The sequence below is a fragment of the Oryzias latipes genome, chromosome 12 (assembly GCF_053564925.1).
Source record: "Oryzias latipes strain Hd-rR chromosome 12, Olatipes_Hd-rR_3.1".
Taxonomy (NCBI): domain Eukaryota; kingdom Metazoa; phylum Chordata; class Actinopteri; order Beloniformes; family Adrianichthyidae; genus Oryzias; species Oryzias latipes.
In genome coordinates this window covers 23750129-23894307 of record NC_136248.1, presented here as the reverse complement: position 1 = coordinate 23894307, position 144179 = coordinate 23750129, and the positions used below count along the sequence as shown (strand labels likewise).

Sequence of the window (144179 nt, the reverse complement as noted above, 5' to 3'; positions counted from 1 at the left end):
GGGATGTACCACTGGACCATAACTGAAGTGGCTGATATCAAGAAGACCTACCAATGGCTAGAAAGGGCTAGTCTACTGGACAGCACTGAAGCACTCATCCTGGCAGCTCGGGAATAAGCCCTGAGCACCAGAGCGATAGAGGCTCATATCTGCCACACCAGATTTGACACAAGGTGTACTAAGAGGCGCATGAAACAATCCAACTCATAACTGCAGGTTTTAAAATGCTGGCAGGTAAAGCATACATGGAGCGGCACAATCAAGTAGCTGGAATAACATACAGAAACATGTGTGAAGAATATGGACTGGAAATCCCAAGGTCAAAGTGGGAAACACCTCCGAAGGTGGTAGATAATGAGAGAGCAAAGTTCCTGAGGGACTTTCAGATCCAGACTGATAGGATGGTAATGACGAACCAACCAGACATTGTAGTGGTGGATAAAGAACAGAGGAAGAAACTGGAAAAATACCAGGGACTCGGTGAAGAACTGGAGAGGGCATGGAGAGTGAAGGTGACAGTGGTGCCCGTGGTAATTGGAGCACTCGGGGCAATAACCCCCAAGCTGGAGGAGTGCCTACAACAGATCCCTGGAGAGACCTCAGACATCTCAGTCCAGAAAAACAAAGTCCTAGGAACAGCTAAGGTACTGCGCATGACCCTCAAGCTCCCAGGCCCTGGTAGAGAACCCGAGCTTTACTGAGAAACCACCCGCGGAAGGGTGAGAGGGGCGTTTCATATAATCCCACTTATTTTATCACATAATGTTACAAAAAAAGCCTCTAAAATTCCATTAAAATCCCACTATTATATTGTAAAAGCATTCCCAGTGGTCCTTTATTTATGATCATGTCATTTCTTGCCTAAATCAAAAACCTGTCATTTTCTAGGACATAGTTTTTGCAGAGCGGCAGGAGTTCATTAGATATTTGCCTCTGAGTTTTGGCCGGGACTGTTGGCATGGAGTAAGCCTGCCACTATTTCCCATCATCCCTTTACACTCTCTACTCCTAGTTTACAGCCCGTCACAATCCCAACCTGACATTAGCGATGCAACAAAAATGACAAGCTATATTGGAGCTATCCAGCCATACAGTTTTGATCCAGATGCCAGCTAAGACGAGGAAAAGACTTAAATGGATCTATTTGTCTGCAAGTAGATGCATCAGAATGGAGCTGATTGGGGAGCTTGTGGCCAGCCGATTGTAGCACCTACGTCACAAATACAATCTTCTGTAACCCTTGTGCTATCTTAGATGACCCCACCCTTACATTGACGTCTTATTCCTACCATGACAAAGGTGGATAAAGGTGGAAAGATTTCATGTAATCCATGGACACCAGTGAAGATCACAAATCATTGAAGAACAAAGGTTCACTGCACTGTCTTGTGGGGTCGAGAAGACCCAACTTCCAATGTTAAAGTGCCTTGGATAGCACAAGGGTTAAACTGAAGTTTTCGTCTGCTCCTGATCCACAACAATTTGAAAGAAAGAAATACTGAGAAAAGCCATTTTAATTTTATTCATATATGTCCTCCATCATGAGATAAATGCGACAAGTTTATGGTAAAAACACCATTTTCATCAGAGTGGGTCTTTAAAAATTTGTTACAAGATCATAACCTTTTTTTTATTTTTGTTTTCTTCAGTCCTCCTCTTCTCTGTAAAGCAACCCTTATTTGTTTTTTCGCAAAGGTCATCGCCTCCTTTGGTGTGGCATTGCCATATTGATGTGTTTGGACCTCCGCTTTCCAGAGGCGGGCCACTCTCTGAGCTCCCTGAGCTGAAGTAACAGATGGTTGCTGGAGCAAGTCTGTCCTTTCTCTCCCCCTCTCCCTTCACAATGAACCCACTGCTGTTCTCATGGTAACACTATCTCCCAAGTCTGAAGGATTGGATTTTTTACAGGACACATGAGCTAACCACCGTTGTGCCAGTGGTGGACCCTCTTCTTCTGCTATCCCTCTCCTTCTCCCCCCCTTGCACCTCCATTCTTCTCTGCTGAATATATTATTTCTTCCTTCCGAGTAGGCCCGCTGGCCCCTCCTCTCCTCTGCTCATCTGTCAACTGCTCTTGTTGAGTCAACAGATCCTTCGCTTCCTCCTCCCAGTGTTGTTTCATCATCCAGAAACCTCAGCCATGACTGAGCTTTATCAGTTCTCAAGTGTAAATCTAACTTCCATCTAATCTACTGCATCTGCTGAGCTGTTGTTCCTCTACTATGAGTGTACGCTACACTATCTTTAAAGGACTTGTGATGGCCTTATCCCATGTTTGCTGCAGACCTGAGCTCTCCCCCTCCTTGAAAAAACACTATGGTGTTAGGTTCTTACATTGTGGTCGCCGGTGCTTTTTGAGGGGGGAGGAAATTAATCAGATGCATGCACGTAAAGACCCGTACAAGCGATCCTAATAAGGATATTCCGTTAAAACAGGCTCAGCATGGTACAGAAGACAGCCAGCTGTTCCTCAAACCCACTTGCATCTCTGAAACAGTGGCCATCTGTGGCACAGTGATTGAGGGGGCGACCCATTCTGAATTCAAAACATCTACAAATCAAATGTGAGCCCACACGCAAACACATTCACCCGACCCCGTGCTCCATCAAAGGAAATTTTCCAATCACCCAGAGTTGCAAATGCAAGCTGCCTTTCTGTCGTCTTTCCACCCACGAGGTGAGCTTGCCCCCTTTTCCCCTCTTTCTTCCTCTGTAAATGGAATGAGTCTGGTTACATTGCTGTATTACGGTGGGATAAAGTATCAGTCCTGGTAATCTTCCGTGGATTAATGGCTTCTTCTTTATCTGCTGCGGCTGCTCCGCTCAGATGTCTGGTTGGGCCAGGAGCCTCCTGCTGGAATACTAATGACAGACAGACCGACAGCTCCAGCTACGCCTGTCCCCAGCCCATGTGTGTGAACGTGTGAGTGGAGAAAAAGGGAGCACATGTGTGATGGAGAGTGAACAGTGGAGACAGAGAAGGAAGCTGCATGCAGTGTTAGGAGTGGGTTTTTTTCATGTCCAAGACCCTGTCAGCTTCTTTGTGCTGTCCTTGTCCTGGCTGACACCTACTTTGCATACAGGAGGGACCAAGGGAGGGGCCACAATAGTGAAATGAGGGTCCCCCAGGATGCAGGAGTGGGATGAGGGACACGTGGGGCGAGAAAAAGGGAACAGGGGAGGACAAAGTGGATTAGGAGAAGAAAGCGAAGCTGATCGACAAAGCAAAAAACTGAATCTTGAGGGGGTAAGAAGGCAAAATGTCTATTAAACCACATTGTTTTCCCATTGTTTGTGGTAAATAACGTGCAGTGAAGACTAGTTGCCCCATATCAACTCTGTTTCCAAGGTCACTTTTACCCCATGCAGATCTTGGGCTCACATGATATTCTAGGTCTTTCTGAAAGGGAAAATAACCAACAGCAAATGCCATCTGTTTCTCCGCTGAAGAAAAGAAAAGGTGGTGGAAAAAGGAAAGGGGTGGGTGGGGGGTTTACTGAAGCACACCGCGTTCCAACTACTGGCCATGCTTACGTGAAATACAGAGAAGAACAAAAGAATCCTGCTCACCCCAAGCCTCCATTCATCCTCATGATGGAACAGGAACCAATGAGAGAGCGGAGGCTTCAAAGCAGCATGGCGGTAAAAAATGAAATGTCAATCTGAGACAATGCTTTAAACTGACAGGTCAAAAGGAAAACTGAGAAAACCACCACAACAACAAATCAAGACAGAAAATGCACAAGCAAACTGAAAAATAGAAGACATCTTTTTATTTTGAGTCTAAAAGAAAGAGTAAGGAACAGTTCTTCATTAACATCTTTCTGAAATAAGAAATAAGCGTCATTAAAGAACTTCTTTTATGTTTGGTGTCATAAAGTTTCCTTTTTTTGACCAAAACATTCAGAAATATTTCTTTAGGTGTGGTGTTAGTTTCTTGAGTCTGCAGTCAAAACATTTAAAGTACATTCATTAATACTGGTGTATTTAAAAATTTAAAAAAAATTAAGAGGTGGCTGTGGTTGACCTTTGATTGGATGATGGTTGGTTGGTTCCACGCTGTTGGATCATGTATTTAAGTGTCCTTGGGCAATGCACTAAACTCCAGATTGCTTCCGGTGGTCTAGTTAGTTCTTTCCATGGCAGGTCTACCCCCATTGGTGTGTGAATAGGACTGTGACTGTACAGAGTTTTGGGTCACAAAGAAGGTGAAAAAGCACTATAAACCCGCAGGGTATTTAACATTCTGGTCGCCTTAAGCTAAGTCTTATGGTTCTAGTCTGTCCTCGTACTTCCCTCGCCTTGTCTCTCAGGTTTTCATCATCACGAGTATCCACCTGGTCCAGCCTCCACGCAAGCAGTTCAATCCATCACGCCACGCCACGCTCCTGTCTTTAGCCGTCCCGTCCTTCAAGACTCCAGTCAAAGAACTTCTTTGGGATCGGAGACCATTCTCCCCGCTTCAGATCCTACTCAAACGTCACGCAGTATCGGCAAGAATACTGACGTCATCGTTCTTGCCTATGAACAATACTACACCTCTGAGAAAGCATTAAATCTGTTGGAACTACAATTTGCCTTGAGTTTTCTTCCGGGTTCCAGCATCTGGCTCTGCCACGTCATACGTAATCATGACAAGTACTTTGCTACTGTGGTACTCTTACAAAACATTTACTTAAAAATCAGAAAAGGTATAAAGGGAAAACAATGATTTCTATTTACTTTGGCACCACTGGTTTAGAGGGTTTATGTGTTAAAGATAGTTTTGAAATGGCTTAAAAGCTTGAAAGAAAAACAACTTGCCGGTACTTGAAATTTCATTGTGATCTTGTCAAAAGTAGTTAACATTTGGAAAATTAGGCTTTAGAAGTCTCTTTACCTTTACATACAAACATTACAGTAGTATGTTTTATACCTTTCAAAAATACTGTAGATCCCATGAAGTCAGAAGTAACAGTCTCAAAGAGTTCTCATGGTCCATCAGGCTCCTGCATGAAGCATTTCAAACAACTTGACATTTGTAGCACATTAGTACTGCTTTTGTATTGCTTTTATTTTTCCTTATTTCTTTTATTGCTATCCGTGTCGTTTTCTAAGACATAGTTTCTGCAGAGCGGCAATAGTTCATTAGAACAGTGTTTTTCAACCAGTGTCCTGCGGCACACTAGTTTGCCACGGGAGATGGTCAGGTGTGCTGTGGGAAATTGCCCTCATTAACTGATCTAAAATCATTTACCATCTCCAGGATATCAGCTCTGTGTTCATCCAAACAGGCCCTGATAAAACACTGAGAAATTAGGAATATGAAACTTTTATTGTGTTTATTTGATTCTATTAAAGACATTTTGATAAGAAGGATGGCACCACTAACCTAGGCAATTTTTAACATTGGGAGTTGGGTCATATAGACCCACTAGACAGTGCGCTGAATCTTTTTTCTTCAATGATTTGTGATCTTCACTGGTGTCCATGGATAACATGAAGTCCTCTCCACCTTTATCCACCTTTGTCATGGTAGGAAGAACACGTCAATGTAAGGGTGGGGTCATAGGATAGCACAAGGGTTAAATGATCACAAAAAAGCATTCTATGCTATGCTGTGCTGTGCTATGCTATGCTATATTTTGCTATGCTATTCTTATCTTGGTGCAAACCTTACAATGTTTATGTTTTATTTAAGCTCCGTTTGATGTTTTGTCTACACTTTTATCAGCTAAGTCCATTACAACTTCAGATGAAAATAAATTGAAGAACCATACCTCTTATCCTAAACCACTAAATATAAAAAGATTCCAAAAAATGCATTTATAAGATTCCATTAGATAATATAGTGTGGCAGGTGAGTGTGTTTAGATTTAGCTAAGCTCTTTTCTTCAGAGGTTCCATCCTCCTCAAGACTCCCAAAGGAAGACACTGCATCTTCACTGAGCGTTCTCATGTTTTCACACACACTAATAACAGCCCCTGTGGTCAGCACATCTTTTCAGTCTGCCCCTAATCTTCTCCTCTCACCCCATCTTTGTCTCATAGTGCACTTCCTGCCTCTTCACCTCGTCCTATTTTCCCTCTAAGCTGAGAACATCTCAGGCTGGCTTTCAAATCAGGAAATGAAAGAAAGACCAGAGTGGGGAACCATTCTTCCATAAACACTGTTTGATAAAGGTTAGGCAGGCAATGTCTTCACGGAAGGGCTTACTCCCATTGGTGGAAGGCTTTCTCCAGCTGAGTAAAGCTCCTGCTGAATGATACGGCCTGTCTGTGTTGACAGGCTCCAGATAAGGAAGTGTCCTCAGGTGTTAGTTGTCATTCTTTTTCACCAGAGAACGAAGCCGAGAGGAGCTACCTTATATTTTTCTCCCCCCCCCTTGCCTCCTCGGTGGAGCACCTTTTCCTCCTCTTTTGGATGAATAGAGAAATTCAAAACAACAAAGCCTTCGAGTCTCATTAAGTCAGCCGCAGAGCCAAGGACCTCGGAGGAGCGCAATATCTGAAGGCAGATGAGTAATCCCCCCCTGCTCGATCTGGAAGCTGGCACAGAATTTCAAATGTCCATAATAACTGGCAGGGAAGGAAGTGATGGACACACACACTGACTACACAAAACTGTTGTGAAATGAATGTGCTGTTGACCATTAGCTGAATGCAGAACAGCATAACTAAAATGTCCTTCGTCTCACAGTGTCACATGCTGTTCTGATGTTTGTGTGCACCATCCACCTGATTTTTGAGGATTTGTCACCTTAAATCTGACTGTTAGCATCAGGTTGTCTGAATCAGAAGGCAAGAATGAGGCAAAAATGTGCTTTGCTCTCAAACCTGGAGCGGGTTCATCAGCAGCAGCCCGAGAAGCTAGCTGCTTCCTGCAGAAATGCAGGGCCCTCGGTGAAGCAATTCAGCTTCTGTCAACTTTGGAAATATGGAGCTGAGAGGCAGTGATGAATCAGCACTTTCAGCGAGGGGGGGAGGGGTGAATCATTCATCATGGATGCCAGCATGGTCCAGGATGGGGATTGAAGGGGAGGAGATGGCGACTCCTCTCTGCTGACTCTGAAAGCAGCTTATGGAGCTGCTGGTTCTCTGCAGCTGGATCACGTCGAGTGGATGAAGCAAAGCTGAGTCTCAGACAGCACAAGCCTTTAGGATGGAAACCTCCCTGCCGCATGAACATAAAAAGGTTCTTTGATGCGTCAAATTACACATTTCCACATCAATTTCAATAAGGTCTAATGCAGTTTCATGTCTAAGCCTGATAAGATCTACTTTTAAAACAGCATTAAACTGATTCTGTTGCACCCTACTGTCCACCAAACAGCGACTGGTGGTCTATCAGTCTAAATTAATAAGATGCACTCACCGTCCACTTTATTAGGTATTCCTTGCTTGTACTGAGTTGAACTCCCTGGACATGGTCTCCAATATACTCAAGTAGGCTGTGGCGTTGTAACTATGCTCAGTAGGTACTAGGGGCCCCAAAGTGTGCCAAGAAAATATCTCCCACACCATGACACCACCACCACCAGCCTGAACCGTTGATCAAAGACGTCATGGATCCATGCTTTCATGTTGGTAATGCCAAATTCTGACCCTACCATCTGAATGTGTCAGCAGAAATAGAGACTCATCAGACCAGGAAACTTTTTTCCAATCGTCTATTCTTCAATTTTCGTGAGCCTGAGTTAATTATAGCCTCAGTTTCCTGTTCTTAGCTAACAGGAGTTTCACCTGTTGTGGTCTTCTGCTGCTGCATCCCATCTGCCTCAAGGCTGGACATGTTGTTCGTTCGTTCAGAGATGCTCTCCTACAGACCTCAGTTGTAACCAGTGGTTCTTTGATTTACTGTTGCCTTTCTATCAGCTGGAACAAGTCCTGCAATTCTCCTCTGACCTCTTGCGTCAACAGGGCACTTTCGCCCAAAAAACTGCCGTTCACTGGATATTTTCTCTTTTTCTGACTATTCTCTGCAAACCCTGGAGATGGCACCAACAGTCATGCCACGTTCAAAGTCACTTCAATCTCCTTTCTTTCCCATTCTGATGCTCAGTTTGAACTGCAGCAGATCGCCCTGTCCATGTCCACATGGCTAAATGCATTTAGTTGCTGAATGTGATTGGCTGATTAGAAATTTACGTCAATGAGTATTTGGATAGGTGTACCTAATAATAGAAAGGTGGCTGGTGAGTGTATCTTTTTTGAACAAATGCATGCATTCTTTGCCGTTATTAAGCAGTGATAATTAAAAAAAGAGAAAATATTATCTCTGAATTTGTTTTTCCAATACTGATATTTTACTAACACATGCACATCTTCTCTTTGGTATTGTTACATAGCCTATTTAGTCTTCAAATTAGAACATGACATTTTGGGGGCTTTTTTGCATTTATTTAAACTAAAAACACAACATTTTAGTTGAAATTTAAATGAGCATCTGCCTTTCTATTTATATTTTTGCAGACATTTAAAGCTCTTCTCCTGATGAACCTGCCTGCTGTAATGTGCCTCATGTCAGCTCTTTCTTCCCTCCAGAGAGCCTGAGAGGGTGGTAGAGCGAGCTTAGTTACGTCCTGGGAGAACGAGCTCACCCAGAGGGCTGAACAGACGACAAGTGGGATAGGAAGGAAGGAAGGGAGGAAGGGATAGATGGAGAGAAAAGCAGCCCAGCAAAGCAGAAGAAAAGACACATTGCAGCGTGGCATATCAGAGAATTGGATGGGCGTTAAAAGCTTTAGAGCAGCACCAAGCTTCTTGAAAAGCAGATGATTGAGGCTGGCTATCAAAGAGAAAGAACTGGTCAGTGAGACCAGTGGAGATCAGGTCAGCAGAGGGAGGAAAAGGACATGCAGTGACGAAGAACTAGGAATAGAAACTGACGAATTATGAGAGCAGGAAAAGGAAATGCATCATCTCGAGGAGGAAATGTCTGGAGAGGACAGGGAAACGGGTGGTGGCAGCAAGTCAAAACAGATCAACATGGAGAACGGATCTGTAAGAATTAGACTTCAAGAGTCAACTGATTAACCAGAAAATAAGTTTTATGATTCACAAGAAAAACAGGCAGGAAACAGTTAACGAAAAGATATAACTTTATTAACAAAAAAAAAAAAAAAAGCCAAAACACAACCGGATAATAGAATTAGGGAAAAAGAGATCACATAAACCAGATACAGAAGAAATTCAGTGTAGGAAACACAAACATGACTAATGACTGAAATGTGAAACATTTCAAATAAAAACATCCAAATAATAAAGTCACAACTTAAAATCCTCGATTTCAGAGTCAAATTCTGCCTCGAACATAATAATGTCTTTAAAAGCTATTTAAAAAAAACATTTTAAAGAAAATTTTAATGTTTTTTACACACTGAAAACTCCACAGTTAAGAATAGCCCAACTCTGAGGTTTAAAAGGGACTAACTTTGTTCTGGGTTATTTTGACTCAGAAAGACAAAAAAAAACTCAGACAAAAAACAACAAATTGGGTTAAAATGAAACCACTCTAACCCAAAAATTGCTCCAAAATGAACACCCCAACATGAATAACCACAAGAATTGGGCTGAAGAAACAAGTGTTTAAAGAGGTACTATGATTATGTAAAAAAAGACAAAACCATTTATTTTATCCTGAGTTTCACCAAGCTTAAGTCTGTAAATTCCACTACATCAAAGAATTGATAGAAAATTCAAATTTTGTGGGGGAAATAAGATGTTTTTTAAACCCTTTGATGAAATAAAAAAATAAAAAGAAGTTCAATTCTGTTACCAAGGTAGGCATATAGAGGATACCAATTATGATACGTTGGATGATTTGGTACGTTTTTGCTATCAACAATGTTAGTGTCAGAGATGGGAGGCACACGATTCCAGAGGAAGGGGTTTATTAAACTAACAAAAAGCACTGCAGAGCAGGGAAATAAAACTAAACTTACTGTGGGTAAAACATGAAAACAGGGCAGAAGCCAGTCAGGGAAGAGACAGTAAGGACCAGCACAAGAGGAAGGCAGAGACAAGACCTAAAAATACAGACAGGACTGACAAGACACAGGTTACAACGATTAGGAGAGATTGAACCAGGGAAGTAAACTCAAAACCATGACATAACAGTAAACCTTTCAAAATAAAACAGGAAACAGAACTAAAAACATGACAGAAACAAAACGGAAAGCAAAAACCAATACAAAGAAACCCAAACCATGACAGTTAGTCTAAGATGCAAAAAAAAGGACCATATTTACCCATTGTGTCAAATTTGATCTGCACATTTTTAAATGTATTATAAAGAAGTCATTGTTGAGACATTTTCCATTCTTTCAATACAGAAAGTAGTCATTTAAAAAAAAGTAAATAAATATAGATGAGTTATTCTCAGCATAGAGTTTTAAAAACTAGCTAAACATTTCCCGACAAAAGGGTTCTTGAGATTTCAAGGAAGCAGCCATTTTGAAATGAGCAGAAAAAGCCCTTCTAAAACATGGACCAAGTTATATACAGTGGATTTGGATCACGGTAATGAGATAGGTGTCTCAGAAATGTGTATATCAAATGGTTTAAAGAGTTAATAAACTTTTTTTTTTTTAATCTGAAGAAGGTTTTTTTTCAGATATTTTACTTACTTGCCTACATCTTTTTATATATTTAACCTTGATTTATAGATAAATGCTGGTGTGTTCATAATTTGAACTGGATGAATTGTGAAGCCACATGCAGACCTTTATCTGTGCTTTATTTGAGGGTGATTTTCATGACATGTCTTCAACACCAAGAAGAAGCCTCCACCAACGACGGGGTGAATGGCTGCCAGCAGCCCTCAAGGGAAGAACTGCATGATGGGAGTTTGGACAAAAAAAGGGCAAGTGGATTCGCCTCAGAGGCTGGACACCCAGGCAACCATCTGCTCTGCAAACCTTTCTCTAAGGGGCAGCGAGTGTAACCGCCCATGGTAACCGCCACCATCATGCTGCTCTGTGAGCTAAAACCTTTAGACCAGACTTTAGAGCAACATGTGTTTCTTTGGGTTTTTCTTCAGGTTTTCACTTCCCTTTCTCCATAACTGTTCAGTTCTTTTGCCAGCAGGTTCTGTTTAGTATCTCAGCTGTGGACTGCGCTCATCTGGACAGAGATCCCAGTTGTTCTTGGAATCTGCTGGACTCGTTCCACCAGTTCAGGGGTCACAACCCCGAGACTTTGCGCTTATGCTCCACATCTTTTCTCAGCTTTTGATTTCCTATTTTTGAAGCTCTTCCTGTCAATGTTTCTTGTTATCTCCACATCTATCAGTATTTTCTCTCCCTGTGGCTCGTCTGACACTACAACACACCTGCAGTTAATATCCTGGATCCAAAAAATCTCACATGATCTTTTTTTTCTTCTGCACAAGCTGCAGGCTGTCTTGCAACCCCTGCCTGTGGTGGAGTTGATACCTTTTCCTCTGAAAAAGCTCCTTAAATCCTTTCCTTGAATTGTTCTAATTGAAATGAACGTGAGACACAACATGCAGGAATTTCCTACATACTTCAGAAGTGTCCAGAATTAGTTGGAGGCGCTCCTTTGGGTGTAGTTTAGGACACACCTTCAAACATTGCATGACCTCATGAGAAGAGCTGCTTCATCTCTGCAACAGCTTCCAGATGCCTGAAGGTCCAGCATTCTTCTGCTCAAACAACAGTGCTAAAGTGTGAACGGCACAGGAGCTTAAAGATACAAACCTTGTAAAGAAACAACCGAATGAGGGAATTGAAAAAGGGCCAGACATAAGTTTAAATGCTGTTTCCGGTGTTTTTAACTTTTTCTTGTGGAATTTTTCTGATGGTAATGGTGGGCAGATCTGAGTATCGATACTAGTGTGATGAGATCGATACTTTTGATACTTTCGTTGCAGTTTTTCTGTAATACGTACAGTAAAGTGCTTAAAATTAGCTTACGGAGTCAATGCAAGGGCAGCTTTTTCAGTGTTGCCAGATTGGCCACAAAACAGCCCAATTTAAGCAAAAACCAACCCAATTTGAGCAAGAAAACTGCCCAATCTGGCAACACTATCTGTCGGCACATAACCACCCCTCACCCAACCCCTGCTGCTGCTCACACCTGAGGAGAAAAGAAGAAAACAAATCTATTAATTAAAGCCGCAAGCGGCGTTGTATGGCCCGCAGACGCAACCCGCCTTCCACGCCCAACTCTACGCACCACCGCCCTATCCGCCCACTTTTGATAAAGGCTGGTCAAAACTGCATATGCTAATTATGCTAACTATGTTAGCTATGCATATGTGGCTAAAATTGCTAGCATAGCGATCAGCATCATCAACTGACTCAGAAAAACACATTACCTAAAATGCTAATTATGCTAACTATGCTAGTTATGCTAACATAGCTAAAAGTGCTAGCATAGCGATCAGCATCATCAACTGACTCAGAAAAACACATTACCTAAAATGCTAATTATGCTAACTATGCTAATGTGGCTAAAAGTGCTAGCATAGCAATCAGCATCTTCAATTGACTCAGAAAAACACATTACCTAAAATGCTAATTATGCTAACTATGCTAGCTATGCTAACATAGCTTAAAGTGCTAGCATAGCGATCAGCATCATCAACTGACTCAAAAAAACACATTTCCTAAAATGCTAATTATGCTAACTATGCTAGCTATGCTAATCTGGCTAAAATTGCTAGCATAGCGATCAGCATCATCAACTGACTCAGAAAAACACATTCCTCCATTGGTAAGAGTTATATGTCATAAGTTGCTAAAATGCCCACTTTTTCCAAAATGGCGGCTTTTCTGTTGATTTTATCTCCATAGCAACCATTTTATGTTTTGGTCCCCTCGGGAGGACGAACAGATTGACGTCAGTTTCTGACAAATCGGTAAAAGTAAACTTTTTGTCGTCCTTAGCAACAGTGGTTTTATGCTAACCACGCCCACATTCCTTATATGTCCATGTCCAGTCTTTTTCAATGTATTCTGTTTCAGGCATGAATGCATGCATTCAATTTTCACTGTATTGTATTGAAATGCATGGTAGTTATAACAGTGCGCCACTTTGCTAGCTTGCCACGCACACGCCGCTCAAAATCTACAACTTCTAATTCCAACATTTTTTCCACAGTAGCTTGCCATTGATGCCCAAAAAGTTTCGAGACAATCGATGAAAATTCCAACGACAAGTTTACGTTTGAATCTGGTGGTAAAGGTGTTTTTTATAGAAAATTCAAGATGGCCGCCTTTTCACGACGGTCAAAGGTCGACGAAACTCCAAAGGTGATTGTAGACTTACGCTAGGGACATGCGCGTCAAATTTCGTGAAAATCGCTCGAAAAAAAGTTCATTTTTCCATATTGTGTAAAAACGCGAAAAACTCAAAATGGCAGATTTTGGCACAAAATGGCCGCCAAACCGTAGGTCGTGTCGCCTTCACGTAATGATTTCAAAACTTTGTTTGGATATACCCGACAAAGTTATCTGGGTTTCGTTAGTCGATTCTTAAAAAAAAAATCCGAAATTTTTTTTTTTTGCCGAGTCAGCACTTTTTTTTGCGATCGTTTTTTGTTTACCACGGCCACATTCCTTTATGGATTTTGTCGTATGTGACATCATTTTGTTCAGTGTGGGCCAGGGTATCGCATATTTCAGTTTCAGGCTATTCCGATAAAATATGTGCGAGCTAGCTAAAATGGCGACGGTTGCGAATTCGCCACGCGCACGCCTTTCAAATTCTACAACTTCTAATTCCAACATTTTGTCCACAGTAGCTTGCCATTGATGCCCGAGAAGTTTCAAAAAGATCGATAAAAATCCCTAGGACGAGTTTTCGTTTGTATACGTTACTAAAGGTGCTTTTTTAAGAAAATTCAAGATGGCCGCCCCTTGCCAAGGTCAAAGGTCAACGAAACTTCTTTGGTTATTGTAGAATCAGGGTCTTGGCATATGTGTGCAATTTCGTGAAAATCGCTTAAACAAAAGTGTCGTTTTCCCATATTGTCAAAAAACACGAAAATCGCCATTTCTCTGAGTTCGCCACAAAATGGCCGCCAAGCCGTAGGTCGTGTGGCCATCCCATAATGATTTCAAAACTTCTTTGGGATATCTCCAACACGCGTGTTTTGGTTTCATAGCTGTATTTCAAAATATTTTTTTTTGGCCCCATAAAGAGATTTCGGCCCATTCATTTTTTTTACGGGAACGCTCGCTGTGATGTCATCGATTTCGGGGGGGTGACGTTCTCTTTGCCGAAAATTCATTTTCAATTTATCCCAGGTGTGTGCCAATTTTGGTGAGTTTTCGGGTATGTGGCGGGGGTCAAATTTGAGCTCAACGGATCCGTTAGAAACGGGAATAATAATAATAACTAGAAGGAGCTGCATTTCCAGAAGAAAATGCAGGGTTGAATGCTGTATTGCTGAAAGAAAGCTTAATTTGTAAAAGAAATGGCTGAACTGAGCTGAAAGAGCTTAACATTTTAAAAGTAAAATGGTTAAAATAGGTGAAAACCTGTAAAAGAGGTTAAGCACAGTGATTCCCTATGTATTTTAATGGAGCAAAAAATCCTGGAACATCTTAAAAAGTTCAATGATTTGAATGACCAAAAGTAATAACTGTAATAAGTTGAAAGATTTGAATATTTTCAAAGTTGAAAGGTAGAAAATTTTGAAGCGTCCGAACCGGGTGTCGAACCGCAAACCTCATGTACCATAAGTTCCCAATGCATTTTAATAGGGCAAAAATTCCCGGAAAAACTGGAATATCTTAAAAAGTACAAGGATTTGAAAAACCAAAAGTCATAGCTGGAATAAGCTGAAGGAGCTGAACATTTTAAAAGTTGAATGGTTAAAATAGGTTAAAAATTGTAGAAGTAGTTAAGTGTCAAAAAACGGCGGAAGATAGTGTAAATAATAACTAGAAGGAGCTGCATTTCCAGAAGAAAATGCAGGGTTGAATGCTGTACTGCTGAATGAAAGCTGAATTAGCTGAAGAAATGGCTGAACTGTACTGGAAGAACCATGAAAAGTTAAAGGTGCAAAAGTCCTAGCAGGAATAAGCTGAAAAAGTTGAACATTGTAATAGTAGAATGGCTGAAATAGGTCAAAATTTGTAGGACTTAAGCATGAAAGCTGAAATTGTTGAAAAAATGGCTGAATTGTTGAAAATTTGAAGATGTTGCTAAAATGGCTAAAAGTACTAGCATTGGAATCAGCATCATCAACTGACTCCAAAAAACACGTTGTTTGAGAGTATTATATTGGTAAAAGCTACATGTTCTAAGTTGATAGAAAATCCACTCTTTTCAAAATGGCGGCTTTTTTATTGATTTTATCTCCATAGCAACCATTTATTGTTTGAGTCGCCTGGAGATGAGGAACAAATCCACGTCGGTTTCAGATGAATCGGAAAAAGTAAATTTTTGGACGTCCTTAGCAACGAGCTTTGTTTGCTAACCACGCCCACATTCCTTATATGTCCAGATCCAGTGAATTTCAATATGTTCAGTTCCAGCCATGGATGAAATTTATTGCAACATTTGCTTCAGATTTTGTCAAAAAATGCCCACCAAACAGTAGGTTGTGTTGCCATCCCATAATAATTTCAAAACGTATGTTGAAGTCCAAAGCCTTGTGAGCATTTCAATGTTTGAACGGTGCCTCTAGCTGAAAGCATGTTAAAGTTATAATGCTTGAAAGCAACAAAGGTTTTCAAGGATTCTCCATGTATTTAAATGAAGCAAAAATCTTGGAAAATCCTGGAAAATCTTGGAATATCTTGAAAAGTTCAAAGATTTGAAAGACTAAAAGTCGTAGCTGAAAGGAATAAGCTGAAAGGGTTGAACATTGTAATAGTAGAAGGATTAAAATACGTGAAAGTTTGAAGAAGTTTAAAATTGCCTCACATTTTGGCACAAAATGGCTGCCAAACTGTAGGTGGTGTTGCCATCCCATAATAATTTTGAACCTTATGTTGAAGTCCAAAACCTTGTGAACATTTCAATATTTGAACGGTGTCTCTGGCCAAAAGAATGTTAAAGTTACAATTGTTTAAAGAAGCAAAGGTGTGGCCAATGGAGCAAAAACATTGGAAAATCTGGGAATATCCGGGAATATCTGGAAAAGTTCAAAGATTTGAAGGACCAAAAGTCATAGCTGAAAGGAATAAGATGAAAGGGTTGAACATTGTAATAGTAGAATGGTAAAAATAGGTGAAAGTTTGAAGAAGTTTAAAATTGCCTCACATTTTGGCACAAAATGGCCGCCAAACTGTAGGTGGTGTTGCCATCCCATAATAATTTTTAAACCTTATGTTGAAGTCCAAAACCTTGTGAACATTTCAATATTTGAACGGTGTCTCTAGCCAAAAGAATGTTAAAGTTACAATTGTTTAAAGAAGCAAAGGTGTGGCCAATGGAGCAAAAAGATTGGAAAATCTGGGAATATCCGGGAATATCTGGAAAAGTTCAATGATTTGAAGGACCAAAAGTCATAGCTGAAAGGAATAAGCTGAAAGGGTTGAACATTGTAATAGTAGAAGGATTAAAATACGTGAAAGTTTGAAGAAGTTTAAAATTGCCTCACATTTTGGCACAAAATTGCCGCCAAACTGTAGGTGGTGTTGCCATCCCATAATAATTTTGAACCTTATGTTGAAGTCCAAAACCTTGTGAACATTTCAATATTTGAACGGTGTCTCTAGCCAAAAGAATGTTAAAGTTACAATTGCTTAAAGAAGCAAAGGTGTGGCCAATGGAGCAAAAACATTGGAAAATCTGGGAATATCCGGGAATATCTGGAAAAGTTCAAAGATTTGAAGGACCAAAATGTCATAGCTAGAATAAGATGAAAGAGCTGAACATTTTCATAGTCGAACGGTTAAAATAGGTGAAAAATTGTAGAAGGAGTTTAACTGTGAACTTCTGAACGAAAAATTCTCCATGTATTTCAATGGAACAAAAATTCCCGGAAAACCTGGAATATCTTAAAAAGTAAAAGGATTTGAAAAACCAAAAGTCATAGCAGAAATAAGATGAAAGAGCTGAACATTTTAAAAGTTGAATGGTTAAAATCGGTTAAAAATTGTAGAAGGAGTTAAACGCCAAAAAACGGCGGAAGATACTATAATAAACTAGAAGGAGCTGCATTTCCAGAAGAAAATGCAGGGTTGAATGCTGTAGTGCTGAATGAAAGCTGAATTAGCTGAAGAAATGGCTGAACTGTACTGGAAAAACCTTTTGAAAGGTTAAAGGTGCAAAATTCCTAGCAGGAATAAGATGAAAAAGTTGAACATTGTAATAGTAGAATGGCTGAAATAGGTCAAAATTTGTAGGACTTAAGCATGAAAGCTGAAATTGTTGAAAAAATGGCTGAATTGTTGAAAATTTGAAGATGTTGCTAAAATGGCTAAAAGTACTAGCATTGGAATCAGCATCATCAACTGACTCCAAAAAACACGTTGTTTGAGAGTATTATATTGGTAAAAGCTACATGTTCTAAGTTGATAGAAAATCCACTCTTTTCAAAATGGCGGCTTTTCTATTGATTTTATCTCCATAGCAACCATTTTATGTTTGGGTCGCCTGGAGATGAGGAACAAATCAACGTCGGTTTCAGATGAATCGGAAAAAGTAAACTTTTGGACGTCCTTAGCAACGAGCTTTGTTTGCTAACCACGCCCACATTCCTTATATGTCCAGATCCAGTGAATTTCAATATGTTCAGTTCCAGCCATGGATGAAGTTTATTGCAACATTTGCTTCAGATTTTGTCAAAAAATGCCCACCATACAGTAGGTGGTGTTGCCATCCCATAATAATTTTGAGCCTTATGTTGAAGTCCAAAGCCTTGTGAGCATTTCAATGTTTGAACGGTGCCTCTAGCTGAAAGCATGTTAAAGTTATAATGCTTGAAAGCAACAAATGTTTTCAAGGATTCTCCATGTATTTAAATGAAGCAAATCTTGGAAATCTTGGAAAATCCTGGAAAATCTTGGAATATCTTGAAAAGTTCAAAGATTTGAAAGACTAAAAGTCGTAGCTGAAAGGAATAAGCTGAAAAGGTTGAACATTGTAATAGTAGAAGGATTAAAATACGTGAAAGTTTGAAGAAGTTTAAAATTGCCTCACATTTTGGCACAAAATGGCCGCAAAACTGTAGGTGGTGTTGCCATCCCATAATAATTTTGAACCTTATGTTGAAGTCCAAAACCTTGTGAACATTTCAATATTTGAATGGTGTCTCTAGCCAAAAGAATGTTAAAGTTACAATTGTTTAAAGAAGCAAAGGTGTGGCCAATGGAGCAAAAACATTGGAAAATCTGGGAATATCCGGGAATATCTGGAACAGTTTAAAGATTTGAAGGACCAAAAGTCATAGCTGAAAGGAATAAGATGAAAGGGTTGAACATTGTAATAGTAGAATGGTAAAAATACGTGAAAGTTTGAAGAAGTTTAAAATTGCCTCACATTTTGGCACAAAATGGCCGCCAAACTGTAGGTGGTGTTGCCATCCCATAATAATTTTTAAACCTTATGTTGAAGTCCAAAACCTTGTGAACATTTCAATATTTGAACGGTGTCTCTAGCCAAAAGAATGTTAAAGTTACAATTGTTTAAAGAAGCAAAGGTGTGGCCAATGGAGCAAAAAGATTGGAAAATCTGGGAATATCCGGGAATATCTGGAAAAGTTCAAGGATTTGAAGGACCAAAAGTCATAGCTGAAAGGAATAAGCTGAAAGGGTTGAACATTGTAATAGTAGAATGGTAAAAATAGGTGAAAGTTTGAAGAAGTTTTAAATTGCCTCACATTTTGGCACAAAATGGCCGCCAAACTGTAGGTGGTGTTGCCATCCCATAATAATTTTGAGCCTTATGTTGAAGTCCAAAGCCTTGTGAACATTTCAATATTTGAACGGTGTCTCTAGCCAAAAGAATGTTAAAGTTACAATTGTTTAAAGAAGCAAAGGTGTGGCCAATGGAGCAAAAAGATTGGAAAATCTGGGAACATCCGGGAATATCTGGAAAAGTTCAAAGATTTGAAGGACCAAAATGTCATAGCTAGAATAAGATGAAAGAGCTGAACATTTTCATAGTCGAACGGTTAAAATAGGTGAAAAATTGTAGAAGGAGTTTAACTGTGAACTTCTGAACGAAAAATTCTCCATGTATTTCAATGGACCAAAAATTCCCGGAAAACCTGGAATATCTTAAAAAGTAAAAGGATTTGAAAAACCAAAAGTCATAGCAGAAATAAGATGAAAGAGATGAACATTTTAAAAGTAGAATGGTTAAAATAGGTTAAAAATTGTAGAAGTAGTTAAACGCCAAAAAACGGCGGAAGATACTATAATAATAATAACTAGAAAGAGCTGCATTTCCAGAAGAAAATGCAGGGTTGAATGCTGTATTGCTGAAAGAAAGCTTAATTTGTAAAAGAAATGGCTGAACTGAGCTTAACATTTTAAAAGTAAAATGGTTAAAATAGGTGAAAACCTGTAAAAGAGGTTAAGCACAGTGATTCCCTATGTATTTTAATGGAGCAAAAAATCCTGGAACATCTTAAAAAGTTCAATGATTTGAATGACCAAAAGTAATAACTGTAATAAGTTGAAAGATTTGAATATTTTCAAAGTTGAAAGGTAGAAAATTTTGAAGCGTCCGAACCGGGTGTCGAACCGCGAACCTCATGTACCATAAGTTCCCAATGCATTTTAATAGGGCAAAAATTCCCGGAAAAACTGGAATATCTTAAAAAGTACAAGGATTTGAAAAACCAAAAGTCATAGCTGGAATAAGCTGAAGGAGCTGAACATTTTAAAAGTTGAATGGTTAAAATAGGTTAAAAATTGTAGAAGTAGTTAAGTGTCAAAAAACAGCGGAAGATAGTGTAAATAATAATAAAGAAATAAAGAGAAACAGGAAAACAAAGGGTTGAATGCTTTATAGCATTCAACCAATAAATAAAGAGAAACAGGAAAACAAAGGGTTGAATGCTTTACAGCATTCAACCAATAAAGAGAAACAGAAAAACAAAGGGTTGAATGCTTTACAGCATTCAACCAATAAAGAAATAAAGAGAAACAGAAAAACAAAGGGTTGAATGCTTTACAGCATTCAACCAATAATAATAAACATTCGAAAAACAATATAGAAGTTTTTGCGGTTAGGATTTCCTATGTATTTCAATGCGGCCTGTCTTTTACTATAGGCTGGGCATGTCTTTTTGGCTTTAAACCTGTCTTTTGAGGGCTTTTTGGGGCTTTTTTGTTTTTTTGTCGTCATTTTTGCGACTACAATTTTTACGTTTTTGCGTTGGTGTTGTGCGTGTGTGTGTGTATTTTTGTTGCGTTACACAATTGTCGTGTTGTTTTGTGCTTTGGGCGACTTTTGACCCCATTTTTTGGCGTTTTGACGCGTTTTTTTGACGTTTTGGACCTTTTTGAGTGTTCGACCCTCGTACCAGTTACAATATGGTCCTTGCACTCTGTGAGTGCTGCGGGCCATAATAATTATCGCTTTAAACATGTGTGTGGCTTGGTAAAATAATTAAAAGACCACCGGGAACGATTTTACAATAGATCAAAAGATAATCGGAGTGGGTCTTTAAGAAAAATCAACCAAATGAGTGTAAAGATCACATTTGGACAAACTTTTAAAAACTACTAAATTGTAAATATGCAGAGAAACATAAAAAGATGAGAAAAAGATCTGAGGGATTCTCTCATCACACCAGAGGGAGCTCCTGCCACTGCTGTGCTGTGCTCTGTCCCCCTGCACTCTCATGCCTCATCCCTTCTGATAAATTAATGCTGCTTGATGATAATGGATATCTGCGCACCAAGGTAACTGCCATTATGGAGCGGGGATTGAGGGCCGCTCAAGCGAAGCAGTTGTTTATACAGTCTCCCTGGTGTGGAGAGCTGCTGTGGAACCCGCGTGATGACAAGGGTCATTAGCTCAGGGAAGGTCAGCGCTGTTAAGATTAGTCCCTTAAATGTGATTAAGACTGATGCCCACCTGAATGTGTCACTTCAACATCCACACGTGGGAGACCTGGCTTTAGAAATGACCCAGAATGTGATTTTAGCTTTGGATAATTAACCCCCAAAGGGATGTTTTGTCGTTGGGATAAGTTTGGACTAATGCACTGAAAGGGGTTGCAGAAGGTCAAACATGTGTTCAACTCCTGGTGATGACTTAAAGACGTCATTACAGTGTGTGGAATTTCTTTCAGAGATGAAGTGCATCGAAAAACTCATCTGGTTTTTATCTGACATTCTCTAAACTTTAGGTTTTTTTTAAACTTATCAGTGAAAACCATTGGAAAAACCTGTATGGACCAATATTTAGCATCAGGTTCGGAGAATCGTGAAGTTTAGCTGATTTTGAATGCAACTTTTTTCCTGCACATAAAGGATTACGTTCAGTGCAGTAATGAATGTATGTATTTATTTCTTGTTATTCATTTAACTTTTTGCTTTCAGATGGATGTGATTCAAAATGTAGATACTTCATCTATATACTTTTAGCGGATCATCTTTTGATCTGTTTTGAATTCCCAGTGGTCCTTTAATAATGATTATGCTGTTTGTAGCCAAAATCGAAAAACCTGCATCGTTTTCTAGGACATAGTTTCTGCAGATCGGCAGTAGTTCATCAGAACTATTAGTGCTTAGTAAGCCCAACTTCATTTCCCATCATCCACATCTTCACATGCTCTCCTGCTCCGGAGGGCAGTTTTGTTTTGTGTTAATTTGTGTTAATGTAACACAAAACATTTGGTCAAGCCTCTTGCAGTTATTTTCTGGGTCTTCTTGTCACAAAGAGTATTTTCAAAATTAATTCTCAAAATATTTTCTTCCTAATTATGTCCTGTTGACAACATTTTATTTTCCAATTTCTTTGAGATTAGACATTTTTATTCAGCATTCAAGTTGTTCATGCCGCTCATGAACATATTCATAAATACATTTTTAATTAAATAAACATTGGATTATTTATTTTTCTGTCATCCACTTTCAGAGTTTGTCTCTGTTTATTGTTCTTTCTCGTCAACCAGCTAACGTTCAGTCCTGGCTTGTCGTTCTTCTCTTCTTGGATGTAACCCAGACTGCTGACTGATGATCACCATCATTTTAAGTATTTCATCATTATGGGGCAGCTTGAAGCCCAGCTCTGTGTCTGTGGTGTTGAACCTTAAAACAAATATCTTGTTTTTCTGCTTCATTGGCTCCTCCTCTTTTTGGTCCCAGGATCTGCTTTGAAGAAGAGAAGTTATTTGTTTTTATTTTTTTTGCCTGAAGCAGGTCTGCATGAATAGGCAACTAGGTAGACTTGATGGTTTCTTCCAGGAATTTTGACTCATTTGTGAAATATGTCTGACTTGTTTTGTTGTTGTTTTTAAAGCTCCACCCTTTGATTTATGTCAGGATATAACTCTGGGGTTTCCATGACCTCTTCAGGACTTCGACATTGATGTCATTTAAAGGTGCTCACTGGTATTTCAGTTGAAGTAAACCATTTAGTTGTTGAGTTTTTTGTTTTTCTCAAATGCTACCTTAAACAGCAGCAGCATAATCTTCCCTGGTGTTTCAGGGCCTCCAAGCTTTCTCTTCTTCCTCCATCCATAAAGCCACGTTCACATGGCCCTCTGCAACGTGCGTTCAAGTGACCACTTCTATGTCTTCTAAGTCCATGTAAAGGCATATTCAAAACTCTCAGCGTTCACAAATTACTACAACAATTTTCAAGCTCTACATACAAAACGTTCGGCCATTGAACACACATTGAAAGTTAAATTAGGGCGAACTTTGATCAATCAGGGTCTCGAATTTGGTAGTGACGTTTGCCAAACATTTGAATATGGATCAATAAGGAGAATCTGTTCACAGTGGGGTATGTCGGGATATCGGAAAAGGGCTGTAAAAGAAAACACCTGGAGCAAGATCCGCTAGATTTGCACTGGCAGACATGAGTTACTGAGCAGTAGAAAAGACAAAGAGGAAGAAGCCTCCCCATGCTTGTCCAGTGTGAACACCGTGGGCCAAGTGTGTGTTTTTTGGGCATTCTTGAACCTGCGTCACATGCCCGGTGTGAACCTAGCTCAACAGTGATCTTTGGTCAACATTTTAAACTAGAACCCCAAACTTATTTCAAAAGTGAAGCTTTTCTTCTCCTTATGCAGCTGGTTAGCGTAATCTGACTTCTGTTTCCTCTTTGCTGTGTTCTTTCAGAGCTCGTTGGACTGTGTGACTTTTCACAGAACAGTTCAACCTTCAAGCCTGAAGAGGTCTCCTTGTAGTTCCTGTTTTTTTACTTTCTGGTTTCTCATCAAAGCTAATGCAACTCTTTGTCACTGAAGGTCTTCGGTTTCAACTCACATGAAACTTGAGTGAAAGTAAAGTCTTCAGGCATCCAGAACATTCTGAAGTGTTTAAAATTAGTTTTTGTTTTGTCTTGGTTGATCCTCTTTTGGAGGAAGACATCTGTGCAAGAAGGTTGAATGCATCTGCAAGTTTCTGTGAGCGCTCTCTGTCTGCACGCTGGTAACTTTGCCAAAAAACTAAAAAGGAACTTCGTTCTCTAATTACTGAAACCAAGACACTGAAAGAAGAAGATCAAAACTGACCTCTTAACCTTCTCAGGAAGCGCAGATGCAGCTCTACGTGTCAGATCTGAAGATTCGCTGGAGAGGAAGTGCTGCTAAGACCGCGCGTGGCCAACGTGTGAAGATGACAGCAGTCACACGGAGCATGTGAGTCCTCTTAGAAACTAACATGTCAACCGCTCAACCAGCAGAGCGGACCTGGAGGAGCATTTACAGACTTTAGTCACCCTCCAGCTGCATGCGCATTATCAAGATCTGCATCAAACTGTGGATTTGCTGCACGGAAGTTGAATGTTGTGGCTTGTTTCAATACAAATATAGGGATTTATTTAATCCAGAACACTATCTGTGATGATAAAAAATTAACTTCTTTTCATCCGATGAATGTTCAAACCACCAGTTCTTCATTTCATTTTAAATTTCTCCTTTTTCCAAACATAGTCGTTCCTTTTTTCCCCCCTTTTTGACCGCATAATAATATTCATTCATGCATGTCTTGGTTGAGATATAGTGTGAATATTGCTGCTACTGTCGAAACTCATTTCTTCATGGAGAATTGAGTTTATATTCATGACCACAGATGCACATTTGAAGGTGTGTAATCATGAAGGAGTCATGTCATGTCACACGAGGCTGCAGAGGGAATCGAGTTTGCTGTGTTTGCATCAGCTGGAATGAGTCTGAATGCATGGCAACGTAACAAACCAGGAAATACCAAATACAGACTGTGAAATTTCACATAAATATATGACACCTCAATTATTTCTGAAAATATCACTATTTAATGCTTGTTCTGGACATGGAACATTGGACATGATCAAAAGACTTGGGAAAATGACATTGGGAAGGCAGTTTATTAACACATGTGGGTCAAATTTAACCACATTAAGAAAACAGCAATATATTTTTAGGAACTATGAAACAAAAAAAATCAATGGAAGCAAAAAAAATCAACCAGAACTGTCCAAATAAACTCCAACAAGATCCAAATGGGTAAAGAAAAAAAAATATTCGGAAAATCTGACAAAAATGAACAGAACAGAAAAGAATCGAAACTCTTGATACTCTGACATAAAGAGCAATAATGGATCAGTGCCTCTCCACATGAGCTGGAAACAGCCTCCTTGACTGCCTGGTCATCAGAAGACTGATTTGTGTCCTAATAAAAGGAAATATGGAGTGTTTCTGCTTTTGAGAGGTCATCAGAGAAACAGGCTATAAAAATAAATCAGGGGTCATCTAAGGATGCCTTTTGAAAAACATTAAAAATGGAAAAGAGAGGATCTGGTTAAGGGCAGTTCAGATTGGCCTTATCTAATCCATTCCATCTGTTTTTCTCAGTTCAATGTTATTTTTCCAAAGTGTTTTTTAGAGAAGAAACAACCAGTTCAGAAACCAACATATTATCTATGCATGAATGAGCAAGAAAGGACAGTTGCTTTAACACTGGCCTGTTTGGTCCACAAACAGAGTTCTAGTTTTTTTTTTACAATGCCAGAGGATCAGAGAAACCAGCGGACTTTCCTCCATGCTTTTCCCCCTTTCAAAATAAAGCTCCTTTTAGATGAGACTGTCCTGAGCTCTGTGATGTTTTCAGATGGTTTAGTTTTCGGGGTGTAGTGATTCATGTTAATGACGATTTGATTCATATCAAAATTTGTGGTTCCTAAAACAATTTATACATTTTTGATTCATTTTGAATGATCCGATTCTCTGACCTAAAAACCATCTAATGCATCTTTAGCCAAGGAGACTAATGCACTAATGAGACTAATGAGGTCTTCCACATTCCTTGTATGTCTTACAAGATAATTAAGCATTATATTGAATGTGTAAAAAACAAACGAGAATGAATGGATAATCCATTCCCATTTTAGTTCAATAAACTCCATAATAATACAAACAGAACATTATTAGAACATTCCACCATACTCTATGGTCACGTGTGTTTGCAAAATTCAAAGTGTTTCCTCACATTGGACTGGAATGATGGACTGATCATGTGTGTGTTGTCATTTTTACATTAAAGTAAAAATAAACTTACTTTAATTTAAACTAAATGTTATTTTTCAAGATCGATTATATGGTAATCGATGTATTTTATTGTGAAATGGATTTACAGTGGTGTAGATTGATTAGATTAACAACTTGCCTCAGACAGATCGGTCTGGTTGGATTGTAGAAAAATAAATAAATTCATCGTTACACCCAATTGGTTAAACTTTTACATTTGTTTATTTTTTCCAATGTGAAAATTGAGCCTTCAGACATAATTTGAAAACGTTTTTTATATTTATGACACACAAACTTGCACTGATCACCTTAACCCTAAAAAAAGAAGACCTTCTCTCTGAATCTTTAAAGTCAAAAGGGGTAGGTCTCGGTTCAAATGGCCTCTTTCTGGATAGTCATGTTAAGATAACATCAGTCAAAGACAACAGTTTCACTCTGACAGAGAAGGCTCTTTAACTGCCCACAAACCCGTCTGTGTTTTTCAGTCTTTTCATTTAGAAAACTGAATGTTTGCAGATCTGTGCTTCTGCTTTGAACATTCAACCTGCAGAGATTCTGACAGAAACACAAGCAGGATCTGAGCTTGATGATAAAATTATCAAGTTAAATCACTTATCCTGCAGCAAAGGAAGACCGCAGGGGCAAATTCTCCGTTTGTAAAGAGTCGGTGAGCTCTGTGAGTTGGAAATAAAGAGGCATCTCCTTTTAAAAAAAGTTTAAATTAAGTAATTTCACAAAAAAATCCAGAGCCTTCTTTAAATTGTCTTTACTATAAGGACAGATAATTCAAACGCACAATTCTTTGCAGCCACAGGACACATGATGCCTTATTTTGAAAGAAAGTCATATGAACTATTTATTATTTTAAAAAAAGCTCTTTTTTTCTTTTTGTTTGTCCTATTTATGCCCAAAAAAAACACATTTGAGGTTTTTTAATCATAATAGTAACAATATCATAAATAGAAGTCAGTGTCTTCTATTTCTAAAAAGAAATCTGACTTCTCCAAAACCTCCATCCATCCATTTTTTGAACCAGCTGTATCCCTTTCTAGGTCACAGGGTTGCCAGAAGAAAACCTGACTACTTTTGGGTGAAGGCTGGGTACACTCTGGGCAGGTCACCAGCGTTTCGCAGCACTAACCAGTCACACACCCACACACATCACCATTCACACCTAGAGACAATTAGTAATCAATGTTTTTTATGTTTTTTGGAATGTGAGCTTTGAAGGAAGCTGGAGTTCCCAAAGAAAACCCACGCATTCATGAGGAGGACAAGCAAACTGCACACAGAAAGATCCCAGCTGGGATTTCAACCAGGGCCTTGCCGCTGTGAAGCAAAAGCGCTTACCACTGCATGACTGTGCAGCCCCTTTAAAACATCTAACAGATGATTTTAGCAGCTTTCCTTTTTGGAGTTTTTCTCTGCTTCCACATGTGTTAGTCATGTTTCATAATGTTAGGAGCAGGAAGTTCTGATGTTTCATTTTTCATTATTTTATGTCTGTAAAATACTTTGCGTTAATGTTGTATAGACAATTATTTATACTAAAGTGAGTTTATGAGTTCTGCTCGATGCAGCTGTGGCTTTTTGTAGTTCAGCTTGACGCTGCATCTCTCCGATGTTGTTGTTTACATAACTGAGGGAAAGGCTGAGTCAAATTCTGCACATTTCTTCTTTTTCCGTCTTTCTCCTGTTGCCTCTCCGGTGACCCATGAACCTTTCTCAACAGATTGAAGGAAACCAGCAGAGGGATGGGAAAAAAGGAGGGATTTTTTTTTCAAGTATTCTAGTAAAAACATGAAGCCACAAACAACATTTCAAACAGAAATATATGAAAAAGTGTTTAAAAAGCAGGTATGATAGCATTGATGGCTCATTAAAGTCCCACTCTGATCTTTTGGCCTATTTTGAAAAGTGTTTCAGTGGTCTTTTAATTATGATTATGCCATTTTTGGCCAAAATAAAAAAATCGGTGTCGTTTTCTAGGTTCTGCAGAGCAGTAGGAATTTGTGAGGAAAATGAAGATGTACTTACATGTAGATCTAATCTTCTACAAGTGGATGCATCATAATGGAGCGAAGAAGAGAGCTTGTAGCCCACTTAGTGTTTTTTTTTTCTACATCTACATCGTTTTTTTTCAAATTGCATCTTTTCGTTTGCTCTTGATTCACAGTAATTTGGAAAAAGAAATTCTCATAAAATTGAATTTAAATTTTCTTATTTTATGTCATCCATCCTCAAAAAAACAACAACTCTCAGAACATCTTCAAAACACAGAAAACACACATTTTTAGAGGAGTCTGTCTTTAAGATTTATTTATTTATTTATTTATTTATTTATTTTTTACTTGTTCTGTCCAACAGCTGAGCAAACAGATTAGAGCTGAAAGCCTTTTGTGTTGGACAGGTTTTACTATCACAAAAAGAGGTTATAGAACTTTAAAAGCCAGAGTGTAGATTTGTATAAACCCCTTTTTGTTGAATTATTTTTTTATTCATTTTTTCATTTTAGTGTGTGTGGGGAGGGAGAGGGAAAGAATGTGAGGGGGGGGGGGGGGGTGGAAGAGAGTAAAAGGAAGAAAGGTGAAAAAGTGGGGGAAACAAGCACTGATTTGAATGAGTTATTAGTTTAAGCTGTAACAATTATACCAGATCTGCTGGAAAGACATTACATCAAAGGTGAAAATCTGACACGAAGATGAGCGAAAAATATCTGTCCATCAATACAGTGTGGGTTAGGAGGAGGGATGAAGCAGATAGGGAGCAGTGTGGCAGTGTGCACGTGGGGGTGGAGATACATGCATGCTGCAGACGTGAACCGTGTGTTCATAAGGGGAACCAGATCCTACCCAGCCAGACCAGACCATGAGAGGGGAGGAGAGACCCCCAGGCCAGGAGCCCCCCAGCATCGGAACCCAGGCAGCCCGGGAGGGGGGGAGGAGGGGACCGCCCACCCAACCAGCCAGGCGCAGAGAAGGCCCCCCTACAGGGGCCCCCCCAACATCCAGAGGCATAAGCGGCATAAGCGGGTCTTTAAGATTTAAAGAAGTTAAATAATTTTTTTTTTTTTGTAAAAGTAGGATTCGGGAAAAGCAGCAGTGATTTATGGAGGAGGATAACTTCTAAAAGTTCAACCTTTATGAATGTTTTATCCATTTTATCCAGCAACTTCCAAGAATCCCAAGATGAGTTTAAGTTTGAGCCTGCATGCTCGGCTGGATTGTTTGCTCTGTGAAGTCATGTGATTGGCCTGTTTGTCACGGAGGGGTAAGACAGATATGCATTTTTAAAGAACGGTAGACCAAGAGGGCAACAAAGAGAGGACAAGAATGAGAAAACATCCTGCATGAGTCAAACCGGAAAAGAAAGGAAAAGAAAAATCACAGACTTTCGAAAACGTCTGAGCATGCTCTCAAGTTGAGTCCAGCCATTTTTGTGGTCCCCGAGGACAAATGTACAGCACAATGAACACACAAGAGGAAAAACAACATGCTGCTTTTCCCAGGACTGGAATTTGGTCACAGAATTCCATCTTTTCCTTGGAAGATGTGCCGTGAGCCAACCATTGCGAAAGATTCCCGATCAAAGACGAGTCTGTTTGATATTTCGTGAGTCAGATGATACAGAGACTCCATATAAGATGACAGTCATTAAAAGCTCTTTGGGGAGTTTCGGGTGGAATCTGTCTTTAAACATCTGACATTCAGGACTCTGTGCCATCTTTGTTTTTGAAGTATGCGGTGACAGAGCTCTCTGAAGGCGTCAGAGCTCAATGCCTATACTATGAATCTGCCACTGCAATCTACAACTCGTTTAATGATGGAAGAAATAATCATCAAGTGTTCCTCTCTTTTTTTTTCTTCACCTTTCAGCACATCACTTCAGGGGTCATTCCGGCGAATCAGCTTTCACTGATTCACACATGTGGTTTTGCAGAGATTTGTACGTTGGATGCCCTTCCTGACACAACCCTGTGCTTTATCCGGGCTGGGGACCAGCACAGGAAGACCCAGACTCGGGCCCTCTTGTGGCTACATAGTTGGGCAGCAGTCCCAAGTGTGTGCCCCAATAAAACACGTACAAACTCTGTGAGATTCTATTAAGAATCATTAGCTATATACGAGAATTGGAGCGAGTGAAAACGGCTTACTTAGAAGGAAATTATTGAAAAAAAGAACTAAAACACATTATTCCTAAATTGTGATTAGAAAACTATTTTTTTTCATTGATTTTTCAAAGGTGAATAGCGTTTGTCCACTTTTTTTTCCCCCATGCTGTGTTTCTTTGCTAAACCTTTTCCCTTTTGGGTGACACTCTGCGGCCTTAAACAGAGAAGAGGAAATGCATCTGTCACAAAACTGGCAGACGGCTGGTTCCAATTGCAGCAGGTTTTATTAGCTCAGCTAAAAGTCCACAAAGCCAAATCAAGGTCAGGCAGGCAGAGGGTTTAACAACAAGCATGGGAGCATCAGAAAGGAAACTGCATTGGTCAGGGTTTAGGCAAAATTCGGGGCCGGCGGCAGGCAGATGGAGTCAGAGACAAAACCAGGTCAGGAAATCAGAAGATCAGGTCCAAATATAACGCTCGGTAATCCACGCAGAGTGGCACAAACAATACTTTGCACTGAGCGAGGCTCAGACTGTGAGTTATTGCAAAAGGGAGTCAGGTGTGCGGCATCCAGGACCTATGCGCTGGGGTTGCTGGGAGATGAAGCGTATTCAGTACTCTGGAGACAGTTCCCGCCGGGGACCAGAGGAGGGGACAGAGCTCTGACCTCTGACAGGATCCCTAACGTAGGAACGCAGCTCTGGGATTGGTTCAGCAGCTGCACATGTGGGATTCTGTGACAGTTGCCTTTGCAAAAAGAGTTCAGACAAGCAAGACTGCAGGTGAGCAGACCTCAAAGACCTGAGTGTCAGCTGATCGAGAGTAAAACTCTGGGGACAAACTCTGAAACTGGTTCAGACAGATTTCCTGTCTGTGTTCCTAACCCAACCACGATAAATGATTAATCTTGTCTGTTTTATGGGTCTGATCAGGCTGCACAGCGAGTTGATGCACGCTGACATGTTTTATAGAGATTTTATTGAAATAATTGTAAGCTGTGCTAAATTTGACATCAATATAAATATTATGCTTTATTATATTAAGGATATTTTTTGTTCTCTGATGTGAAAAGCTCTTATGCAGTAACATTTGAAAGAAAATAACCTTTGGCCCTTCAGATGCTTCACTTTGGGGTTGCCACAGCAACTTGTTCACCTCTCAATAACTCAATACTCTCCTTCCTCCTTGATCACACCAACCACTGTCATGTCCTCCTTTCTTCCACAATCTTCTCTTTCTAGCACCCTTTAATCAACATCATCACTGCACCTCTTCTCAATTAGTCCAAACTATCTCAATCTCCAAAACATCTACCATAGGCTGTTCCTCTGATGGATTCATTCCCTGATTCAATCCATCTTCTTCCCTTCCACAGAGAACCTCATCATTTTCATTTCTGCTGCCTCCAGCTCTGCCTTCTGTTTCTGCATCATTTTCCAAACCAACAACATGGCTGCTCTTCTACACCTTTCCTTTCATTCGTGTTGACATTCTTCTGTCACAGATCACACCTGAAACCTTCCTCTATCCAACCTGTTTTTCCACACTGTTGGTCTGGATTGTTGTCCCTAGGTTCTTAAACTCCTCCTCCTTCTCCACCTCTGCTCCCTGTAACGTCACGGTTCCACTTGAGTCCCTCACACAGATACTGTCTCGCTGCTGCTGACTTTCATTCATTCTTCTCCAGAACAAACCTCCACCTCCACATCTACAAACAAGTAACTAATAATAATAACAATAATAATGTTGCAGCATCATTTATCTCCAGTGTCACTCAGATGTCCTGACATTATGTCTAAAAGCTTTTCATGGCATTCCTGTTTTGCCACTGATTTACAAAATCAGACAAAGGGGCTAAAAAAGACTCTTAAAGAGGTTCAGGTGGTTAAGCATCATTTAATGATGCGTATTTACTTCTTTACTGGTGGCCTTTCCTCTCTTTCACATCCGTACGTTCTGTATCTCTCCTTGTTGCAGATCTTTCTTTTAACCCTTGTGCTATCCAAGGCACTTTAACATTGGGAGTTGGGTCATCTAGACCAGTGTTTTTCAACCTTTTCAGAGCCCCGGCACACTTTAACCTTAAAAAAAATTCCGCGGCACACCAGCATCCAAAAATTAAAAAAAAGGAGAAACTCATAGTCTGTATTGATCTACAGCCCCTGCACAATCTCACATGCATTTTTGAAATAATTGTTACAGAAAAAGCTGGAAACTGCAGCTGTTTTTTTCTAAAAGATGCAATAAAAGTTAAGTTAGAAGATTTAAAAACAGTTTGTGTGTTCGTTAGTTTCAAGACGTTTAACAACAGATCTCCTTTTGCGCTGTCACTCTCACAACCCAATGCATCATGGGAAATGTAGTGCATAAAACGGCCGAATATCGGTTTTCGGAGCTTCATTGTTTTGTTCACTTGTTCCACGGTCTGATACCGGATTCTGTGGAAAGCTACACCGCTAAAGACGAGCTTTAGCTGGTATTTCTGTTAGAACTGACCGACTTTACGAGCTAAATCGGGACAAGGAAGTGAAGACTTTAAGCACTTCTGATTGGTCAGACCGATGACATGTGATTAACCCCCCCAAGACGGGACTTTTCCAAAATACAGCCGAAGGTGCAGCTGAATCGCGGTACGTCATTCTTATCAAAATGTCTTTAATAAAATAAAATAAACGCAAAGAAAAGGTGTTTAATGTCGCTTTCCCTGCACAAACTCCCAAAACTAAACAAGCAATTCCTATTGCTACAAAAGGTATTTTACGATCTTTTATATTCCTAACTCCTCAGTGTTTTATCAGGGCCTGTTTGGATGAACAGACAGAGCTAAAATCCTGGAGATGGGAAATGTTTTTAGATCAGTTAATGATTAATGAGGGCAATTTCCCACGGCACACTTGGCCATCTCCCACGGCACACTAGTGTGCCGCGGCACACTGGTTGAAAAACACTGATCTAGACCCACTAGACAGTGCTCTGAACCTTTTTTCTTTAATGATTTATGATCTTCACTGGTGTCCATGGATTACATGAAATCTTTCCTCCTTTATCCACCTTTGTCATGGTAGGAAAACACGTCAATGTAAGGGTGGGGTCATCTAAGATAGCACAAGGGTTACAGCATAGGAAATGCTGGGGAAAATTGGTGGTTCGGTCTTTACTAACATGCACCTTTACCTGAAAAGTTGGTGGTTCAAGTCCAGAGACTAGCAGAAACTAGGCGGGACAGATACTCACCAGTGTTTGCCCTGAATCTGGAGACTTCCTAACTCCAGTTTCTCCTGTGGGCAGCTCCCAGGTATGAATAAGGAACTGTGTGCATTTGCTTTCAGTGTCACCGCCCCCACCTCTCCAAGTGAAGGCTAAAATATGTTCCAGTTTTTGTGTGTGTGTGTGTGTGTGTATGTTCTTTTGCCTCTTTCCTGTCCCAGTTAACTTTGACCGCAGCTTCCAGCAGATGGTCGGCCGTCACCAGGCCCGGTCCTGCAGGAGGTTTCTTTTTAATAAGGGATCCATTCTTCTCCACAGTAACCTAAACACACGCTCGGTATGCAAGATTACACATAAAACTCTTCAATGGACCCTAAAGGTCCATTATATCAGCTCTATCTGAAAACACAACAGGGCTTGACTGAAAAAAGAAAGTTTGATTTCATGTTTTCTTGCAAAACAAAAACCATATAGGCTTAAAACAACCTTTGATGTGAACAGAATTGAATCAAGTTAATTTTATGTTTGGAAATTGTACAAAGTAGGTGTTTTCTTCATGTAACCAGATTTTCACATTAAAACCTTTTTAGAAAAGTGACTTGACAATGTAGTTTAAAAAAATAACATAGTAATATGTCTTAAAAACAAATACAAATTTTACTGTTAATAATAATAATGGATTAGGTTTATCTACAGCTTACAGTGTGTCTATTATTCATTCACTCCTCATTCATACTTGGGGATTGTAAGCTACTGATGAGGCCTCAGCTGCCCTGGGCCAGACTGACAGAGGCGTGGTTGCCAGTTTGCGCCTACGGCCGCTCTGACCATCACCGGGACATTCATACACATTCACACACCAGTAGAACCACACTAGAGGTAAGGAGGGTGGAGTGTTCTGCCCAAGGACACGAAAGTTGACTGGGGGGAGCGGGGATCGAACCGCCGACACTTCGATCATTGGACGAACTGCTCAACTGCCTGAGAAACAATCATAATGTTAACACAAAGTTTGAATCATTTACTCATGTATTTTATTTTGGCCCTACGGCAGGTTGGCGAACTTTTGAGGGTGTACCTCACCAAAGGTAGCTGGGATAGGATCAGGCAACGCCGTGACACAGAGGTTCAGAAGATGGACGGATGGATTTTGTTTTAAAGCCACTATGATTGCATCACATTCTAATAATAAACCCACTGTGATGAAAATTGTGTTTTTGGTTTTTTTAACGTGTTCTTGTGGCATTTTTCTAAAGATGAAGGACATATGTAAAGAAACTTAAGCTTTTCTTCATTCAAATCATTGTGAATCGGGAGCAGATGGGGAAAAAATGCAGCTGGAAAAAGATCTTATTTGTGATGTAGAAAATAAGCTGGGTGGGCCACAAGCTCCCAAATGAGCTCTCAGCAATGGGGAGGGGGAGGGGGTTGTTACTCCACATCAAGGTCCCACCCTCACCTCAGACGGGAGTTTCAGATGTACTGTCACTGTGCAGAGACTATGTCCTAGAAAATGACACAAGATTGTAAAATTTTGGCAATAAATAGCATAATCATAATTAAAAGACCACTGGAAACGCTTTTATGTTAGTTCGAAATTAATAGGAAAATGCAAAGTGTGTGCAAGTGATTCCTTGCCAATCATGACTAAGCTTTTAATATTTAAGAACATTTCATGAGTCTTATTCAGTTCAAATGTTCAATACACAGATGATGCCACAATTCCCATGAAAAACTATCACATCAGTTGATGTTTTATGTAGTAAATAAAAGTAAAAAATGTGGTCTTTTTTATCACTGCAGACTTCTGGCTGTGGAGCAACCAGACTTTGTTTAGTCCCCAGAACCACCATCATGAAGCTGAGCAAAAGTTGGCCTTCATACGGTAATGCTGAACATCTGCCTGCATTCCTCCATCATCTGCTGGTGCTTTACTTCAGAGGAAGGACAGCCAAAGCAGTACGACTGCAACATCTGGATCAATCTCCATTTTTTACTGGTTCTGCTGCAGAACTTTACCAACATTTGAGTCTTTCTTTTGGAGGTTTTTCAACTAGATTCCAACCCATTTTTACTCTTCTAGATGAAAAACCTCAAAAACAAAACCAACCAACTGCAGGCTCCAGAGGAATACAAAGGTTTGGTTTCCTGCCAAAAGCTATTTCAGCTGCTGGCTGACCAGGGGCCAACACCGTCTGCAGGCACAAACCACTGGTGCTACCCAGCCCTGAGGTGGAATGCTGAGAAGAACCAAATGACCTTTTCAAGGAAAAAAGCACAAATCCATGACACTTTTAAAGTAGCTGAGCTGCAACAGACAAACAGGAGGGGGTGAAAAAGCTTCATGTGCGAAAAAAGGAAGATGTTAGGAGGAGGAAAGACACTCTAAAAGCTGAGGGATAAAAAAGGTGAAGAATAGGGAAGAAGAACCATCATCCTGACTTGCAGCTGCAGAGCAGTGACACCATGGTGACAGGTCTGAGATTGGAAATATGATAAGCTAATCCTAGCAGATGAGCCAAAACACAGCCCCTTTCTGAAGACCAAGGTAAACTTTTCTGCAGGATGCAGAGTTAATTGAAGTGTCACTCCATTCCACATTTGAATGACACCCTGTAGAAATGAGAATCCCTGTTCTCTTCTCCTCCATGTTCTGCACGAGCCTCTCTTTGTAGGTCACTGACTCTGGAAACTGCTACCGGTCACTCAGTTTGCACCAATATCCTCGTCGGCCTCTCCGCTCTGCTCCATCTGCTGTCTTTAGACCTGACTGAAATGCGTTTCAGCTCCTTTTTCCCCAAGGCTTAAAAACACATTACTTTTTCTCACAACTTTCATCTTCAGTATTCAGAAAGCTATGGATTGCTGTGTCCTGAATGCTAATTTCTTCTTGTTTACACCTCGGAACAAGCAAAATGGATCCTGGGAAAGTCCTCTTTTTCACTCTGCGTCACTGAAGCGTGTTATCTAGAAGCTCTGAGCCATTATGGATCAAAGTCAAGGCAGATTGAGAGAGTCAGGAGGGGAAAAAAATCCAGGTGAGAGTATAAACACAGGATTCCTTCAGGCTAAAACACTAGTTCTGTCTGCTTCTGAGGACATCCTGAAGCTCTGCTGTTCTTTCCGGCCAAATGCTATCAAGTTTTCATTGAAAAATCAAACAAGCAGTAACTTTTTCATTAATAAAGCTTTGGAAGCATGCATACTTTGGAATAATTTGTGAGAGATTTTCACAGAATCCCAGCAGAAACAAATTAGCATTAACTACAAATCTCTCATCATGAAAAACAAGCTGACTTTTCCCTGTTATGGTGCTGTTGGGATGAAACGTGGCCACATCTGATCGGACGATCACAGGTTCGGTTCCCACCTTTCCCCACCTGTGTGTCGAAGTGTCCTCAGACAAGACACTGAACCCCACATTGTTCCTGGTGGTGATAGGTTGATGCCAGTGTTCAGCAGTGAAGCCGCCGTCATTGTGTGAATGTGTGTGTGCATGGGTGAATGACTGCCACTGTAAAGTGCTTTGGGACTTCTAAGAAAGAAGTAAAGCGCTTTATAAGTATACGCCATTTATCTGAATGAAGAAAAAGGACTTTAAAATGTTTAAGATGTAAGATACTTGAGGAAACTGGCCCAGGAGAACTTAAACAAGTTTGGTTTTCTTGGATCCCATATCGAGTATCAGGTGAGAAAATTGATCTCAGCTCAATAGTAGACAATCTCTGGTTTGTATCCAAACAAGCGTCTCAGTTTCCTGTCAGTGTGAAGGCATGTCTAGTGGACCAAATAACAGAAATGAACCAAAAGAGCAACTACTTTAAATGCTTAATAATAAAAAACAAAGCAGTTCTTTGTATGGGAAGGCTGTGGTGCAGAGGTAAATCAGCCGACTTCTGATCGCAGCTTGAATCCCTGTCCATGTGTCGATGTGTTCTTGGGCAAGACACTGAACACTTTGCTCCTGGTGGTGCCAGTGTTTGACAGTAGATCGACCATCGCTGTGTGAATATGAGTGGCTGAGTGGAACTGTGAGTGTAAAGAACTTTGGGCCTTCTTAGAAGGTAGTAAAGCGCTGCCTATGTATATGTTTCTATCTTTATGTATCCATTTATCATTTACCATAAATAACAATTGATAGATCTCAAACTACGTTCCCACTGCCCTCGGCAATACACGTTCGAATGAGCAGTTCCAGGGAAAAGTCTGTGTAAATGCATGTTAATGTGTTCCGGGTTCAAAACTCTTGCGTTCACACGCAGCTACACAAGTTTTTACGACCGTTTTCTGGCTCCACGTGCAAAGCACAGTGCCATTGATTGCACGATGGCCTCCCCTTTCATTCATGGAAACCATTTACAAATTGATCAAGAAGGAGAATTTAATGATTGCAGTTTGTGCCTCGCCAGAATTACATGACACCAAGTCTTTCGTATATCGGAATAGAGTTGTAATGGAAAAGACTGGAGCAAGATTCGCAAGATTTGCACCGCTTCGACATTTCACACCAAGCCTCTTTCCACCGTAGGTGGTGGACATGGACTAGTAAAGAAGAAATCCCTCACTGCTTGTACAGTATGAACACCATGGCCTATACACGGGTTCAAGAACATGTTATAGACACCCCCCCACTCTAAAGGCGTTCAGGAAAATCCCCCCCCATCGTTAGCTGTAGTAACTCCAGGTTAACTGAGCATTTGATTTATTCACAAAAGTGGAATGCCAACGCAGAATTCTTTTGCATTTCTTGTACATTTTCTATCAAATATTTTCAGCTGCCAGCACATCGCTGTTAAGAGCATCTAACTGACATCTAAACTCCTTCAGAATTGACCAGAATGTGTTGGTCATGGAGATGAAACTTCCACAAAATATGTGTTACCTAATTCCTCTTCTATTATCAGCTCTGTTGTCAGAACACCCAGATGTATTGATGCAGTTTGTCTGGGAAGGAGGCAGATATTCCACACAAAGACAGATATCTTGCAGGTGCAAGAGTCTGTAAATATGAATATTAATAAAGAGCTGAGAAACTGCTTTATCATCCCAAAACCACTCAGCACTTTATTTTTGATCAGATTTCCTGCTTAAAATCTTTCTGCACTCTCTCTAAGGGAGGTGAAGAATAAGGACAGAAAATAAAACTGAAACAAGAATTCAGAAAACTTCTTAATGTGAAGTGTAGCCTTTCTTTCCAGCTTGTTGCACCTGCAGGTCTCCAACCCCTGCTGCCATCATCTAACAGTGTGTTTGTGTGTCGCGGGGGGAGGCTTGACAAAGGAATGCCTGAGTGAAATGAATAGAGGCTAAATCTGCCCATCAATAAGCAGCTTGGGTCTCTGCCATTAGGGCCACATGCCTCCCTGCAGATGCAGCCCTTAAAAAAGATGCATCTGGACGTCAAACTGTGAGAGCGTGCTTGTATGTGCGTGCATGTGGAGCATGCCTTGTGCGTCTTTGGTGCTCCTTCAGACACGGCTTAACCTCTCAGACATGGACTCGTCTAATGACTGGTGGTCCGAAAGGAGGGAGAAAATCCGATCCCCCCCAGCAAAGTGTGATCCCGATCACTCAGAGGAGCACTGGAGCACCACGGAGTCCGGCTTCATGGAGGCCTTTCCCACTCTAGAACAACAATGTTTGGTATTTAAAGGAGAGGTTGTTTAAATAATTCTAATAATTGGGTTCTTTATTGTTATTTGTTATTAAAGACAAAAAAAATGGGGTCTTTTAAACTTTAACCCTTGTGCTATCTTAGATGACCCCACCCTTACTTTGACGTGTTCTCCCTACCATGACAAAGGTGGATAAAGGTGGAAAGATTTCATGTAATCCATGGACACCAGTGAAGATCACAAATCATTGAAGAAAGAAAGGTTCAGCGCACTGTCTAGTGGGTCTAGATGACCCAACTCCCAATGTTAAAGTGCCTAGGATAGCACAAGGGTTAAATTTGAAACATTTAAACCCTTAGTCACAACTGCCCTTGAGGGGTGGATGCGACCGAAAAATGGGTACATAGGTAGCCAGCACAAAATATCAAGGTGGTAGACGGTCTAGCAAGCCCATAGAGCTTAAGTGTTTAGACAAATGATTTTCTACGAGCACACTATAGAGCTTAAGTGTTTAGACAAATGATTTTCTACGAGCACACTAGGAGCGACAGGTCGTAGCAAACATTTATAAAACATGGATGGGGGAAGTAGGTGAGACACAGTTACGTCGTACAAATATTTATTTTTTTTCCTTCTTCCTCCGGAACCTTTAGCAAGGAGCCTGCTAGTGCTGTTCACGTCATCAGTCTGCACTCCTTGTGCACAGCCTGACTGTTAGGAATTAGAAAATTACACTATCAGAGCATAGTTTGTGTAGACATCACACGGACGTCCTACGGGCACTCACGTATCACCTGTACACCCCATGTTAGAGTAAGTGCACTCCTTACTGTCAGCAAGGAGCCAGTGTGTGCACCTTAATAACAACTGTGGCACAAGTACAAGATCAGTGCACGGTACAGGGAAGATCTTAAGCCCAAGCCCGAGTCTGCACCCGACCCGGCCCGAAATTCGGGTCGGGGACTAAAATAACAATCATTACGTTCGGGTCGGGCCGGGTCGGTCCGGGCTTCTCTCTCGCTGACTTTTTTACTAAATATATGTTTATAAAAATGTATACTAAAACGATGTGTGGATACTAAACTAAGGAATACTTGTTATAAATAAATAATTTGGTTAAAACAAAGAAGGCGCTGTAAGGTAATTGCTATATAACTACTACTAAACAGGAAGCGCAGACCCTGGGCTGCAGTATTTTTCCGCGTAATTAAACGAGTGCGCATCAAGATCTGTCTTTCCCTCTCTTTGTCTGGCCTCTTATTCTCTGTCCCAGCGTTATTTCGTTGTGCAAATGCATTTATATTGATCATAAAAATATGTAGATTATTTTAACCTTAAAAAATCTTGCGTTTTTTTCTGCCAAAAATACTATGGGATAAATTGAAATTTTGGGTTTGCTTCGAGCTTGGGCCTGCAAATCAAGTTAATTGGTCGGGCTCGGGCTGGGTTGGGCTTTAATGCCCGCGGGCCTGGGTCGGGTGGGGCTGGATTTTTTAGGCCCGATCTTACCTCTAGTGCACGGATCTTGTATTATCTTTACAAATACAAATACAAATACAGTGAGATGTTGTATGAGGAATGACGGAGAAATCTTCTGGTGTCCATTTTTTTTAGAACAAGAGAGATGTGGAAACTACAGGGGAAAAAAGTCGATGAGTCACTTTAAAGTTATGAAAGAGTAGTGGAAGTTCAGCTGAGGTCAGAAGAGAGCATTTGTTAACAACAGTATCCATGGAAGAGAACCACAGTTGACATATTTACTTTGAGGATGGTTCTGGAAAAGAACATTGAAGGAGCTGCATTGTGTATTTGCAGGTCTCGAGAGAAAGTCCATGATGGGATACAGAGAAGCTGTGGTTTGGATGAGAAACATTGGAGTTGTTCTGTATGAGAGCTGGAAGACTCTGGTTAGGTGAGGGGGATGATTGGCAGTGGCGACCCCTCAAGCAAGAAAAAGCATTTAAAGTTCAGCAACAAAATGTAAACCATTCATTGATCTATTCATCTGTGTATTTTCCTCAGATCTACTGACAACAACTTTCTGAGAAGAGATCTCTGTTAATGCAAGTCCCACAGATTTATAAGAAGGCCTGGACAGTGAGACTGGACTCTGCCCCTTGGTTTTACAAGTTTAAAAAAAGTCTGCTCAAAAGCTCCCTGACCACATGTCTGAGCCAGTTCCACTGGCTCTTTTCAGCGACGACTTGTGGATCTGGTGTGTGCTGTCCAATGAGTTGAGGAAACTCTTTTGGGATTCTTGAATTTGTGGTCCCATTCATTTGGTCTGTACAGCTTTGGGTCTAAGTTCCAGACCTGGTCAATTGAAAAAAAGAGTTGGTTATACAAAATCTGTTGCCGTTTATTGTAATGTTCAACAGCCAAGCTCAACATCAGAAATAAATCTTCATACAAAAGAAGTCGCGCAAACTTTTTTATCTCCACGATCACATTTGTTACCAATGATAAGTGTTTTGGGGTGAGGGTTGTGAGTGCACATGGACCAATCAATGAATCAAAGAAACCAAATGAAATAAATAGATTTTAATAAAGATAGAAAACCTTTCACAGCAGAAAGCTGATGAAACTACCATCCTTCTTTTAAACCTGCGATATATAAACACCTGTTTGGGGCTTTTGGATTGATGGGAGTCTACCCACTAGGGTGAAAGTGTGGTTGACCCTGGACAATTTGCAAGTCTATTATGGGGCATCTGAAGAAATGTGGATCAAGTTAAAACCTGGAAAAAAGACTCTGGTAAGGTAATACGGGCGCTTGTCAATAATTAATAGTAGGGTGGCAGGAAGTTTCCATTGGCTGCATGTCGGACTGGTGCATGGGAAATCAGGGTTTGTTTCTTAGGGGGCACGATAAGCTTCATCCAGTGTGGATCCTTGGACAAGACCCTTCATGCTACTGCCTAAGAAGGGGGCCCAAGTCCCCCTGTGCTGGTCCCCAGCTCGAATATTATGCAGCATCAGGCATAAAAATCTCAGAACCAAACGTGTCAAGCAGTAAAAGCTGATTCACTGTGGGACGCCTGAAGGGACATGCCAAAAGGTGAACGTCAAACTAGGACTTTTCACGTCAGCAGGTGTGAAATAAGAACATCATCTGTTGATATTTTTTACAGTTACTGTCTATATTTCCCCAAAAGTGTAATTTAGCCGATGCACACAGTAAAATACAGTCTTTATGCTTCCCAGGTAATTGAACAGAGCCTGGGATTATGATTTTTATACCCTTTTTTTTACTATAAATCTAGAGATGTGTTGAGACACATGGGATCATTTGATTGTTCAAACACAAAACACGTTCAGACATTCAGCATCTCGCAGAGACAGGAGCTCCTTCATGACAGCTGACTGACAGAACCAACTGACAGAACCTGACAGAGGTGTTGAAGGAATCCTGCAAACACACAATCCAATGTTACTGCCCCAGAATGAAGCCTTACATTTACACCAAACCTGTGGTTTTCTAGCTTAAACTTTTATAAAATATTTAGTCATTCTTCATTTTATTTATAAACCTAAACAAGAAATAGTGTTTTCAATGCTTTTAGATTGACCGATCAACAGTACCTAAGCTGACAGAAAGGGGAAATTTGTTTCTCTGTGGCCCTGATGTGCTTTGAATTTCAACCTTAGTCTTTTTTGACACCCATCGGGTTCAGCATTTTACCGTTTATCAGTACTTTCATATTTACACATATGTTGCTTACGGTCACCAGATAGGTAAAAAAAAAGCAATAAAACAGATAAAAAACAAATCCAATCTGTGAATTTCATTTATGTTTCATTTATAGGCTGTGTCCTGTAAAACCATCCAATATCTTTGATGAAATTCCAAAGATAGGAGAGAAAAACACAAAAGAACAAAATGCAGAAACAATTTGAAACAAACCAGAGACGAGATCCGGGCACAGAGTAACAGTTTACAGCACCTTCTTTAGCGCTGGTGCAAACCCCATAATAGGGATAGCTTTAGCTTCTGTGCTGAAAGGCAAGTGAAAGGAATGAGACACAGAAACCTAAAAGTAATAGATACTAGTGCCCTTAATAAGAACAAGCAGACTTATAATTTAATTAAATGTGGTTTATTAAACATTAGATCTATTACATCAAAGTCCCTCTTAGTCAATGAGTTGATTAATGAAAACAAACTTATTAGTCTATAAGTCTATTAGCCTTAACAGTACTTTGGCTCCAATAGGATGATTGTGTTAGACTGAATGAAGCAACCGCCCCCGTTACACTATCAGAAATCCAGGATTTCAGAGAAAGGAGTTGGTTTAGGAGTAATATAACACTAAAGTTAAACAATTTTATAACCCCTTTGAAAACATCATCTATAAATCATCCAAACAGGAAGACTCAGAAAGCTGTTTTATTCATAATTATTTATCGCCCTCCCAGCACGTTTTCAGTATTTTTAACTGAGTTTTCTGACTTTCTGTCGACTACCGTTTTAGATTCTAATCAAATTATAGTAAAAGGGGATTTTAATATCCATGTTGATGACCCCAGTGACTGTCTAGGAAATGCATTTGCAGCTTTATTAGATCATGTTGGTTTCACACAAAACGCAAATGAACCCCTTCACTGTCACAAGCCCACCCTGGACCATGTTTTAACTCATGGTATAAAGTTCAGCAAGCTCAGTGTCCTTCCTCATAACCCCATCATTTCTGATCACCTTCTAACTACCTTCCAGATCACATTAAAACATGCTATTGCCCCAGTGAATAAAAAACAGCTTAGAAGAACATGATCTGACCATTCTGTGTCTGAGTTTAAACTAACAGTTCAACCAATACTTAGAAACATGCTGAGCAAATACTCTGAGACCAGCTCCCATAGTTTCAGTTCTAATAAAAATGACCAGTTTGTTAATGATGCTTTACAAGCCCTCAGGAAAACACTCCATGTTGTTGCCCATTTGGAATCTAAGCTTGTTAGACAAACAGAGTAGCACCAGGGTTTAACGCTGAAACACGTTCTCTTAAAAACTAACCCATAAGTTAGAAAGAGAATGTCACAGTTGAGTTACTTTACAGTAATTCAATTCAATTCCATTTTATTTAATATAGACCAATATCCCAACACAGTTGTCTCAACGAGCTTCACACCAATAATTGCACAAAAATATAAAATCAGCCATAAAATATGAACAATAGCTAAATGCCAAACTAAACTGGAACAGACCCTGGACAGAACCCCGGTGCTCTATTTTAAAAAAACGATTCTTAGTTTGTACAATTTTTGCAACACAACAAAAGAGGGTTGAAATTAGTTTTTTGTTTGTAATGTAAATTTAATAAAATTATAAATCAACAAAAACATGTGTAATAAATCTAATATTTATTGGTTTCAGCTGAATTTTTAAAATAAATAAATCTTCTTATGAAATTCTATTTTATAGAGATGCTTTTGGGTTCGGTGGGATTCTACACCATTTATTTTAAATGAGCTGCTTGGGTTTTGGGGAAAACATGAAGCGATCTGACCTTTTAGTCATTATACACAGGAGGACCTCTGCGGTGCAGCATGAAAAACTTGTTCAGTTTTGGTAACTTTACGTACCAAGAAAATCATCCCAGTCCTGCCTGTGTCATCAAATCGATTCCTTCTTAATGACGCCCTGGGAGATTTTCAGGCACTTTCAACTTGCAGCCATTCCCACGGTTATCTCAGGCAAAAATCTTAGCAGACGCACCTGGTGTCATTTTCACTCCGTTGCATCATCTGTTTGAAAGACTTGAAAGAGAAGTTCTTGTTTTTGGTCATTCAAAAAAATACAATTTTTTTTAATGAGCTGGATGCTTCTGAGCTGCGTTTTGCTTGCAGGCTGCTGCGCTGTGTAGGTTGGATTATAGTGGGGCTACCTGTCTAATGAGCATAAACCTTAATCCGCTCCAAGCAGCTGCTAATTCCTGACTCACCTCTCTTGCTCCCTTATAAAGCAACTCTGGTAGAGAGTCTGGTGGCTCGTCTCCTTTTCATTTCCTCAGGAAGAATTAGCATCAGGTTTTCTATTTCACAATGGTGGCAAAAACGTCGCCGACGGTGATGGTTGGTGTGATCACAAGTGTGTGGGGATAGACACAGGGGCTGCAGCAAACACAGTTTAGTTTTCGGTCCCCCTTCATGACTGGAATCTGAAAGCAACACTGCAGGTAAACAAATGTGGTTATAATTAGCTTACAATAATTACCCTTCAATAACAACACTCACCTCAGGTGACTCTGAAGAAAATAAATATTGTAATTAATCATCTGTGACCACAGGTTGGTGTTGGAGGATCCTCTTTTACAGAGACAATATTCTTCATAAGATTTAGATTTTTCAATTTCCTGTTTAATCTTTTCAAATCTTTGTTTGCAGCAAATCATCTTAATAAAATGTCCAATGTGCACAAACGTTTAGTTTTTTAGTTTTATCCAACTAACTAAATGTGTTTTATTTAAACTATGCGCTTAGAAGCTAAAGGAAAAAAAAACATTTAAAAAATGCTAAATTCTTGAAACACATATTTTTTAGAAATAGTGATGAAGGTCTTTTAAAACAGCTGTTGAAACTAAGGGTGTATTCAGACTGGAAAAGTCTGTTAGTCCTGACTGAGTACACTTAGTCCAGTTCCCATATACAGTTAATGGGATATTGGAATAATTAAGGTTGTGTCCGAATTCCTTCACTTCTACTACTCCATAGTGCTCTATATAGTGCGTTCGCCATTTTGTAGAGCTGTCCAAATCTGCAGTTCCAAAATCGAGTGCCCTGGAAATTTCCCAGAAGTCTCTGTGAAAAACCTGTGTGCCTCGATGCTCATTAGGTCGGCCAATATAGACCACAGTGCATTGCGTTGGAACAATTTTTGCCCCAAAAAATCTAAATATCTGCTATCTGAGATGAATTCACCCTTACATTGACATTGTTATTCCTACCATGAGAAAGGTGGATAAAGGTGGAAAGATTTCATGTAATCCATGGACACCAGTGAAGATCACAAATCATTGAAGAAAAAAGGTTCAGAGAGCACTGTCTAGTGGGATCTAGATGACCCAACTCCCAATGTTAAAGTGTCTAGGATAGTACAAGGGTTAGACATGTTTTTTATTGAACCATCAACATTTTTAGCTTCAGAAGACAGTGGACTAATAAATAATCATTGCAAAACGCTCATAGTAATTACCCCTTGTGCTATCCTAGGCACTTTACCATTTGGAGTTGGGTCATCTAGACCCTCTAGACAGTGCGCTGAACCTTTTTTCTTCAATGATTTGTGATCTTCACTGGTGTCCATGGATTACATGAAATCTTTCCTCCTTTATCCACCTTTGTCATTGTAGGGAGAACACGTCAAAGTAAGGGTGGGGTCATCTAAGATAGCACAAGGGTTAATTAAACTATGACGTCATATCCGCCGTTTAAAAAAAGAAATTGTGAGCATGGTGTCCGAATTGCTTTTAAAATTCAGGGCACTACATAGTGCCGCACTATATAGTCTTTTAGTAGTTAGGGGTTAGGACGGGAATTCGGACATAGCCTAAGTTTTGGGATTATACAAATATTTACCTAGTGAGGTAACATAAACAAGCACACACACACATACACATAGGAGACCTGTCACATCACATGAGAACAAGTTCCAAGTTATCACATCATTCAACAGCAGACGTCCTCCTGCAAAAGCAGCTCTGGCCAGCACACCATCTCATTTGCCCTTTTAATTTGGGCTCACCCCATCTGACAAGTGTGATGTCCTCTCACACAGCAGCTGAAGCCTGGGAGAAAGTGCTGACGTGGACGCTTGTCCCATGAATTTTGTGCCAGCGAAGGGAAATCTGCTGACGCTGCTAAATGTGTCAAGAGGAAATCTCAACAAAGAAGTCGAATTAAATGCCGACAACTTCCTCCCTGCATACGTCCAGGAGTCAGAACCTGGCTTTTAATATTTATGACTCACTCCCATCGTATCCACATTATTTCGATTAGAAACTCAAAGAGGATACGGTAAAAAGAAATTTAGCAAACAGACAACAAAGGAAAGAAATCTGTCACAGGTCCTAAATATTCATGAAAAATAATTACCTTACTTGTGATGGTTGTTGGACATGCATACATGCATCTTCTATTCCTGCTCAGCCCTATAGAAAGTGGACTTGTTTGCGACGTTTGCATGGAAAAATGTAAAGATATGTCAAAGATAAGGAAAATATACGAAATAATGGAGATAAAATGTTTTGTTTGTTTTTAATGAACTGGACCCTGAAGAAATATGGGTCACCATGGGTTGCCTGCAGTCTTGAATTTGATGTCAGAGACTTGACCTGAAGGAAGAATCTCCCCCACACTGTCTGACTGACGCATGTGAGCTGTCACATTTGAGCAGGGATGAAAAATTCCCAGCCGCTCTGCACCATGAATTGAAAATTGAGAAAAAATTATTAAAAGCCAAATAAATATTTTGAGATGTAAAACCTGAGGAAGAAGAAAAAAAAACCTTTAGCCTCAGAGCAGTGTTAGTTGTGTTTTTACCTCTCAGGATTTGGACAGCCTTTCATTTATTTCTCCTGATTGCATGTCATCCTTGCAGGAGAGGCATGACCTTGGAGAAATTGTGGCATCTTGTTGTACTGATGGTACATCACAGTCTTTCTGTTTTTTATGTTCTTCACCTCTTTAAACAGTGGCACAGTCCTGCTGAGTTGAAAGTAAATATGTCGTTCAAATCCTTCAATGATTTACTTTCTGTTTACATATCATTTATAGCTCTTCAATAAAGAATTATTATTAGGGTGGAGCTGACTCCATCCATCTTCTCAGCCTTCTGAACACACATACGTTTTCTGGTTTGGATAAACCTATAAATGCTGCAATTTGTGTCCAAAATTCTTTTCCCTGATTCACTTTCCTCCATAATATAATCATCTGCAGGTAAAAAGTATGGACAATGCAGCTTATTGCCTACATTTTTTTATTATTTAGGACATAAAGAAAACTATCCACTTTTATTGACTGGTAACATTGCAGTCAATACATAATTTTAGTTTACAATAAATGCAATTTCTACTTGCTGCTTTATTTGATTCAAGTATAAAAACAAGCTACAGTTTAGAAGAAGTGCTGTATGACATAGTTTGCCATCTCTTGGTGGGTGGAGTGTCCCTGCCCCAGGTGAAAGGTGTTTAAATAACTTGGGGTCTTGTTCAAGAGGAAGGGAAGACTGGAGTGGGAGATTGACAGGCGGATCGGAGCAGCGTCCAGTTAGGTGGTCACTGTTTCAGTCCGTTGTAGTGAAGAAAGAGCTGAGCCAAAAAGCAAAGCTCTCAATATGGCGCTTGATCTTCTGGCTTTTAGTTGATTTTAACTGCTAATTAATTCTATTACTTTTAGTTTATTCTATTTTATGTATTTAATTTCATTGTATGCATCTTGTTCTCAATTTTCTGTTTTTATATACATCTTATGTCTTTAATTGTTGCTTCTTATCATGATTTTAGCCCCAGTGTTTCTTGTGGGGATCTTTCTGCCAGGGCTTGCTGGCTTAGTTAGTGGTTGTTGCTGCAGTTGTCGCCCTTGTTGGGGCTTCTGGAGTTTAACTTTGCAGCTTCACGGCTGTGTAGTGGACCCCGTTGCTGTCCAAGTCTGGGTGGTTACTGTGGCGATGCTCCTATGGCCAGGCTGGTTCCTGGTATGAAGAGATTCCCAAATAATGTTTCCTCACAGCAGAACCCAGCCTTACATTTTTTCTTTTAGAAGTTACATAGTCATTATTTATTGTACGTGGGGGTCATGGGTCGTTTTAACGGAGGGGGTGGTAAGGGTAAAGGGTGGGTTGTAGTTTACTGTAATAATGTGTTTTTTGTTTTTAATGTTAAAGCGCTTCGAGCTGCGCAATGTATGAGAAGCACTATTTTATAAATAAAGTTTGATTTGATTTGAGTACTTCAGTTGGGTTTTTAAAAATGTTCTTTGCCGTTCTCCCTTTGTCAGTCACACCAGATTTAGGTTGTAACTTATCCACATCTTGTTGATAAATTAATTATCCTAAGTGTAATTAACCCCCTAATTTTCACTTCATCATGGTCAGGTCATCTGTTTTGCTCTGCTTTGTCACCCTCTTTTGTTACTTTTATAATGGTTAAGTTTGTTGATTGTTGTTTTCATGAGATACTAAACCAATAACCAACTCCACAGCAGTGCTTCTCTTTTATTGTGTGTAATAAACTGCATTCACTGCTCGATTAGGTAAATCACAATAAACTTTGCTTTATAGGCCTGTTTATTCCAAATTGAAAACTGTACCAAGCAGCGTGCAACTTTAAAAACATGGTAGGTTTCGGTCAAAGTGACCAGCTGTGTTACAAAACCTACATTCTACTGCTTTTGCTAAAAATTTATGCACACGACATGTCTTCCTATAGGGTCATCACTCTATCCTAAACTCAGACCCCATTGGATGGATGCAATTTGATTTTCGATTACGGTCAAATTCTCCTTTCTACAACAGCCTTACGGGTTTCTTCCAACAAATGTCAGGCCTGTTTGTCCAGTTTTGGAAATCCGTGGTCTGGCGACGTCCCAGTCTGCCAGGATGACAGCAATAGTTGAATTTCTTGTGTTGCAGTCTGGCTGAAGTTTCAGATTTGATCCAACCATTTCGAAGTCAAAACGTTGCTTAAACGATCCGAATATTGATCTCCTGCAGTCTCAAAGGGAAACGGCAGCATAAAGGAAGGCAATGGAGAAATTCAGAGGGAACTGAAACGTCTTTGCTGCACAGAGAATCTGAGAAAAGCCCTGATTTGATGCTGCAGCAGGGAAGCGACTCGGTTCTGTATGCAAATAAAAAACCCATCATTCTATAATATTTCACACACACTGGTTCCTTGAATGTTGCTTTTTGTGTGAAGCTGCAACACAAGCTTGAACATCTGATTGACACAGACTGAATGTGAAAAGAAGTGGTCAGCAGCAAAGTGGAAAAGATTAAAACACAAACTGCTTTGCGGTGACGGTGCTGTGATTGTTGGCACATTGTTTGCCTGTCTCCCATCGCTCCCGGCTCTCCCCTGTATTAACAGAAATGCTTTTAAGAGGGAGGCCGACAGCAAAATGGATTAAATGGAGTTTGCTGACAGAATACATATCAAATCTGAAGGCATGCAATAGTGGGCTGCAGCATTTGCAAGGCTTATGACTTCTGCTGAGGCTGTGGATCCATCCTCTGCTCTGCTCTTCCCTCTGCAGCTCAGACGGAAAACAAAGACGAGAAGAGAAGGGAAGAAGCTCTTGATCACCTGCTTTGTCTGAAGTGAGTCACCTTGCAAATATATGAATAGCAAATGCTGGAAAAGTAATCTGGTGGAGCACGGGTACATCCTCTTATTTGCATACCTGCCAGCCCCTGTAGTTAGATTTCAGGGCGTCACATCTCAAATACACAAAGACACACATTTTCTTTTCTCAGTCCTGTTCTTCTCCTTTCTCCCCCCCATTTACCTCACAGATCTCCTGCTGACATCAGGTGTCACCCCCCCTCCTCCCCCTACTCTCGCCCAGGGACACATGACAAGGGAGCAGGTGGGACAAAGAGCAAAGCTCCTTCTCCGTCCCCGTCTGCATCTCCTGGCATCTCTGTCTCTGTCCTGCTGGGGGCCCTGCTCATTCTCCTTCCTTGCTCCCTCCAGGTCCTTCCCATCCCGTCTTACCTCATTGATATTTAAATTTGCCCCGGCAGCATTCCACCCTCCCTAAAGGTTTCTGATAGTACCCCCACCATGGAAGAAAGAGGCTGTGCTGTAGTTACATAGACCAAGGTAGCTGACAATCGGGAGAATGTATTATACAGCACTTTTTACAGATAGAGTGTTTTACAATGCACAAAAAATGCAATAAAAATGAATAAATAAAACAAAATAAGTAAAAATACAACACAAATACAAACAAATAAAGGTTGTTGTAAAATGAAGCAAAAGCTTTTGTGAACAATAAAAACCTTTTTCAAATAAAAATCAAAAGAATCAGCCATAAGAAAGGTCAAAGGTGGGGCATTGCAGGGTCTGGGGTAGGGGGTCTCCAGCCTTCAACAACAGTAAAACTGTAAGGGTTCTGTGGTTTAGTTTGGATTTCATGTTGTTCTTGGTCCTGTTCTGAGTCGCCCTTTGTCAGTCACACCAGTGGGCACTCAGTGGGCTGGCTCGCTACGCTAGCCAGCTTCCCTGTGGACAGCAATACCACCTCTGCCCGCCTCTGGGTGGCGCTGCTCGTTTGCCGTCCCCTGGGCGACAGAGTTCTCTAAACTGCCCTGTTAGGTGCCCTGTGGGCACCTAAGTGCCCACTTGTGCCAATTTGGGCAACAATGCTGCATTTAGCCATTTTTGAATCACACAATCACATGACCAGGGCTTTATTTTTAATTTAATACCCAGAATCTTCTTTCCAAAAATGGGTAAACATGGAAAACAAATGTGACAATGGAGAAAATGTCCAGTGGGGTCATTACCTGTGTTGTCTGTCAGCTTTAATGGTGCTGCGGTTCAACATCGAGAAGTTTGTGAAACAGTCACCCCACAGTTACGTTTTTATGGTGGTTTTCATCTTTCGGAGGTTGCCGGGTGAACGGACCAGACTGCAGTTACTTTCATTTTCGAACCAGCCTGAAGAAGGAAGTGCAAGTCTTGACTTAACCTTCAAAGTCCAGTAGGGTAAGTGCGATCGCTCTAAACTGTCCACAATCATGGAGGCCTGGAAGAGACGGGTCTGTGCAGGGTTTGATCCACACAGGTGGATTACAGGTGATTTTCTGAAGCTATGATGTCACTTCTGCACCATTCTCAGTCGTGTCCTTTTCAGATGTTACACCCTGTTTGTATAAGAGCCTCACCCATAGTCGTTGAAACTACAAATGATCTTTTTTGTTGTTGTTGTCTTCTGTTTCATAGCTTGTTCCTCATTTTTGTCCTTTGTCTTAAACTTTGCAGGGTTTTTTTTTTTTGCTTATGGTGCAGCATTTCTTAAGATTAGGTTTTAAATGTTGATATTTCCATGGAGGTCAATATAATTTAATTGTATCACCTTCAACCCTATGGTGTTTTATCTTATTGAGGAACTGAGACACTTCACCCTTGTGACACACGGACTGTTTGAGTGTTTGGGCTCACATGTGGAATTTTGTTTCCACCAATCATGGCTCTGCGCCTTTGGCCAAACTTCTCCTCTTTGATCTTGTCAGTCAACGAAACACTGCCGAGTGTGAGATTGTCCTTTTTTTTTCAGAGTGTTGTTCAGGCTGACCTTGGACTCATCTTGCTGAGAAGTTGAATCCTCAGAAAATTAGCCAATGTTTTTTCCAAACCCTATGACATTGGAGCTTTGGCTCCAGTGCTGACATTCTTACGACTATCGTAACTCTTCAATCGTTTACGCATTTCAAGTAATCCCAGCGGATTCTGAAGCAGAGAAAAGTCGCCTTGCTTTGATATGCAACACTTTACAGTGGTGAAGTGTTTATGCAAAATCAGCTGATTCTGAGACAGAGAAAATCCGAGTTCAGTCACGTAAACGGTGGAAGAGTTGCGGTAGGTGAAAGAGCATGTGTTATTTAGATGTTCTGATGTTAAAAGGTTAACTTTACAGGGAATGAAATTGTTAGAAAAACACCTCATGGACTGATGCTCAGAAGCAGAGACTCAAAGGTCAATGCTGATGTTATTTCATTGAAGCACATCTGGATGCTTTATATGTGCAAAAGTGACCATGTCCTCTGCTTTAGAAAGGAGGTTAACTCATATGAAGGCAGTAGATGTAGGGCTCAATGGTTATCCTGTGTTGCTGTTACTCAAAAGTCTGAGTGAAGTCTTGTTTACTGTAAACATGTATTTTTGCTTGTGACGTGCACACGCTCAAAGCAGACGCAGAGAAAGGAAGTGAAAAATCTCACTTTCTCTGTACGCCGCTAAACCAGTCCCACGCGGCGAGTCGGTTGAGCCAGAGTTTCACATCTGGCCATGAGCTATCATTATCTTTGCTTCTCCTCTTTGATGAATCTTCTTCGGTTCCTTGCTGAGGAGCTGGACTTTATTTAATGGGATCTTTCAGCCGTGCTTTGCAAGGCGGAAGCCTCTTACAAACCCATTTAAAGAAGGGTCCGTGGATTTCATGGCTCCCTGGGCACTCTCTCCTTCTTTCAATAAGGTGCAGTCCAAGGCTTTATCCATCTGTCAATGGGCCAAAGGAACAGTGGATGCAGCAGTTTTTAATCCCAGAGATGCTGCTACTGTCCACTGTACGCTCGGCTGTCCTCTGATAGCAGGGCCTCCTCGCTCAGCTCTCACCTGGGGACATTTGAGTTATTGTGGTCCGACAGATTGGCCGTTGTGCAGATGCAGACGGAGCTTTGAAATCTGCCTGACGACAGAAACCGATGAAAGAGGATGGAAGGCGATGGAGAAAGATGATGTGAGTGGGTTCAGGTGTTTCTGAAGTCTGCCACACGTCTGCATTTCTGCTCTGCCTCCTCCGAGCATCGGTGATCCTGCATCCACGAGAATCTGATTTTAGGAGCGAAAACTGTGAAGAAATTCAAAGAGCGGATTCAGTTTGACACCATTATTTCACACAAAGTAAATTAAAATAATTTTACCTAGATTACCCATGGTTCCACCTGCTGAAACTGTTATTGGTATCCACAGAGATGCCCTCAAAGTATTTAATAATGGATTCCAACATAGATTTGTTTTTTTCTTGTCTTGTCTGTCATCTCTTTTTCTTAGCCCCGCCCCTAAATTTATGGTTGTCTCATGAGAAGGTTTGATGTTCAGCTCCACCATATGTTTCATGCTCATTGAAGGAACCAGAATCCCATTGCTGCATCAGTGTGATCTTGTTGGTCGGACATGATCAAAGATCTGCTTGGAGCTGGTTTGAAGAAGAAAGAGTTGAAAGAACAAAGACGTCTGCAGATTCCCGTTCAGTGCTTTTTTCTTATGTCACTTTGTCCTCTTCATGATGGAATCAGCTGTTGTCTTCCCACTTGAACTGATTTGCAGACAGATTTGGTCCTCTTACCATTATGGAAGAAAAATGCTTCAATCTCATCCCACTGAAGGAAGTGATTATCTTTACTTCTTCATTTACTGCAGATTGCAGTACTGGGCCAAGGAGAAAAAGGACTGGACTGTTGGCCCCTGGTCCAAGGTCCTGTTTTCTTTTGAAAGTAAAGTGTGCCTTTTATTTGGGAATCAAGGTCCAAGGGTTCGGAGGAAGACTGGTGAGGAGCAGAACCCGCGCTGTGAAATCTCCAAAGTCCGTCATGATTTGGGTTGCAATGTCCAGTGTGACCTGGCTCCTGCAAAGACTATTGAAGTATCATTTTGAAAAGACATTTTGATTTTGATGTGCTTACAATTTCTGTCATAATTCCCCCTTTTTTTGTTGTTGCAAAAACTGAGAAGTGAACAGTGATATTTCAACAGTATTCAAATTTTCTGGGGTTTTTTTTGTTTTGTTTTATGAATTGGAACCTCAATTTATGTAAAAATAAACACTTAAATTCAATTCAACAGAGGGCCCTGAATCTATATTCTATGAAAGAAATTTCCGGACAGGAATTGTGAAAATGAATACACATTTTTGTGAAATTCAAATTTTCTGGAACGGCTCTGTATATGTTAAGATATGTTTTATATTATTACACATTATTGCATGCTGTTTTTTTTTTCTTTTTTTACTTTATCCTCCAACTCCTACTACAGTTGCATGACACAATTTTACCCTCTATTGGACAATAGAGGTATCTTATCGAAGTCTGTCTGGAGATTTATTTTATTAATATCTTTACATGTGACCAAAAAAACTTGAAACTTCTAAAAAATAAAATAAAGAAGGATTTGAAGATCTAAAGTGAAATGAGTCTGAGTTTATTGCTCACCAAATATCATGTAGTTTCGTCATTTAGAGGCTCGTTGAGTCTTGTCAGGGAATTTTAGGCGTGAATGTCAGCATTTTTCCCGTATGAAAAACGAGAGCATGTGCTTTGATCATAAGCTTCAGAGTAGCGCTGATATTATATATTGTAGAAATATTTTCTTTAATGCCAAAGCAGTTCACAGAGATTTAAAACACAGGAACGGAGTGCTCCACCTGTAAAAGATAAAAGTCTGACCTCCGATTGCTTCTTCTTTCGGTGAAATGAGCAGCAGTGAAACAGTCGGAGGCGGTCAGCCATGAGAAGGATGAAGGATGAGCAGAGCACTGCTTCAGGCCCCCAGAAAGATGCATCCTGGGAAACAGTCCACAAAAGTGAATTTGGGGTACAAAAGATGTTTCAATTGAGTATGAGGCTGATTGAAGTGGGGGGGGGGGGCATTACAGATAGTAGCCTAGCAGATTTTGCCACGTACAATCTGCGCATTGTCCTCAGATTAAATTTTGGTCTTTCATGATGCGTGACATCCGTAATTCAGAAGTGTTTCTTCCATTCGTCGATGTGCACAGATGTTCATCAAGAGTTTCGGCTGACAGGTCCTTACACGATGTGACTCTGGACACATGCTGATCCACCCCGGCGCGGGCCCTGCCAATAATTTTGATTAAACAGTCCCATTCCCTTGGTCCGGAGCTGGCGAGATCTGCAAGAAGGGCCTGCATGTGCCTAGAGTCTCATCCCGCCATACGCAGTTTCCTTATGCGTGGCGCCAGACATTGCAAGAGACCTGACCTCCTGTCCAGCTCGTCTGGATAGGGGGATTGGGAGACCCTAACTTGGTATAGAGTGCTGGAGGAGTCAAACATCGACCAATTTATTTTCCCAATATATAATACGCCAATTGTGCATGAACCGTGCATGATTATTTCACTGGTTATATGCTATATCATATATTCATGCATCAATAACGTAATCGTTTCATGATATGTGCACCGCATACACGATATAAAAGTTATACATCTGGGATACATGCATGAAAATTCCATTGGACATACGTGGAACGATCACGGAATGCCACAAATTTGCATGATGCATTTAGCAAGAATAATGCATAATCTGTCAGGTTGGGAGAGCTGGTGACCATGAAGGACCCAAAATGCAGAGACAGGAAGCACACGGTTCCAGGGCAAGGGGTTTATTATGATAACAAAAAGCGCTGCAGAGCAGGGAAACAAAACTAAACTTACTGAGGGCAAACCGTGAAAACATGGCAGAAGACAGTCATGAAAGAGACGATAATGGACAAGCCCAAGAGGAAGGCAGAGACAAGACTTAAATACAGACAGGACTGACAAGGCACAGTCAGGTGACAACGATCAGAAAAGATTGGAACCAGGAAAGTAAAACTCAAAACCATGACATAACAGTAAACCTTTCAAAATAAAACAGGAAACAGAACTCAAACATGACAGAAACAAGTCGGAAAGCAAAATCAATGCAAAGAAACCCAAACCATGACAGTGTGATGCACGAAATAATTGTGTATAAACTACGTAAAAAAGGCGTAAATATCAACACAACCCAAAATTTTGAAGAGCTCTAAACCAAATTTACGTAAAGACTCGTCTGCCGAAAACCCTCAACGGACATCTGCGCACATTGATGAATGACACAACACAAAACACAAAAAACCCTTATGAATAATGTGTATCATGCATGTATCACGAAAGACCGTTATTTCATCTGTGGACAATGTGCAAAATGTACTTGGTAACCCTGTGACACAGCCCTGTCTTTGAACTGATGTGGATCAGGGGAATCAGACTGTTTAATTAAAACAGAACATTGTGAAGGTCCGCAGCAGGCGCTGACCATGGTGCTGATGCAATGAGATTTTTCCACAGTGCACTGAATGTCAAAGTGAAGAATTTCAATGAAGCGCAAGTTTACTTGTGGTTTATTCATACTTATTCCGTGGTTTTAACATGGTTTATTTGCGATACATCAGTACAAATTTCCATGTAAAGAACCCCAACTTTTTTCCACAAATATTTACGTGTGACCAGTTCTCAACCATTGACACTGCCCAAATTGTGCATGGTGGTGGTGTGACACAGCCTTTAAAACACTTATAGGATTATGAGTGATTTCAGAGACCACTGGACACTCAAACCCAAAATGTTGAAGCCATAAAGGTGTAAGGAAGGTCTAAAAACATAAAAAAGTTAATAAGTTAGCTAAAGTTTTAGATTTCAGATGAACCCAGGTGTTCCTCTAGAATGTTAGATGAAGTCTGCAGTTTTCAATGATGCTCTGCTTATTCTATGTCCACTTAAATGAATCCTTGTCCGGGTATCATTTTGGTACAGTTTCTGATACAGTTTCTTATGTTCCTTGGCTGGACATGTCCCTGGCTTCCTGGGCCCGGTGGCCCTCTCTCCACGCAGGGAGAGGGATCCCTGAGTTCTCTGGCAAGACCAAGAGCCAGGGAACACATCACATCTGAGCCTGGGGGTATCCGTGGGGGTGGCCAATGCCTTGCCTTGCCTCGCTCAGAAGTCCAAACAAGAGGCTGCAAAAGCCTCGCTTTAAAAGACATCAAACAACTGAAAAGACCTGCAAGAGAAGAGAGCTTTACAAGATGTCACCTTTAAAAACCAAGCTGGTGTTTAGCAGCCAGAAGAGAAACATACACCTTCCTTCTGGTCTTCTGGAACCGGACAACATTTTATCTTCACTTTTGACCTTACCTCATGGAATGGTCAAAAAGTGAAGATAAAATGTTGTCCGATTCCAGGACTTTTGGTTGTTGTGTTGATGGTTTTGCTGCCTGACAGAAAGAGGAAAGCCCACATCACAAAAAAGCAAGTGATGTAAAAAGACTGATCCACTGCTGAGAGCATCAACGGCTTCAGGCATCTCAAGTTGGACCAGGAGTGAATGAAGGTTCTTTGCTGCTTTGATGTGCTTCAGTGTGAAGAAACCGATCCAGACTTTAAATTCAGGTTCATGCGTCTCCAACAAACTGGAGATGGAAGAAGCTGAATCTCTGAACCAAATCTGAGATGATAAAAATGGCAAATGGCATATACTTATATAGCGCTCTTCTACCTTACTCGAAGGCCCAAAGCGCTTTACAGTCACAGTCCCACTCACCCAGACACACACACATTCACACACACATTCACACACCGGTGTTGCGCCTCCGCTGCCGAACACTGGCGCCAACCTACCACCAGAGGCAAGGTGGGGTTTAGTGTCTTGCCCAAGGACACTTCGACGCATGGGTGTGCAAGGTCGGAATCGAACCTGCAATGTTATGATCATGGGTCGTCCGACCTACCACTGCACACGGCCGCCCTATGTGATGTGAGATGTGTTCTGTTACTTAAACCCAAGGCACAAACATGTACAGCCTTGACACAGGCAGCGTCACCAAAACAAGGTGCTTAAGGATAAAAGCTTGAGTAGATAAAGGGCTTGCCCATAAATTACGGATATGTGGCTGATATTAGGCAGCCAGACAAAAGCCTTGCTTTAGCATCCAATGTAAAGATGCACTGAAATGACGAGCAGCTGGAAGTTCACACTGAGGCACAAAAATAGGAAAAAACAAGATGTTTTTGGTGTTTCTAGATTCAAAAAGTTCATTTTTTCTTGTAAAAAACAGACATTTTGTTAATAAAAAACTGAAAAGTGCTGTCAGTAGAATCTGGAGCAGATACTGATTTGATCCTTGGATCTGAAATGTAAATACTCTTTTACACAGTGGATGAGAAGGTTAGAATCAGTCCAGCCTGTCGTTTGTTTGCAAAAAGATGTTTTTTCCCCCCAAATGAAATAAAAATGAGGAGCGGCAACAGCAACAAGAATGTTCTGTATAAGGAGATGAAGGATTCAAAGACCTGATCCCTGAATTGAAGAAGACTCCTCTGCAGGAACACAACATCCCTCCCTGACTCTGACACTGGAACAAAGCAAACACTAAGATACGCTCAAAGAGGGACACACCCAAGAGGAAGCCACTGACACGGTAGCATCATACATCACTTTCTGGGAAGACATGATCACCCCCACAAAAACAGTGAGGGTGTTCCCAAACAATAAGCCCTGGATAACCAAAGGTCTGAAAACAACTTTCAATGAAAATAAAATAAAATTCAAACCAGGTAACAGACTTTAATGCAAACTCATCCAGAACAAACTAAATAAAGAAATAAATCAGCTATAAAGGCTTACACAAAGAGAGTGGTTTTGCAAAACCAAAGCTAAGGACGCCTGGCGGGGTGTTAAAACCCTGGCTGGTCTTTCCAGCAACTCCACCTTAGCTTTGCCAAAAGCTCAAGCCAGTGTCCCAAGGGTGGAGGATTTGAACAACTTTTACTATAGGTTTGATCAGGTTAATAACACTCATAAGAGGAAGGAGCTCTCTACTAAGCTCTCCTCCATGACTCAGGCCACATAGAGCTTCAGCCTGGAGATGTTGAGCGCATCTAGAGGACGATAAAATCTCACAAAGCACCCAGGCCAGTAAAGATCTGTGGGCGCCTCCTGAAAGCCTGCAGCAGTAGGGTGGCTGAAGTCTTCTGCTCATTATTCAACCTGGTTGAGCATTTCATCCCCACCATCTGGAAATTATCCATCAGCTGTCCTGTTGCAAAAAAGGAATAACCCCAAATTCGACAATGATTATTTGAGAAGCTTCTAGCCCAGCTGCAGGATGACACGCACACACGCTGATCCGCTTCAATTTGCATATCGGCAGGAGAGGGGGGTAGATAATGCTGTGCTCACTCTGTTGCATGGACCCTTTGGTCATCTGGAAAAGCCCAAGTCTCGCGTGAGACTGGTTTTTGTGGACTTTTCACATCACTTTAACACGCTGCAACCACACCTCATGGGACGCAAACTGCTGCAGATGGACATTAACCCACATCTGATCTTCAGGGTTTGTCCTTCCTGCCAGCTAAACCTCAGTGGGTCAGAATAAACAGCCAGCTCTGTTAAGACAATCTCCACAGATGCTCCACACGGCTCTGAGATTTCTCCACTTCTCTTTACTCTTTTCACAAATTACTATAGAAGCTCAACCCCAGGAATTACACATATAAAATACCCGGACCATAACGTTGTCATGACACTACGAAAACAGACGTGTTGCAGCATGAACTTGACACTTTTCGGTGTAAACATAACTGCTAGAACTTAAATGTGTCAAAGAGCAGAGAGATGACCATCTGTTTCCACCATGGACACTCCATCACACAAACACTGTCTGTTAATAATGAAATAATTGAACAAGTCCACTCATAAACATCTTGGTACCATAACTGACCACAAACCCATCACTCAGTCTCAATGATCGTGACACAATTGACGGAATCATTAAAATCAGTGGTAAAATTGTTGGTCAAGAATAGGAGTCTCTCATGACAATTTAAAATAAAAGAGTTAAACGCAAAGGTTCACTGATCGCCACAGAGGCAACACACATTCTTCACACCCTCTACAGTTTGTTGCCCTCAGGGTGGAGATTCAGATCATTACCATTCAAGACAAAGAGGGTTACATCAGGTTTTGTACCAACCTCAATTCAACTGCTAAACAGCTAAGTCAGTGGCATTTAAGGCTTTTAATTATTATTTCGTTCAATACAATTTTTCTGGTTGCTTCAGCAAGTCTGAATTTACATTGTTTGTATCTTCCTAAGTATATGTGTGTTGTATTAATTCTACTAATTTTATTGTTGCCTTGATTTTATTGATGATTGTTTCTCTCTGCTCTGTATTCCCCACGGCAAAGAGAGTTTCTACTAAAAAAATACAGTAACTTTGATTTAATTTAAATTTTAAAGATATGACTGAGCAGAAAAGTTCATTAATGGACTGTGATCTAAAATGTAAGCATGTCACCCTCTTTGCCTCTGCAAAAGCCTGACTGTCCTTGCCTCACAGCTGGGGGTCTTTGAGTGTTTCCTCCACCTGCATGTTTCCTCCCATCCTGGACAAAGAAACGACACAAGAAGGAGTCGGACTTCTTTTAGAGCCAACTTCAGAAATCAGTAACATTTAAAGCATTTTTTTTGGAGTTGTCTAGCATGAGAGATGACATGCAGGTGGGGGGACTACCCAAAGCATCCCTCCCCCACAGTTCATAGCTAGGAAGTTGAGGCTTTATGTGGTGGATGAAAGGCGTTTGGGCAGGCCCTAGTAGATAGACAATCATCAGTCTGATTTGGATGAGTGGAGAAACGTTTTAAGAAGAGAGGACAAAAAGAAGTCCAGATGACATGACTGAACTTCAAGACAACCTTACCTGGATGAATAAGAACCTTCATTGGGTTCAAGATTATGCAATTACATTTTAAGACCGGTTTCAGTTTTAAAGTTCTACACAAATCTGTTTTTTTTTTTCAAGAGTATTACTCTCTCCTGGTGTCCTCCAGGGCTCTGTTTCACTGCATCTACCTTTTTTTGTCTTTGTTCACTTTTGGAGTTTATTATTATATATGTACTGATAATGATAAGGTGTACTGAAGCTTTGTGTATTTAAATCAGTCCAGATTGAAATACACAACATAGCCTATCTGTAATAATGTTTCGGTGTTTTCTGAATATGGTTTTTCCTGGATATGTTTCTGTACCAGCAGCTATGTAGTCATCAAAGTCACATGATGGTTGAGTTGAGTCCACCCATGGCTCCACTCACTCGCCAATCAAAAAATAAATAAATAAAACACAACCCCCAATAAAGCTAAAATTTGAGTTTTAGCAAAAAAGAGAACAGTTGTCGCCCAATAAATGACAAGAATACTTTTGAAACTAGACTGTGAGTGAGTTTTGACTTTGTGAGTCACTTCGTGTGTTTGTTGTTCTTGACATCTAAGAACAAAGAATAAAAATGTTCCTAAAAATCTCTTTCATCATCAGCATCCCTTGGCTTCCCTTGGCTCCATGTTTCACCTCGTGTTTCCTTTTGTCTCTTTACGTTCTCCCCTTGACTCCTTGTGTCTCCTCTTGTCTTGCCATGTCTCTGTTCCTCCTCTGTGGACTCTCAGGTCAAACTTCAACAGTTTGGTCACCCATGGGATTTTGGAACTTCTCCAGAGTTAATTGCCAGTTAGACTTTGTGTTTTCTCAAATCCAAAATGGACCCCCGTCCTTACACTAAATCTGTAGCAAAGCCCCCTTTCTCCTGCTGTTAGACCATCTGAATCCCTGACGACAGGTCTGTTTTTAGCCGGGCTGGATTGTGGCCTGGCACAGTGTGACAGGGGAGAACTGACCAGTGGGGACGTCCCACTGCAGTCTGTCCCGCTCTTCACACCGGACTCCTGAACATCCCATATTAATCAGATTTGCCGCAGTGCCCATATGTCCAATCAGCATGATATATGGCAGCTGCTGCACACGAAGAACTGTCAACATGGGTCTGTATGTGTTTGTGTTACACTCTCCATCATCCAGAGGCATTCCTTCAAGGATCTGTTCAGATGTTGATCATGTTCCCCTTGACTGTCACAGTTTTCCTGTGTTTCTTTACTTTTTTTTGGATGTTCTGGTGAAATGTGGAAGCAGAGGGAAGATCTGGAGAAAGAGGAAGTCATTTTGAGCCAAGGAGGGTTTGCCACCCTGTTTGGGAAAACACAGGGTTATGTACGTCATTGCGACAGGAGAACTGGCAGTAAAGAAAAGCTTAAAAAAGAATTATTCATGTTTCCATCTGCTACCTACAATATGGCTTTAAAAGATGAGATGTTTTCATACTTTGATTCATTTTCCAAATGTTTACAGAAAATACATGCAGCTCAGAGTTAAGATAAAATGTTTTATAAAAGCAGAAATAATGGTTCTTCTGCAAACAGTCCATGACTGATCCTGACATGGAATAAACTTGTCCCCGTAAAGCCCACTAAAGAATTGACTGTTTTTTTTTCAACTAATGATGTTTTTTAAATAAATTATCAAAACAAAAAAAACTTTTAAAAGGCCTATAATTTTTTGATGACATATATAGTATAAATTACAATATGTTAGTAGGGTTTTGCACACAATGTTGGTTTAAAACCCCCCTGAAACTCCTTATTTACCCACCGTCTCAAATTTGATCAACACATTTCAATATGGTGTAAATATATTATACAGTATTAATTTTTTAACAAATTTGACATTGTTTCAATACAGAAAGTAGTCTTTTAAAACACTGAATAACAACAGATGAGTTATTCTCACCATAAAATTTTGAAAATCAGCTTAACTTTTTCCCCGCCAATGGTTTTAACAGAAGCAGCTATTTTGAAATGTGCAGGAAAAGCCCTTCTACTGATCCTAGTGGAATAATGATGAACTACAGGGCAAAAACATGGACCTTGTCATATACAATGGGTTTAAATGGAAAGCTTGGATCCTACTAAAGAGACAGGAGGTCTCAGAAATTCCTGTATCCATTATGAGGCCAATGGTTACCGGTATATAGGATTAATTGGATCCTCAACAACAAATTTACTTCCTGTCTGCTTGGAAATCAGCCAATCAGAATGCAGGAAAAGCACTTTCTAGCTCAATTGTCTTCCCAGATCACATAAGAACGATCCTTGTATTAATTATTGCTAATAATGTGGAATTATGTTTTTTGCAAAAAACAAAACCAGATACAATTTTAAAAAAGTAGAACCTCAGTAAATATGTTGCCATTACTTTAATACTTTTTGTGAATAAAGGTGTTTACATCCAATGTTCACTGATTTTAGCTTTCAGAATAAATGTACACTAAAGTGGAGAAACAGATGTTTTTAATCCACACAAAACCATCATGGAGACCTCCGAATCATCTGACCCACGCACATACGGCCGCTGCCCTACACAAAGCTATCTTCAGCAGCAGAGGTCTGCAACAGATGGCATTCTCCCTCCACCCTTTCCAATCCCCCCCACCCACCCCAGGGTCCACATATCAACCACATGGAGCCAGTCTGGGATTACATGAAGAAACAGAAGCTCTTAAGATATCTTAAATGCACCAAGGAGCTGCGGGAACTTTACCAAGACGTTTGGTAGAACATACCTGCCCGGGAGCTTAAGGGTTGATGCTGCGTTACAAATTGATCAGAAATACCATCAGTATTTATTTAGCTAGAGACGTTACAGAAGACATGAATGACTAAAGAGCACATAAATTTTTAGCGAACTTTGAAAGTGAAGACCTAAATCATTTAGTTTGCCCAAATCTTTCCTGAATACTTCTTTATCTGAAAAAAAAAATGACCACCCCCTAAAGCAAATCAGGCTCACTTGTTATGCCCAACTACATCTTTCAGAGAAGGAGCTTTTAACATTGCCTTTCATCTCTCTTCAACCACTTTTTCCTGAGATACAGAAGGTTGACAAGACTTTCTTCCATTGCACTGCCTGCTGCAGAAGAAAATGCTTTGTGGAATTGCTGCACTGCAAAAATGGGCACCCTAGAAACGAGTCAATACTTCTTTATATTTGAACAATTTCCTTTAAATGAGCAACAAAATTTGCCAATGGGGTAGGAAAAATGGTTTTACCAAGAATTCTTCTTTTGAGAAAAAATTCAATTCCACATTTCCCAAACTAGGATTAGTTTTACTATTGAAAAATTTTCCTAATAAGATTATTAGGAAAATACAAGTGGTTTTTGAAGTGAGGAAGGATTTTTCTGGTTGTCATTCTGAATTTCTCAAATTTTTGCAAATACAGATCAACAGTGTGATTTTTACCACTTCAGTTCTAAAAATGGGATCATGGATTAATGGTTAAATAATTGATTGATTTCAAGCAATTTAAGCAAAAAAATGAAAATAAAAAGAAATGTGCTAAATCTATTTGAGATACAAATTTGTGAACTGATTAGAAAATCAATTAAAAAATTATGCTTTCACCTAGACATTATGACCATTAAAAGACATCTTCGCACATAAACATGCAGTCCACTCATGGAATCAATGAAATATAATTGTCAAATAGTATGATTAATTTATCAACTGTTTATTATCCTTTTACTTTACGTGTTTAACTTTAATGCAAATTTTTAACATCTATTTAATGTCTTTTCGGTGTAAGTGCACAATAAGCAACAAAGATGAAGTTCTTTCTAAGTTTAAAAGATACTGTTGCGTTTTTCTTTAACAAAACACAAACAAATATTCATTTATATTTAATGGTTTTGCTTTGTCTTTATGTTCTCATAGTAAAATATTGTAATAGTGTTGAACTTCAGGCTTATTAATAGTATTTTAAACTCTAAAAACAAGTTTGTTTTTATTTTTCTTTTGTTTTTTAAATCCAATTTTATACTTTAACCCTGAGTAGTACTTGAACTCAGTGGTGAGTTAGCCAATCATCACATCAGCTGTTTACAATGACACAGGAATTAAAAAGCCCCCCCATGAGCTTTGTTGTCATTGAAAATTAAACATGAATTATTCACACAGTTTTTAACTTTGACATGTTTGGTTTAAAACAAACAGAACAAGTCTTATGACACATTTGTGACACCCCTTGGAATTGGAAATGTGGTTCAAAAGCGCTGTGTCTAGTTTTTTAGGCAATTTTCCACATTTTTTGACCTGTTTTTTATTATAGATTTTTACATTTTAATTTTGTCTCTGCATATTTATATTTTAACAAACATAAAAAATGTTTGATCTCAATTTTTGCAGTAAGTAAAACCAAGAATTGCTTTTCATGGACAGTTTCAGGTTCATTGTGGAATTATAATGTAACATTATAATAAAAAAGAGATGGGATCTTTCTAAAATATGAAAATCAAGCATTGCCACAAAAAACAATTTTAAATATGAATTAATAAAAAGAAAAAAAAGGCTCCAGACTATTAAGGAACTGCCTCATCAAACTTCCATGAATCCCAAATGAGACAGTGATCCCACATGATGTGATCCTGTCGTTGCTCAGTTGTGCAAGCCAGGTTGGCCATTCCTTTCCTCGCCATTCGGCCACCCAACCATGCATGCCCCCTTCTTGCTGCTCTGCCCCCCTCAGGCGCCCACATCTGAGCAGAACCCCACGCCTTTTGTGTTGGGGCCCCCTCTCTATATGTTTGCAGCTGCTGGACAACAGTCTGCAGCCATGGTGGTCACAACACACAAAATAAATGAGGAGAAAGATTGATTTAAATATTTATTACTTTATTTGAATTAAAAAAAGTATTGATGGAAAAAAATCTATCTATCTATCTATCTATCTATCTATCTATCTATCTATCTATCTATCTATCTATCTATCTATCTATCTATCTATCTATCTATCTATCTATCTATCTATCTATCTATCTATCTATCTATCTATCTATCTATCTATCTATCTATCTATCCAGTGATGGATGCATCTCCTCCAAAGTGAACTGCAGATAACCTCATGACGTAGCAACCATAGTATCAAGCCTATATAAAATTCGGTGTGGCCGCGCGCGTCTGCTGCTGCTTTGAGCCGCTCATAAGGCTTTGCAGATCATCTGACTTCAGTCTTGATGAAGGATGAGCTTCTCGGCCACAGACGTTGTCCATCCTGCTGATGCTCCCTCGTCTCGTCGTAAACTCTTGTGCACCCTCTGGTGCTTGCTAGTCTCCCAAACTTCTTTGTGTAGCCTGCTTTGCAGATTGTCTTCCTTGTCTGTGTGGTTGCTCATTATTCAGAGACAGACGGATCTCAGGTCATCTGCAGCTGCAGCAAAGGAGAAGCAGGAAAGATGGCGATCATCCATTAGACCGACCGGGCGCACGCATGAAATACGAGGACAACTTTCGGGAGGATCGCTTGAGGAGGAGATTGAAGCAGTGAGTTTGTTTTTATTGCCTCCGTTCTCGCTCTATTTCCAGTTTCGGCAAGATTTCGTCAAGGTCTGCGAGAACGTCGGGTTTGGTGGATCATGGGATTTAGCGTGGAGAGCGCCTCGTGAATGACCTGGAGCGCTTTAGCCGAGGTCCAGACGAGGAAGTCGGTGGGAGATTTTTCTAGCCGCTTTGACTGGCACCCATGCAGTCAGAGTCAAGTGGGTCTTCTCGCTTCCCCCTGATATCCTGACCCAACGGCTTCCTCGCTATGTCGCCTCTCTTGTTTGTTGTCAAAGTGACTCAAGGAAATGGACGGTGTTAGGAGGCTGTCTTCATCAGCGGGGGTTTGTTATGTCCGGCTAGGACAGGAGGGGGGGAATTACCGCGCGTCCCCTGTCCGGCTGGAGCACTAGCTTCATGAAGAAGCCGTTGAAGCAGACTCCATTAGCGACAGAGGAGCTGCTGTAGCCTCTGGTCCAGTCTCCATGAAAGCCTGTGTGAGGAAGCTACACCCCCTCCTCCCCCCATCTCTTTGATTTTTTTTCTTCTTCTTATTGAAACCTTATCCTCTAGCTTATTTGTTTATTTATTTATTTCTGACCACAGAGGCTAGGTGTCTCGTGAAGTCGCGCGCGCGCTTAGTCCGTCTTGCCTTTAAACGATTATCGCTAGCTTCTTCGTCCTCGTGGCTACATTTTGTGTGACCCCCCCCCCCCCCCCACACACACACAGACACACGCGCACGCGCCGTTCCTCGCGCGCTGCCTGCTCGCTGTCACAGCTCCCCAGTCAGGTACAACCACAGAGCTCCACCATAAAATGGAGGAAAGCAGATGAGTCTCCAAGGAGAACCTCAGGCAGGAGCACCCACAGCAGAACAAAGGTTCAGAAAAAAAGCGCGACCTCCTCCTCCTCTCCGTTCCTATCCTTCTGGGAAGTTCAACCCTCCCCAGGGAGCTCCTAAAATAAAAGTGGGGTACAAGTGTTTCCAAGCTTTATTTAAAAACAGGGATTCACATAGGTGAGTGGGGTTTGCCAGGTCTGGGCTGGAAAACCTTGGTGGCTGAAGGAACCTGGAGATGGGGCTGGAATTCTAATGTAGACCAGTGTTTTTTTGGCCACGAGGTGGTTAATGTTCAACCAAGTAGTGTCAACAGAACGCAGTCATCTGTCATGAGCATGCAAGGCTGAAGTAACAACTGCTCCTTTTGAGAAGTTCTCAAGAAGGTTCCCATTTTGTCTTGCATCTCCTTTAAAATTTCAAAATAAAAGCGGTTCTTCGGTATTGGTTTTCGTTTAGAGGTGCTGGTGCTTTTATTTTGATTTTTGAGTACTTTAAAAGTTATTTCGATCAATAGTATTAATTAGCGGTGTGTTGTAGTGCGCCCTGTGTCCACTGCAGTGAGGCGCTCACATGTTTAGTCCTGAAGGTGTCCAAGCCTGGCAGGGAAGTGAAGGAGGTGTTTGTGCATGCTGTGTGTGTGTGCGTGCGTGCACGTGCTCTGCAGTTCTCCTGGCCACTCTGTGAAATCTTGCTGACAAAGAGGCTGTGAGCTTGACACAGTGTGCTGCGACAATACCGGGGCTGGGAAGAGCAATCAAAATGGTGGCGGCGCTCCTTCCTCCTGCCTTAGCTGAGCAGACAGGTTCTCGAGGAGGAGCGGGGTGGAGGACAACCGATCAGGATTCTGCTGCAGCTGACACATTTGTCAGGCAGACAGTGGATCCAGTCTGCCGGCGGTTGTGCAAATGAGCTTTCAGATGTGGAAGTGATTGCTGCGTGCTGAGCTCTCTGCGTTCCTCCAGCTGCAGTAACTTTCACAAGTCTACCTCAACTCTGCGTGTCCTTGAAGCAGGTGCTCCATGAGATTCCAGGTTTTTTTGAGGGGTTAACCTCCTGGCTTTTGGGGACCTGAGGTCCTCCAGTTATGTGCACGAATGTTGCACATCTGTGTGGTAATATTTACCAAGGATGTGTAAAAGTCAAACGTCACACAGTCATAGACTTCTCAATCATTTATTTATATTATTAGAGATTAGTAACAGGCTATTACAAGCTAGTAGGCATTTATCTGCTATGTTTTTTATTATCCTAAATTGACCCTTTTTATCCTCTTTCTGATCATAAACTGTGTTTATTAATACTTTTCCTCTAAAAACATTGAGTTCAGCATTAATAGAGGTTGCTTATTGAGGTTTATGGATGCCAAAGGAGTTCCAGTTTGCATAAAGATGTGGTTTGAGTTGTTATGATTTGTGCGTTTTTCCTGCTTTGCTGTCTCTTCTGAAGTTTAACGCTTTGCCAATTCTTCTTTACTCCTCTGTTTATGGCCACTGTCAGAAGCCATTAAGTAACAATGTGATCTAATAGTTTTATTTCTATCGTCTTAAGCCTTAGTCCAACTGCCCTTTAGGGATAGATTGGGGGTAAAAAATGGGCAAACCTGCATGCGGCATACAGGTGGCCCGCATGAAATATCAAGGTTGTTGACCTCTCTGTGATCCTGTAAAGTGAAAATGTTCATGCACTCCTTTTTTCTACCGGCATGCTGCGAACAACAGTTTAAAGCAAAGACTTATACAACGCCCAAGGGTAAAGTCAGGCGGGAGTAGGTGAGACGCAGGTGTGTCTCCCCCCATGTCCTGTGCACAAGGGGGCATTGGTGCTGTTTACGTGATAAAGTGCCCAGCCTAGCAGTTTGTGTGGGCATCCTACAGGTACTTACAAATCACGTGCACACCCCGTGCATGGAGCATTCACAAGGAAGGGGCCAGTACTTGCACTTTACTAACAACTCAACTCCCAGTACAGTCAGGAGTTATATTTAATGATTATTGGCTCGCTAATGATCAATCATCTTGTAGCATCAAATTTAGAGAAACAGCGTTGATGTGAAGGTTTATGCAATGTTTGATAGTGATAACAACATATCTTCAGGGCAGAACAGTCCTGGAATGGAAAACGAGTAGGCTTGGGTTTGATAGACTGCATAGTCTATTCACACTGTGGTGAACCTCACCAGGGTTCACTTGCAAGTGAACTTACTTTCAGGCTAACCAGATTTAACTTGTTCTGCTGCATCAAAGTTCAGATGAACTTCATAGACCATAAAGCAGACTGTCATGAGAAGCTCACTCATGATAGATACTAAAGTACCAGGCCATGCTCTTTGGTTTTAGGCATGTTTAAAATGCAAAAGGAACTAGAGTCAGGTCAGTTTAGGCCAATTACCATTCATTCCATAAACACAACATTCTAATTTAAGACAAAATAATACTTAATCGGTTATCTAAGACAGCTGTCATTTTAACGAATGTCACAATATTATTATTTATTTTTGATTGAAAGCTTCAGAGTGGTCATTTTTCAAACAACTAGCTTATATGTCCCGTTTAAGGAAAGCCCAGGGTTTGATCACATGACTGGTCAATGAGATTGAAGAGTGGCTTCAAGCTAGCTTCAATACAAACTACATCTGCTGGTGTGAATAAAGTTATCATTTCATAAAACATGTAAACAAAAAAATGCATTGAATGGTAATTTTTATTGGCATTTTTCCTACAAAACCCATAATTCTTATGAAGTAAAACTATTTGAATGTTAGTGCTGTGTGAAATCCTTAAATTTGCAGTGCCGCTTTATGGCGATGGGGCTGAAGTAAACGAACGCAGATTAAAAACAAAATTACATAACTGGATTTTTTTTTTTTGTGAGTGAGGTTTTTCATGACTGTGGTTGAGGGGCGGTGAGTGAAAAAAAGCTTGACAGGGAGGATAGAGGGTCAAACCATAGGAACATCTGCGATGGTTTGAAGGCTGGGAGGAAATGGTCTTGAAGCTCATGGCTCACTCCTTTCTCCTGCTTTCAGTGGCTCACGTACACAGCCCCCCCCCCCCCTTCCTCTTCCTCCCTCATTCAGTCACTCACTCCGGGTGATGCACTCCTCTATTCTTCTCTACCTGGAGCAGTGGAGAAGGCCAGCGAGACACACAAAAGCAAATTGAAATGCTCCAGTGAGTGCTTTCTTGACATGATGCACGGCTCATGAGACGGAGCCAGGCCCTGCTGGAACACACCGCTCCAAAAGCGGTGACCATGACACCTTTTGAAGGCTCCCACTGCCACCACCTCCTTTGCATTTCACCAGTTCCCCTCTCCACACGGGAAAGGTCATTAAAACAACCGCCTGGATTTTTCCAAATTTCAACCTTCTCGTTTGGTGGAAAAACTAAAAAAGCGTACGATCAGAGTTCAAGTGGAATAAGGAAGTGGCTGGCTGGAGGTGTCATTCCATTTTCTGTTGTTGGTTGCCACGTTACACTGCTGCAGAACTGGTTCCCCCTCTCTGCTTTCTATCAGAACATCAACAGTTGAACATAGTTTCTTCCTCCTGTTTCTGAGAAGCACACTTGAAGTACTTTCAGTAAAACCTAAGATAAAAAGCATCTTTTTGGTGACACGCTTTATTTAGAATCTTCTGGTGTGGCGCCTAAATTCTAGATCTTTTAAAGTTCTTTAGCAAGCACAGCGAATAACCCGTCAGCCTCAAGCTGGTTGTGGTGGGGAGAAAAAAACCAGTCGGAATTCTTTGGAGACGCCCGTTCCTTGAGCAGTGTGGTGCCATCAGACAAGGCCTTCTTTGAGCAGGAACAGGAGTGGTCTTGTAGAAGGGATCCACACTGGCTCGGCCTCCAAAGCAGCAGAGCCGTCCAAAGACAGATTAAATATTTAGGAGCTAGGAAAGGAGGTCTCGGTGGTAAGTTAATATTGATGGCTCTCTCATCTTCCTCTCCTGAAACTTGTTGAGTTGCCTCAAGATGTCTGTTTGGTGGATGTGGAGAGGAGCTTGTCCACGTCCCTGTAGCTCTAAAAACCATTACTGAGTTCAGTATTTTTTAGTGGTAAACACAGGTTTGGAATTTTGTGGTCCTTTAAAAAAAATAAAACAACAACAAAATCTTTTCTGGTTCCTCTAAAATTCTCCATCCTGACTCGCTTGTAACCTCACCCTCCCCCTTGTAACTGTAGTAACTGCTATGTCAGGCATACAAGGAAGTCAGCACTGCAGTGTTTTCTGGCAGTTGTCCACTGAGCTCACAAGAAGCCCCTAAGCTCACGTTGCCACCTTCTCTGATGAATTGTTTCTGCGTCGGAAAACGAAAATCTGGGGACAGCTGATGGCGCGCTGATACTGAGAGGGAAGAAGTACGAATCAGATGGGACTCATGTTTGACGTAAAAAATACATACATATATATATATATCCACAGCTGACCTTGTAGTTCTGTTTGTGATGGAGGTGAAAAATGTGTCTTTGAGAAGGCACCAAATAGATTTATATGAAGAAATGGTCTCTGAGGAGAAAACTTTTCAAGGCCGTGTGGAATGAGATGTTTCCTGGAGAAGGATTGTCCTTGTGGAAAAGTTGCTTCCTGGTTTTCTCCAAGACCTTGTCCTTCACTTTCCTGACTCTTCAGTTGCTGTTTGTTTACCCGTCAAACCTGCGTGTTTCAGTTTTGGAAGACTCACGCTTCCTGCAGACACACCGAACTCTGGCTCAAGTTTCTCGTGTTGACTTTCATCTAAGGAGAAAGCTCTTGAGAAACCAACTCCTTCTCTTGCATAACATCTCAAATAATCACGCCTCAGGCTGTTCATTAAACCGAGAACTTAATCAACTTTAGATAGAAAATTCTGCTAAAGGTTGTCCTCCAAGCTTTCCGATCTCTAAAGGTCGGTCACCTGGACTCTCTGATGTTCACTGATTTGGTCACAATCACGTTGGTTGGATGTGGAATTGTTCCACTCTTCGCCTTTTGAAGACGAAGCAAGCTATGCTCCTGGGTAGACGTCTTTGCTGTGAACAACAAAAAACTAAACAAAAAACTGCACATCTCACTTCTTCTTTCTGCTGCCTGCCTCAGCTGTCTGCAGAGGAACCGGCAGGAGGGGAAGCTGCTCGCTCAGGTCTGCGCTCTTAAACACTTCCATCTGTGTAACAAGATAGCAGAGCGAGCAGCTCCACTTCACTGAGCAGGACAGTCAAAGACCTTGAGGAGCACAAAATGGTGGACAGCCATGAGGCTGCTACTCCAGCATGATTGGCTGTGTCTCCTTGGCCACAGTGGGGTTAGCTGTGTGAAATGGAGTCCTCTGTGAAGGAGGATTGGCCCAGCCTCAGCTCTGATGCAGAAGATAATTCTGTCAGCCTCGAGAGGGAGAGATGAGAGAGCAGACATGTAAGGTGACTACTGAAGGCTGAGATCAAATATCTGCTGTAAGCTCTTTTCTCTCCTGGACTTTTTGTCTAATTTCTTTGAGAAAAAAAGCATTAAAAAGACCTAGAGCAGCTGAAAAAGTCTGAAAATAAAAGGTTGATTTTTGAGTTTGTAAACAGCAATAAGGATGATGCACCGGATCATTATCTAACCTTCACACCCAGGAGGCTCTTGCAGAGGATCTACCAGCCCTCTGCTTTGCTGCTTTGTAAGAATTTTTATCCTTGAAGGTCGCATAAATATCTCCGGGGCCCATGGCTGAGCTCAGGAGATGCAGAAAGACTGCCATCTGAGCTTTCACCATGACAACCTGAAGACAGAAACCACGCAGAAGATGGCCATTAAAGTCTGCCTCCTCGTAATCTGTCTGGTCATTATCGTCTGCGCAAAACAGGCCAAATGTAGCTGCTGAGTGCTCCGCGTCGCAGCCGTTCCCCTTTTCAGAAGGAACAATCTGAGCCTTTTGCCGAGCACAAAGGCTACCCTTGGAGCAAGGTTACCACGATGACCAGGCTTCTTCTTTCTTTTTTTCTCTGCCCCTTTTGAGAAAAATGTGAAAGTAGCAAGGTGGACATCAGATCAGGCGAAGAAACATCTCCGTTTGCTATACTTCAAAAGAAAGGCCGAGCGCTGTGATCTGACCACATGACCGAGGCCAGGTGACCATCTGTCGCAGACGCCGCCTGACCTTGCAGCACGAATCGTCAGGCGCTCAGTAGAAAATGATCGCTCTCTTCCTGGAACATCTGGGATGAGCATATTATTCCAAGCAGGAGCCATGCCTGAGACATTCCTGTCTCTCGTGCTCCCCCTCTCCCCAGCTTGCCTCTCTTGTTTTTGATGTGGGGATGTGCTTGAAGGCTTCAGTCAGCAGAATACTTTGAGGTCCAAAGATCAAAATGTCTTTGCTGGCTGTCATCCTTTTTCAGAGGTGGTGCAATAACTGGACTAAGTCTGACTTGCAGATGAGCTTTCAGGCAAACTTAATTGGAAGTCTGCAGAGCCGGTATGAGCTTTTCTTTTCCTTCTTCCTTTGGATATGTTGGGCTGTCTGAGCCTGGCTGCCATCTTTTTCATGTCTATGAATGGGGACAATAGCCAAGGTCATGCAACAGATGAACTAGCAGCGCCAGCAGGAATGCGAGCATCTGAAAAGCCTGGCGCACAAATATTTTGGGGTCTTCTAGCAGCATCGTTGAGCTCAATGGTCAAAGAGTCTGACATGTTCTTTCAGCAAAACACCCAATCATAAAAGCCAGCTTTGTCTGCATTCAAGAGTGGACAAACATAGTAATGCTGTGACTGCACCATGTTCAGATCCAATGTAACTACTTAGTCAACCAGGGAGATATTGTCATTGGATTTCAATCCGATTGGATTATTTATGCATTTTTTTTAAACGCTAATTCACAATCAATGAGCCAAAGTTGTTGTGCGTCAGATTTAACCAGTTAACACTAGAAATGTCGAGGGCAACACCTAAATAACACACGCACTTTGACCTACCCTATCACTTCGACCTACTGTAACTCTTCAACTGTTTGCGCAATCATCTGATTCTGGCGCTGCTTCACGACCAAGGATTTAAAGTGGTTGTGCGTCAGATTGAACCCCTTAACACTTGAAATGTCGTGGGCGACACCTAAATAGCACACGCTCTTCGATGTACCCCATCTCTTCGAACTACCTTAACTGCTTTACAATTTACGCAGTCAATGGAAATCCTCTTATTCTGAGGTGAGAAAAGCGCTGCTTCAAGATCAAGGAGCTAAAGGCATTGTGGGTCAGATTTAACCCTTTAACACCAGAGATGTCGCCGGCGAAACCTAAATAACACACTCTTTGACCTACTGGAACTCTCCAACCTACTGGAACTGTTCGACCGTTTAAGCGTAAATCCACCGATTTACGTTGATTGTGTAAGCACTTCACCACTGTGAAGTGTTGCACATCAGTGTAAAACTGCTCGTTCTCTGATTCAGAATCCGCTGTAATCACGTTTTTTGCGCAAACAGTTGAAGAGTTAACAGTAGTCCAAAGAATGCCAACACTGGATCTAAAGCTCCAGTCTTAAAGGGTTAAGACCCCAAAAGGGTTTTTTGAAACCCAGAGGAATAAATGGCATTATAAAGACCATATCTAGAGCAGGTCATCTCTGTGTGATGGATGGTCACATAAAGCAGAAGCTATGAAGGAAAAACTGCCAAGAGGCCAACAGCTCTGCTAAAAATAACCAAAGGACTATATAGCAGAGTCTGCCAGATACAGTTTTATGTGATCTGCAGACGCTCCTCAGAGCGACGACATGAAGACCTCTTCAAGTCCAGAGACGTTTTAATTTCACCAGCACGTGTTTTGGGTTCTTTGACAGGAAATGGAACTTGTGGTCTGATGAGATCAAGGTAGAAGGTTTTGATCTCTGTTGCTAAATATAGCAGAGCAGCAGTGTAGCTCACAGGTCAAAACCTTAACCTGCGCAGCTGTTAGGTCGGTGGGGAGGAGAGCCCTTTTATGTGTTTTGTGTGAGAACATCCTGAATCGAGGGAGTGGGAGGTTTTTGCAGTTGAAGAGCTGCTTGATGTTGCAGATATCTGAAACAGAAACTGGGGAAGTCAGAGAATGGACTGCAGAGGCAAGACAGCAAAGGCTGTGGTAAAGTCTAACACAGTGTGTTCATTTTTCCTGATTTTTAAGTGCATCCTCTCTGCCTTTAAGAAGTTGTGTCCTGCTTGATGTCTGGGTTTTTGAAGGAGTGCGTGAAGAACGTCTCCAGACGAGGCTGTTTGCTGGTTAACGGTTGACCTACTTTTTCCAAAGCCATATGCCTCCCGAAACAGATTTGTTGCCAGATTAATTCTGGCATTTGAAGTCAGGTGGGTGATGATATTTCATGACAAAACCACGGATTCTGCTGTGTCTCAAAGACCTCTTCTAGCTCTGGGGGCATCACATGATGAGGACCCAAACTGCCTAGCTGGTGTTTTTATTCTTCCAGGATAAAATTAGAAAAGTTACTCCTTGATATTTCGATTCAGCATATTGTCAAATGACAAAAGTACAGTTTAAAACCTTTTCCTGTGGTTCTTATATGTGAAGGAAGTGCTCCAACATGTCCAGCTCTGTTGTGTCTTCCTTTGTTTTAATATTCTGCTCTGTTTCAATCCTTTTTTTTTTTAATATACAAAAATATCTGATGAATGTTATGACAAACCGTTCATACTGAACATTATTGATTCCTCCCGTCTCTTGGGAAAAGGCCCCACCGCTCATTGATCGGGCAGGTGGGATCGATGTTTCATCTCTGTGTATTCAGACTTCCTTAAATGAGCAGCATCATATGATCACGTCATTTAAGGAAGCTCTCATCACAGACAGAGGGGAACGAGGTCAGCGAGCAGCTATCTGGTCTTATCACACCAGAGCTGTTGTAATGAGGCAGATGTGGTCATCAGGGGGGCTACTATTAAGATAAATATCAGGTTTACATTGGAATATTAACATTTTTTTTCACCATTCTAGGGCTTCTAGGCTAACACACACTATTGTGGGGTCTACTCTGTTTAAAGTATGGATGTTTGATTCTCATCCGTCACAGAAAACCATCAGAAGTGTCCGCATCAGTGTCCGCTTTTATTCTTCAGCAACTAGAACAAAAGTGATCCTGCATTAACACAAGGTATAACTGCTGCACCCCACCCCCACTCTCCCCACCGTGGAGATTTAAACAATCAGGGATTATTAAAGTGAATCAACCTAAATCCACAAAAGATCTGATCAAGGCCTCCACGCTGCTAAGAGATACCAGTGTGGGCTATTGCTTAGACAAGCGAACACACTTCTATTTGTTTTTAGAAATACACTAGTTGGTGACGGTTCAAAACAAGTCAATGTTATCTGCCAACACGATGCTAATGTCTGAGCAAAGTAATGCTATTAGCACAAACGTTTGCATGGACGTTTATAACAGGTAGCACAGATGGCTAAATGTACAATTGATAAAAAGGAATAAAATCATTTTTATAAAGCCTTTGGCTGTGTCCGAATTCCCACCCTAACCCCTAACTACTAAAACACCATATATTGCGGGACTATGTAGTACCCTGGATTTTAAAAGCAATTCGGACTCCATGCTCACTGCTTCTTTTTTATTTATTATTTGACGCGAATATGAGGTCATTGATTTCACAAAGTGAAAATCGAATTGATAAGAGCATTTTTTGACGACCATTCATGAATCCACAGAGTTCTGAAGATGAAAACATTGTTTAAAAACTATTTTTGGGCATAAAATTGTTCAACCGTAATGCATTGTGGTCTATATTCGCCAATTTAGTGATCATCAATGCACACTGGTTTTTTTGCAGAGACATTTGGTAAATTTTTATGCTACTGGATTTTGGAATTGTAGATTCAAACATCTCTACAAAATGGCGAACGCACTATATAGTGCACCAAGTAGTGAGTAGGGAAGGAATTCGGACACAGTCGATATCCAACTAGTGTATTCATTAAAGCAAACAGAGGTGTTCCATCACATGTAATGTTATTGCAGATGAAGCTATTTTTTATCAGTTGGTCAAATATATTCCATTCTGACAAAGGAACTTTTGTTTCTGAAGTCATGGAACTGCATGGAACTGTATGAGAAAAACTCCCATGGCTGAGCCATTTAAAAAAAATAAAAACAATTCAAATTCATTTTAATTTTACAATATGTGGCAGCGACAAAGGAAAGCTAAGGAAAATAAGTCCAACTCTCTCTTCCAGTGTGAACAATATCTTGAAATGTTTATAAATTCAGAATCTGACACTCGAAAAGACAGATCATTTTAACATGTGATGTCGTATTACAAGCTCAAGGGAAGTGGAATTTCACTTTTTTAATGTAAAAGATCTTTTTTGGAGTTTGGACTACTGACATTTTTAGATATTTAGTTACCTAAGTGATATCTGTTTCATGAGAACAGACAAGCTAACAAGTCAGAAAATGGTTGCAGATAAAGTAAGGCTGCCTCAGTTCTGCTGCATTGTTTAAATCAAATGTTATTACAACCTATCCAGTACAGATAGAGATACTTGAGTCTGTAGTTAAGCAACAGCCTAATTACATTTTGGGAGATCCAATTATTAAAAAAATTAAATTATGTTTTTTAATACAACTAATCTGCAAAACTATGCACTAGCTCTCTGCATAATTACAAGTTTAGGATCAGCAGTCGAAGACCACCAGGTATTGTTGTTGTATCTGTCAATAGGCTTTTCTTCTGTGATTAGAAAAGGTAGAGAAACAGACCATGAAGGTCAGCAGGGTCACTGGGTTGTTATCTGCTAACAGTACAGAAAGACAAAATAAGAAGTCAGCAAACTCCAAAGATGAGGAGTTGTGTCATCTCCTTTTCACCCTTAAAAAATAAAAGTCTTGAAAAGGATGCAACGCAGCTCTGTCGCATATTTTGCTGCACATGTAGATGATGATTCTCTGTCGACAGCAGAGCAATGGCGCACAGATCCGCTTTTATGCACGTGTGCGTGTAATTTCTGCTGACTGATTGCCGCGTGTGCACGCTTAGTGAGTTTAGACCCATATGGGTGCACGCTGGCTGACAGCACCAATGTTAATTACGCCTTTTGGATGGCCCTTAGCCGTGAATTCAGGCCCCAAAAGCCCCCTTTTGTTTGTTTATTAATCACATCATAAATGGGTGGCTCCATTGCAGCTATAACAGATTTAATTATGTGATTATTTCAACCAGCCAGCAGTGATATTAAATGACCGGCACCTTTTAGCTTGATGTGACAAAACCTTGTGCATCAGGATTTCCTGTGGGGGTCGTATTTCTTGACGTACATTAAAGTTAGATCTTTAACTGGCTGTTGTCTTCAGCTAGTTAATGAATCAGGCATTCACTTCTCAGCTGCATGTCTAATTTCATGCTACAGTTGCTGGTATACCATAAAAGTTGGCTTTATTGCAACGATCTGGACAGAATGGGACTATAACGGTCTCTAAATTTTGAAAATGATCTGTAATATTATAATAATTCGGTTTTATTTTACAAGTTTCTACTGTTGTTTGTGTGGTAAGCTTGCTTGTGAATTGGGAAATTAAAAGATAAACGAAATGTAAATGAATTCTGATGATGGGAAGTGTGCAGAAGTAGATGGAAGTCTTTGTTTTGAGGTCCCTTTCAAAGGAAACCGGGGCTTCATCCTTTGATCGTCGGAGGCAAACAAACATTAAATTCTCCTATTTTTAGATAGATGGTTGCACTTTCACCTCTCCTCTTTCCTGTCAGACTAGCGCAGCAAAGAGACACAATTGGACCTCAACTTTTTTTGTGCAATAAAGCCTAATCCAGGGAGAGTCACACCACCTGTTCAGCAAGGTTAAGCTTGGAGAAAATCGGTGTTTTTCATGGTTCCATTCCAACCTCAATGGCGTTTTTTTCTTCGACTGCAGTGCTTTTCCTCTGGCTAACATAAACTGTGGTGACATGATATGTTGCTGTAAGAAATCTGACCCCCTGAATTATACTTGGTTTGTATAAACCATCCAGTCTTGTCTGTTGCTCGAACAGCGTTGTGTAACAAATCTTGTATTTTAAATCGGCTTGGCTTTGCTTCGGTAATATGTGATGACATGTTACATGTTCTGTGGTCTTTTTAAAGCACTCGGGCTTGTCGTTCTGCTAAAATATGGAATAATAATTAGGCGTTAAGTTAGATCACTAGCTGCTACTTCACTCAAATGCTGTCATGGAATTATAAGAGAGGGAAAAGCTTAATTAACCATCAAATTGATCATCAAGAGCAGGTCAACAATTTGACTTTGGGGTTTTTTTAAGATTAAAAAATGTATTTCTTCTTATTTGGTGCTATTTATGTGCACGACTTTTTCTACTCAACTTTGTTTGTCCAATAAGACGTGTAGAGAAGTGCGTTGAAGGTTCTTCAGGTGATGGCTTGTTTGTAGATGTGAGGACAGATTTGTTGAGGGTAAACGCTCTGTTGTGATGAGTGGTTCAAGGTTTTTCCTCAAGTATGGAAGGAGTGACTCAGTTGACTCTTTAGTCCTGACACCATCTTGGCTTGCAACATTCATGGTTGCCATCATAGTGTTCGATCCCCCATGCTCATTTTTAACCTTTTTTTTTTGCTGTTGCTTTAGTCGTGTGTAGTTTTCCCGGACTTTTCACTTTGTTTTTGCTTCATAAATAATGCAGAATGTCTGGTAAAAAGTTTCTGAAAGTGCACTCTTATTGTGAAAGGGCCATTGGTGAGCCCCAACTCACCGGAACGTGAACTCCACCAGACCTTAAAGTGGCGCGCGGTATTTAACACCACAGCGTTAACAGCACATCCAACCGCTGTGTGGCTGACTGGACCTGCTGGGGATCAAACTTGAATCTTCAAACCCAACTCTCCTTCCACTTGTTAACGCAATTCAACCCATCAAGTTAGCAGGACTGTAAAGCTGTGTCCGAATTCCCTCACTACTCCCCATCCCCCATATAGTGTGGAGTGACCTGGATTTTAACACAATTCGAACACTTGTTCACTATTTTTTTTTCTTAAACACCAAATATAACAAAACATGTTATATATGAACATATTACGACAACTATTTTTTGATCTGATGATAAAAACTTGGATGATTTATCAAAAAAAATATTGCACACTTTTTTTTTTCAAATGACGAATCGTCCAAACCCAATTCATTGCGGTCTAGATTGGCCAATCTAGTGAGTATTCTTCTTCCACTTTCGGCTTCTCCCATCAGGGATCGCCACAGCGAACAAGTCGCATGGTAAATTTGGCAATGTTTTACGCCGGATGCCCTTCCTGACGCAACCTTCTCAAACCGGGCTTGGAACCGGCAGAGGTAGAGAAGGGAACAGGGAGCAGCCCGGAGTCGAACCCGGGTTTCACGGACGGAAGGCGCCGCAAACCAGCACGAGCTAAACTGGCTCCCTAAATCTAGTGAGTATTGAATCACAGATTTTTTGCTGAGACTTCTGGGAAATTTGCCTGGGCTCAGTTTAGAGGCAAACACCCTATATGGTGCACTGATCTGGGAGTAGCGAGGGAATTCACATTTATCTTAAAACGTCCTCATTAGCTCATAGGCGCTAAATTTGAATTTCACTGTCAATATTCAACCTCCTCTTTGGTAACCTTTAATCTGGATTAAAGATTCATCCATCGGAGTTTTATAGTTCCTTTCAACACCAGAGGATGTGGTCATCTTGGTTTAACCCTTTAACGCCAAAGCCGTCACCGACTACAGCAAAATAAAAGACACTCTTTGAATTACGGTAACTCTTCAACCATTTGGCAACTAACGTAATTCCAAGAGGTTCTGGAAGAGACAGCAGAATCCGCTGCTTTATGCTAAAAGCAGAAGCACTTCATAACTGTGACGTTTAGAATCCGTCGTTAATGGCATAAAGAGTCAAAGAGTTCAAAGAACGTCAAAAGTGGAGATAAAGTTCTGGTGTTGAAGAGTTAATCCTAGAGGTGTGTAAAAGCAGATCCATCTATAAAGAAACTGGGATACAGAGTTAATGGTTCTAAAACTTAAATACAACAGACTTTTAGCCATAAGAAGACATTTTATTTCAGAGGAAGGGATTGTAAGGAGACAGAGGATCGGAGCGACATTTATGTCAGGATTTACTGATCTGATGTTCAGTGGGCACTTTTCTTTTTTTGTACCACCCACCGGCTGGCTGTTACATCACTTCAACGTTGCTTTCTGCTGTGAAAATGCAATCAGAGGAAAAGCCTGTGTAAGTATGTTGTCATTGAATGAACTCCCCAGTCTTTGTAATCCTCAGAGAGCCCCCTAGAACTGTTTGGTCCTCGTGACCCTTTAACCCCGACAGTCAGTAATACATCCAACACAATGGAGCGATTTCACATCGTAAGAGATTAAATATTCTTTTCAAAACTTGAACACCTCTTTAAGGTTGTTCTTTATGCTGTTTTTCGATCATCCTTGTTAGGGACAGATTCATGCACATTTAGCTTGAAAATCATACATTTTAAAAATCATAAACTGGCAACTTTAACAAGAAAGGAGCCAATCTATATTTCAATAATCATATTTTCTTGATTTATGGGAAAACAGGTTTTTAGGATTAATGTCAGCATAGTTTAATACATCGATATGTTTTTTCCACCTCATCATTGACTCCAGAAATCAGTCAACAGTTGTTAAAAAACCCTTCCTTTTAAAACTAAATCTATAAAAGATTTTTTTATTATAAAAACTTAAATTAAGAAATGTGAAGCCAAGATAAAAGCTTCTCATAGATCTTTATTTTATTAAGTTTGATTTGATCCTCTATAATTGAATAACCTTATATTTATTGATTTAAGTGCAAATAATAAAATACCACCTAAGTAAAAATAACAATACACAAATCTAAATGGGTAGCAGATTATGGCCTAATTTATTATTTCTCTTGTAAAATCCAAAACTTAAAAGAAAAAAAAACTATAAAAAGAGATTTAAAAAACTCTAGATTCAGAGAAAACCAGGTTATAAAAACTTAAAATTGTGCAACAGGTGGCAAAGAAATAAATAAGAAACCAAATATTTAAAATAAAAATAAAATAATTGATTAATTAAAAGATAAAAAGCTTGAACTTTAATTTTTTTAAAGAAAACTTTAACAAAACCTAGATAGCTCCGTTATAGTTTTAATGTTTTGTTAAATATTGTTCCCAAAAAATATGTCCTTTTAGTTTTTCTACAAATATTCATTAAAGTTGTGATGTTTAAAAATTTTTTTCTCAAAAATAAAATAATTTCTAGAATATTTTGATTTTAATTAGACAGAATTTCATTTTATCCTTCAAAATATGAACATATTTGAACTGTGTGTTTTTCAGCAGAGGTTGGATAAATGTTTGATCTTAAGTTCAGTGTGACATCAGGCCTCCTATTGACTTGCTGGGGCTTGTAAATCAGATTTTGAGGCTTGAATTTAAAACTATTCGGTGTTCAGAATATTCCAGAATTGTCTAAGTTGAATCTTTGGATCACTTCTCTCTGCAAGTCGGACTTAGGGAGGAGGAAAGTTGATTGACACCCACAAAGGAGGAAAGTATCATCAAAAGATGTCTTCCTGCTTCCAAGTCCTGAGTGTCTAAAACATCAATAGGACATTAGTCTCTTAAAGCAGCTGTAGAAGTCGAGGAAAAAGTGCAAAGACGGAGCAGAATCTATCCTGCTGCTGCTGCACACCTGCTGGAAGCTTCTGCTGAGTCAGGACCGCCATTATTCCAAGCAGAGTCTACACGGACATGTCACAAGAAGCAAACAAAGCCTGCACACTCATCGCTGAAACCAGTCCAGCTTCAAACGAGAAGAGACAACCTTCACTCCAGCTGGAAATGGTCGGATTTCCAGTCGTACAAGCAAATCTATTCAAATCAGGATGCAAAGTTTAGTCAAAACCAAGAAAAGAGAAAACACAAAGAAATTTAAAATACAATTTTTTTTAAACATTACGGCCAATAAAAAAATTAAAAGTCAAGAATTCAATTTGCTGTTCTTGCAGACTTTTATTTTGAAATTCTCTAACCCAAACAGGTTTTGGGGCTGACTGTTTAGTTTAGTTCAAATGAAACTGCACCGTTAGACAAGTTAGTCAGTTTACGGAACAGTTCTTTTCCCTGGAGCATTTCCTTACAGAAAAATCTTTTCACTTTAGATTTATAATTTTGAAAATCTTTTCTTTTATAAGTCATCTATAGCTGAGGGCTGTCAATCATCTACAGTCAATCAGCAATGTAGACATCTGCATTTTTCTGCACGTTGATCCTTTTTAGTGTAAAAATCTATATTTTTTAACAGTTTTCTTGGTACCTACAGTATAAAAATACAAAATACTGACGTAATTTAAAATATATTTTTATTTAAAAAAAAAAGAACACACTGGCAGAGGTGGAAACTAAAGCAACGCCTTTTTCTCCATGTTACAGAACATTACGACAGTTTTCCAACAGAAATGCTAATTTATCCTTACGTCTTGTCTGATAAGACTTAAAAGCCTTTAACACTGAAATCCTCTTTGACGCATACATTTCCCATCAGCTCTTAAGAGTATGCCTGAAAACAGTATGGGCATAGGGGCTTTGGGTAAAAATTAAAGCCCTGTCTTTGGTATTCCTGACCAAAGCTGCCTATCAGAGCTGCAGATATTTACTCAGGCCGTCGCTCATCAACCTGTTTGTTTTTAGCGGCGGCCATCTCGTCTCTGGGGGACGCATAAACGTCACTGTTGGGCAGACAAAGGCAAAGTTTGACCTGATTTTCCACTTTACAGGCATCAGATCTTCAGTTTTAGGCAACTTCTGAGCCAGGAATGAGTCTAGATCTTAAAGGTAACAATAAGCTTTGATGCTCTGCAAACTTTAGTGGATTGTTCACTCGGTTGGGTTCACTCATGTCTGAAGCGTCAATTTCTTCAGCATTTCTTTGTTTTGGGCTGCACAGTGGTGTAGTGGTTTGTGCTTTCACCTCACAGTCAGATGGTGCTGGTCCAAATCCCAGCTGGGTCTCTTCTGTGTGGAGTTTGCATGTTCTCCTGTGCATGCGTGAGTTTTCTATGGGTATTCCAGCCTGCTCTAAAACGTGGTTAATGACCTCATGGGTGTGAGTTTGTGAAGCCACGCTCACACCGGGCATGTGCGGCACGTTCTAGAGGGCGCCCAATGCGTGTGCATGATTCCAGCTGGGCACAAAGCCCAATTATTAATTTCTCCTCCATGATCAATTTTCAAATGGTTGGAGCTTCAGGGTTTTGAAAAGGCAGCCATCCATAGGTCACTACCAAATCTGAGCCCCTAATTGGTCAACCTTTAACCTTTCACGCATGTTCATTGGCGGCATGTTCTGAGCCCAAGCGGACCTAAAAACACGTCAACAGCGCGTAAACACTAGAGTTTTAAACACGGAAGTCCAAAGCGTGCACATACGTCTGTTTACATAGACTTTTCATCGGAAGTGGTCTCTTAGACGAGCGTGTGACCCCACAACAGACTGGAGCCCTGTTCAGGGAGGACCCCACGTTTGCCCAACAGTTGCTGGGATAGGCTCCAGCAACCATGTGACCCTGAAAGGAATTCAGCAGGTTCTGAAGATGGATGGATGGATGGATGGAGTTCTCTTAAATTCTATGTTTTTTAATAACTTCTCTTTCACCAAAATGCATCGATTGGCTTCCATGTTGTCGTCTCATCTCAGAAAAAGAAAAAAAATCAATTCCAGAGGCTACCTGCTGTAATTGCTGCAGAGGTTCTTCAGAAATCGCTGGGTTATTAATTATTGGGGACATTTAGGAGCGACACGATGGACTTCCTGTCACGTTAGCGGGATGAATGGTCAGCGTTGTGTCGCCGAATGGTTTGGCAGCTTTTTCCCTCTCTCTCTTTCAGATGGTGGGAGATGGTCGCTCCGACCAACAGTTGAGGACAAAACCTCTGTCCTACTAATCAGCTTAATGCTGGCTTATTCAAAGACCCTCTTTCAGACGCAGCAGCTGCTGTCAGGCGGTTTGAGGAGAGGGTGTGACTGCCAGCAGATCTGGCTGATGCAGAGAGACCGGTTGGTGATTAACAAACGTCTGTAGACTTTGGAATCTGGGGAGCCCAGTTTGATGGCTTTGTGTCCTCGCGTCTCTTTGAACTCCAGGTCTTCCAGGTGGCTCCTTCTCGCGCTTTCTTCTCCTCCAAGCCTCCCTTCCCCCTCCTTTTTTTTGCCTCTCCTCTCGTCTTCTTCTCCTCGGGGCTGCAGAGCCCTGAGATAAAGAAGTTCAGACATGCCTCGCATTTTTAGACCCCCTCGTGGAGCGTACTTGGCAGCATCAACCGAGCGTCTTCGCTCTATCTCCTCTCTGTGGCGGCGCGTCCGGCCTGTTCCCTTCAGCTTCCTGGGAAAGGAGGATCCGGCGTTTTCTCTGTAAATCTCCTGATGTGTGAGATTACGTCCCCGAGAAAGCAGAGGGAGATGTGTTCTGCTGAGCCGTGCGGGCCCGGGGGTTTGAGCGCCGTACATCTGGCGGATAGATTTCGGCTCTGCCAGCCTTTTTGAGGATCAGATCTGTGGGTCCATGTTGTGTGCTGACTGAACACCTATGCAGGCTCCTAAAATGGCTGCCCTTGGAGCTTGACTCAGAGGAGGATCTGAGCAGCTCAGCAGCTGTCTGACGAGATGAAAGCACCCGTTTACTTGGTGTAGCAGAGACTTGCAGGCTGAGAAGACAACTACAAAACAGATGGGGCTTGTGTGGGACGGCCCTTTTTTCTCTCTAATCCTTCCGTTCATCTACTTTCCAGAAGGATTTTCTCCACATCCATGACGAGGAACCTAGTGTTTGAAGGCAACTGTGTTCACAGCAGCAGTGAACTACCAGGAGGGCAGAAGGGTGGGGCAACGTGGAGAGGCTGTAACCTGAACCCACGCAACAATGGACCTCCTGGTTGCTCAGGGACATGCAGGCAGCTTGGCAGGCTCATGTGCAGATCTGCAGTAGTCAGACCAGTTGGGTGTGGGAGCCAATCCCAACTGTCTCTGACTGGATTTTGACTTTGAAAGCACCTCCTGCTCTCATATCTCTGCTCTGGCTTAAGCTGTTGCGGGTTCAAAGGTCAAACTTATGACTCAAGTACGTTCTGGTGAGGTCATTCGGGGTCATTTTATGTTTTTTCACGCTTCTCGAGCTTTTGGCACCACATCTATGAAATATTCATATCCATTTGGAGATCAAATATGCGACCTTTCCTATTCTGAATTGTGATAAGCAGAAGGACAGGAGGTGCTAGCTTCCATTGTCCTCTTATCTCTGCGTTTTCTATATTTGCCAACAGCACTCACTGGCTAATACCGCTGCTCTGATCTGCAAACACACCCCTGGCTCCTCTGACTTAGCCTCTGTTTCCAAAACCTCTCGCACTGATCCACATGTTGACATCTGAGGTGATGATCTGGTTGCTTTGAGGTTCCTTCTCCGTGCCTTTTAGTTCTTGTTTACTCTAAACCTTCCCAGTTACCAAAGACTTCCTGCTGCCTTAGAATATTCTAGACCCTCCTTAAAGGATTTCTGACTTGAGCTGCTTTGGAAATGACACTTTTGCTCATGAGTTTCTATAAAATTGACTTCTCAAACTCAGCTTTTTAAAATTTAATTACAAAATTTATAATTTTCCAAGAAAGAAATACTCCAAAGTCCAACCGACCGGTTCCATTTTCATTTTTCCTATGTTTCATCCATTGACTGTATACGAGAACTGGACTGAGTGTACAATCAGATGCCTCAATAAAACTAGGTGGTCCTCGCTGAGCCCCACGTCCAACATTCAAAATGTTTGATTGACAGATTCTCCGGAGCCCACTTTCAAGTGGTAGAGGTGTGGCTTCCTAACAAGCTCACTCCTGATTGGCAAGAGTGGTTACCCTAGAAATGTTGACTCAGACCAATCACTGCTAAGTGGCAATGTCTGACTCCAACGTGCCGACTGAATTGGAGCCGGAAGACAGTTCCTATGGTTGACGCAACACTCAGTCCAGTTCTCATATACAGTCAATGGTTTAAATAAGTCTAGCACAAAAAAAAAAGGATTTCAAATGAACGTCAGAACATGAGCTTCTGTTCTGCTAATGCCCGTTGCACAAAGGAAAAAACGCTTTCATTTCTTAGTCGATTTGTTCAGACTTCAGGGCATTTAATGCAATCTGATGGGATTTAGAATTTACTATTTAGTATAGACTCCATGCTAAATGCTGAGCTGCTCTCCAGCTGTTGCTTATCCCAAGGTAATAAAAATGGGACGAATGGAGCCATAATCCCTCCTCAGTCCCTCTGTTGTTCTTGAAATGATGGAACCTGCAGCATCTGCTGAATGCTCCTGACTCCTGTGCAGCAAAGTCCACAGATAACTCCAGCATTTAGGAGTTTTCTAAAAAGAAACAACTGTGTTTATAGCTTTATATTTGTACTCTTTTTTTAATCAATCTCATTAAGTAAAAAGAAAAAGATGTCTTTGCATGGTTACTTTGGAGGACAAGCCTAAGTTAGATCCTTACAGTAATTAATTTTTGTCATTTCTTACATCCTAGAAGAAAAAAAAAGAACATTAGACAGTTTAAATGCAACTGCAGATTTTTTTTATTCAAACATGTTTTTAATGAAGAAAACATTACAAACATGTCTTAAAATCCCACGATTATCCTTAAAACGCTGTTCATTTGTCCAAATTCTCTTCAGTAATTAACGCTCATTCATGTTAAAATCCTGAGACGACACAGATGAGACAATGCTTTCTTTAATGCCGGGTAAATATGTGTATGAAAAAAACCTTTTCTTCTCCTTTTCTTCCAGATTTCCCTGATTTTCCAGGGAGCCTGTCCTCTTTTCTGTGATGGAGGCACTGCAGTGCGATGGCTGTGACTTCCGCGCCGACTCCTATGATGACTTGAAGAACCACATTCAGGAAGTGCACACCGCTTTCCTGCAGCCTGCCGATGCAGACGAGTCGGATTCTGTGCGGGACGAGAACGGGGACGAGGAGGAAGTGGAGGAATATGCGGATAAGGATGACAAGGATTACACGCCCGCTAAAGCTGGAATGAGTATGTGTGCCACATTAATCAGATATTGCTGTTATTTTTTTGAGGATTAAGAAACTCTTCTTTGTCTGCTTTAAATCACAGCGGTGGTTGAAAATGGGAAGATAATGTTTTAAAAGGCTGATATTTCTTTCTTTTCTCAATGTGTTTGTTGTCATTTGTTTTTGTTTAGGCCCCAGCTCCACGCAGAGCCCCAGCCAAGCATCAGCCAGATCGACTGCTGAAAGCCACCCGTCGTTTTTCCAGTGCAAGTTCTGCGTCCGTTACTTCAGATCAAAGGGGTTTTTGAGAAACCACACCAGAAAGGTGCATAATGTCGTGGAGCAAGATTCAGACACGAGTGCTAAGCAGCCCAGAGACACTGTCAAAGTGCCCAACTCAAAGGGGTATTTTTGTGAACATTGCACATACAAGTCAAAATACCAAGCAAGGGTGCTGAAACACCAGTTGATGTGTCATAAAGCTCCCTCGAACACCGCTGGAGATGACGCGGGGGGCGCTGTTGCTGAGGAGAAACTGGACTCGGAAAATGTGAAGGGAACGTTCCCCTGCGAGTGGTGCGACTATCAGACTGATCAGAAAGACAGCTGGACTGATCATGTGGCTAAAGAGCACAGTGATAAGGTCAACGTGGTTTCCAGCGGTGCAAAACTGGAAGAGGAGGCAGGGGCTCCTTCACCCAAACCCGACACTCCCTCGTCTGCAGAAAGCCCAACCACATCGAAGGTCAGCTGTGCTGGAAAGGAGGACTCAACGGGTCCAACTCCTGAGAAAATGTTGGAAAACGCAACAGCAGACATCGCAAACATCCAGTACACACACATAAGCGCTGCAACGCCCAACAGCACAGGTTCGTCCATTTTGTCCAAAAGGTTTGTCTCGACCAACTGTGTCATCAACACAAACTTAGCCAACGACGAGGACTCTAGGAGCAGCTTGGAAGACGACGATGAAGAGCTGGACATGGATGATCCCAGCTACACCGGAACGCTGTCTGCAGATGCAAAGCAGCTGTTAACAGACGACGACAACAAATTACTGGAAACAAAAGGAATACCCTTCAGAAAGTACATGAACCGTTTCCAGTGCCCCTTCTGCTCCTTCCTCACCATGCACAGGCGGAGCATTTCCCGCCACATCGAAAACATCCACCTTTCCGGGAAGGCCACCGTGTACAAGTGTGACGAATGCCCTTTCATTTGCACCAGCCCCTTGAAGCTCGGCACACACAAGCAGACCCACAGCCCCTCAGATTTAGAGACCTTAGACCTCACGGGTGACAGTCCGGAGCCTCCGAATGATGGCGCCACGGAGTCGGTTAACGGCGGGAGCATCAGCACCAGAGTGAACGGAAAAAAGGCAACCAGCACGCCAAATGACCAGCAGAACCCCCATCGCTGCACCCTCTGCAGTTTCTCCACCACGACTCTGAAAGGTCTGAGGGTCCACCAGCAGCATAAGCATTCCTACTGTGATGACCTAGATTCATCTGTCTTTGAAAGCCAGATTACAGACAACACGGATTCAGAGGTGGAAGCTTCTCCGATCTTTGTGCAAAAAACACAGACACCCATTTTGGGACTTGCCACCAAAAAACCCTTAGTATCAGGGAAACGAGCCAGGAAGTCCATTAATGACTTGCCTCTGGATTTGTCCTCGGTGAAAAAGAGGACCAGAATCGATGAAATTGCCAGCAACCTTCAAAGTAAGATAAGCCAAAGCCAGCAAGACATGATTATAAATCTGGATGACATGGAAGATGAGGATGCTGGAGAAAATAGTGCCAGTGCTGACGAAGGCCGAAACTATGACAACAACAAAATCTTTGCCTACAACACTCATCAGCTTCTTGCGGTGGAGGGTGCGTCCTCTCACGAAGGAGTCAGAATAGGGAAAAGAAAAAGTAACCCCAAGTCAAAGCCTAGGAGCATTCCCATATCCCTCATGCTCTCCGACGACGGCGAAAACATGTCGGTTGATCCGAGCGACCACGCGCTCCAGGATACCATGGACTACTCAGATGAGCCTGGAACTACACGCTTCTACTGTAAACACTGTGATTACCACAACAAGTCGGCTCGAAGCGTCAGCACCCATTACCAGAGGATGCACCCTTATATAAAGTTTAGCTTTAAGTACATCCTGGACCCAGAAGATCAGAGCGCAGTCTTCCGCTGCTTGGAGTGCTACATCGAATACACCAATTATAATGATTTGCATCAACACTACATGGATCACCACCCCGAGGCGAGCAACGTGCTCAACTTCAACCAGCCACACCTGTTATACATGTGCCGCTTTTGCTCATACACTAGCCCCAACGTCAGGAGCCTGATGCCCCATTACCAAAGAATGCATCCCACCGTCAAAATTAACAACGCCATGATCTTCTCCAGCTACATCGTCGAGCAGACTCACAAATCGGGGGAGTCACAAACTCTGAGAGAAATTTTAAACTCCGGCCCCAAGAATTTTAATTCGTCCTCACCGGGGCCCAGGTCTTCCTCCAGCCCAGTGCTCAAGTCTGTCCCACGCTCCCCTGAAGCCAGCTCTGAGGCCGAGTCTCTCAAGGAGTCTGCAAGTGGCAATGTGGTATTGTATGACTGTGATGTGTGCTCCTTCGCCAGCCCCAACATGCACTCGGTGCTGGTCCACTACCAGAAGAAGCACCCGGAGCAAAAAGCTTCGTATTTTCGTATCCAGAAAACCATGAAAGTGATCTCTGTGGATCAGTCGCAGCCCGTAGCCAACTCCTCTTTCAGCCCCAGCATGTCCACCACGGCCAAACGGCAGAGTGCAGCGCTGTACGGCTCTGACGAAGACATGTACTACTGTAAACACTGCGTCTACAGCAACAGATCTGTTGTTGGGGTCCTGGTCCATTATCAGAAACGCCACCCAGAGGTGAAGGTGACGGCTAAGTACATCAAACACGGCCCTCCCACCCCAGCCCTTATTAAGCTGATGGATGATTTGCAGATAGCAGCTCCTAAGCAGTTTTTGAAGCAGCTTCAAAATAACGGCTACGATGGCTCCAGTAATTCCAGTCCCAAACCAGGCGGCAGTGATAAAGGAAAGGACGAGCTCTTTTTCTGTCAGCACTGTGATTACGGCAACCGCACCGTCAAAGGAGTTCTCATTCACTACCAGAAGAAGCACAGGGAGACGAAGGCCAATGCCGACCTCGTGCGTCGCCACACCGCAGTGGTGAGGAGCCAACGCGAGCGTGCTCAGATGGTCCAGGCAGGCAGTGCCTCGTCTGCTGCTACCTCAGCGCCATCAGACCCTGAAAACGCGGCACCTCTACGCTCCCTTAAGTGCAGACACTGTTCCTTTACATCCCCCTACGTTTATGCCCTGAAGAAGCACCTGAAGAAGGAGCACCCCACTGTGAAGGCAACAGCTATGACCATTTTACACTGGGCTTACCAGGACGGCATTCTGGAGGCGGGCTATCACTGTGAGTGGTGCATATACTCCCATTCTGAGCCCCAGGGCCTGCTGCTCCACTACCAAAAACGCCACCCGGAACACAACGTAGACTACGCCTACATGGCCAGTAAACTGTGGGCCGGGCCTGAAACCACCCAGCAAGGGGGCAGCATGGAGGGCAAACATTACAAATGCAAAGACTGTGCCTTTGAGGCGTGCTCTATATGGGACATCACCAGTCACTACCAAGCTGTCCACCCCTGGGCTATCAAAGAGGACGAATCAGTGCTACTGGATATCATCAAAGGAAACGGCTCAGACGAGAACATCCACCAGCAGGTTGCCAAGGAACACGAATCTCTGAATTGCCAGGTTATTGATGATGACGGAGCTCTTGTCATTGACACTTCACCTCAAGAAAGCACTGCTCATCCCTCCCACCCACGCCTCTCCATCTCCAATAATCCTTACCAATGCACTGTATGTCTGTCGGAATATAACAGCCTCCATGGCCTCCTCACCCACTACGGGAAAAAGCACCCGGGCATGAAAGTAAAAGCTGCAGATTTTGCACAGGAGGCAGACATCAACCCCAGCTCCGTGTACAAATGCCGCCACTGTCCTTACGTGAACTCTCGCATCCACGGCGTCCTCACCCATTACCAGAAAAGACACCCACTGGTGAAAGTCACCGCTGAAGACTTTGCGGATGACATAGAACAGATCACGGAGCTGCACGATGGAGATGATAAGTTCAAAACCCAGAGGCAAGGCTATGGTGCGTACAGGTGTAAAATGTGTCCGTACACTCACGGGACGCTGGAGAAACTCAAAATCCATTATGAGAAATACCACAATCAGTCCGCCTCGGACATGTTCACGGCATCCATGACACACTTCACCCAGTGCAAAGACACGGAGCCAGTGGCAGAGTGCAGCGTCGGCAACACGTCAACGGTACAAGTTCAGGAGGTAAGCGAGCTGGACTTCGCCCTGTCTCAGTTACCCATCAATAAAACAGAGAAGCACGCCGTGTTCAAGTGTCAGCTCTGCAAGTACTTCTGCTCCACCAGGAAGGGCATCGCGCGCCACTACCGCATTAAACACAACAACGTGCGCGCTCAGCCAGAGGGCAAAAACAACGTCTTCAAATGTGCTCTGTGTTCATACACTAACCCCATACGCAAAGGCTTGGCAGCCCACTACCAAAAGCGACACGACATCGACGCATATTACACTCATTGTCTGGCTGCTTCAAAGACGATTAGCGAAAAGCCCTGTAAAGTGCTAGCGCCAATGTCCTCCGAAGGGGCAAGTTCAGAAATGAGCGAAGATCTGCGCTTGGCTATAGAGAGCCGACGCTGCAATCTCTGCGGCTTCCAAGCCTTCAGCAGGAAGAGCATCGTCTCCCACTACATTAAACGCCACCCGGGCGTCTTCCCCAAAAAGCAGCACGCTAGCAAGCTTGGCCGCTATTTCACCGTCATTTACGCCAAAGAGCCGGATAAAGATGACAGCGCATCTGCGGAGGAAGACAAGGAAATCCTGGAGGTTCCGTTTGAGCCAGAGCAGGAGACGGATAATGACTGGCTGCCGTTCAAATGTCTAAAATGCTTCAAGTTATCCTTTCGCACCGGCCAGCTCCTCTCTATGCACTATAATGACCATCACAATGCAGACTTAAGGAGAGACTTCCTGGTGTCGTCTGATCCGGAGGACGAAAACGAGGATTTATACCAATGTTCTCACTGTGAACTGAAGTTCCTGGCTCTCCCTGATCTGGCCAAACATCTTCTGAACCACAACGAGGAATTCCAGAAGAGAGCCATGAGGCAGGAGAGACGGAGACAGCTTATAAGCAAACAGAAAACCGAGTTGCTGGACCACAAACTAGACAAGGTGAGCATGAAAAGGTTCTATTTACTGAAATGACTGAGAAATCGGGTTTTCAACTAAAACTATCCTAAAAAGCTAGAGCTTGCCTAGTGTTTTAAAAGTTTGATAGCTTTAACATTTTAATCTGACAGATATTGAACCCATATTGGAAAACTGAAAATAGAGACAACGTATGGAGAAAATACCATTTTATTTTGCTATTGCAAATCATTTTTATTTGCTTATTTAAAGGACGAACAAATGTTTTATTTTCTGTCTTCAGGAATCTCCTTTAGGTAAAACACCGGTGGGGTACAGGTGCAACTTTTGCATTGAAATTCACCCGACCCTCCGGGCAATCTGCAACCACCTAAGGAAACATGTCCAGTATGGAGAGGTCAAGGAGGGGCAGATCAAGGTTTGGAAGCTAATTTGTACTTTTTTAAACACAAGAAAACACAGTTTTCTTTTTGCACCAGGGTGGATGTTACATGAAAACATACATTCCACCAAAGTACATTTATGTGTTTAAAGCACTACTTCCTATTATTCTGTAGTGCCTTTTAGGCAGATGCACATAAATGACATAAGCTAGCAGCTTTGTGGACTTTCTGCTCATATCTGCAGGTTTTTATACATTTATCACTAAAGCCATTAAACTGCAACAATAGTTTGAACTCTTTTTGCCTAATTTTCTAACTGATGTGGGTTGACTTACTTTATAGCACCTTTAACAGCTTTTAGAATAGAAAATACGTCAATTTTAACCTCTTAAGAATCAAGTTCTTGTTTGGTATGCAGGGGTAGGGCTACCGGGGAGCAAAGGGGGGAAGCTGCGCACCTAGCAAAAGCTTTGTCTTACACTTGGCCCCCTACAGATTTTGAGTTAATATTAGTCTAATGATTGACAAAGATTAATAAATCATCAGCACAAGCCTCTTTAAGCACTACAAAAAATAGCAAAAGAAATCTTTTTGACTAAAATAAAAAAACATTTTAATAATAAAACTGATATTTGTAATCATTTATTTGTAATGGCCTTCCATTCTGGTGTTTTGCCCCCCATGTGGACACCAGGTCTTAAGGGGTCAAATGTTTGTTCAGTTTTGGGATTCTGGTGAGGATTTGTTGTGTCACGAAACTCAATTTTACAACAAGGGTTGTTTTAGTGAAAGCATGGGAAACTAAAACAGGATTAAAAATTGAGACCAAATTGTTCTAAATGTGTTGACCAACAGATTAGATAAAATAATCTTTAGAGCACATCCCTTTACTGAGCAGAGGTTTGGATAACTGTGGAGGAGAACCTGCTCTGACAGGAAGACACCTCCTTCTGTCTGCCATAGAGGAGACAAACAAACAAAAACGCAAGAACATCCGTGTGAAAACAAAAGAGACAAGTTAGTAACAATGGTCCATACATATGTGGACCATGAAAGAATAAAGATGAGGAAATAATAATAAAAATAACAATACTTAGTAGCCTCTACTTAGGGAACTTAGTAGCCTCTATATCACAGCTACAAGCTTTTTCTATCTGCATTTTTTCGTCTCCTCTTAAATCACAACGATTTGAATAAAGAAATACACAGAAATGTATTTATTGAAGCTTAATTCTCTTTATTTATGTTTTCCATCATGAGGTAAGTGCTAAAAGTACATGGTAAAAACACCAAAAACAGGATTTTCATCTGTGTGATTCTTTAAAAGATAGATTAGGTAAAAAATGATAAATAAATAAAAAACAAAGTCAAAAATGAAGCAGTTTGCATTTTCTCCCAAAATTAGCAATGAAGTCATTGAAATCTAAACAGTCTGTGGGTTGGAAAGCCTTCCCTCTGCTCTGTTCTCATAGATTGGAGTTCTGCTTCTCATTGTGCTTATTACTGCTGACCATTTTGGACAAGTCTGTCCTGTGAGCTTCCTGTGGCAGTGCTGTGGAGGATGGGCTGAAGGGGGAAACCATAACTCCAGCAGAGGAGAAAAACCTCTGTGGCTGTAGTGGGTGTTCCTGTAGGAACAACTTTTGAGACAAAGTTCTTCCATTACACAACCCCTTGCTTTGAGTTTTAGATGAAAACGTTGAAAGGGCCGTTAGAAGTTCACTTTATTAACAATTCTAACCAAAGGTTTTTTTCATCTAGTACAACAGTTCTACCAGAAGAAATCTTCATCCAGAGTAAAACTAATGTATTTGTTTATAAAGTTTGTCTTAGTTGAAGTGTTTTTTCATCAGACTGCACTGGTTTCCTTAAGGAAAGAGTAAATGGCAGGTTGACAGGGACAGAGTAGTTGGACCTATAGAAGCCACGTCCTATTTATGGCTGCATGAAGTGCAGGCTCAGGTACTTCCACAGCGGACTTCTCTTTCTCCAGGCAGGATGGTAAAGTCGTAGTGGTTTTCTGTCGGGCTGCAGAGATCTGCCTGTGCCCCCCTCCCCCCCATGAGGGTAGTTTAATAAGAAGGAGAGGTCTTGTTTGCCAGCTGATCTATGCTATGTTTAAAGCTTCCTCCTAATAGTACAAAATGATCAAACTTGAGATGTAATCGAGTTTTCAGGCACTTTTTTTTGTCATTTTGACTTGATTTTGTCTTGTTGCAAAATAGTTGACTGAGAAATAAAAAGTAGTATCTATGCTAAAAATTCTACTACAACATCTCAGTTCAGTCACGTTTATTATTTCTAAAGTCTGATTTAGTTTATTCTACTTTAAAAAAATCCATCTTCAATTTATTTTCCAATTCAATTACAACTTTTCCAAAACACCTCAGTCTTCATTCAGGTTTAACCACTCAAAAATACATCCATCCAACCCATCCATCTATATAAACATTCATTCATCTGTTCATCTACTATCAATTCATTTTTCAATCCATCTATCCATTCATCTACTGTCATCCACTATTCATCCATCCTTTTATCCATCCTTCCATCTAATGATATAATATAAAATCAATTATCCATCCGTCTAAACCTCCATTCATCGATTCATATACTATCAATTCATTTATCCATCCATCTAAACATCCATCCACTTGTATATCTACCATCAATTCCTGCATCCATCCATCCATCCATCCATCCATCTATCTATTCGTCTTCGATCAGTTCATCTGTCCATCCATCTATCCATTCATCTATCATCCACTATACATCCATCCTACCATCTAAACATCCATCCATCTATTCATCTTCTATCAGTTCATCTATTAATTCATCTACTATCATCCAAAATTCATCCATCCATTCATCCATACTTCCATCTAAAAATCCATCCATCTCTTCATCTTCCATCAATTCATTCATCAATCCTTCCCTCCATGTAAACTGTCATTAATTCATCCATCCATCTTTCTGTCCATCTAAACTTCCATCAAACATCCTAAATGTCCATCCATTCAAACTTCTGTCCATCTAAACATTCATCCATCCATCAAGCCTCGATCCATCTAAACATCTCTTCATATATTAATCAACCCATCCATCCATCCATCCATCCATCCATCCATCCATCCATCCATCCATCCATCCATCCATCATCCATCCAGCCACAGACAGCAAAGGCTGTAAAAATGAATGTTTTATCTTCGAAAAGAAGAAAAAACTTCTTTAAAAAAATCAGAGCTTGAGTTAGAGCGTAACCAATGACCAAACTGCACTTTCTGAAGTTTGTGGAGATTGTTTATCAACAGTGTTATAATATTATCATAATGATAATATAAAAGGTTTTAACTCGGAACCAGAGTGTTCAAAGACAAGTTGGTGAACTTGTCTTTGTTTTGCAGCAGGAAGTCAGTGACGTCCCCCTAATGCTGCCTTTAAAGAACCTGACCAACGGTGACCTGGATGGAGAGGAAGCAGCTGAAGTCGATGGCCTTGAAAGACCCGGAGCCTCCACGATGGGCTCACCATACTCCCCAGCGTCTGGTGGTGACAGTGGCGGCCTTCCTGTTGCTGTGGAAACGTTGGATCAGGAAACGGACTCTATTGAGGGGAAATCGGCGGCCCTGGTGGCCGCAGCGCGGGCCGCAGTTTCAGACAACCAGCTCAAGCTACGTTTGGCGGCGGGCGGTCACGCGTGCGCTCAGTGCGACCGTGTCTTCATGTCCATGCAGGGTCTGAGGTCACATGAGAGGAGCCACTCCGCCATGGCACTGTTCAGCAGAGAGGACAAGTACAGCTGCCAGTACTGCCAGTTTGTGTCACCTTTCAGGCACAAGTAAGTTGCATAGAGCGCGCTCAGTGAACATGGCTTCTATAAAACACAGATGGATGGTACGAAAAATACTGAATATGTAGCCCAGGTTTTTCCATCCCTCCCCCTTCCACACCGGACCCATCGTTCACCAGCTGTTCCCCAAATCGCCTGGATGTTGAACTCATTTTGTTCAGAGCGCCGTTTGACACCTTTTACTGTTTACCTCGTCTCAATCCCCTCCAATCTCCAATCTTCTCCGAGATTTCCTCCCCGCTAGCAGAGAAAGGCAAACATTGCAGCCAGGCAGACATTTTGGATGCCTGATTTGTTTTATCCATCGCAAAGACACTGAGCTCAGAGGAGAAGAGAGAATCCTCATCTCCTCTGAGCTCCCAGGTGTAATCCCTCTGTACTGTATGTGCCCTGACCCAGAAAGAAGCCGCATTCCCATGCCACCTAGAAGGCTGGCATTAAAAACACAGCTCCCGTCCCTGCAGGCGCAAACACTCTCATTCCCTGCAGGGGATTGTGGGTAGATTGTGAGGTTCACCTCTTTGTCTCTTTGTTCTGTAGTCAGTTTGCCTTCAGTTTGTTGAGACTGAACGCTGCTTCAGAAGCTGCCATCATCTTCCACTTCTCTCCTTTTTTCCCTTTAATCAAATGTCCTTTTTATATATATATATCTTTGTCACATTTTTCTTCCTCTTTTCTTCTTGTGTCTTGGCAGCCTGGACAGACATATGCAGACTCACCACGGGCACCACAAGCCCTTCAAGTGCAAGTTCTGCCCCTTTAAATCTGCCTACGCCAGTCGCTTGAAGAGCCACCTGCTAAAGGCTCACACGGGTAAAAAAAAAAACATTTTATCAACAAGAAAATAAAAAATAAAACAAAAAAAACGTTTAAAAAAAGGTGTCACGTCTTTGTCAACTCATACAATTTTATGAGAATTTGATTTAAAATATAAATTGAGGAAGCATTTTTCCTCACATTTTCTTCCGAAACACATTTAGAAAAAGCAATTATCACATAAATACTGTTTTAAAAAAAAAAAAGTGAAGCTAATATTGTTAAAATCAAACAGTCTATTGATTTTAAACCCTAAACATTGTTTAATTAATCATCAAAATGTATAATTCTGTGCTGGATTATGGAAATAAAGATGAATTCAGAATTTATTTCAGCTTTATAAACTCAGCTGACTTTAAATGTTGGAGTTTCTCTTCACTTCCTTATACGGACAGCTTGTTCTGACTGCAAAAACACTAGAGTTCTATGCAGCCTTTTTGATAACGTCATGTGATGGAGGAATCAGATTTGGAGTTATTGGCTTATTCCTCAGATTGCTTCTTTGATTTAGAGCTAGAGCAAGAACACACAACAGAAACAGGAAGCTTCATGATGTCAATCTCTTTAAAACACACAAAACGAAACCAGTTAGTGGATGGATCTTCATAGATCAGCTGCAGTCGTGTGCCGTAGGGGCGTGAAAGTCTTTTGTGCAAATGCTATGTGGTACCTTTCTAACATAAATAGTTTGAAGGATTTTGACTTCACTGATCCCTGATAGTTTTCTTTTATTTGACCCTTTTTTGCTCTTTTATAAGTCAGATAAAGTGACTTGCTCTTCTTGCTGCAGGTGAGCAGCACACGTACAAGTGCTTGTCCTGCCCGTTCTCCACCATGACCATCAGTCAGCTGAAGGAGCACTCCCTGAGGGACCACGGCGAGGCCTTGACCCTCCACAAGCTCCGGGCCGCCTCCCAGGCCGCGCACGCCGCCCTCAGGACCTCCCGAATGATCGCCAGCATGGAGCAGACCCCCATGCTCTCAGACGGTACAATCAACCGCAGTGTTCTCCCACAGTACGGCAGGTTAGACGGGAAATAAACATCCATTTGAGGTTTGAGTCCGAACTAAGCGAAAACTAGAGAGCTCCAATTATCAAGACTATTTTGTTGTTATTATGTGATGTCACAGTGTAATAAACCCAAAGAGGCATTTAACTGAATAATTGTTCTTAAGAGTCAGTATGAGGTTAATATAAAAGCTTGTTTTCAGAGCTTTAACAGACTCAGATTTGACCAAACCGTGTCTTTAGTGTTGATTGTGACACCTTTGTTTAGACAGGGAGGCACCTTCCCCGTTGGCCGGCAGGACTCCTCCTGACGCCATGCCACGGTTTAGGTGTTTTCGAGGCGCCGCAGCTGCGGCTCGCGCACTGATCTTGGCAGCAGCTGTCACCTTTGCTACTGGAGCTGTGGAATCTTCCCTGAAGCTGAAACTGGGAAGCATTCCTCTGTGCACCAACCACCACTGTCAGCTGTGCTCCACCGAGACAAATGAAGCATTGAGAGAGAGCAGAGCTGACATATTGAATGTCTCTCTGCTCTGCCAAACGAGCTACCTCTAGCTGAATTTCTGCAGTTCAAACATAGCAGGTTTTTGTTCTCGTCGTGCTGAGAAGAGGAAGACTGTTTGATTCTGGTTTTCCAAGCAATGATATCAATGCGGGTTTTAGGAAAAATTTCTTTTTTCAGAGGAAAAATCTTCCTTTACAACATGAATTCTTTAAGTTTAAACTGTAATGCTTGTTTTGTAAATGCAGTAGATGATAGTTTCCACCTCATAGCTCTGAGGCTAAGAGTTGAGCATTTTAAATAAAAAGCTGAGGCCTTTAAATGGAAGAATTTAGAAAGCCCTGAAGAGTTTCTGTGACCTGTGTGTTTTTTTGTTTTTTTTTAACAAAAAAGAGGCACTTTTCCTCGCTTGCCAGCCCTCCAATTACCCGACTTCAACTGCTGATTGGAGCGTTTTTCACATGGGTAGACGCCGGTGTCACTGTGGTTAGTTTATTGATGCTTTAGAAGCTCAAAGTAGGGTGAGAATATGAGCTTACTCACTGATATCCTGAGTAAAAGAGTGAGAAGAACTGGAGGGAGCAGAGGCGTGCTTCATCTGCTGATGCCCTTTGATCTAACATGGGTTGCACATACATGTATGGATTCAACCCATCAACCAATGCTGTTTGGCATTTGGACGATAGAGAAATCCTGCTAATATGTGCTACAACCTTTTAGATCCCGGTCATGTCAACGAATGGAGAGAATTTGATGTCAGTGACTGAGCCAGACAGCCTGGTTTGAACTCCAAAGCTTTGAAGAATGCTGGAAAAAAAAAAATAAAGGCAGCAAAAATGAGCTTTCAGATGAGAAACCTTTGGTGACGAGAGGTTTGAAAGCAGTGCTGGTAAAAAGCTGCAGTATCTTCTGAGGCTGTGCTGCTCAGGAACTGCAGCGCGGTCCAGAGAATCTGGATTACTGCTGATGGTTCAGATGCTGCCACGTTAATGGAATTGATCCACGGATGCGACCTGCAATGGGTGAACTGCCAAAAACTCACAGGGGTATTATAGAAAGGGTAGTTTTCTCAAAGCACACCGCTTTTTTTTATTTTACCTTAATTCCAGTCAGTAGTTGTATAAAAGGCTAATTTTAAGTTCTTTTCTGCTCATGGAAATACTTTAAAGAAAAAGATAAAACATTTTATAAATTAAAGCTGAAACTTTGGTCATAAATTTACATTTCTGAGAATAAATATTTAATAATGTGAATGAAGCAAACACCTGATAATTACATGTTCTAAATTATGTAAATGAAGGTTAAAAATCTTCTCTGTAAAGTAAAAATGAACATGAATTTTTACAATTTCCCGTCGATATTTTTATAAGGTGTCAAAAAGGTTAAAGAAATCCTCTATTTTGTTCTGTTGTCAATTTTTGTATCACTAAAAATAGAAAGCTGCTTTTTGTTTTTGTTTGTTTGTAATGTAAAAATCAATTATTTTAATGGCATAAGTTTGTTCTGTGTGAAAATTTAAATGGAAATTTGAAAATAAATTAACCAAACTGTGTCACGGGGAAAAAATTTAATGAATCTGAAATTGATCAATTCACTGGCTAGTTTACACTTATTTCCTAGGAAAAAGTTTCTATTTTGATGGTTTACAAACCAACAATTATTCATCAGAAGAATCTTTTCTTTTTTTCCAGATTCGACATACCAGGAGCCAGCTGATGTTTGTCAGCAGTTGAATCACTACAAACTGGCCTCCCGCAGTCAAATGTCTTCCTGCTCCAAACTCGGCGGCCTGGCAGCCCCCGACGGCGTCCTCACATGTGAGTTCTGCGAGTTCAGCTCGGGCTACATGCAGAGTCTGCGCCGGCACTACCGGGACCGCCACGGCGGGAAGAAGCTCTTCAAGTGCAAAGACTGCTCCTTTTTCACCTGCAACAAGTAAGGAAAAACTTCTGCTCTGTTGGTACTGACGGTATCATTAATAACGCCCGCTCGCTGTCCACGTGTGTTGCAGTAATACCTTCATCGTGCACGTTGAAGCCGGTCACAACAACAACAACAACAATGCACCGCAAGAGCTTCCCGATGACCTGCGCTGTCCTCTCTGCCTGTACCACACCAAACACAAGAGCAACATGATAGACCACATAGTTCTGCACAGAGGTATGCTCTGGAAATTTCCTTTCATGCTAACCTGCTTCCTGTTCCATGTGAGGATATAGTCAAACCTTTAGATCAACCAAACTATTAGATTAAAGGAAATATGGTAAAATGATTTTATAAATTGCATAAACAGTAGTTTCTATCTAGATATGGTTATGCATCTGTTTTTATTGTGTGTAGATTTCAAAATCATTTTATTTTGAAACCTGGGAATCATCTGTTTCTTGTTTCGTTATGGTATTTTCTGTGATCCAAAACACTCTGCAAATAGGAATCTCTGTATTTAAATCATTCTACAGATCTAATATCTTTAACAGGAGGGGAACACATATTTATTATATTCAGTTTTTCTTCACATTCGACTTGTTTTGACTTGACTTTTCCCTATCCTCCCGTCATCAGAGGAGCGTGTTGCCCCCCTGGAGTTCAGCCGCTCCAAGCTCTCCCGCCATCTCCGGGGTTTGGTGTTCCGCTGCCACAAATGCACCTTCACGTGCTCCAGCGACCAGGCCCTGCAGCTGCATCTGCAGAAGCACGAGGAGATCCGGCCCTACAAGTGCCAGCTCTGCTACTACGACAGCAGCCGGCAGAGCCAGGTGGAGGAGCACCTACGTACCGAGCACAAGGTCAGGACCAGTCTGTCAGTCAGAGTCATTGCCTGTATGTGAGAGCTGGACCGAGCGAAGCTCCGTTCACACCGGACGTGTGACGCACGTTCAAGAACACAAGTATACTAGAAATCATCCAGGTTTTCATAATCAAAACACACTGGATTTAGAAAAAGTATTTCTAAAAACTTCACATTTATTATAGGTTTTTACTTCTGCAATTGAGTGATGTCATAAAAAAGTAGTGAGCATGGTGTTAAAATTGTGTTTTCATCGTTCTAAAAGAATTACCACCAAATGATTTTGAAACTAAAGAGTGGTGCAAAATAACCCTTTGATAATTTGTTAAGCTACAATCTAAGAGATGAATAATTAATATGAGGGTAAAAGAAAAAGAAAGCATCAAAATAAAAATGGGGTCTTCTGTTTTTGATCAGGTTATTCGCAACTTTGAGCTGATGGTTCGCGTCAACCTGGACATGCTGGAGATGCTGAAAGAACATGGCAACAGCACAGAGGATGAGGAAGACGAGCTGGACCTCATGGGGATGGCCATGGGTGGACAAGACCCCCAGGAGGAAGAAGAGGAGGAAGAGGTTGAGGAGATTGAGGACGAAGAGGAGGCAATGGACATTATGGAGGGCATGATTGATGGAGAGGAGGTGGAGGACTGCTTCAAAGAGGAGGAGGGGGAGGAAGAAGACGACGAAGAGGAGGAGCCGGTGATGGAGGAGGAAGAACTGGAGGAGGAGGAGGAGGAAGAGGTGGAGGAAGAGAAACAGGAAGTCAACGAGCCAGAAGGGGAAAAGCCTCCACAGCAAGGTAAATGTAAACCCAAAAAAATCAATTTGATTAGAAAAGGGGCACGTTCTAAACCATGTCAACTTTGAACTCAATTTCCCAGAAGTCATTGCATCACCCGGCAGCAACTCTGGCTCTGGGCCAAGCAGTGGAGACGTGCAGGAGAAGCGTCTTCCCTGCGAGTTCTGTGGACGCTGTTTCACCAACAGTCAGGAATGGGAGCGGCACGTCCTCCGACACGGCATGTCAGTAACTCCCTTTTTCCCCTCAGACCTATTTTTGTGTCTTTCAGCACAAACTGTCTGGTAGAACATGTTCTCCATGTTCATTTTTTATGAAGTTCTCCCTCTTTGTAAGTCTAAAATTGCAGGTTAGGACACTGTTTCCAGTTAAAAAATGATTTATAAATGTCACTGACACAACCATTTGTGCTTCACGTCTTTTTCTTCAGGGTGGTGAACAACACCAGCTCCACCCCAGCGGCGGAGATCCCCGCTCCGTCTTCCACCGGCTCCTCAGCGCCTGAAGATTCCAGACCGGAGCCGGCGGGAGACAGCAAGGAGGAAGGAAATCCTGCTGAGCTGTTGCTGACGAGTCAAAGCCAGCATGTGGAAGACAAAGACAAGCTCGACACCAAAAAGGATCAACAATGCACTTGACCTGATTGTTGCCTCTGGAATCTCGTTGTAGGAAATGGGTAGGATCCATTGGAAAATAGGACAGAAAAAAACAAAAAAAAGTGACTTTTTAATTGAGTTGGTGCATTAGTACATTTTAGGTGTTACATATACAAGTATTAGGTTGTGCTGCATTAAACGGCTGAGCTCTCTAAATGGGCAGTCCCATAGGACAGATCTTATTATATTGGTAACCAATAGTGAACAGAAACTCTTTATTGCTGACATTCTGGTCAAATCTACAGTGAAAGATCCAACTTAGATAAAACTAAGCTATTTATGAAGACGTTGGTCAAAAACAAAATTGAGCATTTTTATTGTTTGAAGCACCTTTTGCTGTTGGCTCCACGTTGCTCATCCAAAAACAGGGGTTCTGTGAATTTACGACAGGGTTATGAAAGCATTTCTAACCTTGGCCCACTATAGAGCTGCCAGTTTTCATTTCCAAATTGGAGTTTTACCTCATTTACTTTTTAATGTTGGGTATTTCCGAATAATCTGTATGGAAGCGGCACCTTAAATCACGTTCTCTCCGCTCGGAAGGATTTGAACCGTTTGCGTTTCTGGCAAACTGTAGGAATTCCGGTTGTATGTGAAAGCTTTCCATCTGTGACGTCCCCGTTGGTTTTTCACTGTTGCTACTTTTTTTTTTTTTTTTGGCCGTTTTAATTCGTTGACAATTGTTTGGTTTGGGAAACCGGTTCAAGCCCCAGCTGTCCGTTCATTCAGTACCAACCTGGAACCAAACCTTAGAATTTCACAATAATGGCCTCTTGACCCAAATCAGAAACCGCCGTCCTTTGAACGCCGAGCGTGGGACTGTGCGACCACGTGAACCACGTGAACCACGTGAACCGGATGAGGTCATTTGAGGAAGACCGTGCTCGAAGTGCCTTAAAGCGCAACTCTACTGGTGATCGTTATGCTGTTCAAATGTAATCAGTTTGAGAGAAAATTCTAAGGAAAAACCTTCAAATTTTACCCTAAAACTCGATTTGAACTCACTTGAATTAGATTTTGTGCTTTTCATATTTGGGTATCAGCACAAAGAAACAACTTTAGTGTCATAATTGAGTGTTTAGAAGAATTTGTGGTTTGTCTTCCGAGTCGTAAATGGTAGTGATCATCACTTTGCTCCTCCATCTATAAAGCTGGCGTAGACCTTCTACGTGTATTTTGTTTTTGTGTCAAGAAGGCCACGCGTGAAATTTCTGGATGCGTTTTGAGCCATGTTGGCTTTTGGGATCTTTTGCCATTTTTCATAAACTCACCTCCAAGGTTCCTGCTCTGTTTTGTCCACTAAAGAGACGGGTGTCAACAGATCAGAAGGTTGCTAAATTCTCCAAAAAAACTAAATCCAAACAAAAAAAACAACATTTCTCATTGTGTGTTGACAAATCCGTCTGTTTACAGTTCTTTTTTTGGGTTCTCTTCTAGGAGATGTTGACAAAAGGCAGAGATTGTATTTGTTGGGAATTGCTGCTCGAATGCCCTAAAGCCTTATGAGAGATGAAGTCAAACTTGAGTCCAGTTCCAGAAACACAGACGTCTATTTAAAAAAGCTGAAACAAACCGGCCAAAAGCCTGAAAATAACACGTTAAAACTCATGCGGAAGTTGTACTTGGTAGCAAAATTTCAACCAAGCCTGCTGCGTTTGCTGCTTCTTCTCTGTGGACGGTAAAAATCTGGGTCTGGACGGTTAGAATTGGAGCAGAACCCGGGTGGACTTCATGTCTGCAGCCATGTATAGAAACAAACTACTCGTTTAGTGTTTGAACTGTGCTGTTTCAGAAAGGATTCTTTAACCCTGGTTTCCTTTAGGTGTTCTCAGTTTTTGAAAGGAAAAAAAACAACTTCTCCTTAAGGGGGGGGATTAAGGGATTTAAGCCCCTGTCCAACATTATTACACTGTTGTACAATGTCTGGTTTTGAAGAAAAATGTCCTCCTTTCGTACTGTAATGAGAGCGGTAACCGAAGAGGCGCGCACGCCTTCACCTCCCTCCAGTTGAACTTGCTTTCTCCTCCTCTGGGCTTGGCCTAAATCCTCGGCCAGCCTCTATTCTGACACTCCACTGTCCATCCGGGGGGGGATTGCAGCTCTCACACTCCAGGTGAACCCCGCCTCGTCGCTCTCACTCCACCCCAGCGGTCGGTGGAGACGACGTCCGCTCCTGGAGACGCCGCAGGAGCGTGTGACCTCAACGCTTTGTGTTTGGCGGGCCCGGCTCGTCTTGTCTTGAGAGTGAACCGTAGTTGTAGAAATAAGCTCCGTGAGGCAGCTCGTCACCCAAATCCAACGGGAAGCAGGAGACCGCTTGGGACAATCTGGGTGCAAAGCTGTCGAGCCAACACCGTTTGTTGTTGTGTGGTTATTTGAATGGAAAAATGACTCTGAATCCCCTCACTGTGTGCAGCCTCTGGGCTGTAAATCTTCCCAGTTTACCCAAAGTGAAGCCCCTGCTGAAAACACTGGATACTTGTATATATGTTTAGTTGGTTTCTGATGCATTTCTCCTTTCAGACTGTTGTCTCCATAGTTGGAAACTAGGATTTCTCCTTCTTGCCTTTTTTCCCATATAAATCTGATGGTGGGTTGTGATGTTGCCTAGAATGATTGTTTACAATTTTATTCCATTTATCTCTGGATATTCTGTAAATATTGTAATTCATTGTCTTTTTTTAACTTGATAATAAAGTTATCAGATAACAGAGTATTGGGTCCTTATCTGCACAAATGTTTGTGTAGCTTTTCTAATGTCATTCATTCATTTTCTTAACCGTTTTATCCCTTTCGGGGTCACGGGGCTGCCGGAGCCTATCCCGGCCACTTGTGGGCAAAGGCAGGGGGGACACCCTGAACAAGTCGCCAGTTTGTTGCAGGGTAGAATGTCCTCACTCACACACACACCCATTCACTCCCGCACTCACACCTATGGTCAATTTAGAGTTGCCAATTAACCTATGAAGCATGTTTTTGGATGGTGGGAGGAAGCCGGAGACCCCGGAGAGAACCCACGCATGCACGGGGAGAACATGCAAACTCCACACAGAAAGGTCCCCCACTGATGTTCTGTTTTTCATGTCCCCCAGCCGGGACTTGAACCGGGGGCCTTCTTGCTGTGAGGCAAGAGCGCTAACCACTGCGCCACCGTGCAACCGCTTTTCTAATGTAAACATCAAACTATTGTATATTTGAGTAAAAGAATAGACTAATTGTGAGATAGACTAAAGAATCATCGGATTTGGACTTATTAAAAATTAACAGGTGCATTTTTTTCATATCTTTTAGCGTTTTCTCAAACTGCAAAAAGAGCAAAACTCCCAAACAAATTGTATATCTGATCATTTTTACAGACAGCAGGTCACCAAAGTTCTGCAAAGAAAGAATATCATAAAGTTAAATATTAAAGAAATACGGAAAAAACTATTTAAATATATATATATATATATATATATATATATATATATATATATATATATATATATATATATATATATATATATATATATATATATATATATATATATTGATATTGATGTCCACTGTGGTGATAAGAATATTTAACACATTAGAAAAAACTCTTGGGTTAAAAAAAAAAGCTTTTATTTTATTTTAAAATCCTATTCTTTGACCAAAGCAATTATAAATCCACTTATTGATTTTCTGCCATTTTTAAAAATCCCCTGAGGAAAACCTCTTTTCCAATCCCAAGCTAACTTTAACGGTAACAAAAATGTGGGAGCTTTCCAGATGTACAATTTTGTTCCAGATGCCAGCTCAGACGAGGAAATCCATGGATCTGTGTATCTGGAAGTGGATGCTTGTGTCCACTGTAGCTCCTGCGTCGCTGCTACAGGATTTTTCCAACGGCATTTTTTCCTCTGATCCTGAATCCCAACGATTTGAATAAAGATATACTTTGAGCTCTTTTTTTTCTTTATATATGTACTCAATCCTTAAAAAAATTCCACAAAACATGTTAAAAATGCCTATTTCATTGGAGAGGGTCTTTAATAAGATTTTAGTTGCCCTTTGAGTAACCCTCAGCTGCCCCTTAGGGTTTTTCTTGAGAGAATCTGCTGACTCATGTTAGTGTCTGCCTTCAGACACTGTCATATGCCAGCAATGATTGCATAAAGTCATAATCCTGGTGTTTTCGGATGAAGATCAGGGACATTTTGGACCTTGTAGATGCAGAGCTGAGATGATGCTCTGTCACAAGTTTTCACAGAATGAATTCCTGCACAAGTGACTGCAGAGCATCTGTTCAAATCGGTAACAGTCTCTGCACCTTCTTGTTAGCAGGAAATAGCTTTGAGCTGAGAAGGCACCCCTGTGACCTTCACTGTCTGCTACACCCCTCCGTTTTCTCTGCACTCCACTCCAAACCCTGCAGAAGCTCTGCTGACCAGAAATCGCAGCTCCTTTCACACAAACCCGCAGCCTCATCAGCCAGTCTTCAACGACTGCCGGCTTTTCCAAAAGCCTCCATCCTCCACACTTCCTCTGCTGTCGTCTTTAGCTGTGCTCAGTCTTTATTTCACTTGTCTAACATCATCTCTTAAAAATATCTCCAAGTCACCAGGGATCAGATTGTAATCTCTGCGGCTCACTGCATCAGAGGGGGCCGGTGGCATGCTGACGACGCCTGGAGACAGAAGCGAGAGGCGCAGTCACGGTGACGAGGGAGGGGAGAGGAGGACAGCGCCGCTCCAGAGGGGAGCTACGTGAGGAATGTCTGATGAGAGCCCGGGCCAAGGCCGGTGTGGGCAAAGCTGCTCTAAAGATGAGGGGATGGAGCGAGAGCCAAAGATGAAAGAGGGGGTGCAGAGAAGGAAGCAAAATGTCTTTCTGAAGGCCTCAATGAGTCAAAGCAGCAAAGATCTGGCTGTTTGATGCAACCCTTCAACAGAATTTCTTGTTGTCTTAAAGTAAAAAAAAAAAGATTTCTACTCAGGCACAACATCAAAACCACCTTCCTGATTTGGAGCTCCTCTCATGTTACAAAAATAGCTCAGACTTATTGGGCCGTAGACGAGACTTCTCAAGGTTTCTCCTGGCGTCACGCTCCTCGACAAGAGCTGCAGATCCTGTGGGTGGTGGTAGTGGGTGGGTGGGGGGATCCAGGCCTCCATCACACTCCTGTGTCTTAGCCTCCCATGGAGGCTCACGAATAACGTAGACAACACCTGTAACCCTTGTGCTATCCTAGGCACTTTACTATTGGGAGTTGGGTCATCTAGACCCACTAGACAGTGCTCTGAACCTTTTTTCTTCAGTGATTTGTGATCTTCACTGGTGTCCATGGATTACATGAAATCTTTCCACCTTTATCCACCTTTGTCATGGTAGGGAGAACACGTCAATGTAAGGGTGGGGTCATCTAAGATAGCACAAGGGTTAAATCTCACAGTGTGATGATAAGCACCATAACTTTATGATCCACCAAATGTTTCCTAAACATTTGTTTACAACACTGTGGGTTGCGTTTAGGGGCGTATAGATTAATCGGCTTAAGCCATGAATCAATTTTTATTCCCACGACCTACCAGATCAATCGGTTTGAGCCAAGTTGTTATTCAAATTATAGAATCATTTTAAAAATAACTAAATTGATTATTTCGATATTTGCAAATACCATTTGGATTGAGGCACGGTAGGTTTCCAAGAGGAAACCTGTGTATGCACAGGGAGAACATACAAAATCCACACAGCAAGGTTCCAGCAGGGATTTGAACCTCTCCCAGTGGGGCAAGAGTGCTAACCACTATACAATTGTGCAGCCTACACCATTTAATACGTGAATTTAAAAAATAATTTAGTGTCAAAGTGCTAATTATTTGCTCCAATATTTGTGCTGTATATATTTTTTTTATTGTTATTGTTATGCTATTTTACTTTTTAAATCCTATTTAATTTAATTTTGTTTAAACAGCTGTGTGTTTAATGTTTAAATGACATGAAATCTGTGGTATTACTTTTCAGTATTACTTACTTATTCAGAGTGTTAGGAAAAAATAACATTCTGTTTTGATTAATTTTTATGTGAAAATGTGTATATATATTGAAAAAAACATATAGAATATAATGAAGAAAAATATATATAGAATATCCTCCACAATCAAATCAATTTAACCGTGGTGGGACCAACTGATTTGGATTTATTGTCCAGCAGATTATTTGATTAAGTTCAACGTGTAGCCACCAGGGGCGCTAGTGTGTTTTTTCATGAGGGGGGGGGGTTACCCGGTTTTACCGCCACAGAAGAAGAGAACCGAAAAATCATGGCGGCTGACAGTTTGTAATGAGCCAACGGAAAAAAGCGATTTCTTTCAAGTTAGATTTACAGATTTTTTTAAAATTGGAGCCAGAAGTAAACCGACCTACAACATGCTGATAACTTTAAAGACTTTGCAACAGCAGACCTTCAAAATCGACATCGATGAGGAAGAAACGGTGAGAAATATGCGCGAGCGGGAGTTGTTTATGTGGAGCAACTAAAACAGCAGTAAATGTTTTTTTGTTTGTTTTTGTTAAAAACATATTGACTAGAGTCATTACGCTAGCAAAATAATACTCTTTTGATTTAAAATAACATACAAAAACTCAGGCAAAATGTTGTTGTCTGTGCTTAAATGTAATGACGATAGTAAAGTTGTTTCTATTTACACGCCAGCCTTCGCACTGTTCCTAAACATTTATGACAGAGATCTTTTACTCCGAACTTTTACTTTCGATAAACTTTAAGGACATGCGCGTTATTCCTCTAAATCTGTTGCTAACAGCTAAGATTCAATGGTTGATGTCTGTAGCTAGATTTTAGAGGAGGTTTCCTTCTTAACAACAGAAACTTGGACCTTATGGCTCCAGAAGTGCTGAGTCATCTCACTGTGTGTATTGTTGTTTACTGCTAGTCATTGTTGTCAGTGTTGTTGTTTCTTCTGCAGGTGAAGACGTTAAAGGAGAGGATTGAGCAGGAAAAGGGGAAGGAGAGCTTTTCAGTGGCCGGGCAGAAGCTGATCTACGCCGGTATGATGGGTCCCTCCCTGCCTCTTTCTTCCTCTGAGTACTCACGTGATGTTTAGACCGGTTCTGATCAGTTTGCATCCATAGTCCTGGCAGGTTAAGATCCGGAAAGATCTGTACTCTTTGATTTGCCTAAAAGTTTTTTTTGTATATTTCTCTGCATATTTGACACAAAATTGCTTCAGATCTTAAACTGTCGGGTCTATAAAGTCCAGAAATCTAGAATTTTCAGCCTAAAATATTTAAAAATGCATTTAATTTGATGTCATTTGTCTTAAATTATGTATTTCTTTGCTGTGTTGTTTAATAGTGACCACAAGAATGATGATACGCTGCAAACACACTTTTGTTGACACACAAGTACTTTTTGGTACATAAAGTTTCACCAAAACCCATAAAATAGTTATTTTAGGTTCTGTTCCTCAATATTTTAAATGTGTCTTAAAGCGAACTGTGCTTTTATTTTGACATGCATGTTACAGCCTCAAAGACGCTGAAAAGAAACTTTAAAAAGACTACAAATTGATTGCTGACGTTATGTAAAATGATTGATTTAAGGCGATGACGATGTCTGCTGCTTCTGTTTGTATTCTAGAAGAATAGTTTTTTTGTCAATGTGGGCAAAAAAGTGTTAAAATTCTGACTGTCGTTACAAACATAGTTTAGTTTTGACTTCAGAATAAAATAAAATCGCTAGATACCTGCACTTTATGTTTTACATCAGGGTGAAGGGATCCAACTGGATCCTATGTTAGGCTAACCCGGGTCCGGCAAATTCTATGTTCAAATCAGCTTCACCCAGGAAGCATTGAATCAAATCGAACATTATTTAGAAAGTGCTTTTCCTACAAGTGCTTTACATTAAAGAAAAACCAAATAAATAATATAAAAACAAGCACGAAAATTAAAATAGAACCCCCTCCCCAGACCTACACACAGCCCCCTCCCCCCCTAACTGATGGGGATCGACAATGGGAAACAGGCTTGCGCGTCTGTGCACATTTGGACTCCAAGTTGAGTACAGAAATCATTGTGTCACCTTTAGAGCTCACATGAGCACAAAAAAAGCACCAAAACGTAAAGCTTCCACACCAATCCTTTCCAAAAAATACAGTTTTCCCATGATTCATTGGTGAGAAGACAGATGGAGGTTAGCGAACCACTTCTGTAGCTTCTTATGCTTTTAAAAGAACTTTCTTGATTCGATTGATGCATTTGTGGCTCAGTAGTTGCTTGTTTTTCAGCCTCATTTGATCCAAATCATCAACAGAACGGGACTGGGCTTCAATTTACTGCTTTATGCCGGATTATTATGGGTTTTTTTAAGTCAATGATTGACAGATGTGTTTATGCTTTTCTGCTTTAATGGGTAGAGCGCTGCAGTTGAAGTGAATATCATGAAAAATAGGAGTCAACAAAAGATTTTGGTTGAGAATAAAGATAAATGCTTAGAAATTAACTTTTAAAAACAGATTTTGTGTAAATGACCATCATTTGTGTGACCGGCACAGATCCTCGTTTTCTAGTTTTCAGAGCGAGTAAAACCCAGACGGATGTCGTCCATCCCTCAGAAATCCTTTTCTGCTTCTTTCCAGGAAAAATCCTCAGCGACGACACGGCCCTCAAAGAATACAAAATCGATGAGAAGAACTTTGTGGTCGTCATGGTGACAAAGGTCGGTGAATTACAAACCGCTGGTGAATTGCAAGCTTGCTTGGAACCTTTATATCCCTCCGTTTTGTTCCTTTATTCGTAAGCGAATCCCTTTGGTGACTTTCTCCTCTTTTTTTTCACACCGTGTCTGAGTGTCAACCGCCTCTGCTGGTGTGCGGGGCTGCACACCTGTCTGATGCTGAGCTCCTAAAACCTCCACAAAAGCAACTTTCTTTAATTCACCCCCTAAAATATCAAAGATTGGAATAATTTCACTAAAAGCAGAGGTGGTCTTATGTCATCACACTTGTTTAGAAGTTCCTCTATGCTTTTATTTTGGCGGGTGGAATTGAAGGGGAGGAATACAATTTGGAGATTCAAACTTTTGTTTTTTAAGATCATTTTTTTGTTTTAGCTGCTGTGCTTTCATGCGGACAGATGCTAACAGATTTCAGATCTGTTAAAAGAAACAAAATTCACTTCCTGTTTTAGGATGGAGTCTCATTTAGCGGTATTGTGTGTGTGTTTTTTTGTTCCAATCGTGATTGTAACTTATAGCGAATCTCGATGCAGAGCAGCCGTTTTTTTCCTTTGCTGCTGAGGGGATGTGGGAGGGCAGCACCCACCGCTACAAAAAAAAAAGAAAAGGCGACAACTTTATTTTAGCTGCCAAAAGACAAGTTTAAATCTTTATTCTAAACACAATAATGCAAAAAGGATGGGAAGAAATTTAATATCAATAAAATGTTTGAGGCTGCACAGCAAGTTTATGAAAAACCATTAAGTTCTCATTATTATTCAGACAAAAATAAGCAAGAATGCAGATTGGTTTTATTTTGAAACTTTGTCAAGGGATAAAAGGGTTTTGTTGCTGCTTCCTAAAGCAAATGTTACATGATCTTTAAACTGTTTTTGATTAAAACAAACCCGAATTTAGGAGTTTCAAAAAGTCATCAAACATTTAAAGTACCATTTTACCTCACAAAGTTTGGGGAACATGCTTTTATTTTGTAGCCTAAAACTGCTGCGCCCAGCCCAAAGTCTTCGTCAGCCTCTTCATCAGCTCCTTCATCGGCTCCCAGCTCTGCGGCTGCTGCAGCGGCCCCCACCCCACCATCTGTTGCAGACAAACCTGCAGAAGTAGCACCTGCTGACAAGCTGGAAGAGAAAGAGTCTTCCACAGCCGAGCCGCCGCCACCGCCGCCTCCCGCCAGGTAAAAGGCGCCTCCGTGTTTGTGGTTCTCGCTCTGAGGCATCCGACCTCACCGCTGTTTGATCCTCTTTCAGGAGCTCAGAGTCTTCGACAGACCTGCTCAGCGAAGCCGTTTCCACTCTGGGTGAGCCTGCTGCGGTGTGGGCGGCGAGCTGAGAGGTGAACTGGCCGTTTAAACTGTTGGTTTGTCTTCCCAGTGACGGGTTCGTCCTACGACACCATGGTGAACGAGATGATGCTGATGGGCTATGAGAGGGAGCAGGTGGTGGCCGCTCTGAGGGCCAGCTACAACAACCCCGACAGAGCCGTGGAGTACCTGCTCTCTGTAAGACACGCCCCCAACCCTCCCACAGCCAATCCAAAGCCAGGGTGCTGTCTTCCACACGAAAAGGTGGAGTTATTGTCGGTGTCACCCCTAGGGTATCCCGGGTCAAGATCAAGGCTCCAGAACCGGACCCGATTCCACGCCTGCAGTGAGCGAATCTCCAGCTGCGCCTGCAGGGGGCACCGCCGCTCCCACCAGCACCGAGTCCTCACCGAGTGCAGGAGGGGGTACGACAACCACATTTCTTTTTTTTTCCTTTCTTTTGACGCCCTAATAAAAGCAATATTTGCTTCCACTTTCTGGACCATCAGGAAATCCTCTGGGCTTCCTCAGAAACCAGCCTCAGTTCCACGTCATGCGGCAGCTGATCCAGCAGAACGCCGCGCTGCTCCCAGCGCTCCTGCAGGAGATCGGCAGAGAGAACCCGGAGCTGCTGCAGGTGAGGAGCAGACCTCCACCAGCCCAACAACAAATCCAACAAAGCAGGCTTCCATGAACAGGAATGTTCAGGAACATCTGGCTAAGTTTAAAAACAGAAAAACAAAGCAAAGAAAAGAAACACAATGTGAAGAAAAGAAAAAAAGAAGCTATTTTAGGAGGGAAACCATCTGTAAATTTGTCGAATTCTCCCTTGGTTCCCATTTTCAGTGAAGCAACTCGCTAGCATTACTAACATAGTTGCTAAAGGAAATACTATGAAAACGTCGCACCAGACGGAGAACCACAGAAGAAGAGGATGAAAAACAAGAACATTAAGAAGAACAAACATAAAAATGTGTATCAGAAAACAAAAAAACAGGAATTGTTTTTTTCTCAGAAATCTGATTTTAAGGTTTCAATGCAACGAAAAATGGCGACATCTGGTGGCCAGTTGAAGCCATAGCAGCCTCTGACCTCATCCTGGGAAAAAAGCGTCTGCTGATGCCTTCTTCATCTGCATGCACAAATCTATTACATTTTAATTCTTTTATTTTCCAATCAATTGATGACTAATAATTCTAAGTTAGATGTATGTGTGGATAGATATACATTCATTCCAATCCTCACACTCTGATGCTAAAAAAAACCCCTCTGGAATAAATAGAATAAACAAAATGAGAAAAGGCAGTTTTTTTTCATAGAAAAACTTTATTTAAAACGCATGACTTGCTTTAAAGTGGCTTCAATGACAGCGATGTGGTATGAATGAACACAGACTAATCATAATAAAATGTTTTTAAAGCTTTTATTGTGAAGCTTCCATGAGAATCTGCAGCAGAACTGTTTAACTCATATTATGTCAAATCATTTTTAGTCTCTATCGGATTTTTGATGCTCCATTCTTCGAGTCTGTCATTTGCTTCTGCAGGAGATCAGCAACCACCAGGAGCAGTTTATCCAGATGCTGAATGAGCCAAATCCTGATCCAGTGCCAGGAGGAGGAGGAGGAGGAGGTGGCGGTGGTGGTGGAGGAGGAGGAGCGAGGGGGGCTGGAGGCACAGGAGCTGACACTTCCGGAGAAAGTCAGATGAGCTACATCCAGGTCACACCGCAGGAGAAGGAGGCCATCGAGAGGGTGAGGCGGAGAATAGTTCTGTGATTGGTAACGTTGACCCACTTTAGATCATAAGTCTCACCAAATATCAGGAGTTTTTTTCTTTTTTTGCTGAAGGTTCAGCGCAGGTTTAAATGTTTCCCGACTCTCCTGCAGTGATGGTAAGCGGAGAATTCTGTTTCTGTTTCGGTTTTGCAGCTGAAAGCCCTGGGATTTCCTGAGGGACTCGTCATTCAGGCCTACTTTGCATGCGAGAAGAACGAGAACTTGGCGGCCAACTTCCTTCTACAGCAGAACTTTGACGACGATTAAAACAAACTTTTCTTTTTCATATTTTTCTTCCTTCAATTTCTCTCTGATGTTCACTACAAACTTGCAAAAAAAAAAAGAAGCCTTTTAGCTCCTAAAAGTGTTTTCCTCTGCACTTCTACATCCAGTGTTCCTGATGAGACGCGCTCACCATCAGATGTGATGATGGATGTTCTGTTAGCATCTTCAAATGAATGAATGATTAAAAGACGCTCGATCTGGTGTCCCAGTTCATCTGCATTCCTGTTCATTTCACACACGAGAAGGGTTGAAACCTGAAGATTTTGTTTTGGGATCTTTTTTTTCCCCAAATCCACTTCATCGTAATCCGGGAGAACCTAAAGGCCTTATTTATTTATTTATTTTACTTTTTTGGGCTGCTGTTGACACCTGGACACTTATGTTGCAAATATGCATCAAACCACTCTGACTCCAAAATTACCTTAATTTAGCATCTACATGAATGCAGTAAAATAGGTAAACATTGTCTTTCATAGCCAAGAAATGAATTCAGGAATCAAGGGATTAACTGTTGCTAACCAAAGGGAACACAGATGATTAAAAACAAACCATATTCAGATCAAAATCCAAGAAGAAAATTGTTCTCGGGGTTATCCAGGATTAAAGATCAAATATGTATTTTAATAGATGGTATGCTACGGAGCCCCCAAAGGGACTTAAAAGTAAAACAAAAAAAGTAGTACTTTTTTTTATACCTTTCACATTCCTTTTTAAAGGCTCCATAGTCTCATTTTGTTTAAATTCTATTTAACCCTTGTGCTATCCTAGGCACTTTAACATTGGGAGTTGGGTCATCTAGACCCACTAGACAGTGCGTTGAACCTTTTTTCTTCAAAGATTTGTGAACCTCCATGGATTACATGAAATCCTCTTCACCTTTGTCATGGTGGGGAGAACACATCAATGGTCATCTTGACTGGATAGGATAGCACAAGGGTTACTTAATCTAATAATAAAACGACTATTTATAATTTTAATTATTTCTAAAATTATTTTAGTTAACTATTGTTTAGTTTACTATTGCCTAATTTTGATGTCCATCTCTATATGGACTAAAACCTGCCCTGCAATTCGTCTAACAACCACCAGGGGGCTCTAAAGACCACAACATCTTCCAGAGCTTCAGGTCTTTCGTCTAAATGCAGTGAATTCTACTCCTGTGTTCAGGTGAAGTTATTGTAAATGTTCAAACCACACTTTTAGTTTAAAGGTGAGCTGTACTTTTCTCTGCAGGAACTTCTGCCGCTGTTTCAGAGGAAGATCCCTTCACAAATGCATCATCCAGACACATCTGGAGCGTCTTAATTCTATAGATTACAGACAAACAGGAGTTTTAAGGTTTTTTTTTTTTTTTTTTTGCACCAACATTTAATTTGATCAATGCAACTTTTCCGAATCGTTTCCAGTTTGTGTTCTTCCATCTGGATGAGGAAATTTCCTGTTGGAAGTGGCTAAAACGGTGGAAGCTTTGGTTTCCCGCATCTCTGCAGCATCTTTAGCTCATCCGCTGCAGCTCAGATCTGGTGTCGGATTTGAATGTCAGCCAGTCACTCGGTTGTCCTGTTTTCTTTCTTTCCTGTGACAGGTGGAAAGAGAAACCCCAAGAAGGAGGACATTGTTGGAGTGTACTTTCTTTCTTTTTTTTTTTTTTTTCTATCATTGTGTTCGTTTGCCGGCGGCGCTCTCACCGCTATCAGGCAGGATATTGTGGCTGCCTTCGAAACGGGCTTCATTCTTTCAGGAAACCCCCCCCCTCCATTATTTCAAATACATTTTGTTTTATTATACCATAAAATACAAAACAATAACAAAGCATTTCATATTTACAAAATGTACAAAAGTCTTGAGATTATATTACATATATCAGTTATAAACAGTTTTTTTTTTGTTCTGAGTTACTCAAATACAAAAATATGAAAGTCTCATATAAATTATTGCACTTTGCAGCTGCAGTGCACTGAAGATTGCCATCACCGCTTTTCAAAATAAAAGAAAAAAAATAAAATCACCTGAAGTCAATTGAGGAAGTTTCCAAACGACTGCTATGGCACTTTTTCTTTTGTGGGATAAAAACTGTTGTCGCCTCCTTTCGTTTCTGGATCTTTGGTACCTTTTTTGTTTAGAAAAATAAACCTTAAGCACCATTCTGCATGAGGGGGGAGGGGGTGTACCTGAAATCCATGCCGTTGCAGGTGAGCATTATTAATGGCGTTTTCTTTTTTTGTTTGTCTGTGATGGCGTGGCTGCTGGTTGAAGGCCTCTGGAGATGTTTGGTTTCCCTGATGTTTTCCAGTTAAAAGCGGTCGGCACCTGGTCCATCCAAGTTTTGTCGGTTAAATAAGACAAAAATTCCAGTTTGGTCCCTGTCGTAAAAAAAAAATAAAAAACAAAAAAATACAACCCCGGATGAAAGGCCTCGTCGAGTCACAGGATGAGTTTTTGAAGAAGGCGTTTTTTCTTAAAGGAGTAATGCTCTTTTTTTTCTGCCATGAAACACCACAGCTTGTCTTGTTGCTTGACTCCAGTTTGAAGGCAAGAATTCAAAATAAAATATCAGTTTGTTCAGCTTTCCATGAATACATGAATATATTTAGATGTTCTTCCGTCCTGGAGCCTCCGGCTTTGGTCGTCGTTTCTGGTCCCTGACCCGGGTCTCATAAGTGCCTCTTCATGTGGAGAGCCAGGTGGTCCGACCTGGAGAAGGCCCGGTCGCATTTCTGACACTGGAACGGCCGGTGACCCGTGTGCTTCCTGTAGTGGCGGGTGAGCTCGTCGGAACGTGCAAACTTCCAGCCGCAGCCCTCCCAGTCGCAGTGGTACGGCTTCTCCCCTGAGGGGGGAAACAAACACACACGAGAGCGGTTAGCGCTGACCCTCAGGTTATGGCGTCGCAGGCCCCAACACCTACAAAAAAAAAAAAGAGGTCCATCCTGTCCTGCAACTCATGCGCCTAAACCATCCGCCTGGGATTTGTGTTTGAGCAGGGATCAGTATCAAGCTGGTTCCACCGCACCTGTTGAACAGCTTCTCTGCCCCCTCCCCCCTTCTTCACCGCTTGCTCCACCATCCTCCTCATACAATTTTTCCCAACCCCAAACCCGGGCAGGCAGGACGGAGGGCGGGGAGAATACCTGTGTGCGTGCGGTGATGTGCTTTCAGGTGGGAGCTCTTGGTGTACGTTTTCCCGCAGCCCACGTAGTCGCAGGTGTGCGTCGCCACCCTCTTTCTCGGCCACGAGCGCCTGCCGCGCTTGGGCTTGGGCTCCTCTGGGAGGCAGTCCCCGCTAGAGATCATCAGCGCCTCTGCGAAGGAAGAACAAACATGGCTCCCGTCAAAACACGTCTGGAGAATCCCCGCCGACTTGTAGACGGTTGGCAGAAGTCCTTTAGAAAACTAGCTACACTCGGGTTCAGAGTATTTTAAAAACCCTACAAGGTCTGGAGACATGTCGATTTGTAACCCGCCAAACAACTACAGTTCAAGCTGGGTTGGTTTTTTGAAACAACAAGCGCAGGTCCGCTACTGACAGGAAGTCTCAGGACGATGGGATCCACCACTTGATTGACCGTGGTGAAACCAAACCCAAGATCCACCAAGAACTGAGCATCTGTCTTTTTTTAATGTATATATATCAACGTCTTATGTTATTGCCCAACTATGTAGCCACAAGGGGGCCAAAGTCTGGGTCTTCCTGTGCCGGTCCCCAGCCTGGATAAAATACATGCAGGGTTGTTTCAGGAAGGGCACCCGGTGTAAAAACCTCCGCCAAATCTACCTGTGCAAATCAGTGAAAGATAATACGCTGTAGCGACCCTTGACAGCATACGCCGAAAGGTAAACAACATCGTTTACGACCAGTAGGGCGGGGTAATGACCTGGGTACTGCATGGCGGACGTCTGAGGGTAGGAGGGGTATCCCTGCGGAGAGCCGTGGTGATATCCCTGCGGAGGTAGGGGCATCTGGGTGAGAGGATGCCCCAGCTGGTGCTCCCGCCCGAGAGGAAGGTCCGGCGAAAGAGAGGAGGTCGAGGATAACCTGCTGGCAGTGACGGAACGCCCCCCGCTGGGGAACCCGTGTAAATCCAAGTGTCCGGGCCGCTGCTGGCCTCCCCGGCTTAGGTGGAGATCCACGGTCTGGGAGATGGTGCAGTTACTGGGGTTCTCCTGCTTTATCCTGTGGCAGGGGAAGGACGGAGATACTCGCGAGTCCGACCCGGCGTTGGCGCAGGCCTTGCCGTACTCTCCCGCCTCCATTGTTGCCTTGACGACAAACTTGCCGTGGACCCCGGTGGGATGGAGATACGCGGGGTCCAGCTCGGGTCTCATGAGTTCAGCCACGAATCCTCCCGAGGGAGAAACGTCGCTGATGTCTGGGATGGTGTACAAGAGCTCACTGGCGGCGTCCTGAGGGGAAGGGAGCTGGAAAGACGAGGAGAAGGAGCCGGGGGAGGGAGACAGCACCCGGGCAGAGCCGCACGCCAGGCCACCGCCATCCTCCTCCTGCTGCTGCTGCTGTTGCTGCTGCTGCTGCAGGATGGAGTTGGACAAAATAAAGTCATAGTCTAAGTCCAGATCAGGTTCTGGGTCTTTCTTGGACATGCTGGTGGCGGTGGGAAGGTCCAGGTCAGAGCAGCTACTTCCTGCAGGAACACTGGATCTCTTAACATGGAACAGCTCCTCCTTCCATTTCTGAGGAGAAAAGAATTGGTATAAATATTGAGGAGCGTCCTGCTGTAATCCGCCTGTTAATCTGATGTTAATCCCTCAAATGCTCTCATGGATAAATCATTTTTATCACCTAACACCCTTCAGGTTAACCATCAAAACTTGACTTTAAGTTCAGTGATTTCCAGTCATGGTGTTGTTGTTGCTGCAGCACGCGCGTGCTGTCAAGCCCCGGCTCCAGCAACAACACAAACCGGCTGCAGACGGGCTGCATGCTTTCGCGCGCGCAGCAGCCCTTTGATCGTGCTCGCGCGCGCGTGCCACTCACAATGTAGGCGCTTCCGATGGTTCTGCTCTTGTCGACCGGGCCGCTGGCGAACGTGGATATGGACGGCAGCAGTGTTCCGCCTAACGCCATCTCGACGTCATTTGGAGGCTGCCTGAAATCACACAGACAGAGAGGACAAGGTGAGTCCCCCGAGGAGCCGCGCGCCCGGTGCCGCGTGGGGGACCACAAGTTTCACCTCATCAGTTAGAGCTGTGGGTTGGGAAGTCCTTCTTCTTCTTCTTCTTCTGCCGCCTTTTTTGTTTGTCTGTTTGTTTGTTTTTCTTTTAAAATAGTCTCCCTGGGTAAAGTTCCGCGACACTTTGGAGACTCCAGGCCGGGCTGGACGCGGTGGTGGAGGGCCGGAGCAGGGGGATCCCTCCCGCCTTGTGCCGAGCTGCGAGCCGGCGGCAGTCTGAGCAGAGTGAGGCACCAGCGTGAGAGGTATCCTTAAATCTCGGGGAAACGCCTTCGTTGCTAGGCAACCGGCTCAGGAAAAACATTAGCGGGGAGAGGAGGAGGCGGAGGAGGAGGAGCGGGGAGAAAGAGAGGGAGAGAGGCAGAGAGAGCTTTGTTTACACTCATAGCAACAGCGCCAATCCCCGCGCGGCGTGGAAAACGGTTCACCGAGGCAGGGGGCGTGGCCAACATGGTCAAAAATTGATTTCAGCTTTTTTTTTCTCTCACGAGAAGCAGACCTCGACAGATGTTAATATGTTGATTTTTGCAACAAGTTTTATTTGTGCATTCATTTTTTTAAATAAAAAAAACAAAACAGGAATAAATTCAGCACATATCATGTATTTGTCCCACTTCTGACATTGGGCCCCCCAAAGTGGAACCTGAGCTGCTGGGGGCCCTCTTTAAAAGTTCTCAAACTCTGTATGAATTGCCCTCTGACTAATAAAAAAAGACTATGTGGTGTGGGACTATCCAGTGCCCTGGATTTTTAAAGCAATTTGGACACCATGATCAGTACTTTTTTTTTTTTTAAAACATCAAATAATGCGTCACCAATTTCACGGTGACATTCTACGAAGACTTTTTATAAATACATTGTGTTCTGAAGATGAAAACTTGGATGTTTCTAACATATAAATAAAACTATTTTTTTTTCACATGAAAATGCATTGTGGTCTATATTCTCCAATGTAGTGAGCTATTCGCAGAGACTTCTGGGAAATTTATGGGGCAAGGGATTTTGGAATTGTAGATAGTTTCAGACATCACTGCTAAATGGCAAATGCTGTATAGTACTCTAAGTAGTGAAGGAATTTGAACACAAGCCCAGATTGATATCAAATTTGAGCCAAACACAATACATTAAACTTATGCACTTTAATAAACATACTTTTAATTTAAAAATGACAAAACAGCATTTTTTTTAGTAAATAAAACTAAACCGCTGGGATTCTGAAAAAAACTCTTTATGAATGCATTTTATTTATTTATTTATTTAAAATATTTCAACTTTTAAACGCTAAATTTCTGTACTAAATGGCTCATTATGTTTGGTTGTAAATTTGTAGGTTTTTGAAAACTTTTGTTTTGATAATTTCACACTAAGCATTTAGTTTTTGAATATAAAAAAGAAAAAAAAAACATTAGAATATTTTCGTGATAATGCTCTCTCGGAATTCTGTAACATTTTTTTGGCCCCAAAATGTTTTTTTTTCTGGATCGTAAGAAGATGAGAAACCCAAATAAATAAGAGGAATAAATACAAGCAACTTTTGATTTTTTTCTTCAAAATAAAAGTCTTTTAGGTTTTTTGCAGCATTTTATCACTGAAAACGCAAAACAATCTTTAAAAATGAGGAAGAACTAATGTTTTAAAGATATTGCTTTCATTTTTTTCTTTAATACTTCAGTTTGGGCTGATCTCAGTGTAGAGGTTAGCGCTCTCACCTCAGAGTGTGAAGGCCCTGGTTGGACTCCCAGCCGGGTCCTATCTGTATGGGGTTTGCATGTTCTCCTCGTGCATTGGTGGGTTTTCTCCGGGCGCTCCAGTTTTTCCCACACCACAGTGGTTTCTGTGACTGTGTGGCCTGTTCGGGGTATCTCGCCTTCGCCCCAACAGTAGTGGGGATAGGCTCCAGCAACCTCATAACTCCATAAGGGGGTTCTGAAAATGTATAGGATGGACAATTTAATTCTTTTTATAGCATGAAATGTGATGAAATTTCTTTCACACAGTAAGGCGTTAACTTATTAAATATTTAATTATTTGCATTAAAAGGAAGAAAAAAAAAGACTGATATGAATAAAAGTTTTGTGAACCAAAATTAACACCAAAGACTTAAGCAACATGCACATGCGCCTCCTTAAAGTGAATTAAGGGAACTATGTTCCAAATATCTTCTATCGTCTGGTTGTTGATGGCTGTTGTAAAGATGCAAATGTCAAATTGTTTTTTTTGTCTTGTATAGACGGTGATTCTGAGAACTTTCAGATGTCCGGTGTTGGGTTTGAGCTGCGCTCTCTCTGTGTTTGCACACAGCTTGGCAGCAAACACTCCTTCATCCAGTGAGCGGTTAGAAGACACACTGTCTCAGGAGTTCATTGCAAGAGCAAACAAAGTGCTTGCCGCTGATCCTGCTGCATCAGGATCTCGTCTGTTGGGCATGTCAACAAACACTTCAACAGGACACATTCTACTGTAAAAATCTGCGTGTCTTCGCAGAGCATCATGAATGCACGGAGCTTTGGTGTGCAAACAAAACCTGTGGGAAAAAAAGTACACTTGGGCAATGCAGCCGGCATCCTGTTGGACGGCTCATCGTCTGACATATGAACTCACCCGGGCTTGTGTGTCTTCTACTCTGTGCTGAGAATCAACAGCTTTGGTCTGAGCGTAGCTGCTCTGTCTCCTGCTCTTGAAGACCTGCTTCCTAAAGCAGGTTGAAAGACAATGCAGACCATGTCATCATAGCCATATGCTTTGTGATGGGAGACAATGGTTTTGAAAATAATCCTGGAAACAAAGGCCTGACTTGACAACCGAGGTGCAGTAATGACAGAGCATGGAGGCAGAGAGGAAGGAGATAAAGGCAGAGAAGATGACACCACAGTGACACAATGAACTCCTGATCATTTTGTAACTCACACCAAATGCTTGTATGGAATATGTTAATGCAACACTTGTAGTTTTATCCAAACGCCCATAGTGGAACGGTGTCACGCTTTACATTGAAGGCTGGGGGAAGACAGGAATTGGTTGGTTGGGTCCATCGACTGTATATGAGAACTGGATCGAATGAGTGACACGTCACCCAATGAAAATGGCGTACTTTTTCGCGATACAGACGTAATGTTGGAGCCAGAAATCGTCAGTAAATCGTCAACGTTTCTATTGTAACCACTCCCACCAATCAGGAGTGAGCTTATTGGTAGCCACACCAATACCACTTAAAAAGGGGGCTGCACCAATTCTGTCAAACAGTTTGAACAATACTGTGAGGCATCTGATTTGTCAGTCTATAACTTGAATAATGAGCAATAAAGAAAACACATCATTGGTGCTTCCTGTTTGGATTGCCAGGAGGGAAGGGTCACTCAGTCCAGTTCTCATATACAGTCAATGGTTGAGACTAAGCAGATTTGATTGACAGGTACATGGAGGAACCCAGATGGTATTTGGGAAAATGAAAAGCCAGTTTTCTTTTTTATTATCTCTGGAGTGGTTGCCATCTTGACATCACCAAGGGAGAAAAACAAAACTAACGGTAGTTTGAAACTCCCATTGAGGTTGTTGTGGCCACTGAGAATTTGAAAGTCACATGTAAATACAATTGAAGCCTCAAATATAGTGAGGATTGGAGCTTTTTAAAGAATTGTCTGATTTTCTTTTTAGAAATAAGTTCAGCTTTGCGTTCAGGTTGTGTTCTGTTCCCCCTCAGTCACAGCAGCGTTTCATTTCAATCATCCACAGCTGTTTCTGTTTAAGTTAATTAGTCTCTAGTCTATTTCAGTTGTCAGGTTTTCAGTAAGTTGGTGACAGGTCCTCTGTTCTGTCACCCTTTTTGGTTCCCGCTTCAGGTTAAGTTTATCACAGTTTAGTTTACAGTGTGCTGTTTTCGTCTGGTTGAAGTTTATTTCTCAAAGTCCTGTTTGGATTCTCCAACACAATTTCATGATGTCATGTGAAAAACTGTGTTGTTTGCTCTGCACAAACTTTCAGCCTTGTTGGGTTTTACTTGCTGTGTCTTTTTATACAAAGTACATAAGTCATCATTCAAAGCATGAACTGCAGTAGGAGTTTTTGAACTCCATCTAAGTACTGAAAATATTTGTCATTTCTAAGCAGTGAAAACTATCTGCCCATAGAGATTTTGTCAAATGTTTTCTACAAGTTCATAAATCTGCTGGTTAGAGTGAGCACCTTAACCCTTTAATACAGGAGAAAATAATCAAACATGTTCATTGGACTACTGGAACTATGACGCTGCTTTTCTCTTCTTCGGAATCCTTTGGAGTCATAGAAAAGAGTCAAAGAGTTACAGTAATTTAAAAAACGTCAACACTGGAGCTAAAGCCCCGGGGGGTATTCCAGAAGGCACGTTTAAACTACACTGACTTTAACCCTCAACTCTGGCTGAAGTCCGCCTGAACTTGCATACTCTGGGTATGTCGGTTCCAAAAGACCGGATATGAGTTAGCATAATTACGCTCGACCAGGTAACCCTGGGTTGATGCACGTGCACGGCAGGTACATAAAGGCATTTTTAATGGATCGCCAATTTCCGGAGTCACCATGGAAACGCATGGAGAACAAAAGAGAGCGCTATACTTCAGTGAGACGGAGTCGGAGATTTTAATGACGGCGTATGAAGATTATACGTCCATCAAGAAAGTAATACGGCTGCATCAGCAAAAAGAGTTTCTGCTTGGAGAAAAAGAACGGACAAAGTAAACGCGCAAGTTTCTGATCTTATATCCAATTACATTGTGATGATTATCTACACAACTTATAAAACTTAAATGAATTGATTCAATTAGTAACAAGTAATTGAGTTAAATGTATTCAACCTAATTTCTTATGTCTATCCAACTCAATGGTTGTTTATACAACTCAAATTTACATATTTATCAAACTAAATGTAATTTTACTCCAATTCAATTAAATGTTTTCCCATATTAATTCATTGTACTTTTTGAACACTCAGATGTCTAAGTTAGAGGCTGCAGATTTTTTCATTTTTATAAAATTAAAATAAATGATGCAGATTTGATTTAAAATATATACCAAGCATTTATTTATGACTCTGTAACTTCAGTTCTTATGTAACACTGTTGCACTAGTGTTGCTAAATATCCTCATCATCCTCTCCCTCCCTTTCACTCATGGTGCAGAAAGAATTGAACAAAGCAGGGTAAAATAACTCAGCAAAACACAGTAAAACAGCTACACTGAAACATATTTTGACAAAAATCTACACTTGTACCCAAATCCGTCCAGATAGGCAAAGGGAATTGTATCCCACAATTCCTTGCGCTGCTGATCTAACAGCAGCACCAAAGTTACATCTACTTAATTTAATAAATGAATTAAGGTAAAATAACTGTTATTTTTAAGTTGACTGAACTCAAAAATATATTTATCTTAATTGAAGCAAATAATTAAGTTAGATTAATGCAAAAATGTTTATCTTTACAACATCCATACGTGGTCTTATCACCCTCTCACGGTGGAAAGAAGCTCTCATCTGAGCTTCTTCATCCACTAAATCATCTTCAAATGGACACGCCATGCTCCTTCACCTCTCTGAAAACAAACTAACCTTCAACTAAACCTGCTCCAGACCAGGTTATGTTCAGAGCATGAGTTGCTATGGGAACTAAGCAGACCCTGAAACATACCTCTGTTTTTGGAACCAAAAGCTGAGGTTATCCGCTTCCTTAGCCTCAAACTTACCTTGGTAACCCACATAACCTGCTTTCTGGAATGCCTCCCAGGTGTAAAAGACTTAATATTGTTTAAAAATAAAACAGGTAATTCCACTAAAAGATTACTTCAGTATATTTAAAGTTGCAGGACCAGAATGCATAAATGCATGACAAAGACGAAAAAACATTTACAAGTCACTCTGGAATATAAGCCACACTTTTGTCCGCTAACTATTATGACATGTGTCAAATTCAATGCTTAATGCTTGTCCAAAACTGTGTTCATAAACTTCTGTCAAATGTGGGAGGAGCTACCATCAAGTCTTTAGCCTCATCGCTACACGAAAGCTTTGACTGTATATCCCATTTACAATGCATTAAAGACACGGATGACATTGAGAGTTCAGGTTTGGTTATTTTGAAAAGCTCTACAAAAGCATGTCTTCATGTCTGGGTTCATGAGACCATGCTCCTGAGTATAAGTCGCACCCTTGGCCAAACTGTGCAAAAAATGGTACCTTATACTCAGAAAAATAAGATAACCCAATATACCAAGTCTTTTGGTAAAATGTCTCAAACAGGAAGTGCATGTGTTTTATCCTGGCACAAACCAATGAAAGAGGATGGATCTGTTTTCTGTGCAAAATGCTCATTTAAAACCATTTTATTTTATCATAAAAAAAGTTTCAAAGGTTTTGACAAAAAAGTCTGATTATTGAATTTTCAACAGCTGAGGATTTGGACTTGCCTGTCAAGTTCCCTTTTTTTTTTTTTTACATTTTTTAACCCAATATAATAGCAAAGTTGTTATAATTCAAATCTAACTTGAGTATGGCTGTTAAATGACATCTAACTGTAAATGCAGTGAAAGTTATAATTTGTTTTAAAGTTGGATTATTTTACACTAGAGTGAAAATGAGTTGGTTACTTGGTTAACTGTGTTTGGCTGACTCCCTTTTGGTTTTTAAATGTGTTTCAGTCCGGAAGTCAAAGGCTTGTATTGACCATTGAACTCCGGAACTTTACATTCTTTCAACTACTGTGAAAGAAGAAGAATTAGCCTAATTCAAGCGGATTTACGCCGTTAAAGTTCATATCGGTCCAAAGCCGATGTGAACAGCCGCTTTTCTCCATGTCAGAATCAGAGTCACCTTGATCGCATCAATGGTCCAAGAGTTACGGTACGTCAATGAGTGTGTGATATTTAGGCATCGATCTCCAATGTTAAAGGGTTTATTCGATGTCGCAGATGTGTGATACTTTCCCCGCGCATTTCAGCAAGTGTCCTCAGGATGTTTTCATGAAAGCCAGATTAAAATGAGCACTCACTTTCACAACGGTAACTATTTTTTAAGGTGAGGTCAGGTGTTGATCTTGGCTGCAGGAATGTAGTGGAACTCACAACACAGGGGAACAATTAAACCAAATATATATACTTTTTATCCAGTAATGCAGGTGTGAGTTCTGATAAAATAGATTGAATAACGAAGAAACTAACTACACATTTGATATGCGTTTTAGCTTTTCCCTAATTGATTCCACTGGTGTCCCTTAGTCGAGTTCCCCATCCTGGCGGGCAACCAAGTGACTATGAGCATCAGCGGATCATAACTCCAGATATTGAGGTTTTCTGTGCTCTCTTCCAGATGCTGTTCAGTAATTAAAAAATAGCTTTCATTCCTTCCTTAATTCTTGAAAGCTGAGTCAAGCTTTGTTGATTCAATGTGTTCCCCCTTTTCTCCACTTCATTTCAGATCTAATAACAATTATTCAGGATTTTAGGAAATGTGTCACCCAGCACAAAGGAATGCCAGAAAAGCACTAAGGCTCAGACAAGATTTTGGATTATTTATCTTTGAATCATCCATGCAGTAATACACCCACTGTGGGCCTACCTGAACTATTTCCTGAGTTTGTCACACTCTAGCACTCCTGGTTTCAGTTAAAAGTTATCATTTCCTGTCCCAGAAAATTAAAAGTAACAGTAACAAGACAAGTTATGTTCAAAGAAATCCTGCCTAAAAACTCATTGTTAGGGAAATTTATTTGTCAGCAAATCGTCATAAAAGAGCTTTACCCTTACTAAGTGGAAAGTTACAAGATTTATATATGCTGAGTTTAATTTAAAAAAAAAAACTGCTATGACAGATTTCAGTCCTCTTATTGAGAAATGGGTAATTGGACTGGATCATTAGAATCTACAAGCGAAGGGTTTGTCAGAAAATAAGGAAATCAAACCTTGATGGGTGAAGTTTAACACCTGTGATCTTCAAACTCAGTCCTTAAAGTGTGAAGTCCAGCCTTCTTTGTAGCTATAAACTCACTGCTGATTGGCTAAATCTTGTGTTTAACTGAACACACCTGCTCCAGTTAAAGAGCAGAAGAGAAAACATGGACGCTTAATGGTAGATCTTAAGGAGTAAGAGTGAAAACTACTGCTTTAAACCAAGGAGCAACCCTTTCACTTCCTGATTGAAGCACATTTAAGAACAAAGCTAAGTGGAGCTGGAAGTCATGAAAGCTGGAGGGCATTTTCTGCAACCAAATCTGTTAGCATTCACTCCAAAGTTGAATATCACAATTTTACAGAGTAACACAGTTTTTTTTTTATTAGAAAAACATCTGTACTACCTTATGTGTTGATAGACTGTGCACAACCAGGGGCATGAAAGGTCAGTATCAACTTAATATTTATTGGATTCAATGCACCATGTATTGTTTTTTTAAGTGCAAATATGTCTATTTATGATAATGAGTAATTATAATGGCATCATTTAGTTCTGTATCTAGATGTATATTTATATATTTACATGTGGAACATATTTAAACACACATACTTCTGTTAAGCCTGGGTTAACAGCCAGAAGCGGAACCTCTGTTGGGTAAAGGATGTTTTACTTTCACAAGAAGTATTAAATAAACTCCTCCCTGGGCTCTCCAGAGATTTAGTTAGGTGAACAAATTTGACCTTAAAAGATGGGTTTTTATCACAGTTATAAGGTCACCGTAGCATCACTTCATCTTGTGTTTTTGCATCAAAGTCTACTCTAGGACAAAATTTAGAGTGTGTTTTGCACCCTTTTTACGAATTTGGTTTCAAACAGAAGAATGAAGTTGCTTTTAGTTATGAAGATTTGAAATTACATTAGACTGTAGTTGCAGTTTTAAAGTCATCTTCAATCAGGAGTGTTTGTCTAGTATGTTGGGTGAGATTCCTTTGTGGATATAAAGCATCTAGCTGAACTTTACAAAGAAGCACCTGGTGCTTTGGTCCAAACATGAACTTACGGAGCAGATCTTCACATCAGGACCATTGCAGTGATCGAAGTCTCCTCAGACTTTCAACACAAAAGTCTGCATCTGTTAATCTGACATGATAAACGATGGATTGGCCGACAGTTCAAGTGTGATGGAATGTGTGCGAATGTGGTCAGAAACAGAGAGGCCATGTTGTTTTAAATCCAAGCCAAGCCTCCATGGCTTTTTAAAGTTGTGGCAGAGCATGCTGGCTTTCATCACATGGTGTTATACTGCTGGACATCCCCTCGCACAGGAAATGTGGCTGAGGTGAGGAGTAGTGATCGTGTTGCAGGTTTTGTGTGAAGATAGAGAGGAGAAGGAGACGGAGAGGAAGGGGAGAGCTCCTGCCGGGCGGCAAGCTGTCCAGCCTCTGCCTGCCCTGGGATTCCTCAGCAGCTTAAATATGCCAGTTATTTTTAACCCGCGACGTAACAGAGCCCAACGCCGGCCCCCTCTGTTAGAATATTTCCTTTCTGTCAGGAGGGGAAATGGAGGGGAGCCACGCTTCCCGGTCACGTGACACAGCTGAGAGAGACATGTGGGGGGATGAGGTGGGGAAAAGCGGAGAGGAAAAGGAGAGGGAGCTTGTTTGGCTGCTCCTTCCTCACGCCAGCCCACAAATTCAGTCCGCACCTCCTTTTTTGTCAAATTTTAACTCCCTCTGCACAGCCAGAAGAGGCGTTCCGCTTTAGTCAGATGCTCAGACGTCAGAGGACACAGGGTCTGCAGCAGTGATTGGTTTTTTTGGAAGCTGCGGAGGAAATGAGAGTGTGGTACAGTACATCAGCAGACTGAGGGGTGGGGAGGAGGCCCCTGTGACGTCAGGCCGCGGGCCAACCAGGATTAGAAGCCTCTTAAAAGAAAAGGCCCGGGACTGGACTGCCTGAGCCTGAGAGAGTGTGTTTTTCTGTCTGTCTGACATGGGAGAATCAGGGACTTACCATGAGCTCACCTTGTTGACACACAGAGAAGTTGGACTGCTTCTTGTCTCAGTCTGAGACCTTACATCAGTGCCACCCATGCATCATTGACTCCAAAGTTTGATAGATTTGCACTGTTTGCTTCCAAAGTTGATGCATGTTTCTGACAAATTAGCAGTAGAAATGTTTCTAAACACTCTTCATTAATAGTCATGTTTTTAGTTTATTTACTTTGAGCATGGCTTTGAGTCATTCTGAACTTGATGCTATTGGAAGATAAGCGAGTAGGAGGTTCTTTGCGTCACACGTTTCAGATCAACTGTTTTCAGGCTGTTCCTGGTTGTCCTTTGTTGTTGCAGCAGCTCATGCAACCACATGTAACATCACCGTGCTAATGCAAACACAGTCATCACAGGAAGTCCCTGGGCGGTCTTCCATCATTGTTCCGTCATGGTTGTTTCATGTTTGTAATGGTTGGGAAGAGCCCTGGAACAGCTGAAAGAAGGCGCCTGAAGAATGAGAAAGAAAAACTCTTTAGGGTGACGTCAAAGCATCAGCCTGGCAATCGAAACTTCGTTCTTAAAAGACAATGATACCGTCACACTTCACATAAGACTAACAGGTGTTTTAGGCGGGCTTACTTTGAGCTTTAAGAAAACCTCTCCTATCATTCTGACTTCAATGCCATCAATAGACTACCAAGTCGAAAAAAGAAGCAAACCTCATCGCCTGGATTGAACTAAATAAACACTTAAAGAGTCTTTTGAATACAACCAATGATGGATATTGTCAAAGATGACTGTGTGAAGATCTAGAATAAAGATCTTAGCTATAGGTTTTATGTTCCAATTAGGAGGCACTGGCATGGCACGCCTTTTTAAGCCCTTTACCTCTTGAGACCTGAGCTAATTTTCGAGGTAACCCTCTAAACACATAGTCACAGGGCCCCAGTTGTGGAAAATGTATTGAAAGTGTGTATACGCATGTAATATTTTAAATACGGACCTAGAGGAAGGGTTATGGATAGGATTACGGTTGCTGTCAGGGTAAAACCACAAAATATTTCCTGAATGCAGTTGTTTCTGCCACTCACCTGGGTGCGTAAAAGATAATAGGACTTTAATATCGCACGTTAAATACAGGCCAGTAACGTCAGCCAAATGTATTACTGTGGAAATACTGTATAACCAAAAATGTGATGTCCGTGCATGTGGACAACAGGTCTTAAGAGTTTAACTTTGTAGTTTTTTTTAACTTTAGTTTAACTCAACTTGATATTTTTGATATGGCGACTTGTCGTATTTCGGGCAGGCACTCGGCAGTGTTTTACAGGTTACTACCCTAGGGCGGTTCAGTCAATTCACTCACCTGCTCAGCGTCCTATTTAAGCCCAGGTGCGCAGTTGTTCATTCTCTTTCTTACCTTCAGCGCTCATTCTTCGCCCCTCCCTCCTCCCCGGCTTCCACCTGTGGGCTCCGTAAAGGGGGTTTTGTTACCCGAAAGTTTTATGGAAATTTCTCATGGAATTGAACGGAGCCTTATGCCAAACGAAAAAGATGTCAATGCCAACTTAAAGAATGTGAAAATTAAGTATGCGAAATAAATATTTCTTACTGCAAGAGTTGTCTGACTGAAATGAATCTTGAGTTATAATACTAAATTCTATTCTATTCTACCATCACAAGCTGAGAAATTCGCACAAAATGAAGATATTACATCCAAAAAAGGTTCTTGAAGCTTTTTGAAGCTTCAGACATGTTCTTGAGTCCAAGTGAGGGTGCCCAACACAATCTGCATCTCTGCAAGGTAAAAAATTTGTTGGAGAATGACTTCTTCAGACGGTTCAGATTGTTAAGACATTAAAGTTGAGTAGTTCTGCTGAAACTGACTGTTTAAGAGATATTAGGAATGCAAAGAACGATATTTTGTGTTGCAGAAAATGTGAATGAATTAAGTCAAGTAATTTTGAGGCTCTGGGCCATTTTGATGCTCTGGGCCATTGACATCTGGCGTGCTTGGGATGAATTTGAACCATAGATGAATAAACCCCAGAGCACAGACACTAATGGTGGTTCAGAGCCAGACCACTCCAAAGCATCGCTCCAGGTGGTGTAGGAGCCCCAGTAAACTGTCTAGAATGTGGAGAGACGATCGTTCATGACTATAAGGAAGCTTCTAGCACCTTAACACTGAAGATGTCGCTAGTGGTGACACCTAAACACTCTTTAGCATACTGTAACTCTTCGACCGTTAATGCGATCAACCTTAAACAGCTAATTGCAAAGCAGAGAATTACTGCTTAAGGACTTACGAATGTAAAGTGTTGCTTAACGACGCAAAGCCATTTTTCGCTGGATTTACATAAATTGTGTTAGCACTTCTCTACTGTGTTGCATATTAGCGCAACACAATAAAATGTGCTGAAATTACATTAATTGTGTGAATGGTTCAAGAGCTACGGTATAGTCGAAAGAATGTCAACACTGGAACTCGGTGTTAAAAGGTTAAATTAGCAGTGGAGGCGTGGATGGGAGCAGAGTTCTATACAGCCCTACAGAGAACAGTCTCGCATTGAGTTTTTCCGCATTGAGACACACCGTCCTCAGGTGGACCAGAGTTTCACCTACAACGCAGATGAATTTTGAAACCTGTCCAAATGAGGCCAGCTGCCCAAGGAAGCAATCACTACGACAACCCATCACCACGCTCCATTACCACATCTCTCTTTAGCTTTTATCTGAAAAACAGAAAGAAGGTCTTCTTCAATGTTGTCAGCTTCATCTTAAGCTTCAATCCAAGATGTGTTTTTTTAATGTGAATCCAATTAAGTACCGAGATTTACGTGTCCTTCAACTGCTTTGAAACCCTCTATTTATTTCAAGGGCCTACATTTAAAACACTCTGTCATTTAGTTATTAAAGGAATTCAATCCATACTATAGTTTTCTTATTTACTGTCTGCATGTCCTCTGCTAATGTTTGAAAACAGTTCTGAGAGGAGGTTTGCATATACAGTGATTGGCATAACAACACGCCAAATTCATGTGGTAATTGCTGTCAGATTTCTTGCTTCACTGTTAAAGGTGCACCCCCCCCTTTTTTTTTTTCCCACCGGGAGTGGTCGGGAATGTTGGACCTTTCCGTGAATCACTGTTGTTCAGGTCTCTGTTTTAACCGCCAAAAAAGCTCCAGTTGACAGGACTAGTAAATTGGCAACAAGAATCCAGGCAGCACAGGATGATCCACGGCCTTTAGGAAAAAGTCTTTTTGGGGAAACTCCCATGAAAAAAACTCTGGGAACTCCTAATAAACTCGCTTTTCAATAAGAGAGGAAAGAAAGAAACGTCACCAGTGTTTCTCCAAACCTTCCCCATGGTATGCAGTTTAATATCCACACATAATTTCGACACTTGGCAAAGCTTCAAAAAGTAAAAAAAAGGCACCTTTGGGGGGAAACACGGAAAACTGTAGTAAGAAAAACAACTAATGATCTAAACTTAATGATTTCGTTCCTTGTTTAAAAATCCTTTTGAGTGGATTTTCATCAGCACACTTTCTCTGTGAACAACGACCACAGCGACGGTGAAACTTCTGCGGTATCGCTTTCGAGGCAAGCAGCCAAATCAAATCAGAAATGGCACATTGTGGTAACCTTAGTCCGACTACAAATCATCGCAGCGCAGACTGATGGGCCCTGCTGGAATGCTGCAGAGAACGCCGCTTGACAGGCCCAATTTAAGAGATGGCTTCTCCAGTCTGACGTTTTATTGACATCATGCTGAGTCTAATTGAGGGGGGGCTTCGGTAACTCAAACCAGATGGGCCACCAGCTCATGAACTGACAGCCAATCCCCCCCTGGTCTCTAACCCCCTTCTACTGGCTTTTTCTCTCTGCCGTTTTGCACTCAAAAAGCCGTTTTGGCTCAATGAATTACTTTGCCATAAAATCAAATGTCACTAAACTGACATATGGCATGTATGAATCTAATACCTTGGCAGCTATTATAAAACTGTTGAAGCTAGCCAGGGAGAGAACCTCGTGATGGTATTGTCTTTGCATGTTGTGAATTTTTTATGGACCTTCAAGTTTTGTTTTTGGAACAGTCTGAGGAGACTAATGAGTCCCCGTGAGGGCTTTGTTTCAAAACCAGGATTACTCTCCTACTTTCCCGAAGTTTGATGACGAGATTGACGTCGTTGTCATGTCGCTCACTTAAGTATGCAGAAGGAGATGACGGCTCCAGGCGGACATCTGCAACAGGCGAAGGCAGAAGGACTCAGCTGTGGACCGTCAACTTTTTTCTTCATCACTTTAATAGATCGGGAGGTTTTTTTTAGGGGGGTGTACAAGGAAGTGTAGCAGTAAACTACTCCCCATCCACTTTTATGATTCGCTGGAAGATGCAGAAGACTGAAGAGAAAACTGCGGTAAATCAAAAAGCTAAAACATGATGTCAAAGCAAAAGAACAAAGAGTACTTAATTAGGGTTAATGGAGCTAAAACACAAGTAGGAAACACAAAATGTTAAAACATTCAAAATCTGACAATGAGCTACCAGTAGCACGGACTAAAGAAGTTATGGACAGAGGGAAAAGTGTCAGCTAAAACCATAACAACCAAAATGCACGCATGAACAAGACCAAATTCAATAACAGAACAAAATAAACTAATCTGAAAAATTAGTTACACTTACTCATTCTTTCACTACCCTTCCTTAAAGGAACCGCCCCAGGATGTTCATTCAAGTCCCACTCCGATCATCTTTTGATCTATTGTAAAAACATTCCAAGTTGCTTTTTATTATTATTATGATTATGCCATTTTTAGCCCAAATTTTAAAATAAACTGTCATTTTCTAGGACATAGTTTCTGAAGAGCAGCAAGTGTTCATTAGAAACTCATCTCTGGGTTGTAGACGGGACTGTTGGCTCAGAGCAACCCCGCCCCCCCTTTCCCTGCTGAACAGATGCTGAAGGCTCTGTTTAAACACTGTGCTCCTGAGTCACAACGATTTGAATAAAGAAATACTCAGGAAATGCAATTTTAAGCTGAATTTTCTTCATAAATGTCCTCATCATCAGAAAAATGCAACAAAAAACATGTTAAAAACACAATTTCCATCAGAGTGAGTCTTTAAAACTACGTTGGAGTCAAACCAAAACAGAAATCTCTCAGCCCTTGTTTGCTACGGTAAATATATTTCAAATGTTATTTCTTTACACATTTTCAAAGTCAAAGTACATTTAGGATGTGATCCTGTAAATGTGACCTACTAACATTTCTCCATCAACTCTTTCCCCCACATTTTACTCCAATAATCTTTGAATGTTCTTCGTTCAGTCACAAAATCACAGACGTTAAAACGTTGCTGCATTTTTGCTCAGTCTGTCAATGAAACGGTAATCTGAAATAAATTTCCTGATTCCAGCTTGCTCAGTAACAGAATCAAAGTTTGCATTAAAACCATGTGTTCCGGTTCATAGCCTACCGATAAAAAAATGTGGTTTTTGGAAGTAGCTGGAAGGATAGAAGGATATGGAATGTTCCTATTAAATGGGTTTGAAACACATTTTTTTGTTTGATTTGACATTATGTTATGTATCGCCTCGAGACAACCTCAGCAGTGATCTGGCGCTTATTCATGTACTTGAGGGCCGGTGTCCAACATGTTTTCCAACCAACCTGTCATCAAAGCTCCTTATTGGCTAAACACACCAGATCCAGGTAACAGCAGATGAGGCAGGATTTCTGGAAAACCAGGAGGAGGCGAGCCCTCTAGCCCTGGAGTTTGAAACTCCTGCATTCGATTAAATTGAAACAAAATGTTTTTCTGGATTTCCCCTCATTTACTGATTACCAAACCAATGTTTGTCCATTTATTCTACCATGTACTGTTAACTTACCATTTCCGCTAGAATAAAACCTTTTAAGGACTCAACCAGCATGACTGATCAAATATTATTACAATCAAACATTTTGGATGCTTATGACCCTCAGCTTTTATTCTGGAAGAAAAAAAACATGATTTAACTACAAGGAATAACTGACTTTTAGCAATTTTTTTTACATTTTTGCAAATGATGTGCACTTATATTGTAAATTCTCACAGATTTTTCCTACTTGTTTGTCGAGGTTTGTCGTACTGGCTCGAAAATTTTCTACCGATGTCCCCGGAAATCAGTGAGTCTTTGCAGGTCCGCCCCTGAGCCTCACACACACTTTCTGAGACTTATCATTACACAAATGCACACGCGCTATTACAGAGACAGACTGTTCATTAGAGACATGGGTTTAATGAGTCTGAAAGGAGAACTGGCTGTTAGAAGGAGCTAAATTAGAAGGTTCACATGGATTTCTTTAGAAGCTGAGTGGGAAATCTGCCACATCAGCAGAAGCGGTTGTGGACGCCGTTTGAAAGCCTTTCTGATTTTCACACCAACTGCCTTCCATCAATAGTGTACGTCAACTGCTTTAAAGCAAAAAATCATCGGCTGCTAATGACACTCATGACGGCGTGTAGGCTATGTGAGTGCAATCAAACAGACCTCAGAAAAGCACTGAGAGGTTCTGAGGGATTAAATGAGGTTTTCTCGGACTGAACCTTCCACACAAATGGCAAACATGACAAAAGCTTGGTAATCATTAAAAGTTGGCTATCTCAAAGTCACACACTTTTTTTCTGCTGTCGGATTTTTACAGTCTTTGCTGGGAATGTTGTTCTAAAAAAATATATTTTTAAAAGATCAAACCATAACCTTGGAGACTTGAAACCTAACTCCGATCTTCTTTTGAGCCATTTTAAAGCGTTCCCAGAGCTCTTTTCATTAGGATTATGCAGTTTTTAGCCAAAAACATGCCGTTTTCTGTAACATAGTTTCTGCCCAGTGGCAGTAGTTTTATTAAAGAATTTCCCTCTGAGTTTTAGGCGGGAGCGTTGGCATGGAGCAACCTCCATGCCAATCTCCTTGAATAAAAGTCAGGGGCGGAGCTAGAACATTATATATGGTGTGTGTTGGGCTGGGGCAGAAGTGGCAAAACACCAGAGTGGAAGGTCCTTATGAATGAAAGAATTAAAAGTACATGTTTCCAACATTTTTACTATTATTATATTGTTTTTATTTTGTTTAAAAATGTTATTTTTGCAGTGCTTTAAGAAGCTTGCATTGAGGATTTCTTAATCGTTGTTAAAAATTATACTATTATTGGCTGAAAGATTGGGGGGTCAAGTGCGGGCAAAGCTCTTTGCTGGAGGGGCAGCTGTCCCCCCTTTTGACCCCCTGGTAGCTCAGCCCCTGCCACAAATGGAGGCATCGGAATGGAGCAGGGAGCTTGAGGCCCGCCAAACGTATTTTCTACATCTCAAATTCAAGCTTGTTTAATCCGCATGTTTTCGTCTGTAAAAAAATTTCAGAAATGCTTTCTTTTTAATCTTAATTTTCTTAATACACATCCTGCATCATGAAGAAAAAATGACACAAGAACACATTAAAAACACCAAAAAACACCATTTTTATCAGAGTGGGTCTTTAAAAGTCTATATCATTTCCCAGCAATTTTCTGCTTTAAGGTCTGTATTATTGAATAGCCTCAACCGTAAAGGCAGATAATTAGATGGGACTTTAAACGGTCGACACAACGAGTGTCATGGAGCTCACAGATATTGAGGACAATATGCCTTGTGTGTGCTTCTAACCACACCAGCCAGCAGACTTTTTAGAGGAGCTGCATGACTCACTCACTTCAAACTATGTGACCTGGTTGCCCAGCGCTGCTTTATAGACCTTGCAGGCAGCGTGGAGGCTGTCCAGCTGTTGATGGTGAGTGAGTCTGGACCTCTTCCACAACTCCATGATGCCAAGCTGGAGAATGTATGCCTGCTCACACACATCACAGACGTGAGCTAGTTCCATATGTGCCAGGGAAAATGTGATGCGGGGGTACAAACCCGTCCGCACAATATGGAACTGCGAGAATAGCTACAAAGATGTGGCCGTGTTGATGTTATAGCATATGCACACACACGCTCACATACACACCACCGCTGTGCATGCTGAAAGGAAAAATACAACTACTTGTTTGTCTTGGAGACCTCTGGGGTCAGTGTCGCCATGTTCAAAAGCAGCAAAATAAAAAAATAAAAAAAGAGTCATTTAGCTATTTCAAGCCTCAGCCGCGTATTTTCTTGTTAAATAGTTTTAAGTGCTCCTTCCTGCAAAGAGCAAACAAGTGCATGAGCTGGCTCCAAAGTCTGCAAAGTGACGTGAAGAGAGGAACAAACAACAGTTTGTGACTGAGGTGTTGTTAGGAATAAATGTTTGGCACATAACCAGCAACAATGACTGTCCTGTTCCTTGTGTTTAGGAGTTTAAAACATATAAATGGAGAATCGTCGCATTGTAAAGCCTGGAAAACTACAATTTGAAGGTTTTAAAGTTAGGCTTCACCACAAAGAAAGTTAGTTTTGTGAGTTTTCACTGTCCTAAAATAGCTTTACTACTCAATAAGATCTTAAAATATGAGCGAGGTTTCCAACAGACCAGGTGAGAACCATTTGACCTGCTGGGGCTTCAATTCTGACCTTCTGACCTGCAGTGGACAAGAGGGGACCAAACTTCCTGGAAAGATCAAGCATTTACAAAAGCTGTTTGTTTTAAGAGGACAGCACCCACAACAACATGGCCTCAGAAGAAAAAAGCAAAAGCAAAAAAAGCCACCTTCTCCAGATAGGCACATGAGTACCTGCCCCTTAATTCTACACAAACATTATTTTAAAAAGTAATTTATCTTTTTCTTGCAGATAGAGTCCTACTTTGATCAATGTTTAAATAAGAGTTAAAACATATGAAAGTTAAAAAATGGGAAATCATTTCAAATATTTCGAAACTTCTTATAAGAAAAGGTATGGGGTCAATATATTGGTAGGTTTAAAATAAAAAAAACATTTCTCACGTGGTCAAAACTTATTTGACAAGTCCGAATGTATGTTTTAGCAAAATCATTAACTCAGCATTGTCTTTATGTAAAAATTCATTTCAGATGGGATGCTAGCGAGCATAGCTGTATCGCTGAAGGAAAACACAGATTAGTCCATATCACACGAAACAACCTGAAAGGGCTTACATCACACTATTTTTAAGCCTTTCGGAATAAGCTTAGCTACATATTTGATAAATATTACCTTTGCCACACTAAAGAATTATTATTTTTACAGTTATCTCGATCTCGGCAGTACCAGCTTTCGCTCCTTGTGAGTGCCGCCCATTTAATGACGTCAACCTAGAGTCTGCTTCGGCAGCGTGTCGTCCACAAAAAAAAACGTTTTGCCGATCACAGCTAGCTCCGCGTTGTTAGTGTGCGTGTGTTAGGCTGGGGGCAGCGCTGGCAGCACAGACTCTTCCTGGAAGGGGCTGTTCTCACTTTGTGATGTCACAATGTGAGAACCTGCTCGTTTTCATGGATTGGGATGGGCTGGTGCTCAGAGCGCAGGTTTTTAGAGGAGCACTTAGAAATGCATGAAGGGATCAAAAAACCACTTTGGGGTTGTTTATAGTGAGGAATTACAATTATAATATACTTAAAAGCTCAAAAAGTGGATTTAGCATGATATTGGCCCTTTAAGTACTATTTTAAAAACCACACAATTCAAACAATAGACTATAATTAACTTTAAGCTTAAACACTGGAGGACTAATTAGCCACACATGGGCCAAAATGTTCAAATACAGGTTTTTCATTTTACATATAGGCCTAACAACAAACATTTGGCGTTGTCTTCTGGTCGTTTTTTATGTTAACTTTTAAACACAAACTGCTTTATAGTTTTTGGCATATTTGTTAATCTCTTCACTTCCTGTTCTCACATAAAGTAATAAATCCCATCTGGAGTGTTTTTGTTAAAAACTTGATAAAGGTGGTTTCAGCACAAACCCAAGAACCTCCAGGCTACAATAGTTTTGAGAAAAGTCAGCAAGACCTTTCTGGATTATATTTTATGTTGGAAAGCCTTTTTTTTCCGAATGGTTCAGTTTTTGTGGATTACCTGGTAGATTAAAACCACCAACCAGATTAAAACAGTCATTTTGTGTGTGTCAAAATCGGATAGATAAAATGTATTTTACTTTATCTTGCTGGTTAGGGTTCCAGTACTGGTGTTACTTTTGGCTCAAAACCAACATCTGTGAATCTTTGCAACATGATTAGGAAACATTTTCTTCAATATGTGAAGTTTTTCTCTCTGCGGTTGAAGCACTTTGGGAGCTGATTCCCTCCTAAGAGATTGTGGTCATTTTACGCTTCTGTGAGACCAGAATGAACTGCAGTGTTATGGTGAATTAGGTGAAAACATAACTTCTTTAAACACAATGTTGGCTTTCCTTTTTTTCCTGAAGTTTCCTCCACTCGCTAAGAATTCACCAAGAATTCACGTCCAAGTATTCCAGTCACCACAATCCCCACGTTCCATCACAGAAGAATCCCGATTGTGCAACCGTCTGTCAAGCCATTTTTTCTCTCCTCTTCTCACTATTTAAATACCTCACAAAGCTGCAGAAGGACAGACCCTACTGTCCCTCTGACTCATGCACAGATGTGCGTAAGCAGCACGTAGAGCACTATTCCATTACTATTGTCGTTATTATGTCATTCTGCTTTTTTATTGTTGTTCTTCTTTGTGCCCCGCTGTCAGAAAGGACGGCTGGAGAACAAGACTTGGCCAGGCGTGGGATTTTAGGTAGATGGAGCACCTCTGAGGAAAATACCCAGGGGCTTGGTTTCAACAACCCCCTTAGTTTTTTCGTCTTTTACTAGTATGACAAACTTGAAACTATAATAGTCAAATGTGGATGGCCAGCAGAAGAATGCAAAAACAGCAGAGGGATAAACGTCTGTGAAAGAACCCAACTGTGGGTCAAAGAAAGCTTCTTGTCCAAGGGGCTTTCCACTCGCTTTAAAGCCTGATTTTACCGTTACATTTACTAACACTAGACCATCTTAATTGGCCCCAAAACTTAAATCAAATAACTCAAAAGAAAACTCAAGAAAAATCCGACTTTTTAAAGAGTGGCATCTGCCACTATAATAATAGGCATGGTGAAAAGGGAGACTGTAAGTATATATATATATATATATATATATATATATATATATATATATATATATATATATATATATATATATAAGCTAGGGCACCAGGCCAGAGGGTGTCATGTGTGCTGATCATGGTGAACACACCCTCTGCCCACAGATAGGAGCAGCCTATTTATCAGTAATTGTACACGGTTAAGTATCAGTGACAGTGCTGGAGGAGTAATATCGCTGAACAGGCATCTTTGCTGAGTTTGCAGATAATCAGAAAATATTGATTTAAGAAATAATAGTTTATTTTTATGGATGATGGGGTTAGACTACAGGAAAGCCAGTTTAAGTCAAGTTTCACTACCTTGGAATAAGAGATAAACTGAAGCCAGGTGCAATTCACAATGTAACCCCTAGGGGCTCATTACACGAACATGTTCCCGTTTACTCCGATGTTAAATGGTCCAAATGGATTATTACAACTTTAATGGCTATATTTTATGTACTTTATGGAACAGAGAATTAAGAAAAAAAAGGCCTTGACAGTGTGTGTAAAACTAAGTGCACACCATATTCACAGGCTTTTAGGAGCATTTGTAACTGTTGTAGCCTTTATAAATTACCAAGGAATTCCAGTTTTGTCATTTTATGACTGTGGATTCAGTGTATTGAGATTTGCGTGCTTTATGAACGCACAACCCTAGTTCTCTTGGTTGGAGGGATTCCCTCTATCCTTGTAAAGTGAGTGAATTTGATGTCACCCATAGTAAATGGTTTACTTCCGACTCAGACGAAATAAAGACAATTACATTTTTTTTGCAATCCATATGCTGGCATGTTGGAGCAAGACAATGTCAGTAAGCAGTGATAGGTCCTAGTCGGTCTGAGTCATTGTTTCTATGGCAACCACTCTCACCAATCAGGAGTAAACTTGTTGGAAGGCCACACCCTACCACTTGAGAGAGGCCTCAGGAGAATCTGTCAATCAAATGATTTGATGTCAACGGCTTCAAATACCACATGGTTTTCAAAATGACTAACTCTTTAACCATTCACACAAATAAACGTAATTCCAACAAATTCTTTCCATTTTGGTGCATAATTGCTTTTCTTCTGGTTGATGTTAACTGCGTTGACACTTTACAATTGTAAAATGTTGCATATTAGCACAAAGATGTTTTTCTCTGCTTCAAAATCCACAGGAATTATATTAATGGTGTCAACTGTTAAAGCGTTGCAGCAATACAAAGAACGTCAACATGGGAGCTGAAGCTCTTGTGTTAAAGGGTTCATGGGCAATTTTCATGCACCAGAACGTCATACAACGTGTTGGTTCACCACATCTGACATATCCTTAACAAGTTACCATGGCAACTTGCCCCAACCCGACAAGTGAGGTCATCGAGGTTTCTCAACAAACTTTTCTTGCATTGTCCTTTGTTTTTGTGGGATGTACTTTCAGCCAAATGTCTGCTGTTGGACATGTTTGCATTTATTTAACCTTTGGAAAATCAGTACAGACACCTCAAGACACAATTACTAAAAAATTCGAAGCATCTTTGCAACAGAACCAACCTGATTCTCGGGCATTCCACCGCCACGTTTTAAAGAAGCAAGAGGTATTT

General features: G+C 41.3%; 3 protein-coding genes and 1 long non-coding RNA gene across 7 annotated transcripts; 2 read left to right on the top strand and 2 right to left on the bottom strand.

Moving 5' to 3' along the window:
* The first annotated feature begins 65962 nt into the window (after positions 1–65962).
* Positions 65963–107015, top strand: znf462 (zinc finger protein 462). Of its 4 annotated transcripts, none has more exons than XM_011481600.4 (13): positions 65963–66276; positions 87941–88191; positions 88361–93519; positions 93779–93913; positions 97286–97716; positions 98423–98541; positions 99335–99532; positions 101747–101990; positions 102067–102215; positions 102618–102841; positions 103261–103645; positions 103728–103869; positions 104076–107015. In XM_011481600.4, exons 2-13 carry the CDS (start codon positions 87981–87983, stop codon positions 104281–104283), a joined length of 7605 nt encoding a protein of 2534 aa, XP_011479902.1. In that variant the 5' UTR covers positions 65963–66276; positions 87941–87980; the 3' UTR covers positions 104284–107015. The 4 variants fall into 4 exon arrangements, with proteins under 4 accessions (XP_011479902.1, XP_011479900.1, XP_020563242.1 ...); XM_011481598.4 differs by having other exon boundaries at positions 97283–97716; XM_011481599.4 differs by lacking the exon at positions 65963–66276 and adding an exon at positions 86076–86227 and having other exon boundaries at positions 97283–97716.
* A 3533-nt stretch (positions 107016–110548) lies between these two features.
* rad23b (RAD23 homolog B, nucleotide excision repair protein) lies at positions 110549–116596 on the top strand. Its single transcript, XM_004074582.5, has 10 exons — positions 110549–110760; positions 111252–111333; positions 112926–113005; positions 113998–114197; positions 114271–114320; positions 114394–114521; positions 114616–114748; positions 114833–114960; positions 115870–116076; positions 116254–116596. The coding sequence occupies exons 1-10, from the start codon at positions 110695–110697 to the stop codon at positions 116365–116367; spliced, it is 1188 nt and encodes a 395-aa protein (XP_004074630.1). The 5' UTR covers positions 110549–110694; the 3' UTR covers positions 116368–116596.
* A 1547-nt stretch (positions 116597–118143) lies between these two features.
* On the bottom strand, positions 118144–121821 carry klf4 (Kruppel like factor 4). Its single transcript, XM_011481601.4, has 5 exons — positions 121575–121821; positions 121379–121490; positions 120261–121074; positions 119517–119687; positions 118144–119215 (listed from the first exon to the last, which is right to left on the bottom strand). The coding sequence occupies exons 1-5, from the start codon at positions 121577–121579 to the stop codon at positions 119040–119042; spliced, it is 1278 nt and encodes a 425-aa protein (XP_011479903.1). The 5' UTR covers positions 121580–121821; the 3' UTR covers positions 118144–119039.
* Positions 121822–123283: 1462 nt separating this feature from the next.
* Positions 123284–129592, bottom strand: LOC144996554 (uncharacterized). Its single transcript, XR_013659477.1, has 3 exons — positions 129500–129592; positions 124176–124266; positions 123284–123500 (listed from the first exon to the last, which is right to left on the bottom strand). It is a non-coding gene; the product is annotated as an uncharacterized LOC144996554 (long non-coding RNA).
* Between the last annotated feature and the right edge of the window lie 14587 nt (positions 129593–144179).

What these genes read in the sequence shown, in the direction of transcription:
- znf462 (XM_011481598.4), top strand. Translation starts at nt 87,981, where the DNA reads ATGGAGGCACTGCAGTGCGATGGCTGTGACTTCCGCGCCGACTCCTAT. An exon ending in CCTGCTAAAGGCTCACACGG is followed by an intron (nt 98,542 to 99,334) that starts GTAAAAAAAAAA and finishes TTCTTGCTGCAG; the next exon opens with GTGAGCAGCACACGTACAAG. An exon ending in ACCTACGTACCGAGCACAAG is followed by an intron (nt 102,842 to 103,260) that starts GTCAGGACCAGT and finishes GTTTTTGATCAG; the next exon opens with GTTATTCGCAACTTTGAGCT.
- rad23b (XM_004074582.5), top strand. Translation starts at nt 110,695, where the DNA reads ATGCTGATAACTTTAAAGACTTTGCAACAGCAGACCTTCAAAATCGAC. An exon ending in GCAGAAGCTGATCTACGCCG is followed by an intron (nt 111,334 to 112,925) that starts GTATGATGGGTC and finishes GCTTCTTTCCAG; the next exon opens with GAAAAATCCTCAGCGACGAC. An exon ending in AGAACCCGGAGCTGCTGCAG is followed by an intron (nt 114,961 to 115,869) that starts GTGAGGAGCAGA and finishes TTGCTTCTGCAG; the next exon opens with GAGATCAGCAACCACCAGGA.
- klf4 (XM_011481601.4), bottom strand. An exon ending in CCATCGGAAGCGCCTACATT is followed by an intron (nt 121,075 to 121,378) that starts GTGAGTGGCACG and finishes TTTTCTCCTCAG; the next exon opens with AAATGGAAGGAGGAGCTGTT. An exon ending in ACATCACCGCACGCACACAG is followed by an intron (nt 119,216 to 119,516) that starts GTATTCTCCCCG and finishes TTCCCCCCTCAG; the next exon opens with GGGAGAAGCCGTACCACTGC.